Source organism: Eschscholzia californica, unplaced genomic scaffold (genome assembly GCF_041429995.1).
Source record: "Eschscholzia californica isolate CP2 unplaced genomic scaffold, dmEscCali1.0.p SCAF_1, whole genome shotgun sequence".
Lineage (NCBI taxonomy): Eukaryota > Viridiplantae > Streptophyta > Magnoliopsida > Ranunculales > Papaveraceae > Eschscholzia > Eschscholzia californica.
In genome coordinates this window covers 35,137,567-35,265,328 of record NW_028238198.1, presented here as the reverse complement: position 1 = coordinate 35,265,328, position 127,762 = coordinate 35,137,567, and the positions used below count along the sequence as shown (strand labels likewise).

Here is a 127,762-nt window from a genome sequence, read left to right as displayed (position 1 = left end):
CAACTTTAATGGTTAAATCTCAATCTGGTACATCCGACAACCATCTTACTCACAACTCTAATAGCTCTAGCATAGGAAATCGTTGTAGACGGTTCAGCAATAGAGGTGGTCGAGGAAGAGGCAGATCCGATTGGCAAACTCGAAATCAGGTGCATAGACCTCAACAAAATCAGAAAGGTTCTGTCCTTGGTTCTCTCTCTTCCTTAAGACACTAGCTTGTATGTCAAATTTGTGGTCGCGGTGGTCATATTGCTTTTTTTCTGTTACCATAAAAATGACCAAAACTACCATCCAAATGATATACCTCAGTCTTTTGTTGCCTATCATCAAAATGGAGAGACATATGATCCAAACTATTATGTTGATTCTGGTGCTTCAAATCACATGACTAACAACTCTACAATGATGGTAAATATGAATCCGTATAATGGATCAGATCAGGTATCTGTTGGAAATGAGCCTCTTTTGCCAGTAAAGAACACTGGTAACATAACACTCAAATCTCCATCTTCTGTCGTTACACTGAAAAATGTCTTTCATGTCCGTTCCATTGCAAAGAATCTGATTTCAGTCTCACAGTTAACCGAAGATGATGATTGCTCTGTTATATTTGATAAAAATATGTTCTTTGTGCAGGATCGGCTAACTGGGAAGCGGGTCCTTCAAGGTGTTAACAAAGGACGTCTTTATCAATGTTCGGCTTTGGCCCTTCAAGCATTCAATAACTGTCTTAGAAAATCTTATTTTTGCTTCTTAGGAACAAATATCATAAATAATGTATGGCATATGAGATTGGACATCCCCATTCTCGTGTGTTTTCTCAAATTAATTCTAATAATAAACTTTATATTTATTCTGTTTCAAATCTCTTTGTTCAAGTTGTATTACTGTTAAGCATCATAGACTTCCTTACAACCCGTCTACTCATCATTCGTCATTCGACAAATCCACTCCGACTTATGGGGCCCTTCTCCGCTCATGTCAAACTTAGGTTATCAATATATTCTGATATTGGTTGATGAATTTACAAGGTTTACTTGGCTCTACTTTCTGAAATCGAAATCTCAAGTGTTTGAATGTTTCGAAAGTTTTCATACCCTTGTTCAAAATCAATTTCAAACTAAATTGCAGGTTTTTCAAAGTGATGGAGGAGGGGAATTCACTTCTTAATCCCTACAAAATTATTTTCAAAACCATGGTATCCTTCAACAACTATCTTGTACTCACACCCCGCAACAAAATGAGGTCACTGAGAGAAAAATCAGACATGTTGTTGAAACGGCTTTAGCTCTTTTGCATCAAAGTCATCTACCCAAATCATTTTGTCCAAAAGCATTTGAAATAGAAACCTATCTCATCAATAGGATGCCTACTACGGTTTTGAAAAATAAATCTCCCTATCAAGCATTGTTTCTCCGTGTTCCCAATTACGAGTTTTTTCGTGTTTTTGGTTCTCGTTGTTACCCACTTGTTTCACCATATCGTAAAAATAAACTTGATTACAAGAGTTTACCATGTGTTTTTATTGGTTATAGCAGCCAACATAAATGATACAAGTGTCTTGACCCAAAAACCTTAAGAGTTTATATTTTAAGAGGTGTTATATTTGATGAAAACCTCTTTCCATATGTTGTTCCTGGTTTCCAAAATACAAATAATGAAATCAAAGTTATTGAAGGACCCAAATGGTTCCTTTTAGAAACACCTTTAAACAGTCCAATAATACCAATTTCAGAACCTAGCGTTCCTTTAAACCCTTCCTTGTCGAGTTCCCTTCCATCCCCATCGTTACCGTCTTCTTCTTCTCCATTACTGAGTTTTGCTCCTGATGCTCATATACCGAGTTCACCACCTTCCTCAAACAAATTGTTTTTCAATCGAAGCATTGAATTAGAACCTCCAATGGACACACCTACGGAAGCACCTCCTCCTCCATCAGTCCACTCAACTCACCTGATAATCACTCGAGGTAAGATGGTACATCAAAACTCAAATTTTTTAAATATTTATTAGCTTCAAAGCATCATGTTTCATATGTCCATCGAGAAGATAGTATGACTCTTATTGGTTCGAAATGGGTATACGTGTTAAAACAAAGAGTGATGGGACAATGGATCGATATAAGGCACGGTATAGATTATGATGAAACCTTTTCTTCATCAACAATTTCAGTAAACTTCCCCATTTCCTAGGGATGAAAATAAATCGTTCCAAATCAGGTTAAATACGAAAGTAGCCAAAATATAGAGACTTCGGCAAATCAGTCACCAAGAATTCAACCTTGCATGCTTCTTCACTCTTCGAAATTAGTATTGAATCAAGAGAACATGATTAATATGTATGTTTTTTTTTTCTAATTTATGTACTTTATGAAGTATAAAAGTATGAAATATGTCTAAAATGTTAAAATTTCGAATCCTTAGTATCGATTATTTCTAGTTATTAATTTTATCGACAAAATATTTATTATTTGCTCAAGTTTGGGAGGTTGTAATTTTTTGAAGAGGTTGTAACTTTTCGAATTGAAGTAGTAATATTTTAGACCCCCCTCAAATTAAATTCTGAATACGCCACTAGCGGTGAGGTGGTTGAGATATAGTGGTAGGGGTGGTTGAGGTGTGGTGGTGGAGGTACAATGGTAGTAAAGGTGTTATGGTGGTGGTGGTGGTAGAGGTTTGAGGTGTGGTGGTGGTACAACGGTATGGTGGAAGTTTAGTTGTAGTGGTGAAGCGGAAATAAAAGAAGAAAATTTTTGACAAAGTAAAATTTATGCATAAGTCGAAGGAAAGTTACTTAACTTTAAATTCAAAAATATGAACTTTAAAAGAAAGTCAAATTTTGACTTAAGTGAAGTAGAAAATTTTCACGTTTCCATACTAACTTTTATACTAATCTACTTAAATAAGCAAAAAAAAGTAACTTATGTTAGTTTTGCCAAACGACACCTTCGGGAGATATTTGTGAAAGACGGAGACACCTTTAACACTTATGAGGGGCGCCTTTAACGCTTCCCTTTTCGGAATGTAAAGTAGAGTTGCCCCTAAATTTATATTACCAAAATGATCTCAATACCAAACGTAGTTTATCTCTCTTCATCAGTAAGTATTATTTGATATGACAATTACAATTATGTAATGTTTGTGACTCTTCTCTAGAAAAATATTTGAAGCATAGTTTTGATTTCAGTATTTATTCACTCAAACATTTATAATGTGGTAGTTTTTATATTGGGTTCACTATATTTCATCACTCACACATCAACGTAATCCAAATCGAGTTGAAACAGATATTTATGTTTCTAATTTGTTTAGCCTTTAGCCAATCAAATTCTCAAAAAATAGTCGGTAACTGATATATACAAATCGGAAAATGACATTATGTCCGAACTAAAAATCCTCACTGAATACTTTTTTTTATTGAACTTACAATGAAAGGAAAAAAGAAAACAAAAAGGAAACTAAACAACATCCTTAATAAAAGCCGGGAGGGAGTTTCAAATATTCTTTCGTTGATGCTTCCTTCTCCATTTAGCTAACGCATCCGCTCTTACGTTGATTGATCTCGAAATGTAGGAGAATTTGATGTTAGTAAATTCGCTTTCCAAGTGGAGGATTTCGGCTAAGTGCTTCCTGGATTGCTTTGATCTTTCAAATAAGAAATAACGTTGAGGTTGACACTCTCTATATGGACGCGGTGAAGCTGAAGCCCATAGGAGAGTCGATTTAATTGCTAAACATTCGCATTCTTCCGCATTTTGACCTCTGATTGTATCTGCGAGCGTTGATATAAAATTTGACTCCGCATCAAATATAATGCACCTGATCCCTGCTGGTTCAGCTAAGTCTATGAAGGATGCCTCCGTGTTAATTTTGAGAAATGGTGCCGATGGAGGGCTCCGTTGTTTTGGTTCTTTGCCTTTAGTAGTAATCTTCAGTGGGACTGTTGAGGAGACTTTGATTAATTAAATGGTCTGAATAGGAGATAGTTTTTTTTTTCTGAGAAGCATGCTTCACACCTGACTTCCAAATAAACCACATAATTTTAGCATATAAGTTCGTTAGTTCCTCATCTAGATACTTCCAAAGAAGAATCCATTGTTTTACCGAAGTGAGATGTTCTGTCCTGACCTGAAAATAAAACCATATTGCTTTGACATAGTGACAATGCAGGAGCGAATGCTCGACCATTTCATTAGCATTATAGTTAATACAAGTAAAGACATTCCCAATGAACTTTCCTATTTTATCCTTCACAGGTAGACTGTTAGTACAACATTTCCATTGGAAAAGTTTAATTCTCAGCATCGTATTCATGTTCCAAATGTAGTTCCATTCTGGTAATTCATTATTTGAATCATACATGTTGGTTCTGAGATAATTGTACATTGATTTAATAGTATAATTACCCGATTTTCTTAGAAGTCATCTGGTTTTATCATCAGCATCCATCTGCAAATTAATACTGGTAATGGCATTTCTAATATCAATGGTAAAACAATTATTAATAATATTCATATTCCATTTATTATTGGTAATAAGCTGGCTAACCCAAGTTAGCCCTATGTTTCTGATGTTGGGTATTGGGGGCGGGTGGTTGGGAATCCAATTATCAAGCCAAATATTAACTTGAGTGTCTTTATTAATGACCCAGACAATAAGACTAGCCACTTGCTCGTAATGCTTACAAATAGACTTCCAAGGCCAAGAGTGATTGGACTTAGTAGGGTTAGGTTTAGGAGCTTTCGGAATATATTTAGCTTTCAGGATACAAGCCCAAAACTCCTGAGGATTATTGATCATTCTCCATGCTAGTTTACTTATAAAAGCTTGATTATCAATATGAGGGGATCGGAAACCTAATCCACCCAGTTTGTGAGGTTTGCAAATGGAGGACCAGTTAATGGTGTGAATGGTTTTGGTTTTTCCCCATCAGAAAGACCTTTGCAAGGTCTCGATGCGATTGCTTATGCCCTACAGAGCAGCCAACTTGAGAAAGAAGGTTTGTTTGCCATTTAGAAAGTTTGTTTTGGATTTGATTCAGAAGAAAGGAAACGGCTTGTTTCTCGTTTTTATCGATGAAAAGATTCGTGTCCAGATATTTGTCAAGGGAGGAAGATTGGTGAACTTTCAAGTTTCTAATGAGCATTCTCTTGAATTTGGGATGGGAATTCTCAGAAAAGAAAATGGTGGGTTTAGTGTAATTGATCATTTGGCCAGAAGCTACACTGAATTCCATCAGAATTTGTTTGTGGTTATGAATATTATCCAGAGTGTTACGACCGAAGATGATACAATCACTGAATTCCATCTGAATACTTATTATCTAAATCTTGTTCCGCCATACGTGTGACCGAGATTCAGCTAGAGTTGTAGCCGGACAGACTATTGTTTCTGACACTCCAACAAATTATCTGTCATTAACAAGGCCTCAACAGTCAAAATATCATTGAAATAGTACTTTTTTTTGCTCCCGGGCGGAGAATCCTTCTTTTTAGATCTCGGAACACCATAATTGGTGGAGAATTAGTTACTGTGTCAGTTACAGGCGATTTTTTCGGTTTTATTTTAAAATTTTAGGCGGTTACTGGCAGTTTCATCCCTTTTAGCAATCCTTTTATTCTCGAATTTAGGTTTTCTAAACCTATAATTTCAATTTATGTCGCTCTTTAGGAGTTCTGACCCTGTTTTATTGCTATTCTGTTATCGTTTTTTCCTTTTAATTCCAATCTGTCTTCATGGGTGAACCAAGTAATCAATTTCTGCAGCAATTTGCTGCTTTGACTACCGAAGATCATGTCCCGATCACGGTTGAAGGGGAAGATCTGGATTCTCAGTCAATGGATATTGTGAAACATGGAGTTGTTTGGTTTCAAAGTACCAAAAAAGTGGAGATTCTTCAGGCTTTATCTCGGCTTTCAAGGGTCATTCACGGTCCAAATAAGTTTCATTTATCTGAAGTCAAGGACAATGTTTTCTAATCAAGTTTGTTACTAGCACCGAGTTAGATCTCGCTATGGAGAGCTCTCCCTGGGTCATTCAGGAAGAATTAATAGTTCTCCAACGTTGTCAACCAGATGTGATGCCTTCAGACCATAAATTTGAGTCTGCTTGGTTCTGGGTTCAAATGCATGGAATACTTCCTAGTAGACTGACTTCTGAGACTGTCAATCGTTTGGCAGCCTCTCTCGGGAATTATGTTCCCACTACCAAAGAGGAGGCTATGAAATGGTGTTTATTTGGTTGTGTCCGTATAGAACTTAGTCTCATTAGTAAACTTCCTCCGATAGTTTATTTAAAACCTACCAACCATAAGATAATGGCCATTACCATCAGGATAGAGAAGTTACCCCGTATTTGTATCTCCTGTGGATTTACGCGACATACAATAAAATTCTGTCCTACGATATTGGCTTTCAATGATTTTCTTAAACAAAACTTATCGGATGAACAACGAGTCAAAGTTTTAAAGGCAATGACTCCTAATTATAATGAGGATTATAAAGTTCCCTATAACACTAGGAATAAACTAAAAGAAGTAGATTCTTTTGGTCAGGAGAACTTGGATCATAAAGAAACTAGATTTGACACTGATTTTTCTATTAACACTAACTTTGGAGACTTGTTGTCTACTTTGTGCAAAACAGGAAAAGAGGAATTGAAGCCTCTTATGCTGTTACAGGATTATACTCTAATGTGTTGTATCAAGGAGAAACTTCTGGTACTGGAAATTTGATTGGCACACATCAGTCCGAGGGTTATATGGATGAAGAAATGCCACAAAACGAAGAAAGTTCGTTGAAATACTATAAAAGATCTTCTCATCAGATTGTGTTGGAAAATGAAAGGGTGTCGGCAACCCAAATGCCGCAGAATCCATGAATGTATTTGCATGGAATTGTCGCGGGTTAGGGAACACCCCGACAAGAGAAACTCTTAAACAGTTCCAAGGAGCAACGAAACCGTCAGTGGTTTTTCTCTCCGAATCTAAAATTATTAATTATATTCCTCTTCTTTGTTTTAAGAATTTCAATCTTCCTAATTACATGTATGTTCCTTCTCTAGGCCGTAGTGGGGGATTAATCCTTCATTGGTTGAATGATATTCAACTTGATATTCATTACTCTTCTTTTAATTTAATTCATGCTACCATTACTACCTCTTTGGATGAGCTGTGGGACATTTTCTGTATCTATGGCCCTCCAAATGTTCGCCATAGGCTCAACTTTTGGTCTAATTTACTTAAAAGAATTCGTAATACTACTAACCCCTATTGTTGTATAGGGAATCTAAATGCTTTATGTAATAACAATGAGAAATTGGGTGGAAATTCTAATATATCGTTTATGTCTCATTTTTAGCAATTTATTCAAAATGTTAACTTACTTGATCTGGGATTCAGCGGTCCGGCGTTTACGTGGACGAATAATAAAGCTATACATCACCTCACCATAGAGAGATTGGACAAAGTCCTATGCGATCCAAACTGGCTAGCGAGATTCCCAGAATCAGGCGTTTTCATCTACCCCGATATAATAGTGATCACGCCCCCATATTACTCAAACTTACTGTTGTAGGACAACCAATTAAAACTATTGCCAAGTTTGAAATTTTTTGGACTCGTCACGAAGAGTATAATAATATTTTTGCTGAAAATTGGGCGAATTCAACGGACAATTTTTTAGAGTCTTAAAAAATCGTATAAGCATCTTGCAGAAATGACTTCATGATATTCAATCTCTCCCTTCGACTGAAGATACTCTTCTCATGGAAAGTAAAATTCAAGAAGAACTTATTTTTTTGGAAGAACTTATTCGAACAAAAGCTGAACAGAGGTCGAGATCTAAATGGGTCCAAAATAGGAACCGAAATACAAAAGCTTTTCACATGGCTATGTCTACGAGACGCCAGAAGAATAAGATTCATCAAATTACGCTTTCAGATGGAGAAACATCAAGGGATTCAAATAAAATTTCAGAGGAATTTATAAATTATTTTCAAAATTTATTTCGGGCAAAACTAGTTTGCATTTCGCCCACCGAACTTATGAACAATTATAAGGTTTTCTCGGCTGAACAACTGACCGATATCTCCAGGATTCCTTCCTCTGGGGAAATTAAGGCAGTGGTCATGGAAATGGGTTCGATCAAAAGTCCCGGGCCAGACGAACTACCTTGTTACTTCTTCCAACATCACTGGGACACTATAGGCACAGAACTTACTTTGTATATCCAACAGGCATTTGCCTCGGGTATGATTAGGGGTGTACATTTAGTATCCGAACCGACCAAACCAAACCGATCCAAACGGATTTTGGCGGTTTGGGGACATACCCAATAGTTAGTCGGATTGGCTCGGATATAAAACATTCCAAACCGAATGGTTTGGTTCGGCCTACGGTTTTATATGCCGGACAACCGTGACAACCAAACCGAACAGTTCCTACTACATATATATATATATATATATATATATATATATTATTTCTATAAAATATATGTGATGGATGGTGAGATTTGAGGGTACATCAAAAATTTAATACAACAAAAAAGGAACTCAAAAAAGGAAAAATCCCTAAATCTCCCAATCTCACTAGATGGCAGGAAGCCAGGAACGCAAAAGCCCTAACCGGCAAGTCGGCAACCGCGACTACTCTCCTCATCTTCTCACTCGATTTCTTGGTGGAGTACTCTTCAGTCTTCTCAATCTCTCTCTCTCTACTTTGGAACACCTTCATCTTCAGGTTCATCTCTCTCTCTCTCTCTACACTTTGAACCACTACTTTGGAATGCAAAATCTAAAACTTATTAAGAACACAGATTCTTCGGATGCACAGGTTTTCTCTCTTGTGTTTTTCACTCAGTTAGTAGAGTAGTAGATCACTTGATTGTATATTTTGGTTAGTGAAGATTTCTTATGTTTACTGATCTGAATTTTGAAAAGTTTTGAACTTTTTTTTAAAAAATTTTTCATACTTCCTTGCAATGATTTGATGAAGTTAATTGGTTTCGATTGATGATATCTGTTAAATATATCTTTAGCTCTTGTGTAACTTTAGAATGATGAAATCTTTAAGCTGCTTGTATGCTTACTTTTTAAGTATATGATGAACTCTAAATTACAGAATTGATCTTAGGTGTGTTAGATAGTTTATGTTGTTGTGCTGATGGAAGAACTAAGTTTCTTGATCATGCTGGTGCAATAACAATGGTATGAAAAAGGATATTTAGGGTTTCTCAAGTTGCAGATGAGTTTGTTATTAGAATTCTTGCATCAATTTGTAGGTTTTCAGCAACAAATGAGGTTCTCCAAGAGATGTTAAATGTTGGAGTTGTTTCAAAAATTTGCATGGTTCTTCAAGCAGAAAATGAAACTCATGTTAAAGATAAGGCAAGATTACTTCTTAGGTTACATTCTAATTTTTGGAATAACTCATGTTTCCCTATAGATTATGATAATTGATAAGAGGATTGAAATATCATGGTGCTGATGTTAATGCTTTAGATCGTTGGAAAACTACTAAATTTTCAGTTTAGTAGTTTGTGGATCATTGCTTTCGGTTTCATTAGGTTAAGAATCCATTATAGATTTAGAGTTTGAAGTTAAGAATTTCATAATCAATTGAATATATGCTATTTAATGAAGTCCGATTGTAATTTCTATTGATATGATCATGTGAGTTATTAAAGATTTTTCATATTTGTTTCCAACTAAACAAGGAAACAATTTTATTATCAAAGATCTCCTTAGATCAGATTTATTTTACTTCATTTATGTACGTAAATTTATAATTATCAATGCTTTCCTTTTATATATCTTTCAGGTTTAATGTGGGTTTGAATATTTGTCACTTCAAATTGGTAATATGGCTACCGCTTCCTCGTCTGCATCAGTTACGGTAATTATCTTTCTCACTTATCTATCTCATTTAGATTTTGTGTTTAAATTCAAAGATTTTCTCTTTATAACGTGGTGTTAAACTTGTTTATATTCTTGAATTGTTCTTCTCTAAGACTTGATTTCTTTATTTTCTCTAGTGCTTGGGATCACTTTAAGAAAGTAGGAGATAGAGCTGAGTGCAAATATTGTGGCAAAGACTATGCGTGTGACTCAAAAAGAATGGAACATCTAATTTGATTGGTCATATAGCATACAAGTGTAAGAAGTATCCTGGTAGAGAGACAAATCAAAAAAGTTTATCTTTCGAAAAACTTAAGGGTGAAGGAGGGAAACTAAGTACCACTACTTTTAGTGCAGAGACGTGTCGTAGAGCATTAGCCAGAATGGTTGTGAAAGATGATTTGCCATTTAGTATTGTTGAAGGTGAAAGATTTAGAGAGTATAGTCAAGTTCTTGAGTGTAGGTTTAATGTCCCATCTCGTGTGACAGTTGCACGTGATGTCTTATCTATGTACCTCGACGAGATGAATGTTTTAAAGACATTCCTAGTATCAACTGGTCAAAGGGTGTGTCTTACTACAGATACATGGACTTCTGTGCAAAATCTGAATTATATGTGTCTTACTGCTCATTACACTGATAGTGAATGGAAATATCATAAGAAAATCTTGACCTTTTGTCAATTTGTAAGCCATAAGGGAGATATGATTGGTAAAGCAATAGAATCTTGTCTACTTAGATGGAGAATTGACAAAGTGTTTACAGTTACAGTTGATAATGCTAGTTCTAATTATGTGGTTGTGGCACATTTGTCAAAAGTAGTTAACAATTGGAAAGGGTCGATAATGGGGGGTCTCTTTATGCACATGAGATGTTGTGCCCATATATTAAACCTTGTCGTTACTGCTGGACTCAAAGAGTATGGGTCATCAATTGATAGAATTCGAAATGTGGTGCGATATGTTAGGGCTTTCCCAACGAGATTACACAAGTTCAAAAAATGTGTTGAAAGAGAGAAAATAACTGTAAAGAAAAATGTGTTTTTAGATGTTGCTACTAGATGGAACTCTACTTATTTAATGTTAGAGAGTGCAGATCCATTTCAGAGGGCTTTTAAGCGGTTAGAAAGTCAAGATAAGAAGTTTTTCGTGAGTGTGGTGAAGGTGGGAAGAAAGGGATTCCTACTGAAGAGGATTGGGAAATATCTCGTGCTTTTATTAAATTTTTGAAAGTCTTTTACGATGCAACTTTGAAATTTTCTGGATCTTTGTACGTGACATTTGATTCCTTTGTTTGGCAATTATGCATGATTCATACTCAACTAGGATTTTGGTCAGAACATAAGGACCAATTTTTGAGGTCAGTGGCAAAGAATATGAGAGAAAAGTATAACAAATACTGGGTTGATTATAGTAAGATTAACCCGGTTCTTTTTCTTGCTATATTACTTGATCCACGACAAAAGGAAACAGGTTTACGATATCGTTTTGAATTGCTTTGTGGTGATGAGAAAGGTAGTGCTTTAACATCAAAGGTAAAACGAACTTTAGAAGAATTGTATGATGAATATAAGGTACTTTACCCTGGTACCGATGGAGGTATAAGTGAAAGCATACAGCAAGTTGAAAATAGCAATGATGGTAAAGAGGTTGATATTGAAACATTACTTGCAGCTGGATTTGAGAAGCGTATTAAGGAAAGTAATAATGTAGAATACAAAAATGAAATTGATAAGTATTTGATGGAAGGATGTGAGAGTCGATCGGAGTCTCGATTCGATATCTTAGCTTGTTGGAAGATCAATTCTACAAAATTTAGAGTTTTATCATGTATTGTGAGAGATGTTTTAGCTGCCCCGGTCTCAACCGTTGCTTCAGAATCAGCGTTTAGCACAGGTGGAAGAATCCTCGATCCATTTCGAAGTAGTTTGTCACCAAGAACAGTAGAAGCATTGATTTGCACACAGAATTGGATACGAGTTGGTTCAGGGATTGATCTTCGTTCTTTCATGGATGAGATTGAGGAGCTTGAGTCTGGTAATGTTATATTTGATATTATAATATTCTTTTTGTGTTCGTAATTTTCTTTCTTTTAAGTTTTAGCTATGTTATTCTCTAAATCGTTGATGTTATTTGGGTTGCAGGTGTCTTGGGTAATATAGATGATCTTGATTTTGATGATGAGCTATGAATTGATGTCAATACACTTAAATCAGGCAACTTCACAATCTTCTCATTTATTTTATGAATTTGTGTTTTTTTTGTTCTTAGTCATATTTATATTGCAACCTCGTTCTTTATTTTTGTATTTGCGCTTTAATTAACCTTGTCATATTTGAATTGGTTGTGTTTGTAGCTTAATACATGTGGAAAGTGGAATGGAGATAACGTTCTTAGTAGGAGGAGCGGAAGAAGGAAAGGATTTGGAGGGATTTAGCAATCTACGTTTTGAACCTATGTTTATCATTTTCTTTATCTCACTTAATGAGTTTTTTTTTTAAGAAATCACTTAATGAGTTAATGTTGAGAACTTATGTGACTTGATGATTGTGATTTATCGTTTTGAACTTATGTTTATGTTTTGAAAACTTTACGTTTTGAACTTGTAATTGCAGCAGGTTTATGTCGAAATTGGAAATTACAGCAGGTTTATGTCGGAAAATAAAAATTAGATGTATTAAAATTGCAGCAGGTTTAGTCAGAAAATGAAAATTAGAGATATTAAAATTACAGCAGGTGGTTCGGTTATCCAACCGAACCAAACCGCTCATATAGGGTTCGGTTGGATAACCGAACCGAACCACGGCCGGATTGGCTCGGCCACCATTTTTCAGAAACCGCTACTTTCGATTCGGCCTTTGGATGCCCTTAAAATTTCGGTTATCCAACCGATGAACAGCCCTAGGTATGATCGACCCTCTTTTAAACTGTACCACTATATCACTTATCCCTAAAGTTAGGAATCTGAGTTCAGCCTCGGAGTTCAGACCAATATCCCTCTGTAACTCGGTCTGTAAATTCATCACGAAATTGATTGCTAATAGAATGAGGGCTTATCTTTAGAAGGTATTATGTGGACCCAAAATGCCTTTGTTCCTTCTCGTCAAATTATTGACAATATCATAATCACTAAGGAACTATTGCATTCTATGCATTTATCTAAAGCTAAGAAAGGTAATTTTTCTCTTAAAATGGATATGGCAAAAGCCTACGACAGAGTAAATTAGGAATTCCTTGAATTAGTTCTTAAGGCGACTCGCCTCACTGGCCCTATCCTTCACTTGATTTTGTCGTGTATAACCACTTCTAGATTTAATATCCAGATTAATGGGACTACGGTAGGAGACTTTAAGGCCTCTATAGGCCTCCGACAGGGTTGTCCTTTATCGCCCTATCTTTTTATTCTATCCTCACAATCGCTCTCCCTCCTTTTTAATCATTATGAACTTCAAGGTACATTTACAGGTTATAAGATCAACTTAGCAACTCCTAGTATTACACATTTACTATTTGCTGATGACCTTATAATTTTTGGCAAAGCTAATCTAGAAAATTTAGATACAGTTATACATATCATGAATCATTACAACAGCTTCTCTGGACAACAGATAAACTATTCTAAATCTTCTCTGTATTTTAGTAAAGGTGTGCCCCATCTTATTATTGAGCAGTTCATCCAAAAATTGAATGTTCCTCTGATGACAGATAGAGAGAAATACCTTGGTGCCCCATACTCACTTATACAAACAATTTACCTCATCATTTTGAGTATGTTTCAGATCTTATAGTGCAGGAAATACCTTGGTGCCCCATACACATATTATAACTAGTTATTTCAACCAGGATGATGCTAATTCAATCATGAATATACCTATTCACAACAATAAACCGACATATATACTCATATGATGTCCAACAGAAAATGAAAATTCTCTACCAAATCTTACTATACAGAGATTAAACAAACCCCAGTTTTAACAGATCAGGCACATGAATTCCCATGGAAATAATTTTGGAAGATGAAACAAATGCAAAAATCCGGACCTTCATATGGAAATTAATTCACGAAGGATTACCTTTACTTACCAATATTGGTATGAGAATAACTCGTGTTAACCAAGAATGTTAGATCTGCTTTACAGGGGACATGGAAACTACTAAACACCTTTTTGGGGAATGTGGAGTTTACCAAGAGCTACTTCATCTCACAGGTTTAGAAGATTTGCAATACATCAAAGTAGATCCAGTAAGAGCCTTATCTAGTATTCTTCAAAATAGTGAAATAAGAGAAGAAATTTGGTATAAAGTTACTTATCTCTATTGGGAATGGTGGAAAGAGAGAAACGAACTCCATTTTCAAAATAAAAAACCTAATCTCGCAAGATGCTGGTGGAAGACGAAGGATTCTCTAAGGTATATTACCCTAACCTCTTCTTCTTCTTCTACTAATCAAAATCTGCAGGTGTACTAGTGTCCACCCGATGAAGGAGTAATAAAGATTAATTTTGATGGTTCCTTTAAAGAATCTGAAGCTTCGTGTGCAGCAATAGCACGAAACTCTAATGGAGAAACAGTTGGTATAATAAAGAAGTCGATTGATCCAGTTTCTCCGATCCATAGTGAGATCGTCGCTCTGGATAATGCTCTAACCCTAGCTGATGAACTACAAGTCACTTCTTATATAGTCGAAGGAGATGCAAGGGTTTTGATTCAAATTATCGTGGCCGTAGATCCAGACATTCCATGGAGATTAACCCACCTGATCGACGGCCTACGCGAGAGAATAAATAGGAGACAGCTGGTGCTTAACTTCTGCCCACGTACTAATAATAAGGAGGCTCATAACCTTGTTGTTTCTGCTTTGCCCTCTCAAAATTGATTTATTAACGTTTAGCCCTCGGATGTTCAATCGTGGTTACTAGTTAGTCTCCCTCAATTTGTAATTTTTATCTTTTTGGTCTAAACTTTGTAACTCACTTTCATTTATAGTATTCTGGCTTCAAAAAAAAAAAACAAATCATCTTTCCTTAAACACAATAGCACATTACAAAGTAGGTAAACAAAACATAAACTCACCTCCTAATGGCATAAATCGTATGTCACACGTTACAAGTATTTGACCCAACTCTAGACGGCACTCTCTATGCCATTAGATCTCGAGCAACCATCAAATCCCCCTCCCTATAAGCGAAGGTTATATAATGAGATGATAGCTCCGACCAAAACGACCAGAAAATTCCCTCACTCACTTTCTCTCTCTTCTCTCTCTCTCTCGTTAGGGTTTCTGGTTTTCTCCGCCCGATCCATCTGGGACTTGTGCGAATAGGTTTTTAGTTTATTTTCCTGGTAATGCTGTTTAGATTTTGTTGAATTTGACAAACATGGCGTTTCAGGGAAAGAAGCTGATCAACAATCCAAATGGTTTTTTTTCTGAACTATCATTTCTTTCTTGCATTTTACTGCATGTTGGTTCTAATTTGAAATTTTGATTTTGAATTTATGTTCTCTTTGATTTCTTGAGGCAAACTTTTGATCAAAGTTTTTGGGTACTGATTTTATGTTAGATTATTGAAATGTACATTCTTTGATCAAAGTAATCTTGATTATGGCGTTAGTGAAGTCATTACTTTTTACTGTATATGGCAGATGTGGTGACTGAGTTTATTGAAGGTTTAGCTGAAACTTATCCTAACTTGCAGTACTTGGATGGTTTCCCTGCCGTAAGACTCTCTCTCTCTCTCTCTGTATCTTTAAGATTCATTGTTTAGACATTTGAAACTTTCATCCATTTTTTGAGATACAGATCAAGGTTGTAGTTCGTGCTGATGTTTCACAAGCATATGATAAGGTTTCAGTTATCTCAGGTGTGAAATCTTGTGATTTTATACCATTTTCTTGTATATTATGTTGGTCTTGTAATGTCTACTCTGTCTGCTTGAACTATAAGTGCTTAACAATGAATAGTGTTTTTCTTCCAAATATAATTGTTGGTTTGAATAAGGAAAAATACTCAAGTACTCAACAAAATCTTTAGTAAAGAAGAAAGTTAAGAATTAATGGAAACGTTTTTAGCTGTTTAGTGGAGGACTTCGCTTTCGAACTCTTTCTACTAGAAGCTAGCAACTACAAGTCTAGAAAGACTAATAATCTAAAAATAGAAACTCCATTGATGTTGAAGCTACTATATGAAGAGTAGATATACTTGCTGGGATGAGTTCTAGTGACGGCTTAATGCTTTATTTGCAGGCGGCGGAAGCGGGCACGAACCTGCTCATGCGGGATTTGTCGGAGAAGGAATGCTTACTGCAGCTATCTGTGGAGATGTTTTTGCTTCTCCACCTGTTGACGCTATTCTAGCGGTACGATGTCTCTAATTAATTCTCTCATTTGGACATACTTAAGTTTCCTCACTTACCTTATTTGATTCAGCAACCTAGAGACTGACATTTTCACTCTAGGGCATACGAGCTGTCACCGGTACTAAGGGATGTCTTCTAATTGTCAAGGTATTATATCCATTAATGGATTACTCACCTTTTTTAGAAACATATTTTAGCAATCAAAATCTCTTGTTTCTTTATTGAAGTTCAGTATGGTTATAGAGCATATATATTTTCCCAATGCCAATTACTTGAACCAATAGTAATAAGCTATGAACATTATCCGTTTCAGTTACATTTAAAAATTTAAATAGATATAAAATAGTTTTCTTTCGGCTAGTGTTTCTGTAGTTAAGGTTATACTTCGTTTTTGACAGAACTATACTGGTGATCGGTTGAATTTCGGTTTGGCAGCTGAGCAAGCCAAGTCTGAGGGTTATAAAGTAGAGGTATACCCTCCTGTCGTTTTATTTCATATATTCTCTATACAACTACGGTTATAAGGTCAGAAGTTCAGCAAAGTATTCCCTTCTTGCACTATGTAGATGGTTATCGTCGGAGATGATTGTGCTCTTCCACCACCTCGAGGTATAGCTGGACGAAGAGGTTTGGCTGGGACTATCCTAGTTCATAAGGTGTGCTTTGACTGCTTTCCATAATTTCATATTTTGTAATTATAGAAAAAAGGCGTTCATTTTTACTCAAGTAATCCATCTAGAGGAAACATGATTTATCCTTTGTTTTGTCTAATTAATCAAAGATTTAAAGCATTATAGATGATTTAGATTTCATCATCTAAGACTCCTCTCTTTCTCTATATGCATATATTCTTGATTTCATGCTATACTTATTTTATATTCAAGGACGAAATCATGAGCTGCCACTTTTTCGACGTAGCTGATTATGGAAATTCTAAATATTCTTAACTTCGTTCCTTTTTTGCCAGAATCTTCTAGTAAGCACTTTTTGTTAATGTCAGGTTGCTGGAGCCGCTGCAGCAGCTGGTCTTCCTCTAGATGATGTTGCAGCAGAAGCAAAAAATGCATCTCAATTGGTTGGAACAATGGGTGTCGCGTTGTCTGTTTGCACATTGCCAGGTCAGATCACGTCGGATCGTTTGGGGCCTGGCAAATTGGAGCTTGGTCTAGGAATTGTGAGTAAAATAAGTTACTCCATTTTTGTTGCATTTTTAAGTCAAGTTGTAGCTTTCCAACTCCGTGTTATATATACTGTAGCATATCTGATTAGATTCTAACAAAATTTCAGTCTGCTCAACTGATATTTTAATAATTATATCTACTTGGTCTTGAGTATTACTTAATCTGGAAAATATTCACGACACATTCAGCATGGAGAGCCTGGTGCTGCTATTGTGGACCTTCAACCTGTCGATGTTGTGATTTCCCATATTCTCAGGCAGATATTGTCCGCGGTATGTCTCAGTCATAACTGCATTTATTGTTTAATTTTTAACATCATTGATTTACTCATCTGCTTTCTAAAGATGAAAAACCTTCTCTTAATATGTTATCTTCTAATGTAGCGGTGTGGAAGAATAAGATTGTAATAAGAATTATACTAAGCTTAACAACGAGACAGCATGATAAAAGACGTAAAAGGCATAAATAAAGATAAAAAAAAGATAATAAGCAAGATAAGTTTTAGTGATCAAAAGATGAATAAGATACATGACACATGCTTATCTATAGGCATTTATGATTAGCTCGAATGGGCAGCTTGAAAGTTCCATTAGAGTCCTAGTTCGCCTTGAGCTCTACTTAGAAATGTTACATTCTAACCTAACTTGTTTAGCAAGTCGGCCCTCTCCCAAATAGGGAAATAACAGTGAAAAGACATTCTTGGACGGCAGTTGCTGATTTACTATTAGAAGCTATTCTAAAACTTCCCCAAAATAACCCCGAAATGTATTTGGCACTGAAGTGCCTAATGGGGCTTCTTGCTGCTCATGTAGGACCAGAAATGCTCCCTGCATGATCTTCCTTAAATAGGCTAGTTTATTCTTTTAGAATTACAACATTATTACCTTCCAAGATGCTAATAGCACTGGCTGCCTTGTGCTTCTAGGTGATCCAGGTAGACAAATCAGAATTATATTATGCGTGTATCTGCATCAAAATGAGACATATTTGATTATTTGATCCTGAATGCTTCATTCCAGTCATTTAGAGTTCAATAGGATCCCTGCGATTAATACAGGTCCATTTCTTTTAGCTGGCTAAGCATGGTGGCCCTTATCTTAGGCTTATCACCCAGCACCTCTCTAGATCCTGAGTCTTGTTACACTTGGTCGTGGTATAAAAGAATGTAAAAGAAAAGGAAAAAATTTCATCATTAATAAATCTTAACACGTTTACTGAGCCTACAACAGCAACTATACCTATACGAATTTGCTCAGCAATCAGGAGCTAATTAGTTATTGACTATCAATGTGTCATTATGAAATGCATCCCTATATGCTAGACCTAGTTTTAACACCTAAAGTTGTCAAGCAAAGTGAATTTTTTCTGTACTTAAGTTGAATATGTAGTAGACAGGTGATCATATGGCAGCCACATTATCAATGATGTACAATGTAAAAGTAAACAGCCAGTTATATATGTTGGCAGTTTTTATATGTTCTAATAAAGACAGTGGATATTAACTGAGAAAACCAATGATTCTTCTGAGAAGCTAATTTGTATATTAAAACATGTTTGCTGCACAAAGTTTTAAACTTCAAAGCATCTTCCTTTTGAGTTTCAGCAACCATCTGCCTCAATTAACTTTCATGTCTCTACTAAGGGTCGGTCGTAATTTCATTTATATACCTCGTTGCAGGAAACTCAATATGTTCCAATCACAAGAGGGAGTAGCGTCGTGCTTTTGATTAATGGGTATGCCCCACTTAACTCTAATCTCATCTAGACTGTAACTTCTAGACCTATGGGCCCTAAAACTCTTCAGTTCCAACTTCCAAGAACATCTGGTCAAATTAGTGGGAAGTTGCTTTACGTCTTAGCCATGTGAATTTGTTAGGCTAGTTCAATATTGGTGGTTCTTCGTCAACAAGTATGCTCCTCTTTATTCTATCAATTCTCCCCTTTCCATCGCAGGGTGATGCGTTCTCTTTAATAAGTAACATATAAAAAAGGATTCTCTGTTGAATTACCTCTATCGTGTAATTGCTTACCATGATAAATAAGATAAGTGATATCTGCAGTTGATAACCTGTGTCCTTTTTTTGCTTTTTAAGAGACCATACTGCTGTAGATCTTCGCTCTTAAATGTGGACTACGTTTGGTGACATTGTATGTCATTGATAAGCCTCAAGTAGGGGATAGATTTTGTGTCTGAGTTGATTTACACATATATCGTTGCCATCTTTCAGCTAATTTTCTACATGCAGGTTAGGTGCCACCCCATTGATGGAACTGATGGTTGCAGCTGGAAAAGCAGTCCCACAATTGCAGTTGGATCATGGATTGGCTGTTGACAGAGTGTATACAGGATCATTCATGACTTCTCTTGATATGGCAGGTTAGTTATCATATGAATGGGTTCGTTATGATCATAAACACGCTTGTTCACAAAAATTGCTTTCTCGTCAGGATTTTCAATATCTATTATGAAATCCGAAGAAGAAATTTTACAACGTCTTGATGCTCCAACTATGGCTCCATCCTGGCCTGTCGGTGTTGCTGGTGAGTTTAATGGGAATGTCATGTTAAAAAGTTCCTTCTTTTTCCTTTTTTGTCGTCCACAAGATTGTTTTGGTTTGAGTAATTGTCTGTTTGTTTTATATACTGAGTTGTAAGAGCAATAGATCTTTCTTCACTAATTCCAATTTTTGTTTTTCTACTTGTGTATTATTTGACCATTTTTAGCGCCACAAGTTAATCGGAAACCTCTTACTTTTTTTCTTCATTGAACCTTATTTGCACTTCTTTGTACAGGAGTTCGCCCGCCTGCTAAGATTCCTATTCCAGTTCCAGTATCTAATTCAGGGGAAATCGATAAGGTAACTTTTAGAAGGTTATGTAAATTCCCTTTGTACTTATGAGAGGTTTAATGAAATTTATTCTTTGCGAAAAGACCCACTTATGAACTCAGTATTGTTCAAATAGTTGGACCGTGTCTCTTTATGGAGGAGACCGGCCAACTTAACTAGATCACATATTCACATTATAAGTGGTCCTCTTTGAGAACGCAGCTAAACAGGTTTCCTGTTTTGAGTTAAATAGGATATCTCTTTTGTTGTAGAATACAAGCTCTTTTGGTTATTATAAAAAATGAAGAAAGAAAAAAAGGACGCATTCTTGCAAACTATAAATGAGAAAAAGAGAGAGTAGGAAAGTTGGAGATCTTTTGGTGTTTTCCTTTTCAAACATGTTAAAGATTTAAAACATGTTCAATAAAATATGGTATCTCCACTTTTATTTGCACATATTAAGTATCCTTGTATTTTACTGAACATCTTTTATATGTGATCCTAAAGAGCAGCGACGTTCATAAAGTGATTGACTTTGAGATATTTGTATGCTCACTGTTCTTGCACATTTTGATCTTATGCTGATTCTCCTTGTTCAATTACCCTTTGAAACTATAAAGTTACAGATAAATAACGTTCATTCTTACAAGATGGTTGTGTCTGTAAATTGGTATTGTTTAGCAGTTAATGGTTTCTTTCCATCTTTGGAAGCCCCCTACTACATTATAAATTTGGCTTTCCCTTGTCACGGGCGATAATAGTTAGCAGTTTATTGGAATTTCTATCTATCCATCTTTGACAGCCACCTACAACATCGTATATTTTGTCTTACTCTTGTCATGAGCGATTGCTTGCTGAAACTAAATGCAACTAATCACGTAATATCAGTAGCTGCACAACACTTAATAAGATTCTAGCTATTACATCTTGTTCACCATTTTTTTCTTTTTTTCATTCTCTAGTTTAACTTCTCCTATCAAGCATGATTGTCCTTAAATGGAATCTTATTGTTATTATGTTTGCTTTTCTTTTTTTTTTTCCTCCTTGCCCAGTTTTCAGTAATTATATTTTTGCCGTGTTCATTCTTTTTAATATCATCATTCATTCCCCTTCTCAAAAAACTGAACATGACTGTCCAATACCGGCTGTCATTTAGGAACCAGTTCGTCCTCAGGAGCTGACTGTGCATGGTATGGTTCTTGAAGCTGGCATTGAAGCTGCAGCAAATGCTGTTATGGATCTGAAAGATAGTTTGAATGAGTGGGATGGGAAAGTTGGTGATGGTGATTGTGGAACAACTGTAAGCTGCCTAAATAAGCCATTTGTATATTTGTGACGTTTAATTCATCTGTTATGGGATGGTAATAAAAATAGATAAACTTATACAGATGTTTAGAGGGGCAGCGGCTATTCTCGAGGACATGAAGAAGTAGTAAGTTCCAAAAAAGTTCTTGTCTAGTTATTTGTATATCTCAACTATTATGGTCATCTACAGACATCTATGCTATTTCAGAAATATTAGATTTTCCACCGCTATATCTGTTTCATACTATGTCTGTAGGTTTTAGCAGTTGTGTTGGTTATATTATTAATTTTGAATTTCAAGTAATATTAGTTATTGCATCTCTTCACTTGTCTACAATTTGTTTGTCCGCAGCTACCCTTTGAATGATGCCGCAGAGACAATAAATCAAATTGGATTATCTATCAGAAGGGTTATGGGTGGGACGAGCGGGATCATGTATTATTTTAATCTGTTTTTATTAGTCCTGCTTTTTTTTTTTTATTCACTGCTTTTAGGTTTACATGATTAAATTAAAACTTTTTTTTTTCTCTGTTCACAGATATGATATTTTCTGCAAGGCAGCATACGCGAAGTTAAAGGAAAACCCTAAGTCGTCCGTTACAGCTAAACAATGTAAGATGCTCTTAACATAAGAGTAATACTAGATGTACCACCTTGCCCTGACAGAATGACGTGGCATCTGATGTGGATGCCACAGACAGTTGCTGTCCATTTATTATATAGTATATTAGCCAATGTGGCAGCTGATGTTATTGCATCAGGTAGTAAAGAAAGGTCTCACCTTTATATTTTATTTTCAGGGTAGCTTTATTTAATTGTCCTGCCTGTAAAACCTCTTGTTGAAACAATTTGAGGATCAGGGTTTGAATCTACCTGTTTCAGAAAAAGAAAAGAAACTTTTTCTAATTGTTCTTCTGGTCCAGGGGCGACTGCACTTGAAGCAGCCATTGATGCAGTCAGCAAATACGGAGGAGCAAAAGCAGGTTACCGAACAATGTTGGATGCTCTTATTCCAGCATTAGCAGTTCTTGAAGAGGTAATATCCAGTTATTGACATCTTTTCCTTTATTCCTGGTCTTGTTTCAAGACTGCCCAAATTTATGAATCTTTATGAATCAGAGTTTAAATGCTGGAGATGATCCTTGCTCGGTCTTTGTTCTCTCATCCGAAGCTGCAGTGGATGGTGCTGCTTCAACCAAAGACATGAAAGCACAGGTGAGCTTTCTACTGAATGCTTGTATTTCAGTTTAAAGTTCTTACCTTAAAACCTGACCAAGTTATTAAGTTTTAGGCGCGTCCAACTCAATACCAGTTGGCAATGAGATGCCCTAATATTACTTTTATTCATGTGGAACTGTTCTCGCATGTTGCTCTCTCTCTCTATCTCTCTCTCTCTCTTTCTTTCTCTGCGCCTAATATGTGTGACTGTGGGGCCTAACTCTGATAGCCAATTAAGTTTCAAGACAACCAACCACTCAAAACCTATTCTGAATGAGCGGAGAGACTCTAGATATTGCGTTCTTGGTCATGGACTTTCCTTTTGTTTGTATGGGTCTTTTTTCACACAAGTATGTTTTTTCTTTTGTAGGCTGGTCGTTCCACATATATCTCCTCAGAATTCCTTGCTACTGTTCCAGACCCAGGAGCCATGGCAGCAGCAGCATGGTACAGAGCTGCAGCCATAGTCATTAAGGAAAAATGCGAAGCAATAAATGTTGAATAATATTGCGGATTGGGCTTATTGAAATATTATGACAAATAAACCCAAATAGACAGACACCTCAAGAAATAACTTCACCTGAACTTATATCAGTTTCCTGGCATTATAAGTAGAGAATTTCTGGTGGAGCTTTTGTAGAATCCTTCTCCCTGCTTTTCTCTTAGGACATCATATTTTTTTTGCAAATTTTAAGTGAATATCTTACTCATTGTTGATACTTTTTACTATATAATCATTGTCGGACACATGATCTCGTAAATGTGGTGGATATATGAGCTTTTGGTTAGCATTTGGAAACGAAAAAGATATTACACTAAAAAAGTGGGCTGCATCCAGGCTAAAATCCGCCGTGCACTGCTTGGGTTAGGCCTTATTTCCTAGTGAGAGAAAAAGATGCCGAATCGAGATGTCTACTAGGGATTCAAGTCAGGATTGGCCACTTTTTGGGCACTATAGTAAACAATTGATCTCCCTTCAAATGGCCAACGTAAACGATTGAGCTCCCTTCAAATGGGAAATACAATAATTTTAGGTTTTTAGCCTGGATTCTGTCCACAGCTTATCAAGTTTAATTTGGTAATGTACTGAGTAGGTACAGGGTTATGTTAGTGATTGTCGTATCTTGGTGCCGATCAGGCTTTACAGGTGTAAAGCCTTATTATATATACTCTGCTGGTGCTTTTCTCGGTAGACATCTCTCTTTCTCTAACACTAATTTATCTACTCTTTCTAGTTATAATTTGAAATCTCAACGACATAACTTCGGAGTTTAAATTGACAATTGAGCAAGAATCAATGCTTTACCTCATATGGGGAAGTGTTATATGCATAGAGGAATTTGAATTTATGACATACTGGTTCACCTTCATCAAAAGATAAAAAAAATATTGAAGTTTGATTATGATATGGGGCATTAATTTGAAATTTTTTGCACACTTGGCATTTCTCATGTTGCTAATTGTTTTGGGATCTAATGATTTTTTTCTCTAACACCAACTCTCGCTCTAACTACTTGATCCATCTCGTGCACGCTCTCTGACTCTTCCTTTCTCTAACGACTCCTAGGTAGGTCTCTCTCTAATTCCACCTTGATGAATAGCCTCTCAAAGAGATTTCTCTGCGACTGCTTATCTTACAGCGTCACCAAGTCAAAGAGGGAACCCATGATAAGCGCCCCAAACACTTCTTGTTAAGCAAGTGGTCGGAAATTATTGTTGTTTTCGGTTGTCATTTTTGCACAACAAGAAAGGGACTTCTCTGAAAATTAGATTTCATCGCATCAGGTTCGTATTTTAGAGGAAAGTAACGTTCGTTTGAGTTTTTTGCAGCCACGTCCTACTTAGAATCTATTGCCCCTAGTAAATATGTGTCCATCAATCATCATTGTCTCTTTTTCTTGACATAAAATACATTGACTCTTCTTATTTTCTTATCTCATTTTATATTATTTGACATGTGAGTCTTCCTTATTCTGCTTGAACTGCTTCTCTTCTTCATATGTATCTCTCTGTCAGCCATATTATAACGAAGAATACTAGATAGTTATTTTTGTATGTTATGAGTTGAATACAAGTTTTAAATTTTGTATTTTAGATTAAAATCTCTTTTTTAGATTACCTTTGGTGATTTATTACTTAAAGATTTAACTTCTAGCAGAATAGTCGATTAACAAATTAAAGACTTATTTGCTGAACTTAGAAAAAGACAACTTACACCGTTAGTACTTAACATATAATATAAAATTACTTAAAACAATAAAATCTTAAACTCTTCTGAGGGGGACCAAACAAAAGAAACTTGAGTATTCTCTACTATATTTTGGTGTAGCGGTTGAACACTCACTTCGCAACACTAAGGTCTCATGTTCAATCCTATGAAAATGTAAATCCAAGATTTATTAAATTTAGATGTATAAAGTAGAGGTAAACTAGAAGAGATTTAGACTCCTTACGTTGCACTTTAGGGGTAAATGTAAATGACCTTTTCGGACTCAAATCAGTCAGTTATAGTACGTATTCAGTTCTGTCATGTATCAATTACTTGTAATGATAAATTTTGTAGTCCATTTCTAAACTAAAAATAAAAATAAAAATATTTAGAGTTTTAATTTTTGGCACAATATTCCTAAGAAATTTTTAAAGCTATTTTGCGGAAAGGTCGTACACAAGTATCAAGTTTTAAAGGGCACGACCTTTTATTATTTTGCAAAGGGATCGTGTACTAGTAATGACCAGTTAAGTTTTTTAACCGCTAAGTTTTATCACCGTTAATTCTAATTCAATTACTTAAAAAAAATATATATTGTTACATTTAAGTAAACATTATACGATCTTGACACCGAATTCACAAAGGTGGAAAATTATGACATTTCTTTGTAAAACTCAACCGGAAATATCTCTTTCAATTTTTGGAGAAAAATCAGAGGTGGAAGAAACAAAAAAAGAAGAAGAAGATGATGAATTGAAGAAGCTCTCTTCGTGCAAAACAAAAGTGAGGGCATAAGGTTGATCAATAGATATTAACCATCCATGAAGAAGTATATTTTGCATTTACATCTATGTGACGATGTTAGCTATTTATCTAACGTTAAGTTAAATCTAACATTTAGCTAACGGTCAATACTAGTCCACGGCATCTTTGCAAAATGATAAAAGTCATGCCCGTTTCGCAAAAACTGATATTTATACTACCCTTTCACAAAATAACTCAAATTCTTTTTTGTTTTCTCATTGTATTCCGCTTCACTTTAGAGTCTGTTTGTTATGTGGGAAAATCAGCTGAGAAAGTCGATTTTCGTAGAAAAATGAATTTTTCGCTGTTTGGTAAGGCCTAAAACATGGGAAAGTCGTTTTCCATGGTAAAATAAAATTGGAAAAAGGCTTGATTAATTTTCTCACAGAAAAGGTGAAAAAGTAGATTTCTCACCCTCAATGACACGCTCTCTCCTCTCCGTCACAAACTTCCTCTCTCTAGATTCCCTCAAATCCATCTCTTCCTCCGTCTCTTCTTGGTAAGGACACAACAATGGGCAAAAGAATAGTCAATGGCTATAACAAATTCATATAATTTGTGGTTTCATCAATGAGGTGAATGTCTTAATGAATCTCTTTGATGAAACCGTTCTTTTCGTCGAATCTGTTTTTAAATGGTTTCATCAACTATTGATTTGATAAATTATGGTTCATAATGGTTAGGATAAGATCTAGAAATAGTTGTAAAATACATTCGAATTACAAGATCGGAAATCATCAGTTAGATCTGAAGTTTATGTCTGATCTGCGGTATCTACAAGTTCTCTTCCGTTACCTATCAAAGAAAAAACGAAGCTTCGACCATTGTTGATGATTCTAGATAAATCATATCATTATGAAGTCAAGCTAAATGAGTCATCTTTGATTCCATTCGTGATTGATTTCCATTATGAAGGTTTAGCCACTTAAATCAAGCTAAAATCCTCTCGCTTTGATGATTAAAAGGAAACAAAAGGAATATTCAAAAAAAGAAAAGAAAAAAGAAGGTTTAGCCATTGTTCCCATCGCTAATTGATTTCCAGGAATGAGCCATCTATGTGTCCCATTGGTAATGGTGGAATCAAAAATGGTGAACTGAAACAAGCAAATAACCTATAAATAGATGATGAAAGCATTGTGAAAGGGATTAAGGGTCTGTTTGATACGCCTATAAAGTGGGTAAGAAAATCGATTTTCGTGAGAAAATCGATTTTCCGCTGTTTGATTGGCCATTGTGAGTAAGAAAAACGATTTCTTGAGAAAAGAAAAGTGTGAAAATGGACTAAATTTTTTTCCCACCTATTAGATGGTCAAATTGATTTCTCACACTCACTGTTCATAACGCGCTCTCTCTCCTCACTTATGCCGTAACTTTCTCTTCAGGTAAACTCCCTCTACTTTGTCTCATTATTTCCAAAACGTAAACCCAAATTGAAAATCGATCGGTTGAAGCAAATCGTACTGCTTCCATGATCCTTAAGGATGTTGAAGTTTCATCAGAAGTGTTGAACCAGGAATATGTAGAAGTTTGATGTTGAATCTTGATGAAATCGATTATTTTTTGAAGCTTGATGAAATCAATTGTTTGTGAAGCTTGATGAAATGATTGTTTATTGAAGGTTGATGTTGAACCTTCATGCATGAAATCGATTTTTTGTTGGAGTTGGATGTTAAACCTTCATGAAATCGATTGTTTGTTGAAGTTTAATTTTGAACCTCGATGAAGTCGGTTGTTTGATGAAGCTTGATGTTTGAAGCAAATGTTCTTTCTTAGTCTGACCTCATCTATTAAAATCCTCATCCAATTTGTTTGAACATGAAGAAACCCTAATTCCTGAAAATCTGATTGTTTCCCATGAACAACACAACATCAATACTCAATAGAGATAAAATTGGAAACAAGTTTATGTTGTAACTCTAATTGCTTCTTATAACCCTAAGAGCATCTCCAATGCAAGACTCAATCTTAAAATCTTAAGTGCCACCTAGGACTTTAGAGTTTTTTTAAGAAAAAACATCTCCAATGCAAAACTCAATTGAGATCTTAAGATGATGTGGAAGCATTAAGTTTTAAGATGTCTCAACTAGAAACTCTATTTTTGAGATCTCTTTTGAGAGTCTTAAGTGTCCTAGTCATCAAATTTAATTTTTGGACCAATAGGAAACTTTTCTTTCTCAACCACTTTTTCCTATTAAATGTATGTGTGACATGTGTATCTATTAGAGTTTTTTAGAGTGTTGCATTGGAGAAGGACTTGAATTAGAGATACTCAAATTAACCACATAGGAAAGAGAAACTCAATTGAGACTTAACACATAAGCCAAATAGAGTTTATTTTAAGTTTTGCATTGGAGATGCTCTAATCTCGTAACCTAAATTGATGGAAAGCTTGCTGATTATGGAAAGCTTGTTGATTTGTTTTTTAATTTGGAAAGAGATAGAATTGGGATCGAGAGAGATAGAACGGGGAAGAGGGATATAATTGAGGAAGACTATAGGCACCCCGAGTATTTTGTAGTAGGCGCCCAGCTACATGCAAAAACATGGCTGCCAATAGTAATATATTCGAGTGCCCTTAGAATTTATTTCAAATGATTTCCTACCTTATCAAACACAAAAAAATATACTTTTGGTAAGAAAATCTTGACTTTCTTACCCACGAGAAAGAAATCGATTTCCTTTCCCACACATTCTAACGTATCAAACGGACCCTAAAGACAGAAGGAGAGAAGATGCTGAACTATTCAATTGATTTTGGAAACGTCTAGAGGCGCCTAAACTTAACTTAATTGACACCCCCTTTAAGTGTGAAAGAGGGCGCTGACGATAACATTATTGGGTACCTTTAAATGTCACCCCTCTATTTTCTCATGTCATGTCAAACACGAAAAATTCAATTTCTACAAGGAAAATATGGTTTTCTTTCCCGTCAGAAAAAAATGGTTTTCACGTCAATTATTTTCACACGTACCGACTACCAAACGGACCCTTCTTTTCAATTCACACTAATACACTATTGGAATCAAACTTTTGGGGCACTCTACTTTCTCTGCGAAAGGGTCGTTATTCAATCTTCCCCTGCGCATTTTGTAGGGTTTATCATTAGAGAGATGTTTAGACGGCAAGCTAGAAATCTACTACTAATAAGTAGATTTAGGTTTCATTCTCGAACACCTTCATCTACTTATCTCAGTAAAACTACTTCATCTACCAATGCTTCTTCAATTCCGCTCTCCAGTAAGTTCTATGATTTGATTCAATTTCATTATCAATTTCCTCAAGTACTACTAGGTTCTTACTTTTCAATCGACAAACCTGATGATATCTGATTTTAAATTCACTTTGTTTTTGAAATTTAGTATTTGTGATGCGAGTGAAACTAATTAGATAAAGATTTTTAGACATTTAGAACGTATCAAAATTTCTCCTTTTCTTTCATTGCCGTAAAAAAAAAACATAACTTTTTTTCAGAAATTAGGTTTCCAAATAAGTGAAACAGTTTTTTTTTTACCTCAATCTCTTCTGGAATAGAAATCAAAATGGTGGTTGGCCTATATTCTCTATAGCATTTTGGATGTGTCCATGTGACATGGTGAAAGAGCAGTTTTAACCCTATGATTGAACTTACAGTCATGTTCCCTTTTCTTTTCGGCAATTATACTCACTACTCCAATACATAGAGAGATCATTATAGAGTCCGAAGGTTAAAATATTGTAATTTCTTTTTTGCTCGATGTTACAAAAATGTGATACATTATCCGATTACCCTAAGATAACTGAAGACAAGAGATGAAGATACTACATTGTTGTAAATAAACTCTCCCAATTCTTCCTTTTTGCCCAAAAATGTAATAGACATGAGGGATTGAGATTTTAACACATTTCTCTTAAGAAAACTGCGTTACGTGCTTTCCAGATGCTCCCTAAAGTCGTATTTGGCCACCAATTTATTCTCCTTCTGTACCTATACTGCTCCCCATGAGAAATACAAGTCGTTCAAATCTATTGGTACACTACACGACGCCTTTCTTGCATCAAGAAACAAATTTCAGATTTTCAAACTTTTGGTTCAATGTTTTAGTTGTTCTAACAATTTGGGTATATTCTCATGTTTTTGGAGATTAACTTCTTGATATCGGAACTTTTTTTTGGGTGAACTGTACAGTCAATCCTGCAGCTGATATAAAGAATATTTTCTAGTTCTGTTCAGTATTTTCGAGCTTCATTGGTATTTGTTGAAGCAAAGACTTGTTTGTTTGTTGTTATTTTTGCTCTTTCTCTGGTTACTTTCTTTTTTCTTATGCTTCATTTTTTTTTAGATTACATAAAATTTCCCAATCAATATGGTCCTGGATTTTCAACATGGTGGAAGCGTAATGAGGGCATTCCTTCATGGATACTACTATCCGGACAAGCTGGTACACACACTCTCTCTCTCTCTCTCTCTCTTGTGGTTGTAGTCTATGTAAAGTGAGTACTTTTTTGGTTCTTCTTTGTCCGTGTTGGCTACTAGAAACTCGTGTTGGATGCTTCACGTAATTGGACATACTGTCATATTTTGTATGTAAATGCTCGTAGTTGTGTTAGGTCCAGGTTGAAGTGTTCTGCGTATAATGTATTAACAGCTTATTCAATGTAAACAAGATAAAATGAAAATAGGTGACGTAATAATAAGATACAAATATATTTACGTGCACGGCCATGTCCCTAAATCCTTGTTTTGGCCTTTCTCTACTGAACTTGCCAACTCTTCGTATCAGTTTGGAGTACCAATACGTGCAATAATGTCCATGTTTGATAGCTATTAGTGGATATATGTGGGGAGAATTCTTTACTGGCCTAATTGGTTAGTCTTTCTTTGGTGCTTTTCAGAGGGAATAATGAAAGAGGAGTGTTTAGTCTCTACCCTTTCGAAATATTCATTTTGTTCACATATTTGTACAGTATCGCCTTTCCTTCTAGAGCAACTACTTTAATGTAATAGGTTTCATATTCTTCAAAAAAAAAATGTAAAAGGTTTCGTGTCTTCTTACTCAATTCTATGTGGTACCAATGTTTTTATCAGTCCTTTTGCTCGCTCGAGGAATTATCTTACATTTTCAATAATACGAGGGAATTCGTTGGTTAACATACTTTTCAACTGCAAATGATTTGTTTGTGATCTTTTCATTCTGCAGCAATTATTCTCGGGATAAATGGCACCATTGCCTTTGCAGAAGATGTTCCTGCTGAACAGAACACTGTTACTGAAGAAGCTGGTTCAACAGGTTTACGCAGAATTGAGGATGGGTCTGTGATTTCAAATATACATACATCTAAGTGGCGCGTTTTTACAGATAACGGGAGGGACCTATTTTTGCAAGTACGTGGACCCCTCTTCTGCGTTTTGTAGATACTGCACTTCTTTTACGTTAACGTCTGACCAATTCTTAATCTATTTCTAGGGCAAACTTGAGGATGCTGAACGACTCTTTTTGTCAGCATTAGTAGAAGCGAAAGAGGGTTTTGGGGAGCGAGATCCACATGTTGCCTCTGCTTGCAACAATCTGGTAATTTGACAAGTTTGGCCTGCAACCATAAGATCCGATTGTTTTTGTCATACATTATAACCACTTAAATAAAGTGATTATAATGTATGACAAAAAATGAAAGTTGTTGCAAAAATTTCATGTTACTCTAATAAATTATATGCATATGCCACTGTAATTTCCATCAAGATCTCTAAGTCTGATACATTCACTCATTCAGTCAATGAGGTTTTGAACTTACGTTCCAACTGTGTAGCAGAGACGTAATGGAAATACTCCTGTCCTTTTAAGTCTGATTTCTAGTCGTATCAAAGAATATAGTTTTCAAAGCTAAGATAGAAAGTTAGCTAGTGTGTTGGTTGGTGGGCATACCTTCTTACTTTGTAAGTTGATCGTGAACAAGTAATTGTTGCATCTTGTTGCTGCAGGCAGAGCTCTATAGAGTGAAACGAGCTTTTGATAAAGCTGAGCCATTGTATTTGGATGCCATCAATATCCTAGAGGACTCATTTGGACCTGAAGACGTACGGTATAACTTGCTATATGTGCATGATTTTCCTTGGGTAACAATATCAGTGTTCAAAAAGCATTGAAATATCGTTTTGCATTTAACACCTGGTTATTAGTTATTACATTGCAAGAGGATGATGTTGTTCATTACATTCCAAATTCCCATATGAAAGAGTTTACACCAGTTGCTTCTAGTATTTTGATGTCGTATTAGATGCTATCTAGTAAACTATATTATATGTAACTATGTTATTTGTTAAGGCTTGTTTTTTGCCATTCAAGAAACTGCACCATGCACTTAGACATAACTGTACGAATACAGTGTAGGAGCTGCTCTGCACAACCTTGGACAGTTTTATCTTGTGCAGCGGAAACTTGAAGAAGCCCGAATTTGCTATGAGGTAATAGAGATATTTACCTTTAAGTTCTATCACTCTTTCGGTTATTGCCTATTTGGTTGTTTCCACTGAAGATTCCTTTATCTGACAAGTGGGGTTTTCTCCTTCGTGATTCTTTCATCACTGGCAGCGGGCGTTGAAGGTATTAATCAATTTATATTTTACCTCTTGTTCATGTTAGATTACTTACATACATGATATTTCTAGCATAATTTATCAAATGGCTAAAGTATTTCATACGCTCCATTTCAGCCTCATTCGACTAATTGGTGGTTATATCGCTTAACTTTTGTAGATAAAGAGGCGTGTTCTTGGACATGGTCATACAGACTATGCAGATACAATGTATCATCTCGGAACGGTATCATCTTAAATCTCTTCTCTTCTTGCCTTGTAAAATTCTTTCTACTACACTGTTGCTATTAGAATCATAGTTCAAGATTTTTATTTACTTTGTATTCATTGTCGATAGAAAAGGAAACTACCTATGTTTGTGACTCTGCTGCTGAATTGATTATATTTGAATGTTTTAATACTTTTTTGTTTTGTTTTTAACCCTTCAAACATTAGTTTAGGTACTGTAATCTTTGATAATTACTGAATTTATTCGTCTTCTTCTTGTGTTTAATTCTTCTCTTAAAGATTTGAGCATTTGGAAAAATTAATCTCTGATGGAAGAGAATAAAGATCAGGATTCAGGATCTAAACAGGATTCCTTATGAACTTAAGTAGGCTGGCTATACATTTCATATGAGATATTGCTTCACCGTTTCACCCATCTGGACCGTTGAAGTTTATGAATCAAGTTCGATCTCTTAGGTGAAGAATGCAACCTCATTGAAGCATTTCTAAATGGAAACACCACATATACATTTATATTTTAACGTACATGACTCTGCTTTGAGTGCTTTCAAGTCTGCTGCATATTCTAAATCTATGATATTTCTTTTTCCATTCTTAAGTATGTAGCATGTTGCAGTCTGTTTATGTTTGAAGTATATGAAGAAATATAGCATGTATAATGTAGGATTTGTTGCACTCTGTTCGATTTGGATCATAGTTGCCAGTTGCCATGGCTTATTAATAAAAATGTTGTCTTCACTTTCTTGAATGTGGGCATCAATGTTTGAGAATTTATTATGGCTTGTAACATGCTAAAGTAATATAGCTTATTTCATACCGACTTGTAACTTCTCCTGCACTCTGTTCCCTATTTTCTTAGAACATGTTTTCTTCATAATTGTCAGACCAACCTCATAAGTTTGATAGATTGTAACATTATATTTTTTTTACTTCAAAAAAGAAAACATTATATTTTTTTGGTCGTTCCTACTTTTTCGCTTTTCTCCAGGTGATGTATCTTCAAGGAAAAGAGAAAGATTCTGTGGCCCTTATCCAGGATTCTATTAGGATACTCGAGGTTGTTCTATTCACAGTTTGATGTTTAATTCATCTGGATTTATGGTCTTGCCTTTTTTTTACTTGCCCGCGTTAGATTTTTTTCAGGAAGGTGGCCAAGGTGATTCAGTTACATGTTTGCGGAGATTGCGATATCTTGCTCAGGTATACAGATAGTTTGATACATATGGTAGTTAATGTGGACATCTCGAGTGGGTTTTCTGATTTTTTTTTATCTTCAATTCTTGGACATCTACTGATCGATCATCCTGACGTTTATTCTCAATATAAAAATGATCACAGAGATTTATTCATTTTATGTATTTTATTAGAATGATTTTTTATACTGCTGATTCTTCATTGGAAGGAGGGGGTGAGGGCTGTAATACAAGTAGAAGTAGGTGATAACGCACCGTTGTAATATCTCCCTGTTATAGACTCAAAGACAAATGAGTTTGTTAAAGCGTCTATTTGTTATAAGATTTTCACTACAAGTTGTCATGTTCAAATGAGTCGTTATGTCAAATTCCTAAAATGAATCATCGAGTTGCGTTTTCTATTGTAATTACAAAATTATGAAATACTATGTAATATGTTGTTCTCTTTTTTGGTTTAATCCAGCTCTTGGAAGTTTATTCTTTGGACTTCTTCTCCAATTTTCTCTTGTAGGTCTTTATAAATTTCAATAGACTTACAGACGCTGAGAATGTACAAAGGAAAATCCTGCACAATCTGGAGATGTCAAAGGTTTCGGTTCTCCTAATGTTTTTTATGTACCTTCTGCTTTCACATTGTGTGTAATTTTTTTCTTATCTCAGCTATATAATTTTCACACTGATAGCAAAAGTAATTTGGCATTAGATTGGTCACATGCACATCCTTTAAAGACAGATCTGGCAAGTGCATAGAGAGCAAATAAAAAGATAAATGGACATTACAACAGGGAAAACATGAAGCACATCTTGTCTACTTACTAAGAGATGTCTCTGTAGACGAACTCTTGAATCATTTTGTTTGAGATGGGTCTTTTACTGGACAGAAATGCCCTGACTCCAAACTGCTTAATTTCCGATGCTCAATGCTTGGTGCCCCTATAGGTTTGGAATTCAGATTTTTGCCATCCTAGTTGTTACCTTGATGGTGTCTTCATGTTAAACTCTTTATTCTGCATTCAGATCGATACTCGGTAAGCCAACAAAGTTAATGTTCAACGCCATATAAGAAATACCTATTATCCTTCCTTTTGATATTTTTATTATGCGAGGAGTGCAAAATGGAAGGATTTATGGTCGGAGTTTGGAAATGTAATTAGTGATCATTCGGAAGGAGTGTTTTTTTATCTGGTCCTTGATTCCAAAAGGGTTGCCTCTGCTTTTAAACGGAGCGACCGTCTCCAATTCTATGTTTAATAAAGTGTTTTCCCCACTCGATGCAATGTGAAGTGTTTTCTTTGACAATGTGAAGCGGTGCCTCGAGGGCCGAGGCACTAAAGAGACGTAGCTTCAACTTCATATATTTCAATGTAGTACTAGTATTTGATTCTGCGGATAGCGTATTTTATTGATTTTGTTTGTAGTCGTCATATCAAATTATTTTTTTGATAGTAAAGTTAAGGGATATGAATGGTTTCGGTCACTTCTACCCTTTTGACTAGCTTTACATGTTAAAGAAAAAAAAAAAGGAAAGAACAATAAAACCAAAGTGTAAGTTTTGACCTATATTTGCCTCGAGGCGTGCACATCGATGTGCATCTTGTGTGCCTTTTTAAACAATGCTCCAATTCTAGAATTTCCTCAGATATTTTATTTGGGTTTGCAAGATTAAAGGGTGGGGTGTTGTTAGAGTCCCCCTTCATAACTGCCGAGAATCGGATGGAGTGTGATGCAATCATATTGTTTTTGGGTAAAATATATAAAGATTAACTATTATTACTGACATCGAATATAAATAATATTTGGAAAGAGATGATCAGAAATTAGTCGATCAATTGTTTTAAAAACTTGATTTGCAATGAGTTATAAGTACTAAGTTAACTAAATATGAAATTCTAACTTTAGTATTAAATCGTTTCTAAGGGAACCAATTCATTAGAAACTATAGTCGCTGCTGAAGGATTGGCTTTGACTTTACAAGCCATTGGGAGCTTAAAGGAAGCACAAGAACTTCTAGAATGGTAAATTCATCATCAATCAAGTTCCAATGTGTCATGATGGTTAACCATCATGAAACAAGATAAATACTTATTATATACCAATGCAGGTGCCTAGATGCTAGAAAAGCAATACTTAAAGAAGACCACATACAGGTTTGCATTTTAAGTTTTCCTTATTAATGTGCTTCTCTGAAAGTGATTTAATCTTTTTACCGTTAAGTTTTTCTTCAACTATCTCTTCATTTTCAATATGAATACTAACTAATAAATATTTTGCAGTTTCATGTATGCATGCTGTTTTCTAGAAGTACTTTAATCCACGTTGTCATGTCTTTGTAGCTGTGCCCTCTGCTGTAGACAAGTTATTTTTCGTCCATCTAGAGGGTTCTGTATTTTTTAATAACATTGTTTGTATGCTACGATAGTTGAGAAGCATGACAATTACTGACCGAAAATTAGGTTTGTGATTTATTATCACTAGCGCCTTAGCGGTCATAAGCGAGGTTACCTACACTACGGTAAATTTTTCAAAAGCAACAGTAGATAGATCCACCGTTCCTGGGAGACCAGTAGGTCATCCTGATGCTCTCATGTTATAGTACCTAGTTGTTAAGTGCATATTTTTTTTCTTCTGGTTGCTTAAATAAGTTCCTAATGTTTCCAAATTAAGCTTCTCTTTCCTCTCATTGGTCTACTGTTTGGTCTGGATTATATTCCTCAAAATATGCATTTCTCCATAAATCCATCATTTGTCAGGGGAAATTTGTTTGATGGAATCATGTATAAATTGTATAATACATTTGGTTGTGGATGTGGAGAGGCAAGGTTGATGATCTTTTTAGGATACTTTAAACAGTAATCTTTGCATGATGCTTTTGTGTCATCATGCATTTAGTCTGTTATTGTAGATGTAGGGTTCGTAACTCAGCTATAGTATGAAATCATTAGATATGTCAAGAGATCGTTCGTTCACTGCGTGAACCAACATTACCACTATCCTGTTTTCCATGTGTTCGACTTGATGAATTTTATGACAGATATCGACATATTGTTTGTCTGGACTAAATAGTAAATACCAATAGAAGCACTTAACTGGGCCATAATGGAATGACCGCAAAAAAATGAGTGTTTACTGTTTGTTATCTGTGGGCAAAGTAATTCATTTTTTTCAATCACGTTACTTCTATTCGCAGATTGGTGCAAACATGCTTCATTTGGCGAGAGTGGCAATGCTCAGTGTGAACCGGCTAAGGAAGGTGAATATTTCTGAAGCAAAAGATGAACTTGATAATTCAAGAGCACTTCTAGAAAATTCAATAAGGTAGACAGGTTAACTTTGTCGTGTATTAGAATTCTGTCCCTACATAAATGTGGTCTGCTCAAAACTTAATCAACTTTTATTTGTTTGATCTGTCACAATTGAGAAGCTCTATTTGTTCATGCTTGCTGTTTTCTTCTTTTAACTTTTGTTGCTTTACTCGTTATATGTAGCTATATGCGCTCCAAGATGCTTCTTGAGGGGAGTAAACCAGGCTAATGTGAATTCCTGCAAATTATGATTTTAGAAAATTCTAAAAGGAATATTATAAGCCTGTGCTTCTCTATCTGATTCAATCCCTTACTATTAGTTAAAATTACATTCAACTACAATATATGCTTTAAATGTCCTCTGTTCACGGGAAGTTTCTTTAGGTTGTATTTACAATTCTAAGTACCTTCTCCCTATTATATATACATCGTTACTCCATATTCGAGTTGAATCATTAAAGCATAATTGCTTCTTACGTAATCTGTAAGTAGAGTATCCTCATTGTCTCGGAGTAAATAGCTTTGGCAGTCCCTGGAAATTTGTCACTCAGATGACAAATTTTGCTGCTAAATGCTTCCATTTCATGTAACAGTTGCATAAATTTCGTCTCATATTATTTTGATTGGGAAATCATCTTGACGAATCGGGAAGTACAATAAATTTAAGGCAAAAATTCATGACAGGATAGCGCAACAGGTCTTGGAGAATCATACGCAGAAGGGAAACAACGTCCAGAAGAATGGAGTGGTCAAGGGAAATGGGAAAGATGAACGTGTAGCACTTGTCATATTGGTAAAACTTCATTCAATGTAGAGGGAATCTAAGTGACTTGTTATTGTACTTTCAGGGTATAATAGATGGATTCTATAAAATAGGTAAAATCCGCACAAAACATTTATTTCCAAAGGGCATATGTCAAGTATTCTTATTATTTCTCATGGGGTCCTACCGCTGGTGAAAGCCAAATGGCTTGATGCACCTCTTAAAATTGTTTGGATGAAGGGGATCCGATCAAATGAGCTCGTAACGGAAACTGACCATAACAGGAGCTACAAGAAGTGCTCTCGGTCATGTTAGCGCACCTTAGGGCCGGATAACTACATTTTCTTCATTTAATTCCTATAAGTTACATGTCATATGTCACAGTCTAGGAAGTAAGAACAGTCCTTAAGAATCGACCCCTGATATGGGTAGTTTCTGACTTTCTTCATGACCTATAAATTACTAATACAATTTTCTTCCGTTAAAATAATATGAGATCTGGTTTCTACTACCAGTGCACTTCAAAAGTCAAACTAGAAAGTTGTATTGTAACATTGTGCTATGTTCTGCTATTTATTCTGATGGATCTTATAATTATATATTGAAGATGTGTTTCTATGTATCTGCTATTTCTATAGTACTTATGTATGATGCTTACTTCTAATACTCATACAATTTGTTAAAGTGAAACTGAAGTTTTAACTGTTCTGCGTACAGTTGCAATCACTTGATGCTCTTGGGACGTTAGAAATCACTAGGCAAGAGTTAGAAGAACAGGAGGTAAGTATTTATGAATTAAAAAATCAGAGTTTTCCTTGATTATCATCATTGCAAGATTATCCCAGGTATAATAATAGTAAATGGTTTGTTTAGTCGTAGTTTTCTTAGTCTTCTTAAGAGAGACTAGTGACGCTTTTTCTCCATGATCAATGTGGAAAGGGATTTCTTGCAAGATCTCTGTTCTTCTTCTGAGTAGGAAGTTGCAGGCCCTGTAAAAGTTCCAAATTTCCAATAATGAACGAATTGTTACAAATTGAGTGAAAAGTTAAATTTGGATCATCATGATAAATTAGTCATGTTTCTTAACAATTCAGCTTCAATTTTCTAATCTTCCCATCCTTCTGAATATTACTTGGAAATTATTACAGCAAGAACATCCACCTCCAAATGAGGCTGCAGGGGATGCATTTCGCCAGTGTATATCCGCTTTTAAACAGGTAAGGGCAAAATCAGTAACTTGAATGTTAACTTTCTAGGTAGGAAATTAGTGGGTATAGTTTGAACTTGGAAGAGACACACATAGCACGTACCCTGTAGGAGCTTGTACGCATGATTTCCGTGAGAGATAAGATAGGCTGATCCGGCAAGGGATTGGTAGGTTCCAAGTTCCAATTCCCTTAAAAAGGGCTAGAATCATCCCAGCTGGCAATAAATAGTATATTTACAATATACCGGCAACAGCTCAGATATTTGTGCCAATCAACAATATGTCGTGATATCAACCACGTACGATAGGAAAATGCATGACACTCTGCTGAATCCATTTCATATCATTTCTTATCTGCACAAAAATGGAATTCTAGATTTATTGTAAGATGTAAAACTTGTTTTTAACATAATTATGCTATGATTCATTTGCAGCTCCAGTTATCAGAATTAGTCACTAATTCTCCTGAAGTTAAAGCTGCATATTTGACTTGTTTAAAGCATTACTTGAGCTTTATCAGCGATACTCCAAATGAGGGTACTCAAAGTTCAAGAAGAAACAATACATTGAAAGAGCTCAAGGATGAAATCAAGCAAGTTGAAGCTGAACTTTCACCAAACAGAAAGCACAGAAAATGATAAATGCAGTTAGAAGACTAAAAACTTATTAGTATCGGCCTAAAACCGTTTCTAAATGTTCTCTCTTAGGTTTGTCACGATACGGTTATCATTGCTGTAGTTTCCCGAGGAATATATTTATCATCAGGACAGGTTATACAATAATATTATGTTTTTCTTGAACTTTTTCTCTGTAACAACCTAGAGAAAGGTTAGAATAAAGTTGTCATTTAAATAAAGCTTGAAGTTGAATTTCTTGGTACTAATAATTGTGCTCAAGGACTCTATAGTGATCCAGTTCATGTAAAGATTTAAATATCTCGGGATATTTTTTTACCAAGGTGAACTTTGATGGTGAACTACGGTGTGTTGGGTGGTCTTGGGCCTCTCTCACCCCAAAAACTAGCTCAAGAGGTAAAGCTTCTCCAGGCTTCTCCCACACTTGTTAACACACACCCTGCCCCTTCAACCAATGTGGGATTAACCTAACAACCCTATATCTTAAACACTAAGCCGGATTCCTCTCATCACACAACTTGATAACTTTTTGTAATCAATAATGCTAACTATGTACACTATTTAGTGCTTAAATATGTATATATATAAGAGATGGTATTTTAAATATTGTGTGGGAGTGGAAGTACAAGTTAGCAATAGGGGTTGCCAAAGGGTTGTGCCGGTCTGAAAACGGATCGACACGGTTATAAGGCAACACACCACAATACGGAACAACTCGTGCCTTGCCTGCTGACCCATCGTGGGTCAATTGGACCGTGGTGGGTAGCAATAGTGGCTTCCAAAGGGTCGTCCCAGCTAGTAAACATATCCAAGCAACCTGTTTAAAGGGCATCACACCATGTAGGCCTGTAAACGGTAGCTTATCAGATCGGATATAGGTATATCCGTATATCCGACGAATATTATAAATCAATATCTGAATCCGAATCCGTTAGTATTAACGGATAAAATTTTAACAAATTTCCAAATTTTTTCTTTAAATTTTAAAGATCTAAATAATAATTATACATTTTATATATTATTATAATAAATTTAAATTTTTATTATTTTTTAATATTGCTTATCGGATACAGACATTTATCGGAATGAATATTAGTATATCTGTATTCGATAATATCCGAATCCGTATCCGATATCTGAAATTTCGAATATTTTTGTAAAATTCGAATACGGATGCGGATTGGATTTCGAATATTCGGATATCCATTGACAGACTTAACACCATGATACAGAACAACTCGTGTCGTGCCTGCTGACCTTATGTTCCCAAACCCCATCAACCACCCGTTCAGAATGGCAACACGACCCACCACGATATGTGTCGTTCCTAACCTGCCATGGCTCACCACTCCAATGTCGTGTCTAGCACGGCCTTGCGAGTCGTTCCGTGGCGGAAGGGCATGTTGGCCCCTTCTCTTTAGCAATTCGAAAATTTTGGGACATGATTGGGAGTTGACAGTTTTGAGTGAAATATATACAATAAAAAAACAAATAAATGGCATGTGAGGCCCATCTTGGGTTCTATTTGACCATCTATTTTGTTGAATCTATTGGGGTTCATGGGATGGTTGGCTGAATCCATTGTTACCAGTATTCTATAGAGGGGTTGGGCAAAAGGCCCAAAATCAGCCCAACAATATGTATCAGGCCCACTGCAGATAAAGAATGAGGGGCAGGTCCAAAAAAGTCAGGCTAGGGGTGGAATTTCCGAAACACCCTTCTTCTTTTTGAAATTTACGAAACGACCATCGAAAAATTCCCGGGAAACTCGAAAATTTCTGACAAGTAATCTGACACGCCTCCCATCAGACTGTGTACTTTCCATAAATTCACAAAATTGCCATCGAAAAATTCCCGGGAAATTCGAATTTTTTTGGAAAATAGTCTGACGCACCTGACATTAAACCTTGTACTTTCCATGAATTTACAGAATTGCCATTACAAAATTTACCAACTTGCCATTTTCGTTCTTTTTTCCAGATTTATTTCTTATTTCTTTTATATTTTCTCCCACACATATTTCTCTCTCCAATCTCAACAAATTTCGTTCTTTTTTTCCAGATTTATTTCTGATCTCTTTCCAATCTCAACAAATTTCTTCATTTTTGGTAGTATTTCATTGATTTGTATAAAGAAATTTTCTTGTGTACCGGGAACTATTTAGTGTACTGGTCATTTTTTAGATATGTACTACACATTTTTGTACTGGGAATTTTCTTGTGTACCGGGAATTGTTCTGTGTACAAGCCATTTGGTTATGTACTAGAAATTTTTGTAGTGGGAATTTTCTTGTGTACCGGGAATTGTTCTGTGTACTCGTCATTTGGTTATGCACTAGACATTTTTGTACTGGGGAATTTTCTTATGCACCGGGAATTGTTCTATGTACTGGTCATTTGGTTTAGTACTGGACACTTTTGAACTGGGAATTTTCTCCTGTACCGGAAATGGTTCTGTGCACTGGACATTTGGTTATGTACTTTGATGTTTTTAGAGATGAAGAAGATAAAATGTGAAACAAATAAGAGTGATGAAGAAGAAAAATAAGAACATAAAACTTTTAGAGAGAGAGACAGAAAACTTTGATGTTTATAGAGATTGAAAGAGATGAAGAAGATAAAATGTGAAACAAAATAAGAATGATGAACACCCAAAAATGAGAACATAAAACTTTTAGAGAGAGTAAGAACAGAAAATTGATGTTTTTAGAGATTAAAAGAGATGAAGAAAATAAAATGTGAAACAAAAAAGAATGATGGACATCCAAAAATAAGAAAATAAAACTTTTAGAGAGAGAAAGAAAAGAAAATTTATGTTTTTAGAGATTGAAAGAGATGAAGAAGATAAAATGTGAAAAACAAAATAAGAATGATGAAAAGAAGATTTTTGGATGTATAAATAAGAAGAAAGAAGGAGTTGAAACAAAATATAATGGGAGGGATCCAAAAAAATTGGCTGAAATTTCGTCAAAAAATGGCGCCATTTTTGAATTTTCAGAAAATCTGAATGTTTCTCTGACATGACGTCATGTACGGGGAATTAATTGATTCGCTGTCGTCCGTCAGATTGTCAGAAAACACAGAAATTTCCCGTGGAGGGGTAAAAGAGGGATAAATAAAATAAAAACCAGGAAACTGTGAGCTGTCCTGACAATTTGGACTGGGTTCTAAATTTTTTTTTAGGCTGGGGGTAATGCTTATTTACCCTCCATTTTTTGGGCCTCTCCCTCAAAAATCCTATTCTATATATCATTCTTATCAATTTTCTCAAACTAGCTAGCAAACCAGAACTATAGGTGAGCTCAAAGATTCTAAATAAAGCCCTAGAGGTGAGAAATTATCACTCATAAATGAAGTCAATTTCATGATAGTTCTTATTTATTAGTGTAAGTTTCTTTTGTACTTGTATTGAATCTGTACTCTCTCATCTGGTTAATCTTCATCTGCTTTTCATATATGGGTTTTGGTTCAGGTACTACTAAACCTTAACTTCACAATAGAAATTTGACCTTTTTCTCTCAACTAATACCCTAGTTCTTTGTGTTAAATCATCTCTGATTTGATTTCAATAACTCTATTAGTTATCAGATATTGATTGAGTTGAATGAGGTCCAGTTGATGATCCAATTACTAATGTGAAATTTTAATGCCCTAATATCCAGTGTCTTAATACTTGTAGTAGACTGTGAATTTCCTCTAGATTGACATCAATTAGGTTACCAAAAACATGATACACAAACATGGTTGAAAGACCAAGTAAATTAACATGAAATATACACAAAAATCTAAACATTCATGCTAAAATCCCCCATCTAACGGTTACCCTCGGACTCGAATTAAAAGAACTGCCAAATGGGAAACCACAAATAAGTTCAGAACATCTTCCTCTTCTACCTTACAAATGAACATATCCACGTTTTCTGCGTCTTTTATGCTGAAAATAAACTATGAAATGATGTTAGAAGGGTCAATAAGATCAAAAATGGAATTTAGAATCTTCATCTTGTTTCTTTCCGCTCTACTTTTTTTTCTTCTTTTTGCGCAAAAGGAGGGGGAAAAGTTGACCCAAGAAAGAAAACATGAACAGATAGACAAGCACACCGAGGGTTATCATTTTCTGCATAGACAAACCACGCCTTTACGAGTACATATTATAGTCTTATGCAGATTCTATCAAATGAAATGCCTTTAATTACACTCACGCGCATCCCATGAATAGACCTAGCTAGTTTTGGCTAAGAAGTCAGCTGCTTGATTGAATCCCATAAACCCATGATGCCTTGAAGGGTCCTCCCTGTTAGATTTTTATGTTTATAGTTTTGTTTACTTGGCTAACAAGGTTGGAGTTTGATGTTATTAGCGTTCTATTAGAGGCTTTGCAAGAAAAGGTACAAATAATCTGTTGTTCTATGAGGATTTTGTGGTCTCTAACCTTTTGGGTGGAACCACAATTTGTTGGCCAACTGTGAAGAGTGTTCTTTCGTACTTTTCCATATTTCACCGAACTAGACTTAGTAACTTTCAATTGATTAGAATCTCCATTTGACTACTTATCCATACATTGGCGTATTTTATTAAACTATTCGAAATCTCCCTGGAAACAGGTTGAAGAGGAATGAGTTCAGAGACAGTAATTCACAACGGGGGATGTCACTGCAAGAATATAAGATGGCAAGTAGAAGCTCCATCAAGTGTTATAGCTTGGAAATGCAACTGTTCTGATTGCTCCATGAGAGGGAACATTCACTTCATTGTTCCATCTTCGAGTTTCAAACTAGTGGGAGATTCTGAAAATTTCATCACTACTTACACCTTTGGCACTCATAGAGCAAAACATACTTTCTGCAAAGTATGTGGGATAACATCTTTTTATACACCACGATCAAATCCGGATGGTATTTCTGTGACTGTTAACTGTGTCGATCCTGGCTCGCTGACTCATGTTGAGATAAAGACTTTTGATGGGAGAAATTGGGAGAAGTCATATAAAGAAAGTTCAATTGCTTCATGTTCTAAATTGGTTGATTGAACGACAGGCAAAATCGTCCCCTATAAGAGACTAGTTTTCAGATTTGATCACTGAGAAGTTTGTTCTTCAATTAAGCTACTAGAGGTTTTTCTTAGATGAGGAAGTTGTTGATTATCTATCTTACCATTCTGTTATGAGGTAGTTAGAAACAGTTTATATTTTATGGGAAATGCTTATTATACTTGCACTTGTCGTAATTTGATTAAAGTGTGATTTGAGACATCATGCTCGTTAGATATGTTAAGTCATTCAACTCAAAACCAATTGGCAATGAGTGGAGAGGACCCATAACCCTTCTCCCATATGGGACTATTCTCGAACCAATTTGCAATGAGTGGAGAAGACCCATAACCCTTCTCCCATATGGGACTATTCTCGACTAGTGTTATCCTCATAGCCTCATCGGTGCTCTTGTGTACGTGGGTTGTGTCCAAGTTGACCAATAAGTCCTAATATTAGGTTGTGTTGATTGCACAGCAATATTAGGTTGTTTGGGTCTGGGCATTTGCAGATGTTGAGTCTGAAAGTTGCTAGAATTTGGTGAAGTCTAGAAAGTTTGCATGTTAAGTAATTCCAATTAACTTGTGAAGAACTTTTAAAGTTATTGTTACTCCAAAAATGGACAAATTATTACCTAACCATGAAAAAGATAATACTTATAAGAGAACAAACCAGCATGGTTCTACCAATTCAATGAATGGTCATTTTCTATTGAATTTTGAAGATTAAAAGATACCAATAGCAACCCTTCAATTTTGTGAGTCCTAATAGGATCCGTGATATAAGACAGATCGAAAATAGGAGATCCGACGGTCAAGATGAGTTACAGAAATAATATATGTGTGTAACGCGTGTATGTACGTGACGGATCGAGAAGACGAGATCCGACGATCAAGAAGAATTCAGAATATATTTGAAGATATGTAATATTTAGTATAATATATTCAGAATATTTCTTGTAACTATCTAATGATAATATTAGATAGATTTTATATTATTTTCTAGTTTAGTAATCAGAAACTAGGAAACCCTAAACCCTAAGTTATCTATAAATAGGAGAGGGTTCTAGGAATCAAAATCATCGAGTTATGTCTGACCAATGTAACCGATCAATCCACATTTGTATGTGGTGATTATCAATAAAGAAGTTATTCTCCGTGGATGTAGGTCTTGAGTATTCGACTGAATCACATTAAACTATCGTGTCTTTACTTTATGTCTATATCTCCGATTATCACATAATCATGAATTTAACAAGTCATGTGGGTGTGATTTAACTATACTTTTTTTTGGCTATATATTGGAAAATTAGGGTTTGCCTTCTGGTGTAAATAGGTTCATATTATCACACAAAGTTGTTATAGTTTTAGATTACCGAGTAAAATGATCTTTTGGAGAGGCCAACATTTTAAAACTTGCCTCGATATTTATATGAAAACGGGAAATGCTTTTTGTATGGTCCACGTTCACAAACATCCGGATCTTATTATCATTTCTTCTATAACATTATTGATAAATTTCATGAATGTGTTACAGTTAGAAATGCAAAATGAAATAATTATCACGAGACTTAACGACTACAAAAAAACAAAAACACACAAGAACTTAACGTGTTTCAAATTCGCACATTTTTTCCTCTCTCTATCATTGATGTCTCCAAGAGTTGAAACGTTAACCGTGAGAAACTTCATGGGCAACATCTCTAGTGGTGACCTGTAAACTAAACTTATTGAGAACAATGAACCAAACTTATTCAGAACTATAAATGGAAAGAGAGATGCAGAATTTCACGGTTTTGTCATAATCAGGATATGTGAAATGAAATAATGAAAAGGATAATTTAGAGTGGTTCACTCGAAGATCCTCCCTTATACACCTCAATCTACATGGCTACATCTAGGAAGAAAACTCATTGAAAAGTGAAAACTAGATTGTATCGATCTCCGAAATTGTAAATTGTGGGTTTAATAAGTTACATTCACTCGCTGGCTCGCTGCAACTGAGTGAATTAAGTGCTAGACCTCACATATATATATATATATTTAGAGTTCGTGATTTTTTTTTTTTTATGTTGAACTGTGAAAAATGAGTAGTTTGTTAATAGTCAGTTGGTCACCTAAGGGGAATTAGCCCTAACTCTTCTACACTTGACTACTTCGACACGGTACACTCCTTTTTTTTTTTTTTTTTTTTGTTGACAAAAGGAAAAAAACCAAAATTACAATTTCAGATCCCACATCATATTCTCTCTCGACTTCCATTCCCGCCTGATCTTGTGTTTCCTTCCCCACTTCGCCAATGCATCCGCCATAGCATTTGTTATCCTTGGTGTGTAGAGGAATTGTATCTGTTCGAATTTGGTGCAAAGTGCTAGTATCTGTTTCATGTGGTGACGGTACACTCCTAGTTAACGCTCAACACCAAAGCCTTGACTACACACACACTTTCTCTCTCTCTCTCTAGGAGGATTATAGAGAGAGAAAATTAAAGTTTATTTCGAGCGAAACAGTAGAGAGAGAAACAGCAGAAGAAGAAGAAGTGATTAAAGTAGAAAAAAGAGACGCGCACAGACTCCATCCTGTATTCAGAAACAAAACTTGTATTGTCTTTCAAGATTACAACAAACAAACAAAGAAAAAAAAATATTGCTCTAACACATTCTCATTATCTATCCAAACCCTAAATCGTCAAAATCACACCTGCTTTCAAGTATCTAGGGCTTTTTTTTTGAATGTGAGAAGCTCAGATCCAAAAATGGCCGATCTTCCCGGCGATGGTGGTGATTTTCCTTCATTTAGGATGATGCAAGACTTTAATTGCAGCGGCGGTACCGGAAATGTCCGTTCGACAGTAAACGAAGTGTCACCTCCATTGACAGTTTCGTCATCTTTTAGAGAAGGAAAGACATTAAGAAGGCGAACATCTATACGTCCTAGTTTAGATGCAGATGAGTTTATAAATCTGTTACACGGTTCGGATCCAGTGAAAGTTGAGCTTAATCGGTTAGAAAATGAAGTCAGAGGTAAAAATGTCATTTGATTTAGTGTTTTTTTAGTATGATTTGCTAAGTTTGCCCTAATTTATTATGTTCAAAATGCTAAGCCTTTTTAGTTATCTTATTTTTGCAGATAAAGATAGGGAATTGGGGGAAGCACAAGCTGAAATCAAGGCCTTGAGGTTTTCGGAACGTCTGAGGGAGAAGGCGGTCGAAGAGGTCTTTCTCTAATTTGTGTTTTTCCTTCTTTAACTGATGAAATAATGGAAAAAACATTAACTTAAATGGAAGGAATGAATCAGTTTCTTAATTTGAGTTTTTTTTTCTAATACTACTGCAACTTCTAAGGTTCTACCTATTTTTTACTATTCTAAGATTATTGATTATTAGCTTTGTATTTTCTTAATATTAGTATATGAACTCGCCTCCATTGGGAAAACCCGGGTTCAAATCTTAGCGTTTCAATGAAAGGAATGTCATTAGTTTCCAAATTTGTGGTTTAACTGTTTTCGTTCCTTCTGAATTTGTGTATGCTCTAAAGTATGGGTATCACTTGAGTTACCTTAAACTCTGCACTTTTCATTATTTGACAATGATCCAATGTGTACTTGAGCTGGGTTTGAATCAAAGCTTTGAGTGAGTTTCTTGCTGAACATTTTACAATGCAAGAAAAACATGCTCTGATATCGTTTTCTTTTGTTTAGCTTACTGACGAATTGGGAAAGGTGGAGGAGAAGCTCAAGTTGACCGAATCCCTGCTACAGACCAAGGTTTCGTATAGAAACACTTGACTTTTATAATTAAAGTTTGCAGATTCTTCTGTTACTGAATAATACCTGATTTATTAAATGCTTACGCAGAATCTTGAAATTAAGAAAATCAATGATGACAAGAAGGCTTCTATGGCTGCTCAATTTGCAGCAGAAGCTACCCTTCGAAGGGTTCATGCTGCTCAAAAGGATGATGACATGCCCCCAATTGAAGCCATTCTTGCACCACTGGAAGCAGAGCTGAAGCTTGCTCGACAAGAGGTACTTCATCTTTATCTACTCTGATTCTCTCATCAAAACTGAAGCTCCTGAAACATTGTTTGGTGGACCATTAATTATTATAATATAAGTCACTGCGACGATTTGCAGATAGCGAAGTTGCAAGATGACAATAAGGCATTGGACCGCCTTACCAAATCAAAAGAAGCAGCCTTGCTTGAAGCAGAGAGGACCGTTCAGGTTGCCCTGGCGAAGGCCTCCATGGTGGATGATCTTCAAAATAAGAACCAAGAGTTGATGAAACAGATTGAAATTTGTCAGGTACTACCACTCATCTTTCACGGAGATCAAGTAGGGAATATAGTCTTTTTTCTTTCTTTATAAATGTTTCTTGATCCCATACACCAGGAAGAGAATAAGATCTTGGACAGAATGCATCGTCAAAAGGTTGCAGAGGTTGAGAAGCTTAGTCAGACTGTGCGGGAACTGGAAGAGGCTGTTCTTTCTGGTGGTGCAGCTGCAAATGCTGTTAGAGATTACCAACGGAAAGTCCAAGAGATGAATGTAATGTGTTATGTCATTTGAATATTTCTGTTTCTTCAAATTGTTTCTTTGTTTTGTGTTATTCCACGCGATGTGCCCTAAAATACTAGGTTGTTTTAAGTTTCACAGGAAGAAAGGAAGACCCTTGATAGAGAATTAGCACGAGCCAAGGTCACAGCAAATCGGGTTGCCACTGTTGTAGCAAATGAATGGAAAGATGCTAATGATAAAGTGATGCCTGTTAAACAATGGCTTGAAGATAGAAGATTTTTGCAGGTTTGTCTTGATTGTTTGTTTTGTTAATCTCCTAATAATTGTAAGTTTCCCACTTTGGCAGGGTTAACACCCAATGCTCTTATTGTAGGGAGAAATGCAGCAACTTCGAGACAAACTTGCTATTGCAGAACGCGCTGCAAAATCTGAAGCGCAACTAAAAGTAATATTTGTTTTTACATTCAGAGAGACTTTTGTATTATCTTTCTTTAACATTTATTCCTAATCTGTCATTTTGGAGTTGATCTTTCTAAGGATATTTGTTCTTCAGGAAAAATATCACTTACGGCTCAAAGTTCTAGAAGAAGGCTTGAGACCATCCTCTACCAGTAGCAGTCGCACTACAGAAGGAAGAAGTATAAGCAACGGGCGTTCACGTCGACAATCCTTAGGTGGAGCAGATAACATCTCCAAGTTGACATCGAATGGCTTGTTATCAAAAAGAACACCAACATCTCAGTTGAGGTCTTCAATTTCTTTGGGCACAAGTTCAATATTGAAGAATGCAAAAGGGACATCAAAGTCATTTGATGGAGGTACAAGGTCATTGGATAGGACCAAAATGCTCCCCAATGGAATAAATCTGAACCATTCGCTCAATAAATCTTCCTTTGGAACCAGAGACAGTGAGGTGATGAACAATGACTTGAAAGGGAGTTCCAATGAAAAATCCAGTGAACTCCCAAATGTCGATACGGAGGACACCGTCTCCGGTTTATTGTATGACATGTTGCAGAAAGAGGTAATAAGTTTGAGGAAGGCTAGCCATGAAAAAGATCAAAGCCTTAAAGACAAGGATGATGCTATTGAAGTAAGTTCGTACATTTCTTACCATATTTTTCATCTTTTAATTTTCAATTTCATAATTAACTCTCACCATTGGCATCATCATTGTACCCTACTCCAATATCAAGGTCCGCAAGATGAGCGTACATTCATTCATATCTTTGGTTGACACATGCGTCTGTAAAGATCTTTTCTCTATGACTTCTATAAACGTTATCTACTCCTGCTTACTTTACCTAAAGCACATGTGGACATGTAGTTAACTTCGAAGTATGAATTATACTGATTCAGATGCTAGCAAGGAAGGTAGATACATTGACTAAAGCGATGGAGGTTGAGGCAAGAAAAATGAGAAGAGAAGTAGCTGCCATGGAAAAGGAGGTTGCTGCCATGCGTGTAGAGAAAGAACATGAAAACAGAGCCAAAAGGGTTGGCAATTCGAGGGGTTCTGCAAGCAATTCTCAGTTGCTGCCAGGAAGGTACATATAATGAATACAATACGTGGTTCTCCAGTTACTATTTATACATACCTACTTATACTCACATCTATTGAATGTAATGCATGTATGACGTATCCATTTACAGTCGTAGCCGGTATGATGCAGATTAGCAAAAGATTGCTTGCATTCTAAATCTAGTCATAAATAACCTGTTTATTATTTATGTTTGTACCTGTTAGTCTTTTAGGTGTTAGGACTTAGGAAATTTGGATGACACATTAACATGTACATTGAGCAAGTTCAAATCTCGAAACTTTGAGTTTGAAGATACTTAAATCTATATTCAGTCACATTTTTCTTGAATCTATATAATATATATACATTTTATATTCGTGTAAATTTTAGAGCATAGTTCTGTATTTGGTTAGAACTGATGGAATCATCCCAAATGTGAGACATGCAGCCTTAGGTCTGGCTCGCCTATCAGGTTGGCCTGAACGATAGAATGTTTAAGAATGACATTGAGAAAACCACTTATGTTATTTGATCACTTTGCCAACATACAGTACTACCATATTAGATTTTCATATCGGCAGGAACTCACTTAGTACGAGAATAAAATGATGACTCATGCAAGTTATTGATCGATTTCTGGTTATCTAGTCTATCTCTGTGGACTCTATAAATATGGTATCGTACACCATATATATTAATAAAAGAGAGATTTGGTATCCTAATTTTCTTCGGTAAAAAGGATCCAATCAAATTTTTTTACTCTTAAGCTCCCTGTGGCGTTTTGGTAATTTACTTATATACTTAAAGAGAAAAAAATCCTCAAAATTATAAACAGTAGCTGCAAATTAACACAACAGTTGTCTCTGCATGGGATCACCTCTCTCGTGAAATCTCTCTTTTAAGTGGGAAATCCTTAATTCGGGGGTCCGGCTCGGTTTACCCTCAATTCGATCCGATTAACAAGTTACTCGGGCTCGGGGTGGATCATATGATTCCAACTGCATATGATGTCTGTTGGATAATTTATCAGTCCAACCGAAAGTTGATGCAGAACTTCATTTCACTTTCGCAATTGACTGAACTCCATGCTGTTAGAACGGTTGAGACGGAATATGAGAATGGTCTTCATTTCACTTCCGCAATTTAGATTTGTAGTTTTAAAAACCTATTATCCTTTGTTATGAATAATTCGTTGCCCAATCTTGTTTAGGCTAGATCATGTCATATATAGGGAAGTTGGGGTTAAAGAGTTAAGAGAGAAATTTGATTTGTTGCATTGACCTTTCAGAAGGACTTGAATGCTTGGTTCCTACACATTAGAACGACTTTGAAGCTTTATTTTTGAGACAAATAGTTCATCGTCTTTACTAAGGAACTGAGTGCTTCTAATTGATTGATTTGATACTACATCGACCGGATTGAGTTTTTATTTATCCTTCTTAGGGTTCAATCATAAAACTTATATTGGCCCATTCAGTATAAACCTTCTGTTCTTATAGGATCAGATGAAGTACAGCTTACTAGTGATTATGAGTCCATGACTATTTGAGATTTGCTAAGTTAGGTATTTACTGTTTCTGCAACTACGAATTCATTTCAGCATTGTTTTATAACTTATTTGATAAAAATTTCTTTGATGTTGATTGATCATTGGGTCTCGTTTGTGTGCAGAAATGTAACAAGAACTGGACTTTCACGGAATATTCAATGACGAAAAGCTCCTGATCTGTCGAGTACCAGTAAGAACATTATCAGCACGACCATATGTCTCTCCACGTTTATCTATTTTTAGTTTCATGATTAATTGTAGAGATATAACTAGCACCTACAATAACCCTGCAATATAGAAATTTGAAAAGAAAAAACGAAGAAAATCAGATGAAAGATGTTGCAGGGTTTTGTTTTTCTGACTTGACACTATTGTAGCCAAGAAAAAGAAAAAGAAAAAGAAAGGATGTCGAAAGTGGACTAACCTTTTGGAGGTAATTTTTCTTCGGTATATTAATTATTTAGTGATTGTGTGATTGTATAGGTTATTTTGGGGGTATTTTTATCTTTCTATTCTCTGTTTCTCTCTCCTCCATATCTGTAATCTGCAAGTAGTAGTTTGTTTTGGTGTTGGTGGTTGTTTCAAGATTGTGAATATACTTGTAATCAGGTCAAGAACATATCCTTTATTTTATGGTTTGGTGCTATTTGGTATTCTCTTTGTTATCTATGCATTTGATTATTAGACTGGTCCTGATACTTTTCAGGTGCAATTTGTCGAGTATTTATTTGTGGTGTCAATGGTGATTATGGTGGTCTTTTAGTGCAGTTACCATGTTTCCTCTTGTTTCCACGACATTACGTTTTCATCCTGTCGTATAATGTATTTTAAGCATTTCTTTAAATGAAATCTTACCTGAGTTTGAGATTACTGTGAAGTATTATGAGGGGTTTTATCCTTTCTAACTTCTCCCTAGTCTTTTGTATTTCATTTAGATCTTCTGTTTTCGACTTTTTTCACCTTGTTCTAACTAGTCCTTAAGTACAGATTGAATGATGGGAAATTCTACATGCACCACAAGTTTTGTTAGAGGTTATGGTCTAAATAACCATTTCGCTCCATGTATATGAACTAGACTAGTGAAGGAAATACACGAAAATTTAGTCCACAAATCAGCGGGCTGACTGTCTGTGTTTTAGTTGGTAATATTAAAAAAAAAATGAAATTCATACTTAATGTCAATGTCTAAAACAAGTATTTCGTGGCGTTTATACTTTTTTCATTGTCTCCTCTCTATTGACAACTTCCATGTTTGATTGTGAAGTTCTATCTATTTCATCCTTTCCTGCAAACAAATGTTGTCTAAGAATTTTGACATGAAAGACTCGGGGAGAGCTGAAGTCATTCTCGGAATAAAAATCTCTAAAAGTTCGTTTGGGATAAAATTATCCCAGACTCACTATGTTGAGAAAATTCTAGAAAAACTCAGCAAAATTGATAAGAGTTCAGTTCGGACGCTGATAGATCCGACCATGCATTTGATGAAAAACTGTGGTCAAGGGGTAAACTAGTTAAGGTACTCACAGATTATCGAAAGTCTAATGTATTTGATGAATTGTACACGTCCGGACATAGCCTATTTTGTCAGCAAACTGAGTAGGTTTACTAGCAATGTCAACAAATTGAGTAGGTTTACTAGCAATTCGAGTAAGGAACATTGGACTGCTATAGTAAGGGTACTCAGGTATTTGAGACAAGCTAAAGAGTATGGGTTATTATATACCAAATTTCCTGAAGTATCAGAAGGATATGCATACGCCAACTGGATCTCAGTTAATGATGATACCAAGTCAACCAGTGGATATGTATTCACACTAGATGGGGCGGTCATGGAAATCCTCAAAGCAAACATGCATAGCTCGAGCGACAAGGGATTCAAAATTCATTGCTCTGGAAAAAGTAGGAGAGGAGAACATGCAGAGTGGCTACGACACTTCCTCGAGAACATTCCTATATGGACTAAGCCAGTGCTTGCAATAAATATACACTGCGATAATAAGACAACTAACAACACATAGTAAAATGTATAACAGTAAGTCATGGCACATTCGTCGACCACATAACACCGTAAAGCAATTACTCTCAGAATGAGTCATAACAGTAGATTATGTGAAATCTAAGGATAACCTAGCGGATCCATTTACAAAAGGGTTACCTAGAGAGTTAGTAATTGCTTTATCAAGAGGAATGAGACTTTTGCCTAAAGCAAATGAGTAAAGTCATAACGGAAACTCAACCTATGTGACTGGAGATCCCAAAATGTAGGTTCAACGGGAAAACTGAAGTTATATACTGACTTGATTGGACTACTGAAAGAGATTTATCTCTTACCCATTCTTAGGATGAAATTAGTGTTGCCTGCATTGAGAGGGTAAGCGTTAAGCTTTTAATGAATCTGAAAACTTAGAACTTGATTCTAACGTGAGGTATAGCAGGATGCCTTATTACGGATAACTTATATGTGTGCGAGCTGATGTCGATTCCATAAGAAAGGTGTAATGGCGGACTTCTCTAAAGCACACATGAAAACCAGGTTGTTCAGGGCCGAAATGAACACAACCTAGAACTTTTGAAAGTAAGGAACTAGTGGTGTGATAGTTACTCGTTGCTTACAACTCATGGGACCTAGTTTAAGACATAGTTCACTAAGGTCTTTGTAAACCGGATGGCTATTCACTACAGAAGATTCAAAGCCGCAAGATATCTATCCCGATTGTTGGAATCGGAGCCGATATCGGATCGGTTCAAATCTTCAAACTCAGAAGCAGAGTAAGCTATTGCGTTCGTCTCGTCGATCTCTTCAGCTTAGAGTCAAGTATCACTCAAATCCGATTCCGGATGAATGAGATATTCAAGTCTGAAGTTTGGACGGGAAATGGTTAAGTTAGGGACCAAATGGTAATAAGGAAAAGTTGGTATAAGGGCCATTTGCGCAAAACGAACACGTCCAGATCGGACGGCTCGCGTTCTGTCCGCACAAAAGGCCAGATCCAACGGATGGTGTTAGCCCCGTGTCGGGCACAGAGTGGGATCATCCCGAAACTCCATCTAATGGCCGTCTGAACTTCTGGTGGGCCAATTTCGGGCAAGATTGAGCTAGATCTAACGGAAGGCGTTCCTCCCGAGCTTTTGAGCTAGATCCAAAGGCCCAAATCGCAGACGACAAGTTTTCGTGGCTAAATAAGTGAACCGTCACTTTTCCTTCTCAACAGAAGTGTCCCTGACCCAATAGACGCGCCCCTAATGAATGTATCTTTTCGAAACCTGTTTATAGGACCCAAATGAACTCCAAGTTCCATTCTTCTTTTTTTCTAGAGCATCAAGCATTGTTTGAAGATCATTTTAGAGTGTCTAAGAGGAAGATTTAACATAATTTTCAAGGAGTTTCGTAAGAAAGAAGTTTGGTCTATTTGCATTAAGTTAGAGGTTACTATATTTTCAAGTTCGGTTGCTTTCTGATTCGAAGTACTATTGAATCGAAATGTTCATCGCTGTATCCTGGGAGACAAACGCCGGTAACTACGTGGTACCACAGAGGGCGTCAATTTTCTTAAGGAAAGAGGAATACCTCGCCTCGATTAAAAAATGTTCTTCTTCTTATCCTCCGATTTTTCTTTTTCTTTTTAGTTTATTTGATTTCTTAATCAATGACATTCTGATTTTTCAAATCAGAAGTGTGTTGATTTTAAGGTAATGAATCAGAAAACACAGAATGAATACAATTCCTCTTTCCAATCTCAAATTGATAGTGACATTCGACTACAAATCATTTGTTCTGGATAACAGACATTATCGGTTAGAAATACAAAATATATTGAGTTGTTCTCTTCCTTAGTTTTTCTCGATTAATTTGGAATGAAAGTATTTTTGATTGATTTACATATAAAATCAAACTAGCAACCAGTTTCACCAGTGATCCAATTATAGACTCGTTGAGTCAACTCGTTGAAGAGGTACACAGAAAACAACATAAATATATATAGACAATACAACATAACATACACAAAATATGAACTAAGTCGTAATACATTTTGAAAAATAGGGACTGATTTTGAGAGAAGAAGTTGGTTTTAAATTAGTTATAGAGGATTAGAGGTAGAATGGGTATTTGATCTTATTTAGTCTTTTTCTTTTGGAAATTGACTACGATGTACGATAGTCATTACAATAACGTTGGTACATCAAATATGTGATACGCACGATAACTGCCAAATTGAACAAAAGCAGGCCTAAAGCCCAACAAGCTATGGCCTAAAGTCCAACAAACTATGGCCTAATGCCCAACTACATTATTTAGACCACAATAACCTCAAATTTAATAACTGAAGGATTCCACCTCCTCTGGAGATCGAATCCAAAAATTCCACAAACTTTTGGAGTTTTATGTTACAGGAAATTGGGCTGGAGACCCAATTTTTTGTTTTTTTTTTGTCAAAAAGACAAGTTATCTTTTTTTCCTTCTAGGCATCATGAAAAGTTTGGAAATAGGCTTGAAGGACAATTCTAAAAATCCCTTAATTTTGTATACCTGAATTGACCTTTGTATAAAGGAAAATTTTAGAAACACCCTCAGATTTTCCAAAAACCCTCACATTTTATATAATCTTACTTCTTAGTTACTTATTTTGTTAGGGTTTGATTTTGCGAAGCTTTGCAAACTAGTTTGCAAATTGGTTTGCAATCAGGTTTGCCTTGCAGAGCTTTGCAAACTGATTTGCAAACTGGTTTGCAATCTGGTTTGCCTTGCAAAGCTTTGCAAACTGATTTGCAAACTGGTTTGCACTAGTTTGCAATCTGGTTTGCCTTGCAAACTAGTTTGCAATAAGGTCAGTTTTGTCTTTTCCCTATATTAGATAATTTACAAAAATGTCACAGGGAGCTGAAGCCCATAAAAAATTGTCCAATCCTTTTTAACCAAAGACCAAAGTTTTTAGGGAGTTTTGGCCAAATTTCCCTTTATGTTAACCCTTTAAACCCCTTGATAGGGGTGGGAAAAAGATCCGGAAGACCGCTATCCGACATGTTCGACCGAGATAAAAAGTGTCCATGGACACCCGATGGTCATAACGGTCAGTGTCCGACCGGCCCGAATGAATTGGCGGACGGTCACGGTCAAAATTCTATGTCGAAGGACCGACCGCTGACCGACCGATACGAGTGACCGAATAGGTTGACCGACTAAACTGTCCTCATTTTTAGAAGTTGACCGTTGAATTTTATAGACATATGAATATATGATGATCGTTGGCTATAGTCATATAGTCCTCTGGAAGACCAAACATTAGTGCAACCCTTAATTATATCTTGTCAAATGATGATCAACTCTGTTTTTTCTTTTTTATATTTACTTTTGATTTCTTGGGCTAAACATCTTCATTTGTAAGTAATTTTGTTTGTGGTAATAAAAATAAAGTTCTGAATTAAGTAAATTTGTTGGAAAGTCCGGACCGAGACCGTCCGGTGTCCGACTGGACCGGTAAAATAGACGGTCTTGGACGGTCAATGGACAAAGAATTCTTGAGAGTGACCGTCCGAGTCCGCCCGAGTAAATAGGTGGTCGCCAACAGTTTATGTCCGAGTCGACCGGTTCGATGAAGTTAGAGTCCGATACCGACCGGTCCGGACCGATTCCCACCCCTAGGCCCTTGAGCAACCAAATATTTGACCATTTTTTTTTTTTCACTTATGTCAATACTTTAAACCACCTTTTAAATATCATGTAGGCGGTAGGCCCGACCCGCCTCACTTCAAATCCCAGTAGAGGATAGTTTTATGAATACGAAGACAAGGATAAGATCGACTTCATTATTTTAGTAAACTTTTTCAAGATAAAGCCACATACAGACATTATCCACATTTCTTATTGTTTCAGACTTCTCTTCAGTGTTTAACAATAATACCCATCTCCCATATTTAACAACTTTATAAGAAAGTTCTAAAACCCCACCTAGTCAATTTTGGTGACGTGGCGACACCTGAAGTGACTAAATAGACGGGAGTAGTATAACAAGTCTACACCTGATACTTATTCTGCTTATATGAATGAAGTTATGAACACACTCTCTCTTTAGATGTGGATAAAGTTAACAAGTTCTCTCTCAAAATCTCACTATTTTCTCTTCTCTCTAGAATTATACAGTAATTGAGAACAAGGGTTTTCTTATTTGATTCAGATGCTATTGTGGGTAATGCTTTTTTTCCTCTTTTTATCCTTCATTTTTAATTTAATTTAATAGTTGGTTTTGCTATTAGATTTTAGTCTCTCAAGTCTCAACTAGACCTTTTTGCTGTTTTTTTTTTGTAGATTCGATTCTTTTTTGATAATATATCTTTCTTTTTCAGGGTTTATTCATGGTTCTATACCTCAATCAATTGGTAGAATAGGTTTCAATCTTGGGTAGAACTTATATTTAAGATATTTTGGAAAATTTGTGTTGTTTGATTGAGTTACTTTCTAGATATTAATTTCAGAGTTTAGGTTTTATTAGTGATTCCTTGTTTAATTAAGTTTATGCTTACAAATTCAATCTAGGGTTTCTTTTGTTTTGAGTCAATTCTGTTAACCTTCATGAATTAGTTCAGATCTTTCTTAGAAAGTGAACCTAGAGGTTTTTCTTGTTGGAAGGGATTCAATGATGGATTTGCTCAGTGGCTATCAAAGAAAGGAGAGAGAGAAAATTAGCTTATGATAACATCTAGGGTTTACATATCAATATTTAGATTATGGTATCAAAATCTTATTCCAATCTCTTAGATCTTGCTTCCGGTGAGTCCCCGTCGTTATTCGATCAACTAAATCGACAAATTCCTCGTGCAGTAAGAGTTGCAAACATAATGTCTAATCTTGATAATGATACATCTGATAGTACTATTTTTTCTGACCAATCTTCTTCTGGACACAAAGATAGGGTTATTATTGTAGCTAATCAGCTCCCAATTAGGGTTAGTAGAAAACCGGATAACAAAGGATGGACTTTTGACTGGATTGAAAATTCACTTCTTCTCCAGCTGAAAGATGGGTTTGGTGAAGATGATGTTGAAGTTATTTATGTAGGTTGCCTTAAGGAAGAAATTAATTTGAATGAACAAGAAGAAGTCTCTCAAATCCTCCTTGAAACCTTTAAATGTGTTCCTACTTTCCTTCCACCTGATCTGTTTAGTCGATTCTACCACGGTTTCTGTAAGCAACAACTATGGCCATTGTTTCATTATATGTTACCCTTGTCTCCCGATCTCGGTGGTCGGTTTGATAGATCTTTATGGCAAGCTTATGTCTCAGTTAACAAGATCTTTGCCGATAGGATCTTGGAAGTTATTAACCCGGAAGATGATTTTGTTTGGGTTCATGATTATCATCTCATGGTGTTACCTACCTTCTTGAGAAAGAGATTCAATCGTGTGAAACTCGGGTTTTTCCTCCATAGTCCATTCCCCTCTTCAGAGATCTATAGGACATTGCCTGTTAGAGAAGAAATTCTGCGGGCTATTCTGAATTCTGATCTAATCGGTTTTCACACTTTTGATTATGCTCGGCATTTTCTCTCTTGTTGTAGTAGAATGCTCGGACTAAGTTATGAATCAAAGCGTGGTTATATCGGACTCGAATATTATGGCAGAACTGTTAGCATTAAAATTCTTGCTGTTGGTATTCATATGGGTCAGTTAAAGTCAGTCTTGAGTCTTTCAGAGACTGAAATGAAAGTTGCTGAGCTCAAGAAACAGTTCAGTGATAGGGGAAGAACTATGTTGCTTGGGGTGGATGATATGGATATTTTCAAAGGCATAAGTTTGAAGCTTTTGGCCATGGAGCAATTTCTTTTACAGCATCCAGAATGGAGGGGAAAGGTTGTTTTGGTTCAAATTGCAAATCCAGCTCGAGGTCGAGGAAGAGATGTACAGGAAGTACAGACTGAGACATATTCGACAGTGAAACGGATTAACGAAGCATTTGGTCAACCGGGGTATGAACCAATCATCTTAATCGACGAACCACTTCAATTTTTTGAAAGAATTGCTTATTATGTAGTGGCGGAGTGTTGTTTAGTGACGGCAGTTAGGGATGGAATGAATCTAATACCTTATGAATACATCATTAGTCGACAAGGAACTGAAAAAATAGATAAGGTTTTAGGCCTGGAACCTTCATCCTGTAAGAAAAGTATGTTGGTTGTTTCTGAATTTATTGGGTGCTCCCCATCTCTTAGTGGAGCTATACGAGTGAATCCATGGAATATTGAAGCAGTTGCAGAAGCAATGGACTGTGCGTTAGAGACTAGTGAGCCCGAGAAACAGCTTCGTCACGAGAAGCATTATAGATATGTAAGTACCCACGATGTGGGCTACTGGGCCAATAGTTTTTTACTAGATTTGAAGCGGGCCTCTAAGGATCACGGCAGGCAACGATGTTGGGGAATTGGATTTGGTTTCGGTTTTAGGGTTGTAGCTCTTGATCAAAGCTTCAGGAAGCTGTCGATGGAGCATATTGTGTCGGCTTATAGAAGAACTAAAACGAGAGCAATCCTTCTAGATTATGATGGAACTTTGATGCCTCAGGCTTCAATTCATAAAGGCCCTAGTGCTAACTCGATTCAAATCTTAAACAATTTGTGCAGAGACAAGAACAACGTAGTTTTTCTTGTCAGTGCTAGAAGCCGAAAAACTTTAGATTTTTGGTTTTCTCCTTGTGAAAAGCTCGGAATTGCTGCTGAGCATGGCTATTTTATGAGGTATGGAAACCTACATCTCATAAACATAAAAAACGTTGTACATTATTATAAGAATTCGAAACTTGTGGTTCTATTTTCAGGTTAAAGAGAGATGCAGAATGGGAAACCCATGGGCCTGTTGCAGATTGTAGTTGGAAACAGATAGCAGAACCTGTGATGAAATTGTACACAGAAACAACAGATGGTTCTACTATTGAAGATCGAGAAACGTCGTTGATTTGGTCTTACGAGGATGCTGACTCTGATTTTGGGTCCTGTCAAGCCAAAGAACTTCTTGATCATCTTGAGAGTGTGCTTTCAAACGAGCCAGTTTCTGTGAAGAGCGGCCAAAATATCGTAGAGGTTAAACCTCAGGTACGTAATTTTCGTCAAATTCCAAATAGTACTTCACTGTTCTACTAACATACTATCACCAGAGAGAATTAACACAAACTACATGTACAAAATGGAGATCTAAGTACCCAAGTCCTAACCTCCAACTCGATATAAGGTTACAACTTTTACATCCTGAGAGAACGAACATGAAATCTGTGGTGACGGGGTGTAAATAGTTTTGTCACTCTTTCACCAGATAAATTGAAAGATGATCAATAAGTTAGAACAGTGAACTAATCTAATCTGCTTGTAAAATGAACAGGGGGTGAATAAGGGACTCGTGGCAGAACGATTACTTGCAACAATGCAAGAGCGAGGAACCTTACCAGATTTTGTACTATGCATAGGAGATGACAGATCCGATGAAGACATGTTCGAGGTCATAATGGGGTCCATGACAGGGCCATCACTCTCTCCTTCGGCAGAAGTTTTCGCGTGTACTGTTGGTAGGAAACCGAGTAAAGCCAAGTATTATCTGGATGATACGGTAGAGATTGTTAGATTGTTGCAAGGTTTGGCTTCCGTTTCCGAACAAGAGATACATATTACCTAAAGGTAAAAAAATCTAATTTCAACTTTATCTTAATCTTGTTTGTTGTATTTGTTGTTTCTTTTTACCAAGACAATCAAGTAGAGCTGGTTGCTTTTCTTAATGTCTTCAGTAGTCTTGATCTCAAAATGAACCTGTAAATAAAAAGACAACACACCCATATATCTAAAGTCTTTTCTTATTATATCTTTCTTGCTTGCTCATTGATTGATGAGAAATGATTTTACTTTGTTTTGTATTTGGAGTAGAAGACCACATGAGGATTCTCTCGTAGCAACCAGAGTGATTTGACCCACTAAAATTGCTGTAGTATAGTTAATATCACGTCTTTGAGATGGTAGTTATTGTGCTTATTCAATTGTATGTGCGTGCTTTATTATATTCGGTTATGAATTTCTAACAAAAATGATAATGACTAATATGAGGAAACCTAATCGCTCCATGACTACAATTAGCTTCTAGAGTTGAAGAAAATTATGTTCAAGACTTAAGATACCTAGTTTCCTTTATCATTTTTTTGCACGGGTTAGAGTCCTCTAGAAGACTACACTAGGCTTAGGCCTTTGGGGCACGTAAACTGGAATCCATGGTTTATTAAACTTAACTTAGGATATAAGCAATGACATGTTGGGTAGTTTGTACGGTTTTCTAGGATACTACTTATTAAAATAGTTAATAAAAGTAAGTATATTCTATTATCTGATTTTCGGAAGGTAAAAAAGTTTAGCAATGGCTTTTGTGGCATCACCCACCAAATGGGTCTAACTTTCTTTTTTATCAACGGTTATGATGTTTGGCGGTCGAGATAGAACAAAAAAAGGGGAAAGAAGGTCGCTCCCAATGGCCAGCACCTCTATTGGTGATCAGTTTTCGAAGATGAAGAGGGGAGAGAGAACAGCGTAGGAGATAAGTCGCCCCCAATGGCCAGCACCTCTATTGGTGATCAGTTTTCGAAGATGAAGAGGGGAGAGAGAACAGCGTAGGAGATAAATGAGTCAGAAAATAGAAATGATGTAGGCAAAAAAAAAATGCCACAAAGAGCAAAAGAGCCAAAGAGAATACCGAGGAACAAAGAAAATTGCACAACATAATTGCCGCTAAAAATAGCACGTTGATCACAAAGTTTAGGGTTATATCCCTGTAAATTTGTGATTGTATCACTTATGAATGATATATGGTTTCTTTCGGGTGGTTTCAAAAAAAAAAAAAACATACTCAACCATTTTTACAAAAGCATGGGTTAAAGTACTCAACTGATCTTTGGTCTACTAAACTATTGCTCCAATTTTGGAGGGGTTTAGGTGCAAACCCCTCTTTTTCATTAATATAATTAAATAGAAGAGTTTCAACTTCAAAAAATCAGTTCTAACCCTGAAGGGGTTTAGGTCTAAAAATTGTTCATGTTTTAAATTCGTGTGTGGTACTTTCTGGGTGGGTGACGATTTTATGCACGTGGGAAACACGTGTGTAAAGTATCTTTGAAATACATTTTTGTTTCCAAATGTTCAATATTTCACTTTTTCTATCCGTTCAATTTTTAGATGTTACACTACCATCTACTCCATCAAACTTTTAATTACATCTACTTAATTAAAATGTAAATACATCCACTATCGAGCTTTTAATTAAGAGACATCAATTTCTTAGACCTTTTGTCGGATATTTGTCGCACATCTTGAAGATCCATTGTATGAAGAAATAGATGAAATGGGAGAGAATGAGATAATTATATAAGAGATAGAAAGAAAATGAGAGAAATTATAGAGAGAATATGAGTGTGAAAGTGAAGTATCGGATGGTTCCTTATTTATATAGAACAACCCCAATTTGGATAGTTGGATGAGCCCCAACGGTCCCGATCTAGAAAATCTGGTAGGTGGGGCTCACCCAACGGCCAGGAGCCATCCCCAGATGACTGTTAGATTCCTAACGGTCATGTGGGGAAGGCGTTTAGTCAGCTCTAGTGGAGTTGACTGAGCATCTTCTTGGGGTTGAGCTCCAACACAACCTCAAGAGGCCCAGAATGGATTGAGTACCAAATCTAGATTTTGGGCATTAACCCCTTCGGGTTGGAGTTGCTCTAACAACTTTAGATTCATGTTGCATGTTCTTTCGAGTGAAGTACGTTATAGTAATTAGTTCTTACACAAATTTTTTATCGTTTTATTTTTTAGAAATTGAAGATAGAATTTTCTCATTATTTGAGTGATAAAGGGAGATAATAATACTAAGATGACGTTAGATATAGTTAGGATTGTCAATGGAGGTAATAATACTAAGAAGCAATTAAAAATAGAGGATCTCATGAAGGTCGTCGGCGGTTGGCCGACCGTCAGCGACCACTCTTCAGACATCGGAGGGGAGAGAATGAACATATGTAAAATAATTTTTAGCGAAAGGATAATTGAGTTAACAAAATAATCCGCTGTCAAAATTAATTGACGGTTTTGCAAAAAGTGCGTAATATTTGAATTTATGAAAATTAGGGGATCAAAAAGGAAGCTAGTAAAAAATTAGGGGGCAAAAACATATAACAACAATTTATTTTTATATGAATTCCAATAATAATATTTCATGAATTTTAATGGGGTGAGGAAACTAGGAAGAATAAGGAATAATATAGACGCAAATAACATCTTCAGCGGCATCGGGACACTCTGACACTCAAGAAATAACCCAAAAATCCTATTTGTTAAGTGTCAATTAATATTCTCTTTAGTAACACTGGCAAGATAGAGACCCAACTTTTTGGATCTCCAATGGAGATTTCTAACATAATTTTATCTGATACATATGTAATTCTCAAATTTAACAGAAAAATAGTTAAATAAAAACATTTTCTATTGATTTAAATTTAAAAATTTGATGAGTTGTCACTTAAAATAACTCAAGATGCACTTAAACTATAGAGTGGATCTTAAGTGTCTCCATAGTAAATGTCCCCACATCATCATGGAGTGTCTAACTGAGTGTCTCATTGGAGAAGGTCTTTTTTTAACAAAAAATAGAATGGCTATAAGTTTTAGAGTTTGTGTCCCGTCGGAGATCCTCTATTGCTTTGATAAATCTCAACGTGTTCTCATAAATAAAGTAAAGGTCAATTAGATGCCGAAATGAACTCCGAAATCCCAAGTTTGATCTAATAGATGTAGAAATCCAAGATTTATTGAAGTTAGGTTAGACCCCGTAAGATGACCTTTAAGAGTTAGGATGTCTTCGAAAAAATCAAATAACCTTTTTTTATATGGGCTCAAGCGTCATTACATCAAATACATGATGGATGTATATCACATCATGAATTGTATTAGCTCAATCATTAACATTTCAAGAGCATCTTGAACGACTAAGGCCATGTAAAGACTCTTAAGGTCATCTTATAGAGCATGAGGGTGTATTTATCTAAATCTATCTTATTTATATCTAAGTTTAATAAATCTTAGATTTTCACTTCCATGAGAATTGAACTTGAGACCTCAGGTATGTAAAGCCAGGACAATCAAACAATTACAATGCTTAATCATTTCATCGTGAATAGACTGAAAGTTCATCTATTCCTACCCTGACTCAATCTCACTGCATCAAAGGATGGTGGATCCCTTGTAAAGTTGTAATGACTCTTGTAGTACAAGTTAGAAAAAAAAAAAAAAAACTTCTCATAAAACCCATGTATAGTCAAATCAATGGGGTGAATTTGAGATGTACAAGGTAACCAGTAAAAATGCCTACAAGTCCTCCCAACTATTCGGGTATCAAACGACTACAAAGTCCATATTTTTATTTATAACTATGATTTTCTTTTTACCTTTTCATATAAAAATACATCAATATTATAACTGAGAGAGAGAGAGAGAGAGAGAGAGAGAGAGAGAGATTTGGAAAAGGTATTTGTTGTTTTTCTTCCATACATAGAAAAGAGAAAATGTCTCTGCTGTCAGATCTCATCAATTTGAATCTTTCAGATTCTACAGAGAAAATCATTGCAGAGTATATATGGTAAGTTGTTGTTCTTCTCCTCCAATCTTTTAAGGGTTTTGTTTATTTAACTTTTCTTTAATCCCATTCCAATGATGTTGTTTTTATTTTGTTAAAGAAACTTTTCTTTGATGGCATTCCTTTTCTTTTTTCTTCTCTTTTTCTTTTTTGAGAAATGGCCTACTATCGTTTGCAAGGCATTGATACATCATGAAGATGTGATAAAACAGATCAGCCCCTAAGTTAAACTAATAATGGAAGAGACCTAAAGCCCAACAACACGAGGGAGGGAGGCCTAAAACCCGACAAATTATTACATTATTTATACTCTCATCTTAATTTTCATTTTTGCCAATTGTCTCTTTTTCTAGGTGTATCTTTCAAACTCAATTACTTAGTTGTTTTAATAACATTGATCTCTTTGATGAATTATTTATATGTTATACCCTTCTGAATTCTGCATACTTACTGCCTTTCTCTAACAGGGTTGGTGGAACTGGTACGGATCTTCGAAGTAAAGCAAGGGTACTCCCCCTCTCTTATATATATATATATCCCATCTCGTCGTTTTCGTCGTTGAACTTTGATAAAGCTGCGTACTTTTGAGCTAAAATCATGTAATTTTATGATAGAACCGTAAAATTTTAAAGGTTATGACTAAAAACAGATGATATTTCGATATAACAATGACTCTAGACCTAACAACATCAATATCATATGTTACCACATCTTCTAACATATTATACTCACTTATCATCAATGTTGATACGATAAATGAGTGTATCAGCTACCACATTAGCCTTATCCGCCTGCCACCGGACAGTATTGCATATAAGGGCATCGTACAACTAAATAATATTTGAGTGTAAACTTTTAATAAGATTCCACCCGATGGCATTGTTTGTGCCCAAGAGGCACAGGTTATGTCTTGATTATATGTACTTAATTTGTCCTTGTTTTTTGTCATTTGATGTTTTATTTGTCTCTTTTGTGGTTCTCCCTTTTTCATTTTATCAGACACTACCAGGGGCTGTTACCGATCCTGCAAAGCTTCCGAAGTGGAGCTATGATGGTTCCAGCACTGGTCAAGCTCCAGGGGAAGATAGCGAAGTGATCTTATAGTACGAAATTCCCATTCTCCTTCGATTTAATTCATACTATTTCAGAGTGATTGTTACTTTCTAACATTTACTCTTTGCAGTCCCCAAGCTATTTTCAAGGACCCATTCAGAAGAGGAAGCAACATTCTTGTAAGCACTCTAGATTATTGTATTTATTCTATTTTGTGTCTAAAGTTTAAACACAATTAATTATTGTTTTCTGTTTGACAATTTGTAAAGGTTATTTGTGATGCATACACTCCGGCAGGAGAACCGGTTGCAACGAACAACAGATGCGCTGCTTCAAAGATCTTCAGCAATCCTGAAGTTGCTAAAGAAGAACCATGGTATGAAGTTCTTTTCGATTTTCATTTCTAAATTTGAACTTTATGTTTACATTCTGAATAATTGAATTTGGTAACTAAAAACAGGTATGGGATAGAGCAGGAATACACTCTTTTGCAAAGGGATGTTAAATGGCCCATCGGGTGGCCTGTGGGAGGCTATCCTGCTCCACAGGTAAAAAACGAAACTTCGTGTTCCTCTTTTGTCCTTTTATGAAGGTCTAAATATTTATGCAATCGTAGACATCATAGTTAATTTGGGTTCTTGCTGAGTTGATTTCCTCGATACTCGATAGGCAACTGATAGAAATAATCATTCTGAGTATTGTGTAGCATAATACGATTTATTGTTTACCGATCAACCAGGGACCTTACTACTGTGGAGCTGGTGCAGACAAGGCATTCGGGCGTGACATCGTTGATGCACACTATAAAGCATGTCTATATGCAGGAATTACCATCAGTGGTATCAATGGAGAAGTTATGCCAGGACAAGTGAGAAGAAGTTCCATCATTTATTTTGTTTTGAGTTTCTCGGTGTTTCAGGATAATTTGGAAAATCGAATCTTGATTTCTTGTTATGCAGTGGGAATTTCAAGTGGGACCGGCTGTTGGAATCTCTTCTGGTGATGAAATATGGGTAGCTCGTTACATTCTTGAGGTACCTAACTCTATATTGGAATCCCAACTCTCCGAATGACTCCGATTATATCAGATACTTGTTTTTTTGGTTCTTGTTCTTCCATTTTCTTTAGTATATCTATGTTACATTAAGTTTGCATTATAAACGATTGACTTTCTTTTTAACCCCGGGACTTCATTCGAGCAGAGGATTACTGAGGTGGCTGGCGTTGTTCTTTCTTTTGATCCGAAGCCTATCGAGGTTAATACCTGTTACCTTTTCTTGTTTGCTTTTAGTATTTCCTCATCTCTTGTTCTTATACCAAACCTATATTCTCTTTATGTTTTCACTCTAAGCATTCGGGTGCTGGATTGGTTTGGGATGGGACTAGGTCTGGTCCCCTGAACCCCACCAATCCTAGCTGAGTAACTTGGCGGAATCTTGGCCCAGTTATCACTAACCCTCTATTTATATATATATGATTCAAATTAAGCTCCAAAAATTTATATATATTTGTACATAACAACTCAATCGGATGTTAGAAACGCGATGGCCTCGGTCTATCAACGATTTCAATATGATCATGAGTTACTCAGATGGATCGGCCTATTCCAACTATTAGCTTTCATTTTAAGTTCCAATGTCGATGTCTTTTATATTGACCCTGAAGGGGTGCTATGTGTCAACAGGGAGACTGGAATGGAGCAGGTGCTCACTGTAACTACAGGTAATTTGTACTTTCATTTGTTATTTAATCAACAAGAACTCTAAACTCAAACTGAAAATTAAAGAAAGAAGCATTCTTAGTGTCTGCAACTCTATGATATGTTCTATACTTTAAACTCTTTTCCAACCTTTTTCCTGTGGTACTAGTACCAAGTCCATGAGAAATGAAGGAGGTTATGAGATTATCAAGGCGGCAATCGAAAAGCTTGGTCTAAGGCACAAAGAACACATTGCTGCTTATGGAGAAGGAAATGAACGCCGTCTCACCGGACGCCATGAAACAGCTGATATCAACTCCTTCCAATGGGTAAAAAAGAACCCAAATCCTTCTACTCTTCTTTCACATGAATATGCATACAACATCAAATAATGTTGGATTAAAACAATTTTTTGACACACTAACTGAGTGAGGCAGGCTATGTGACCCGTCACGAAAATACAAATATGAACATCTTAATAAACTATATGGTCTGATGACCTTGTGTCAAATAATGTGTTTGGGAACTTGTATCGACCTAGCATTATCCTAAAACACTTCTACAAACTTTCTAGGTGAGGATGATCTGTTTATGTGGGTCTTTACCTTATAATTCTTGTTTCTTTGATGTGGAATTTTCAACAGGGAGTTGCAAACCGGGGTGCCTCCATTAGAGTTGGTCGTGATACTGAGAGAGCTGGAAAAGGTTACTTTGAAGACCGAAGGCCTGCTTCAAACATGGATCCTTATGTTGTTACTTCTATGATCGCGGAGACCACCATTCTGTGGAAACCAACATAAATTATTAAGTTTATGACACGGTCGTGATAAAGATTTTGTTACATTATTTTTGAATAATTTCCAATTTTTGCTTGGGTTATTATTAGGGTTCGAAATATCATGTAACTAGGAATAATGTGTATTTATTCGGTGCGAGTAATTTTGCCTCTTATTCCAAAAAGTTAATTTATTCATCTTATTAATATAAATCACCCCTTTATTTCTTTTTAGAACGCATGTTGGGTGCCCAACAGAAGAAAAATTTATGGTTAAATGTGTCGATTAATTGTTATGATGTCCACATGGTTGAGAAATCTAGTTTGATTACTCTTGGGTCTTCCTCTCTTTTAGCTCCCCACGGATTGGGCCGGTCCAACATATGAACCGACCCTAATTCATGTTGTGCTTGAACAACACATATTAGGCCAATGAATAGAGAGGATTAGACATTATATTCGTGGGAGAGGTGGAACACGTGTAAGTATAACTCTGATACGATGTTAAGTTTGTGGTCATCCAACGCAAAATCAATTGACAATGATCTGAGAGGATCTATACATTATAATCTTTGTTGCTAGTTCCCCTTGTCCCGTATGGAAATATTTTCACACTAGTCTAGGTCTAGTGTGAGTGCCTTCACACTGCTCAAAATGACCATGTCAGGCACACCAGGAGTGCCAAGAGAGGGATGAGGCAAAAGCAAAAGGACTCTCATTATTTGCCATGCCCAATTTTGGTAAAAGTCCTAAGCCATGTAGTTAGATTGACCTTCCAAACACACCCTAATTAGCAGCAATCTACTAAACCGTGAACTGAAACAGATAAATGATGAATGTTTGAGCTTACGAAGTTGGGAGATTGGAAACTAGAAAAGAAAAATGATGAATGTTTCAGCTTCTTCAAAGATGTTGTTAATGGCAACTAGGGATCGTTTTTTACCTTCAACCATTTCATTTACCCACTTTCGCCCTCTAACATCATCATCCCCATATTCTTCTTCTTCTTCTTCCTCCACAACAGTCTCTTGTTATCCAGAGAGATTAGTTTCACACCCACCTGATTTGATTCGATGGGTAAGAAGAGAAGGGGGTTTTGTTCATCAAGGTTTGAAGATATCTGAAGAGGAATCCACTGGTCTTGGTTTAGTTGCTTCTCAAGAAATTCCAAAAGGTTCTGACCTAATTGGACTTCCCCCTCATTTACCTCTACCATTTCTTGATTCAGATAATGGTGATGGTCTTGATTCTGTTTTGATTCAACTAGCTCGTCAAGTTCCTGGTATATACATTCTCTCTCTCTCTCTCTCTCTCTCTCTCTCTCTCTCTATGTACACAATCTCTCATATACCCATTTTGATTTTTAGATTCAATTTGATATTAGATTTGTAGGGTTTTCTTATAATTGTCTTTATTGAACTTTATATGAAGAATGGGTTAGGGTTTTAATTGTTTTCTTTTAACATTCCTTGAACTTCATTGATCATTTTAGTTGTTTGCAAGCACTCCAACTGAACTTTTTCTACAACTGCAAGAATTAGTAACTGTAAACCCTAATAATAACTTTCGTAGTGCCTATCAGTAGCATTACCACTAAGATGTAAACCTGGATATGACTTATTGAAGCTCAAATGGTAATCTTGTTATGAAAAATATGTATAAGACATCACGAAAAACCTCGATTACTAGGTCTTTAATAGTATCATGTTCTCTTTGTTTCCTTGGAAAGTTGTGTGACTTCACTTTTTGCAAATTTGGCTAGACAGAGGAACTATGGGCTATGAAACTTGGATTGAAACTTCTAAGAGAAAGAGCTAAGGTTGGCTCGTTCTGGTTTCCATACATTGGCAATCTTCCTCAAACATACAATGTACCCATATTTTTTCCCGGGGAGGACATAAAAAACCTTCAATATGCTCCTCTTCTTCATCAGGTACGAGAAATAATCACATAAAAAACCAGTTTTGCTAGTTGACATGAAAATGCAGTTCTAGTGATGCCTGAATATTTTATTGTCATTTTTTTTTCAGGTCAATAAGAGATGCAGATTTCTGCTTGAATTTGAAAAACAAATCAAAAGTGTACTTGATAATGTCAAACCAGATGATCATCCTTTTGGTGGACAAGATATAGATGCATCTTCCCTTGGATGGGCCATGTCAGCAGTCTCCTCTCGAGCCTTCCGTTTGCATGGTGAGAAACTCCTGGACGGGACTCATTCGCACGCCCCTATGATGCTCCCTCTCATTGATATGTGCAACCATAGCTTCCATCCAAATGCTAAAATAGTTCAGGAAGATGATTCAAAGAACTCTAACATGTTAGTCAAGGTAAGTCTTTGTCTCTTTTTTTTTCTTAACAAATTCCACAGATGAAGAGAAAAGCATGTTGTCTTTAAGTTTATAATCTGGTTCTGGTTCATTGTTTCTCAAAGAAAATGGGATATCAAATGGAAAAATGTACTATTTGATGTTTCCCAATCGAATTATCTTCAAAACCTTGTCTTCGATTCACGAACCAAACACGGGGAGTAACTTCCAGTAAATTATTCTTAGTTTCTTGATTTGCATATTTTCTATCTTCTTCCTATTAACTTGAATTTATTTGTTTTACTTACACCAGGTGATAGCAGCAAACGATATCAAAAGTAACGAGTCAGTGGTCCTTAACTATGGTTGTTTGAGCAATGATTTCTTTCTCATGGATTATGGTTTCGTAGTACCCTCAAACCCCTATGACACTATCGAACTCAAGTATGATGGAGCCTTTCTGGATGCTGCAAGCATGGCTGCTGGCATTCAGTCTCCGAACTTCTCATCACCTACTCCAGGCCAGCAGCGTATACTGTCACAGCTAAATTTGCATGGAGAAGCTTCTGATCTTAAGGTCTGATTTTTGCCTTTACTGTCTTCATTAAACATCTAAATAACAAGAACTTTTATGTTACTATAAATAATGGTTCGTCAACTGTTTCATATCAACTTTGTTTCTTCGTCTAATATGAAAAGATTTCCCGTGTTATTTGAAAATGCTTTTTCAAATTCTTAGCAATCAATCCTATTGGAGCAAACAACTAGGAAACTGTATCAATAATCTCTCCTGTATGCATCTGTTATATTTGTGGACATGTAATTCGAAACCAATTGGAAATGAGTGTTGAGGCCCTAGAATTTATATTCTTGGCATGAAAAGTACCCTTTTGTTCATGTTGAACATTTCCCACACACCCCACGTGTAGCTTTTATTAGCCTAACACATGTGTGAAGCACGTGTGTTGATTGCCCTTATCAGTTGTGGACCTAGCTACCATGTGAGATTTTTGGAAATAGAACTCAATACCATTTAGCAATGAGTAGGTATGCCTTAACTATTATATTCTTGGTCATGAAAGTACCCATTGTTCACATGGGACTGTTTTCACAGCGTCATTATAGAATATAAACAGATGGTGCCAAGTGTTACTACAATGACGGTATCTTTTTTTTTTTTTTTTTCCTGATTTTCAGTCTGAATTATATACAATTCATTTTCTTCTCCTTTTCTACATTTAGGTAAGTTTAGGAGGACCCGAATTGGTAGAAGGTCGACTATTAGCTGCATTAAGGGTGCTTCTTGCTAGCGACATGGAAGCAGTGGAAAAGCAAGATTTAAGTAGTCTAAAATCATTAGCGATCGAAGCTCCTCTTGGGGTACCAAATGAAGTCGCCACTCTGCGGACTATTATTGCCTTGTGTATGATTGCATTGGGCCACTTTCCGACCAAAATAATGGAGGACGAAGCATTACTGAAAGCATCTACTTCTCACTCAACAGAATTGGCTCTCCAGTACAGAATTCAAAAGAAATCTGTGATCATAGATGTCATGAGAAATCTTACCAGGAGAGTGAAGAGTCTATCTTCAAAAGAAACAACCTCAACTGAAGCTTGAAGTTGGGCATGATAAAAAGAAGTCGAGTTTCTGAGCCTATTCACATTCTGCTGCTTTTGATTACTTCTTCTACTCTAAAATTCTCTTCTAATGGAATCTGTGAGGTTCGAATTTCATTTTTAAGTTATGGATTTGGTAAATTTGATATATTACAAGTTGTGCCACAGGCAAGTGAATATTTGAGAAGGTGACCAATATATGGACAACCCAAATTTCTATGTGGACAACTGATGTTGGGTGTACAACCAAAATTCTTACGTGGACAACCATCCTACTTTCATTCTTATGTGGACAACCATCATACTTTCTCTCTCTAGAAATTCTTTGATATTGGAGAGACGAACAGAAGATGATGTTGGTTCGGTGGTGTTGACGGCCATTTTTCCTATGATAAGATTTAGGTCGCCGATGAAAGGCAACAATTCTTTGATGATAAGATCTTAATAGTTTTGTGATTGATCAACTAGATAGTGATGAAGATGATGATGATCCATATTGATAACTATCAAAAATGGTGGACTCTAAAGTAAGATTTATATAGAGAAAAAGATGCATGGTTGACTTTAAATTCAAATCCAAGTAATCTCTCCCACTCTAACTTTCTTCTGGTAATGTATTGTTGCCAAACTTTGAGCAAGTTGAATTGTGAAATCAAAGATTTTGCTTTGAAAAGAAATTATCAAATAGAAGTTTGGTTTGCTTATTGGGGAGAAAATACTTTATCAATTTTTTTTTTTTAGCCTTTATAGTCAAAAGGGTTTCACTAGGAAGGTGACATTGCAGAATTGCAGGGAAAGAAGATAACCCATTTTTTTACTGCTTCTGAATTTTAATGGGTACGTGGTAAATTTGGATATCGAATTGAGTTCATTAACATTTCAATTCAAGATTCAATCTCTGGTTTCTTGGGTTCTTTTTCATTTCAATTCTTCTTCCCTCAAAGCTCTCTGATTCATATTCAAGATCTTGTTTTCAACAAAGTCTGGGTTTAAGAAAGAAACCCTTTTCTTGTTCAAATTCATTGAGGTTAATATCTTTGCAACTATCTCCTGTTTAGTGATTCATATTACTTATGTTTGATTCTCAATTTAGATTTGAGTTGTTAGTTTGAAGGTTTAATCTATTTCTGAATTGCAGAAATGGGTTTAAATCGGAATTCAAATGCTCGAAGTGGTGATTACTTAGAAGGAATGTTTAGTGATTTTGTGATTCATCAACTAGATAGTGATGAAGATGATGATGATCCATATTGATAACTATTAAGATCTTATAATCAAAGAATTGCTGCCTTTCATCGGCGACCTAAATCTTATCATAGGAAAAATGGCCGTCAACACCGCCCGAACCAACATCATCTTCTGTTCGTCTTTCCAATATCAAAGAATTTCTAGAGAGAGAAAGTATGATGGTTGTCCACATAAGAATGAAAGTAGGATGGTTCGCAGGGACGTATCTATGTTGAGGCCAGGAGGGGCCATGGCCCCCCTGACCTCAACATGGGTAAGCCCAAATGTGGGATATTTAATGGTGCCTTTATAGTCTGGGTGAACAAAATCATCACTTGAGCATGTGACTACTGAAGTCTAGATGAGATTCTTATTGACCTCTCTTTCCATGTGTTACTACTTTTCATGTTTGGACATGGTTTGGTTGACATTTATCTACTTTTAATTCTTATTAAATATAGATGTAGCTTAAACTTGGGGGGAAAAAATGCCTTTCGTTTCCTCGAATACACTTGAGTTTTATTTTGATTTATGTTTTGTTATTGTTTCAAAGCACGGGGCTAAATTAGGTACGACAAAAAGATCGTCACAAGAATTAATTCTCATTTTTTCGTTGTATTATTTCCATGATTTCGTGTATGTAGTGTGCATGTGTACTGATAACTTAGGTAAAACACGTAAAAAATATAGGTGTAAGTAAAAAATATTTAATTGTACATGTACATTTGGCCCCCCTTGCTTTTGACTCTTGATTCCGTCCCTGATGGTTCGTAAGAATTTTGATTGTACACCCAACATCAGTTGTCCACATAAAAATTTGGGTTGTCCATATATTAGAATGCTTGTCGCAAGAATTTGGTAAACTGAATTCTTATTTGGCCCTAGTTGAATCAATGGCCCATACTTTCTTTGTATAATAAGCTAAAAGCCAACTTTCACTTCATTTTAGATGCTTATTGAAAACTTTATGGGATTGGTTCAAAAAAGCTAGAGCTCATTTTAAGCAAGAAAAAATCATTCTCTCCAAAAAGCAGAAACTACAATTTAATTGTTTTTCTATAATACTCTGATTACCAATAAACATTCAAAACCATCACAATCACTCCACCATCTCCATCACAACCACTCCACAATCTTCGGCGCAACTCCACCACTAATGGCAATATGGCGCAATTCCACCACCACCACCACTCCTTCCACAACTCCAACTTTGCCGCAACTACCACCACAACCGCTTCACCACACTATACCAGATATACAACTTCCACTAACAAGTAACATCATTCCACCCCCATTACTGTAACTTCGCCAACACACCACCACGACTATCATCATTGTCACAAACTTGGCGCATCTACAAACAAAATAAGTGAAAAGATAGAACGTTTGTAGCACGACGGGTCTAATGCGCCTATAGAAGCAACCCTCGGGCCAATCGTCCAAGAATGAACATGCCCCACGGGGCACGACACATGTTGGAAATACCCTTTAACGGGGCGTGGAGTTCCGTTTTGGAGTGTGAATAAACGAAGGATGAGCTATTTTGGAATTGTTGCTACGTGGCGTCACATAGGAGGGTAATATTTCAACTTTGATGCCATTGGTTCACTTCCAACATTTGACACAGCTTTTATCACTCTTTCTCCTCCATCCTCTCTCTCTCTCTCTCTTTTCCTTCTTGTCTTCTTCACTCACAGAAGAAACCCTAATTTCTCGTTCTAGACTGTGTAAAATGGGCTCAGAACCTACTACCAAAGTTGTCGGTAGGTCTTAAAATTCTCACATGCTTTAGTTGATCATCATTCATCACCACCATCTTCATTGTCGTCATGGTTATCTCGTTATTTGCTTTCATTTCTTTGATCTTTTCAAAATTGTATACTTCTAATAATAGTAATTTTACCCCTAATAGTATCTTTGTTTGATCTCGTTCTCATGTTTAAGATTTTTTGTAGTTTAGGGTTTTCTTTTCAGTAGAATTTGGTGATTTTTTAGAATTTTTTGTTAGTTTGAACCTCAATAACTGTAGATAATTAAGTGCTTAGGTTTTAATTCTGGTCTGAGTAAACCTAATTTAATAATGTGTTTGAACCAAATTGGTTAGGGTGTTTATTCAATTTCTATTTTATAGGGTTTCACATTTATAGCAGTTGCATGAAATTGATGACTTGAGAGTTGCTAATGTACTATTTTGCTAGTTTGAGTGGTCTTTTGTTGTAGTAGATCTGAAGATCAGTATATGGGGTTGTTGGGGATTTTAGTTTATTTTCTTAGATAATTGAACTTTTGGGTCAGTTTATTTCTAATTAGGCTATAAGACACATTAATGCAGTCTTCTATCTCTTCTCCCACATTATGTATAGAACTAAGGTCTTCGAGTATTATTCTTTTCTTTTGTCATAACCCACTTTAATGTGGGATAGCAGTTACATGAACCTGTCATTCGATTAACCCTCTTCTTAATTCATTTCTAAGGTCGGTTTCCATCAGGTGGAACAACTCATATGATACTTCGTCTTTTGGTATTTGGCGCTCACATGAACCATTAGTACCTATGTTAGGGTTTCCCTTGTTAGTCATGGAAAACCCACTTCCTTGTCGAAAGAAAAGTTTGTTTAGGCGATTAGGCCTTAGGTTCTGGTACTCTGTCATTGTGCTGCCAATGGGTGGTTTTACTGCCCATACTAAGAACACGTCCTTTATTTATTTTATGTTGTCATGGAGTATTGACTGATGAAACTACAGATGGGTCTGACTTCTAAGTCCAAAAACTAGAAATATTATGCCTTGAGAGGAAGCATCAGTATCTAATCGGACACTATACTGGAAGGTTTCAGTTCCACTCTAACTACAATGAAACATCTTTTTCTTTCCAGCTTCGGTTGTCTTACAACATCCAGAAGTTTTTCAATAAATTCATATGAAGCAATTAACTAGTTGAGGTGAAATAGAATATTCATGTAACCTTTTTCTATTTAGGATTGCTCTCATGGAAGAGATTAATTAAATAATGCCACAAAAGTCATCCTTAAGAGGTGTTACGTGGGGTGTCGGAATAGGAAGGTCATATTGGTCCATAAGATATTCTCATTTATAACCATCCGATCTCAGTAGGATTCTCTCTTTTATTTCTAAATATGAGAAGGTCGATCATTTGTCGTGGGTATGTCCGTAAGTGTCAACTATCAAGAACCAATGCAGTTTGACCAGAGTCTTTGGGGGAAGTTTTGGTTTGTGAATCTTGCAACCTCAATAATAACTTGTCTTAGTTAGCACAAATGTCAATACCATAAGCTTGCTCAGTAGCGCATTTGTTCCATTTTGACATCACATGCTTTGACTTAGTTGGCGATGCCCTCTTGTTCATAGCTCACCTTAGCACTTTTTTAACTTATGACCTTTTTCCGTAATTCATGAAAAATGCCATAGTTCTTATGTTACTGTCCTAGCACGAAGATGACAGGATCACCACTACTATGGGCCATTCAGTGAGAGCTAATAACATGCCCGTAAGGCTTACAGATACTGGAAAACAACTCTGATGATTTTGTGCTCATTCTGCAGTCCCAAGAAACTTTAGATTGCTAGAGGAGCTCGAGAGAGGGGAGAAGGGAATTGGAGACGGGTCCGTCAGTTATGGAATGGATGATGTTGATGACACACTCATGCGGTCATGGACGGGGACCATTATCGGACCTCCCAATGTAAGTATCTTCTGTTTTTGCTGTTAACGTGCTGCGATTTAAGGCTTCATTGTTTTATTCATCATCCAAATGAACAGTTACTCTGATTACGAGATACCATTTGGGGTTGGATCTACTGTCTATCATCCCAACGAAAGTTTCGAAGTAGTAAAAGATTCCAATTCGTCAGCCCCTCTAGGATCCATAATACACGAGCAAGCAAATTGAACGGATACTTCTACATTTCTAATTGCTCAATCTGCTCACTCTATACAGCTCTCATGTTTTGCTTTTGAGGTTTAAGATCTCCCTGGTCCCAGATGTTCTGGTTGAGCAATCTATTAACCCAGAAAAATGAATATATTACCATGAACTGTTTCAAAATAAATAAATATATTACCATTAATCATTCCCCTCGGTGGACCCCTAGACCCGCTTGCACAATATAGTCAGTATAACTTGATGTACACTTCAAAAAAAAGAAAAAGACATTACATAAAGTTAGATTTGCATAACCATGCTCTATAGTGTTATTCGCTTGTAGATAAGATATATTGCAGAACTTTTCAAGTTTTGTCTTGTTTTCATCTTCTTGCTAGACTGTGCATGATGGGCGTATCTACCAATTGAAGCTGATATGTGACAAAGATTACCCGGATAATCCACCAACAGTTAGATTTCAGACGCGAATAAACATGAGCTGTGTGAACCAGGAAACTGGGATGGTACTCTCTCTCTCTCTCTCCCTAATATATAAATACACATATAATATACACGCCAAATATATATATTTTTGAATACCGCAAAATATATATATCAGATATATTTTCTTCCCTGTGACTCTGCAAACATGAAAGGATTCACTTCTGATTTACAATTTCCAGGTCGAACCCGGCCTATTCCCACTGCTCGCTGATTGGCAGAGAGACTGCACAATGGAAGACATATTGACCCAGTTGAAGAAAGAAATGATGTCACCACAGAACCGGAAGTTAGCTCAGCCTCCTGAAGGTTAATCTCTTTACTTTTCGTGTAGTATATGTGCTTGATGAATTTCCGTAACTTTTTAGCACTGAAAGAATTAGGAAATCATTGTAAAGAAGCTCCCTGCGCCCTGCCCATTTATTCGAAACTGTTTAATTGACAAGTGTGAGAAGAGTCCCACATGGGAGAAGGGCTATCTAGCAACCAAGAATATAATGTATATGTTGTCTCCACTCATTGCCAATTGGCTTTGAGTTGGATGACCACAAACTTAACATGGTATCAGAGCTAGGGTCACACGTGATAGACTCAACAGCCACACGTGCTCCACGTCACCCGAAAAAAAAAAACGTGTTAGGCTAACCACGCCACACGTGAGGGGGCGTGTGAGAATAGTCCCACATGGGAGAAGGGCTATCTAGCAACTAAGAATATAATGTATAGGTCCTCTCCACTCATTGCCAATTGGTTTTGAGTTGGATGGCCACAAACTTAACAACAAGGTGGACTGTTTTTCAAACATATATTTTGACGGTACAATATTATGTTTTTGATTATCTAAAATCCAGCATTTGTTAGTCTTAAGAAAAGCAATCACTGAGTGTGTGACTAGAATCATCCCGTAAATGTGGATCTCCCAGTCTATGGCTTATCCGTGTATTCGGTTTTCAAACCCCAGTTTTGGAACTTCAGCAATTAGGGATGACTTAAAATGAAAAAAAGTAGGAAAAGGAAACCAGAGTACCAAACCCACATGTATCAACTAGCACAACGAAAAATCAAAATCCACTATCAGTGTGAAGAAAGTCATTAGTAACCGGACATTGTTGTTGTATTTCTCTTTCAGCTTTACTTTAAAATTATCAGGTATGTCGACCTATATTTACACGGTCCAATCCTAGAAGAAAGCTAGAATGAAGTTGTCTTGCTAAAGAAGTCGAATTCCTTTACGGGCGTACCTAATCACTAGGCTATATACTCCAACATATTGATATTGTCAAGCATGTGAGCTTATTCTGCATAAATATGGTCCTTAGACTAGTTATGTTCTTAAGACATTATTAACTTGTTCCGCCTCAGAACCTTGTTTCCGTATATTGAAATATTGAGTTCTTTATTTTGCAGGTAACGAAGGAAGAGCTGAACCGAAGGGTCTAGTACTGAAGTGTTCTATCCTTTAAGTAGGTAGAGAGATGTATGAACCAGGTAATGTACTGTGTACATAGATGATGGATAACTAAATGGCTCTTGTTGCTGCCCTAAATATCTGTCATTTTATGAATGTTTAACTTTCAAAAGAGGAAAAAAAAAGTGCCAAATTAGGAGTTTTCTGGGTGTCCAAAGATTCCAAAGTACTCTTATATTCTTATATATTGTGCTCTGACTGTATCTAAAATGCAAGTACATGATGCCCTTTGATTTGGTTAATAAATCTTTATCTAATATATTAAAGCACTCTTTGTAACACCCTAAATATGAAAAAACCAGTCGGATTACTCTCCGTTTTCTCATTTTGGCAGGCATTGAATGGTCCAGCGGAATTCCACCACCATCATTATTGAACCTTCGATGGGGCCTCTCCGTCTCTCTCATCTCTTGTAGAAAAGACAATGATGAGAGAGAATAGTAGCGGAAACCTCCAACATTATTATGAACCTGCATTGAATATCCCTACCCGAAAATTATTGGGTTTTCTACTATTGGCCTGCATATGGAGATCGAGAAATGGGAAATGAGAAGAGAATTAAAAAAGAAATTGTTCTTACTACTATATGGGGAAATTTTCCCCATTTAAAAGCGACCAAAGGTAGGATATCAACATGCAACTTAGGTTACAAGTTCAAGATGAATCTTGAATGGGATGGAACTCCTTTAGAAAAGGACTTCTTTCTGTATGAAAATTATTCTCAATAGAGAATCGTGAAAGTATGAAATTGTGTGACATGTTGTGTCACGGGGTCTCGTATGCTTGGCTTCTAAAAATTGAATAACTTGTCTTAATGGTAGTCTTTGAGACATGCAAGTTGGGCTTTCTTTTCTTTTTTTGTTGTTGAAAGAGTTGGGATTTCTTAATATCCATAAATTTTGGGAGGGATAACTCCATGCTGACACTCCAGTAAAAAATTGGTAGAAGCTGCAGCATTTTGCGTAGGAGCTTCAAATTCCTAAAAATTTGGTGTTTCATTATGATATATATTTTTTTCTTTGCTAAAATCATCTCTAAGATTCAGATCTTAACCTTCGAGCTTCACTAATCATCATCACCAATCATCATTCTATAGATTTTTAAATAAATCTCTCATCATCACCAATCATCATCACCATCATCATTTCTCTCATAGCTTCAGATCTTAACCTTCGAGCTTCACTAAAAGCTTTCAATCAAAACTTCAGCTCGTTTGACTTAAAAGCTTTTCAGAGAAGAGAGAGAGATGATGATGGTGGTGATGGGTGAGGGAAGGAGGTGAAGATGAAGAGCAAGCTAACATTTCTCCTAATTTGAGAGGTCATACTGAAAACTGGTTATATTTTGCGAGCTGATCAAAAATAACTTAAAAGACAAACAATCCTAGCTCACAAGCCACACGGAAGTTGGCCATATCTAGGAAGTCAATCGAGAAATAACCTAAAAGACAAACACTCCTAACTTTGGAGGCCACACAGAAACCGGTCATATTTAGAAAGTCTATCGAGAAATGACCTACAAGAGGATCAACCCCTAAAGACGTCACACATGAAGCTGATCATAATTATAATTAGGAGGGCAATCGAAAAATAACCTAAAAGATGAACACTTTAAAATTAATTACACTTTACCTAATAAATGCATAAACTACACTCTTCTTACCACTCCAACAAAGAATTGATGGCTAAAAACACCCTCTTTGTTGCAGTGGAATAACTTAGTGATAAATACCATGCATTTAAATAGGTCCATCACCTATTAATACAACGGTTAGAAACTTATCGAAAGTTTGAGATTTACAATATTCAAATTCTTTTGTAGTAACTTTGTGTGTAACATGATTTGGGGGGCGAGGTTTTTTGAGGAGAGAGAAAGAGCCGTGACGTCAGCAGGCGATTCTCTTCTCCTTTCTACCTTCGAATCCCAATCTACAAACCCTAAAAACTACATCTCCAATCTCTCTTAATCGATCAATACAACAACAATTAATTGTCTTACCTACCTCCTCCAATTTCATTCACTAAGGACAAATGAAATCATCACGTTGAGCCACGCGAAGCTTAATTTCCCAAGATCAAAAACCCTAGCAATTGGGTGAAACCTGGATACGTTATTCAAGGGCAGAATAATCACATCTAACTCAGATAACCAAAGACAATAATCAACACGTTTCAGCCAATCCCGAGAATAAGTGCCGCGCAGATCAACACGTAAAGGTAAACCCTAACTCTTCCTCTTCCATTCGCGTGGTTTTCTTTACTTCCGCCGGTTTCTGGTTCTTCTCTCTGGTTTTGGGTCTTTTTTTCTCTCTCTATATATTATGTCGTCAGCCACTACAACCCCATCCGAGTAGACGGATTTGAGATGTAGCAACTTCCCAAGACTCCTCTTGCATGCAAAGCAATGATTCTAATTTGGTTGGATGTGTTCGTCCTCACCCTCCATCTCTCTCTCTTCTTAACTTCTCTTCTTCCCTTTATGGCTTCTCAGTACTCACTGGCTACCCATGGCAAACTTACTCTGAAATTCTCTAAGCCTTCTTCCAAGCAAGAACTTCAACCAATCAATCAAGGATTTATAGGTAGGTGGGTGTGTCCGTATGATGTGGGTCTAACTTTTATCAAGAAGATGCTTTTTCCTCAGTCCGGATTCTTCAGGGACTGTGATTATTATCCTTCTGATGGTCCTGTCAACACATTCATCATCAAGCCTAAAAGCCAATTTATAATGGATGCATTAAACTTTGGTCGTCCCTGGATTCTTAGAGGGATGCTACTGGTGCTCAAAGTAGTAGAATTTCCTCTCACTGAGCCCACTGATGACTTCTTCTTCGAACCCATGCGCTGTACTATCTACAAAGTTCCTCAAGCCCTTCAGAATTGAGAGGACTTCGACTTTATTTTCAGTTGCATGGGTAAGATTATTAACATTAAGCCTCGTAACTTTGGTCATGTTAATAACAATACTGTTCGTGTTCACTTTCTCTATGATATTAGAACTCCTCTTCTAGCAGTTATTAATCCTATCTTCTCTGATGGAGAGAAGGAAATCAAAATTAGTTATCAAAAATTCTCAGGGGCTATTTGCCAGCTTTGTCGTATCATTGAGCATCCCATTAGCAAGTGTCCTTTATTTGCTAACTCCTCTGATGATTAGAATAGTTCCAACAATGATCATATGGAAGATATTTTAGTGGATCTTAATGTGGAAGCTCCTGAACCTCCTTTGTTGTTAGCTCCTCCTCCATCTCCAGTGCAGGGTGTGATTCCACCTCACCTTCTCTTTCCTTCTTCTGGTAAGAGAATTCGTGATCACCCCAGACCCTCTTCAGATGGTAATTCTATAATGTCAGATGATAACTCCTTTGAAGACACTCCAATGATAGAGAATTTGGAAGTGAGGAGGTTGCTACAAGAATCATTGCTTCTGGATCAAAGCTTGAATATCATTACTAATGCAGGGGATAGGGATGATGCTGCACTCTCAATCTCGTCTTCTCACTGAATCATTCTCTCAGGTGCTTGGGGTGGAGTGGTGGTTGCTAGTTTGGTTGTTTGTTTTTTTAGTAGTTCTTGATGTAAGGTGCCTTGGTGGCTTCTCTTAGTTCTGTCTTTGTGTTTTGTAGTTGGTGGTTAGAGTTTTAGTCTGTTTTCATTCTACATAGACTAGTGGTCCTTACTGGATCTTTTTTGGGTGTCTCAACTGTAGTAGTCTGAGCTGGAGTGGTACTAAACACTCCAGTCTCAGTCACTTCCTTTTGGTAGTCTGGTTTAAGAATGATAGCAGACTTTGTGGTCTTACTATGTTAATCTTAATCTACTTCTATTTTCTTTAATCTTCTTAGTTCATCTTCACTTAATTGTAGTTTCTTCCTTTAGTTTTCTAGTCTTTTCCTTTTTGTTCTATGCTTCTTGTTTTGCTTGGAGTGACTTTCGTGGGTCCTTATTAGTTGTAGTGATAATTTCATTCGTGTACTTTTGGTTGACAGTTAGATCCCTTTGTTCGAACCCTAGCTTCTGTTGCTGACTATTAGGAGCGCGCCTTTAGATCTTGGACTTATTTTTGTCTTGTCTTTAGCTGTTTTAGAGCTTTATTTTATCTGCGTGTTATTGCCTTTATTTTCTTAGGGTCGGACTAGACTTTGGGGGTGCTTTACTGGGTTAGACTTTGGGGGAGTGCTTAGATTGGTAATAGGTTTGACTCACTTTCTCTGTGGGGGTGAGTATTCTTATTCCCATCTATAGCGTTTGCCTTTTTTATCTTAGTTTTGGAGGTTGCATTTATATTTCGGTTGTTGCAGTGAGTGGGTTAGGCTTAGGCTAAGTGCAAGACTGGTATAGGGACCATCCGAGGGTGTCTTTAGAGTGGTGTTGAGTTATCCTCTTAGGGATCTTTTATATTTCGGTTTGGGCTGTAGGTGGATTAGGCTTAGGCTGATGGCAGGACTGGTTTAGGGACCATCCGAGGGTGCCTTTAGAGTGGTGTTTAATTTCCTTTTAGGGAGCCTTCATATTTCTTGGTGGGACTATCCCTTGAGTTTCTAGGATTGTGTTTGTTTTGGGCTTCCTCTAGGGTGGGGACTTTAATTTCCTCGTGTGGCCCCTCTATCTTTACTCTAGGGTGGTGCTTTTTATTTTACTTCTTGCCTCTGCCTTATGGATTTCACGGTTCTGGCCTGGAATGTTCGTGGTTGTAACAATTTTGCTAATCGCAAACATCTCCTCAGCCTCATTAAAGATAACAACCCGGACATTATTTTTCTGTCCGAAACCAAATGCATGAATGTAAACATAGATAAAATGTTGAATCTCACTAATATATTTACAACAAACACGTCATTGAACCAGTTAATAAAGCTGGAGGCCTTGCCCTTTTCTGGGCTCCCAACTATGACATTGATATCATACATGCTGATAACAATATGATTCATGTCAAGAGTACCCTGATTGTCTCCGGTAGTCAGATTTACCTCACAGGATTCTATGGTTGCCCATATAAAAACAACAAAATGAAACCATGGGAAACTCTAAACCATGGGAAACTCTAGCTCACCTTGTCCCTAACAACAATACCCCTTGGCTAGTTATAGGTGATCTCAACTGCATTCTAGATCAATCGGAGAAGTCGGGAGGTCAACCGGCTCACCTTCCTACTATTCAGCATCACACGAATATTATTAACAACTTGGACTTACATGATTTAGGTTTTATTGGGTATCCACATACTTGGACTAATAGGTAATTTGCAGGAAATCTTATTGAAGAGAGACTGGATAGAGCAGTGGCTAATTATAATTGGCTTATCAGTTACCCGCATTCCAAGATTAATCATCTAGCCACTCTTGGTTCTGATCATAATCTTATTCTTCTCTATACCAAGAAGCAGTCGTCTCTTGGCCGCAAACCCTTCAAATTCATTCGTACTTGGATGTCTCACCCCAATTGCGCCAGGTTCATTAAATCCAATTGGCTCACTATCCCCAACCCGATTCAAGCCAAACTTAATTCCCTTGCCATTAAACTCTCTAAATGGAACAAAGAGGTTTTCGGTAATCTGGAAACTAATATTAAGCAGCTCACCCAAAATCTTCAGCTGATTAAAAACGCAGAAGTGTTCAAAAATACATATTCCCAGATCGAAAATCTCCTTCTTCAGCAAGAGAGTCTATGGAAGAAAAAATCTAGAATAGCTAATATTAACTTGGGAGATAGAAACACCCAATATTTTCATGCCAAGGCCACAACTAGACTTCGCAAGAATAAGATTCTGGCCATTAAGAGGGATGATAATACTTGGGCTAATGATGAAGTGGAAATATCGATGATTTTTTCTAATCATATTCAGAAGATTTCCACCACAGCTGGCACTACGATGTCCTCGAATATTAAGGATTGCTTCTACCCTCAGATCTCTGCTGTTCAGAATGAGTCTCTCACAGCGCTTCCTCAATATGATGAGATTCGGATGGCCACTTTCTCTCTCAAGCCTGGGGCTGCTCCTGGCCCGGATGGCTTTCCTCCATATTTCTACCAATCTAATTGGGAGACAAGGAAGATATTAAGTTTATGACTTCCTCCTTCTTTCAGAACTCTACCTTGCCAGCTTTGTCTAACGACACACACATTTGCCTTCTTCCAAAAACTAAGACACCCCAATCGCCGGCAGACTACCGTCCTATTAGCTTGCTAAACACCACCTATAAAATCATTACGAAAATTTTAGCTAATAGACTGAAAATCATTCTGGCTGATATTATCTCTCCTTTTCAAGGAGCCTATGTTCCTGGTAGACAAATCACTGATAATATTATCATCAACCAAGAAATCATTCATTCTTTCAAAAAAGTTAAGGGTGCCAAAAGCTACTTTGGTCTAAAGTTAGACATGTCTAAAGCTTTTGACAGAATTGAATGGAATTATCTGGAGAATGTTATAAATTTGATGGGATTTTCGAGCACTTGGATCAATCTCATCAAAACATGCATCTCTACCAGTTCTATGGCGGTTCTAATCAATGGGCGTCCGGGCAGTACTTTTAATGTGAGCAGGGGCATTAGGCAGGGTGATCCTCTCTCTCCTTTTTTATTTGCCATTGCCATGGAAGGTCTTAGTCGGCTTTTAGAGAAAAATTGCAATGAGTCCTCTTTTATAGGTTTTCCCATTCCTCACTCGAACTTCTCTATCAAGCATCTCCTCTTCGCTGATGATTGTATCATTTTCGGGCAAAACTCTCTTGAGAATATATTCAACCTTAAGCAAATTCTTAAGGAGTTTAGCTAGGCGTCTGGCCAGATGATTAATTATGCAAAATCGAACATATTTTTCTCTAAAAACTCGCACCCTAAATTCAAACGTATGATTATTAGAGAACTTAAGGTTCATCAATCGTCTTCTGGTGATAAATACCTAGGCACTAAACTTTTTATCGATCTTAACAAGAAACAAGCCTTTAATTCCCTCCTTACTCAAATCAAGAACAAACTTGCCAAATGGCAAACTCATCTCCTCTCGCAAGCTAGCCGCTCGGTAGTTCTCTCCACTATCGCAGCGGCTGTTCCCCGATACCAAATGCAGTGCTTTGCCCTTCCCAAAGGCATTAGTGACAGCATTGAGTCTATTCAAAGGACTTATTGGTGGGGAAAATTCAAAACCTTCCATACTATCAACTGGAATTCTATATGCAAATCTCGCAAACATGGTGGACTTGGTTTTCGTCTGCCTCAACTCGATAATCAAGCTTTTCTGCACAAACTTAACTGGCGCATAATCAACAACTCGGATGCTATATGGGTTCAAGTGCTTAAAGGGAAGTACTTTCATAACTCTCATAAGCCCAAGCCACCCAAGAATCATCATTCTTGGCCTTGGATATCTATATCCAAACACTACCATCAGATTGAGAGTCTTATCTTTTGAAATATTAACAAAGGTGAACATATCAATATTTGGACTGACTATTGGATACCTAATCATCCACCACCTATCACGAATGATAGAGGTTGTACGTTGGAAAAGGTATCTCAACTTATTACGAATGGAATGTGGAATTTAAACGTCATTAATATGTGTTTTAATAGTGATATTTACAGTGCCATTCTCAGCATCAACCTTAATCCTAACTATGAGGATAAAGCCATCTGGACCTTGACGAAATCTGGTAATTTCTCTCTCAAATCCATGTATAACTACTTACGGAATAATACAGTTTACACTACACAAGACCAGATGGACTGGTTCTTTATATGGAATATGAACACAATCCCTCGGATTAAACTATTTCTATGGAAATGTTGCACTAACAGCTTACCGGTCAAAGCAAAAATTGGTAAATTTATTGGCAATAATTACTCCTGTGTTAACTGTAATGAGGATGAGACTCTAGATCATGTTATGCTGCATTGCTCTTTCGCGAAAGCAATTTGATTTCACTTCCAAGTTAGAACGGATCATGTCACTACTACAATTCAGTGGATTCAACAATGGAAACCTCTTGAGGAAGAAACTATAAATCTATATGCTAAAATACTATGGTTTCTTTGGAAAGCAAGATGTGAGAACTGCTTTACGACGAATAAACAAAATCCATTACATATGATAGAGAGGATTAACAATACCACGACCACTCCACTCAGAACAGAGTCTAGTATGACCACTAAATGTAAAGAAAAAACGAATATTCAAACATGAAGACCTCCATCGACACCATATATAAAGATTAACGTCGACACCTCCTTCGTTAGTTTAAATGAACCGACATGAATTGGTTACATTATCCGAGATGCAGAGGCAAACTATATCATAGCGGTAGCGGATACTGTTCGAGGGCAACATGCGGAAGAATGTGAAAGCTTAGCTATATTATCAAATCTCTTATGGGCAATGCAACTTCAACTCTCTTATGTGCATTTAGAAAGTGACAATCAAGCCATAATTCTAGCTCTCAATGGCAATGGAGGAAGCCTTCACTGGCAATCACAAAGAATCATCCAACAGATTAAAGACATCAAGGACAAATTCACAGGAATTATATTCTCCCATGTGTCTAGAAATTGTAATACTAATACAGATGCTTTAGCTAAATGGGGTCGTACCCACGGTCATAAGAAAATTTGGAACGATGTCCCCTCCTTTATTTCTGGCGTTTAGTTGGTTTGTAATAGACTCTTTGTTTAATGGTATTTCTCTTCATCAAAAAAACTTTGTCTGTAACATATTTCATCATTATGATGTATCAAAGCTATATATTGTTACGCATTTTTTTATGAATTATACTCATCGGCTTTTGTTACATTAAGTATGAATAACACGGTTATATCACTAATAGCGGTACACACTATTTTGTCTACTATTATTTGTACCTTAAATAACTTAACTCCTTTTAGGTTATTGTTTATTTGGGTTCAAACTATTTTATGTACTATTATTTGTACCTTAAAAATTTAACTCCCATAATCATTGATTTTTACATCTATAGAGAGTCCAAACTTTGAAATTTTAAAAGTTGCATAATAGATGAACTACCCATTAAGTTAGTTGGTTTTGGCACCATTGTCTATTATACTGGGGATAGACTAAAACGAGGTGTGACTTGTGAGTGAAAATCACAATTGACCTATTATCCTAAGTCGGTGCCACTTCTCCTTTTTTTTTTTTTTTGATGAAATAGGTGCCACTTCTCCTTGTTCCATGTTTCCTTTTCCAGCAAAAGAATGAAAGAAAAGATAGAAAATTAAACAACCCTCCTGAAACTACACAACATTATAATAGCACACTGGGTTTTAGTTGAGTTACAAGAAACCACTTTTGTTGCTTCAAAATTGGATCAACTCAACAACAAGAGATAACCCCTTTTCTTAGAGTTTCTTTTCTCTCTATATATAACCCTAAGCAGTACCAAAAGAACCGACTAACATTTCTTATCATTATCATGGATGCTTCTTCTTCTTCTACTATTTCTACCAACAATAACCAAAATGATTGTATGTATTTTCTTTTTCTTCTTAGAATCAAAACTCAACTTGGGTTTTCTTATTTTATCAATTCAGTTCATGGGTAGTTGTTTGTTTTTTATTTTGCTGATTTTTTCTGTTTTTTTTGTGAATTGATTAATGAAGGTGGCAGAGAATCCATAGTGAATAGTGATGATCAAACCGTTCTACAGAAACATGCAATTTTCTTCGATAAAAACAAGGATGGTATTGTATATCCATGGGAAACTTACCGAGGTCTGTAATCTTTTTTCTATATACTATTATTTCTATTTCTTTATTGTTGGTATTGCTTTAGTTAAAAACAAGGATGGTATCGTATAACTTCGTCTTTTTGAAGGTATAATTTGTTCTATACAGATCTATAAAGTAGACATTACTAGTAATTGAATAAGTTTTTTTTTTTTGAGAAATCGACTACAATGTAGTAGTTAGTTATTACAAGGCATTGATATATCATGAAGATGTGATAAGCACGATAAGCGCCTAAGTTAAACCAATAATGAAAGAGGTTTAAAGCCAGAGAAACTTATTACATTATTTATACCTTTAATAACCCAAATTCAATAACCATATATTCCACCTCCTCCTCTAAGAATCGAACCTGGGACCTCCAGGATTTGTGGAGTTTATGTCAATACTATCAACCACTTCGGCAACCAAGTGTTGACAATTGAATAAGTTATAGGGTATGAGATTAATAAGGAAGTGGGAATTGTTATTTAGGTTTACGTGAAGTTGGGTGCGGGGTGCCATTAGCAGTTGGATTAACTTTGTTCATCAATATTGGTCTCAGTGGTAAAACTCGTCCAGTAAGTGCTTAATCCTCTAATTTACTCTATCTACTGTTTGATCTGTTTATTGTATTTTCATGATTACTTTCTTCAACTCAATATACTATAAACTAGTAAAAGTATGATTTATAACATATGACATAGGTCGATTCAGATTGAGACCTTCCAAAATGCTTTAGCAGAAGTCAAACCAAACCGACCCACCGACCCACTCACCCATTCCTTGGGTTCGAGATTCCTCTCTCAAGGAGAATCCTGTCCTGCTGGTGATGCAATTTCTAATGCATTCTGAGTACCATTACCATTGTGGAATGATTCCTGTTAAACTTACCCATACTCGTGCGTCAACATGGCCTTTGATGTTTGAATTTTAAGATATTTTGATAGTGTTTTTTTTTCTTTTCAATTTGTGATCTAAAATCTGCTAAATATTAAATACAAACTTCAGTCTGTTCGTTCTCCTTTTAAGTTAAAGATCTAAAATGGTTCTTTATTTGAAAACAGGATTTGCAAAAATTTCATTTCAGGTAAAACGTCGTCGGTTTTGCAAACCCATATTTGATTTGTCAACTTTAAGTTTGACAAGCAACTTTTAATTTTGTACTTTTTCAAAATGTAAATTTGAGAGATCAGATATGAATTCACGAATCTTGCGAAGAAAATTCTAAAAAAAAAGATATGTTGAACCACAATCACATTTTTTTTCCATTAAGCAAACTAAAAATAGTGGCTTATGTTTTTGCCTACTCTCTTACAGACTCTACCTCTGAACAAGGGAGACTCGGACCAATTTTTTGCCAAGTTTAAGTTGCAATTTAATAAGATAAGTTAGGAGTATGGCCAAATTTAAGTCATGTTCAAATTAGTGAACACTACACTCTATTAAAATGGTAGCTAGATTTTATATTGAAAGCAACTTTGACGTGTGGAACCCGTTCTTTATGATTTTGTCCGTACGCTACGTATATAAGAAAAAAGTGGGTATTTTTGTGAGTTGGTCATTAGGCGCTTCTCGCCTCGTCCTCTAACTCAATAGGGCTAAATCTATTAGATGATACTTTACAATAATAAAGATATATTATTATCATATTAAGGTTATAAATTTGATTTATATGATTATTAAGTTAGTGATTTGGTTGCGACTGTGGTTGTTTATCATGTCACAGGGGAAATGCCCGTCTCTTCTATTCCCAATTGAGATAGAACACATTAATAGAGCTAAACACGGGAGTGATACCGGCACCTATGATACCGAAGGAAGGTAAGTGTCACATTCTTACCTATAAGATTGTGAAGAAAAAACATCTCGACGCCCGTTTACTTCACTTTTTGACTAGCTTCTTAGCTGAGAGTCTCACTTCCCAAGATATCCGACTTACTAAAAAGTGTCAATTGTTGCCGATTTACCCCTTCATTTCTTTGTCTTCATGTTTTTATATGGCATCCAACCATGATTTGGCCCCTTGAGCCTTGTTAATCGGTACTTAACAGGCAAATTATTTATACATTTATTTGTTTTTTCTTAGTTAAGCTTGTAGGTGAGTTAGGCTATCTTCTAATTGCAACTTGTTATGGATAGGCTAAACAATTGTGAAGTAGATATCCATTTTTTCTCGACATGTTAACCTAACCATTCACTCGCTTTCTAGCACCTAATATGCTTAATTTGTTTAGACAAATTTTTTTTTCTTACCCAATATTTCCTTCTCTTTTTGTAGGTTTGTCCCTGAAAAGTTTGAAGAGATATTTACCAAGTACGCCCATACCAATCCCAACGCATTAACATCAGACGAAGTGTCAAATCTTTTGAAGGGAAACGCTGTTCCTCTTGATTTTTTCGGACGGTTTGTTAATACGATGACTAGATAGTACTATAAGTATCAATTTATAGTGGGTTTTCATATTATACAAATGGATTAGAATGTCCGATGTGGTTGCAGGATTGGAGCCTGGGTAGAATGGAGACTTCTATACTCCCTCGGAAAGGACAAAAATGGGTTACTGCAAAAAGAAACTATTCGGGCTGTCTATGATGGAAGCCTTTTCGAGCAGTTGAAGCAGGAACACAACAAAAGAGAGTAATGAATGAACTTGAAGTCCAATGCTAGATAATAAGCTTAACATTTTAGATTTTAATTATCGTATAAATTAGCAGTAAAATGAAGTACTTACTAGTGATATTGGGTTCATGGATTATTGTTATTTTGTGATGCAGTGTGGCCTCTAAGTGAAAAAGAAGCAGAGGGATGCAAGGGATGGGTATGTGGATTATCATAATTAAGGAGTGTGGTTGGATTTGGTTTGGCAATTATTTCTTGTTTAATTATTTGTGTATTCGATCATCTTAGTAACTACTATACATATATAAGTGTGTAAAAGTATTGATTGTAATTTGTTTCTTACTAGTGTTGTGTTTTTAGATATATAAGTTGGGGACTGTTGGCGCCTTTTATAGACCCAACTCTCAACTGCTGAATCAATCTATGTTTCTTACTAACATTGTAGTTGTCAACCTTTGGCAGCCTAACTGGTGGATAATGTTAGGCTTATAAACGGTAGCTAATCGGATCAGATATAGGAATATCCGTAGCAGAATCCGGTAAGCTATCCGATATCCGATAATTATCCGATGGATATTATAAATCAATATCTAAATCCGATAATATTAATGAATATCAGATATACAAAATTTTAACAGAATTTTAAATTTTTTCTTTAAATTTTTAACCAGTAGATCTAAATAATAAATCTCAACCATACATTTTATATATTATTATGAATAAATTTAAACTTTTATTATTTTTTTGTATTACTTATCAGATACGGATATCTATCAGATCGAATATTAGTGTATCCGTATCCGATATCCGATAAGCATATATCTGATAAGGGATATTCGAATCCGTATCCGATATCTGAAATTTCGGATATTTTCTTAAAATTCGAATACGGATGCAGATCGGATGTCGAATATTCGGATATCTATTGAGAGGCTTAGATAATGTCACATAAACTCAAAAACTCTGAAAATTTGTAGTTGTGAACACTTGGAGTTTAAGGTCCACCAGATTTTGGTGCAGTGGTTGGACACCCCTCTTAAGCCTATCAGGTGGGATCGAGTCTCGGTGAAAGCAATTCGCCATCAAGATTTATCTCATGTAATTTAAGCTATAAATAAAATAATTATTATAATAATCTGTCGGGCTTTAGGCCTGTTTCACGTTGTTGGGCTTTAGACCTCTTTCGTTCATGGTTTAACTTAGGCGGTTATCGTGCTTATCACATCTTCATGATGTATTAATGCATTGTAACAACTAATGTAGATCGTAGTCGAATTAAAAAAAAAACATTTGGAGTTTAGGTTCCTTTAATTATTGGTGTAATTGGAGTGGTTATCAGGCTTATTAGATCTTGATAAATGTCTTCTAATAACTAAAGCACGGTTGTGGATTTCTCAAAAAAAAAAAAAAAAAAAAAGTGAGGGAATGGGTATCTTTAGCGAAAATTGAGACGCCTCTAAAATTTTCCAGATCCTTTAATCGGGCATTAACTGGGTAAAGTCGTAACACGTGTGATTAGCACGAGACACTCTCTCCTCTTTTTCTCTCTCTATTTCCCCTGAAATCTGATTCTTCATTTACTCCTCTCTCTCTCTCTCTCTCTTTCTGATATCGTCAAAATCGAACCAAAACCCCATTTCTCCTACTTGAAATTAGGGTTTTCTAGAAATGGCATTGGAATGGGTAGTTTTAGGTTACGCAGCAGGTGCAGAAGTAATCATGCTTCTATTACTAACCCTACCTGGTCTAGATCGACTTCGTAAAGGTTTGATCGCTGTTACTCGTAACCTTCTGAAACCTTTTCTATCTGTTGTTCCTTTCTGTTTATTCCTTTTAATGGATATCTACTGGAAATACGAAACAAGACCTACTTGTGAAGAACAATCTTGTACTCCAACTGAACATCTTCGTCATCAGAAATCAATCATGAAGAGTCAAAGAAACGCAATCTTAATCGCTTCTGCTCTCGTCTTCTACTGGCTTCTTTACTCCGTTACTCATCTTGTTGTTCGTATTGAGCAACTCAATCAACGTCTTGAAAAATTGAAAAATCAAGATTGATTGATTCATTTCTCTCAGATTGGCAGATCGGAGGAACCTTTCTAGATCTTAAAACCTAATCGGTATTCTTCTTCTTCTGCTTCTTCTTTTGTTGATCTTTCTTGTTTGGATTTTGATTAAGCACTTCATGAAATTGTTGTTTTATTAGTATGAGTTTTGAAATCTGAATTGTTGAATTTAATGAATTAGATAACAGATTTTGATTTACTTGTTTGTTTGAGCTGCTGACTAATTTGATTGTGAGTTTGATATCTCTATACTTTCATTATATAATCAATGTTAAATTTGAGTTACTATGTCTAGGGTTAATATCTAGGGTCCATTTAGTATTCTTAAGTTTGGGGTTCATCCAAATGAGTGGAGAGGACGACCTAACGTTATGTTCTAGGTTATTATATCACTCTTTTTTCGGATGTGGGACTATTCTCGTAGGAATTAATGAACTTGAAAGAAGGAGATAACATATCAATGGATCTGTTTGACAATGTGTATAGAGCTTCTTGTTTGGTTATGAAATCTATGTATAGGGAAAGAACAAGTGGTATCATGATAGCTTACATTTCTTCGAAACCCGATTCCTGTCACTACTGAACTTCCTTATCCGAAAGGGTATCAATTGAGCAGGGAACGATTAAATCGAATTAGGATAAAGATGTCTAGTTAAGTAGTTGTAGAAGTCGAATTGCTAGGATAGGAAGAACTTCATGTATTTTCAGTCATTGAAGAACTTCATAATCTTATATTCAGATATCCGAATAACCAAGAAACAATCATAAGCTTAGTATAAGTGTTTTCTTCTGTTGGGATTGTAACCTAGATAAGTTTGATGTGGTTATTGCTAGACTGTCACAGATGATGATGATTTTTGAGGAAGGTTTAAATTTTGACACGGAGTTTTTCAAGTCACAATTTACTTTTCTCCTACAATTTCTTCAACACTTTCACCCCTCTATCCCAATTTCAACAATTTTCTTCGTTAAAAACTAGGGTATAGCTGGAAATTCACCGAGTGTGGCAGAGGAATTGAATATGTAACTGTAATTAAATCTACCACCTTATCTTGCAGTGGTAAGGGACTCTTCTTAAACACATGCGGTTCTTAGAGTGAATTATTCGTGCAGTGGTAAGGGACTCTTCTTAAACACACACCGTTCTTAGAGTGAATTATTCGTGCAGTGGCACTCTTCTTAAACACATGGGGTTCTTGGATTGAATTTTGGTTTTCTTAAACTAGAAAATATAGGGTTTCAGCTCCTCTTTCTGGATCAAGAAGCATTTTATAGTTGACCGACCACAAAACCCTTGATCGACTCTGAAATCCTCGACAAATGTTTCAACGGAAACCCTCCTCGAGATCTCTCGCCAGAACAGTGAGATGGAATCAAGAAATAGAGGAGATGAAAGGAGAAAGAGATCAATGACGATGGTGGCAGGAGGTGGTGGTCGTCAGAGATGGTGGTGGGAGGAGAGTTAATAAGATCTGAATCTTTTGTGCAGGGGTAGTTTGCGATGACAATTGACCGACAACCATTCCCGACATGAAAGAAGACGCAGTCTGAGGGGTATCCAAATGTTTTGAATGCATTAGAGCCAAGGCCAAAAAACTACAACTTTTACATAAAAAAGTGGAGGGACGAAGATCAAATCTTTCAATCTTTAGAGATATCCAACCAAGTACCTATTATTGACAAGGCTATCTGGCCTCTAGCCCATTATGCCTACTTTTACTTTATTTAATGTCTTAACCAATCGGCCAATGGGCAAAATACAATGGAAAAGATTAAGGTCGGATGATCAAATCCTTGACCTTTCAATCTTTAGAGATATCCTACCAGCTAATCTATGAATGTCTGGGTACATATGCACTAATATGTCCCTTCTTTCTTCCGAAAAGATGCCAAAAATGGTGTTTCTTTTTATTCTTATTTTGATCAAGAAAATCCTTTAAAAACAAAATTTTTAATTCACCGGGTATGTCACTCAGCCCTAATCAGAAATAAGCCAATGGCAGGATCCTCTATAAGTAAGAGATCTTGGATTGTTGATTCCTAGAAAAAAAAGTTATTGAAAAACATTAGCGAGGTGAATTATCCATGGAAGGAAGATGAAAGCAAGTCAGCAATTGTTAAAAAAACAGTAGAGAGGAAAGAGAAACATAAATAAGCAATTGTACGTGGGAGAGCTATGGGAAATCACAATTGATAATATATCTAGGCGGTGCAAACTCATATTACAAAGTTTAGGGCCAAATGTGAAACTCCTCATGAGCTAGGGTGCAGATATCAATTTTCCTGATTTGCTTTGATTTTCATTTTATCAGATAAAATCGTTGGGATATACTTGTTGCCAAAGAAATCTTTCAAATTTTGAACTTGGTCGAGCAGTTTCAAGATATGGAAATTATAGCCGTTTTTTTGGTAATTATAGCCGTTAGTCTTGATTTCCACTACTCCAATTCTGCGCGTCTTGATTTTGGACCGTTGGAGGGAATTTCTTCTTCTATAAGAACTACTTCTCCCACTCTTTGCATTTCGCCCCAAATTTCTCTCTCTCTCCCACCAAATCTCTCTCTAATTCTGATCATTATCGCTCTCCTGCTCTTACCCTCTCTCTCCCGCTCTTGCCTTCTTTCTCTCTCCCTCTTTCTACAAAGAGAACAATCAATCAATCTATCTTGGAAAGGAAAAGAATGGCTTCAAATTGGAGTACTGATGGGATGTTTCAAATGGATGATGGGGTTGCTGTGTTAGACTTTCCTGATCAACTTCATGAGATGATACCTAGACACAGAAACAACCCTAGAATTTCTGCCTACAATGAAGAAGTTATTATTATTGATCATGGTTTTACTAATTTTCTAGATCCTCAACTTCATCAGATGATACCTAGACAGAGAAACAACCCTAGAATTTCTGCCTACAGTGAAGAGGTTCTTGTTATTGATGATGTCTCTACTAATTTTCAAGATCATCAACCTCAAACCCATCATATACCTAGACAGAGAAACTTCAACTCATACCCAAGGTCTGTGTATACCGAAGAGGTTGCCATTATTGGGGGCTTCAGTAATTTTTTAGAAATCTATCACCACCACCATCATCATCAAAATTCTCAGAGAATCAATGAAAGAAGATGGGTTAGTGGTGGAATCATGCATCTTCCAGTACTAGATATAGAGAGGATGAGTTATGAGGAATTACTAGCATTTCAAGAAACAATTGGCACCATTAAAACTGGGTTATCAGAGGAAACTATATTGAGTCTATTAAAAACAAGAATTTGCCAATTGAATGAATCTCAAGATCTGGGTAATGATCAGGAGGATGATAAGGAAATCTGCACTATTTGTCAATCTGAGTATGAAAACAAGGAGAAGATTGGAATCATCAACTGTGGGCATGAATACCATGAAGATTGTATAAAGAAATGGTTGATGGAGAAAAATGTTTGCCCCATCTGCAAGAGACCTGCTCTATAAGATCAAACAAACAGTGATGTGTTATGAATCAGAATAATCAAGCGAAGTTTTTTTTTTTAATCACTGCTACTAATTTTACATGTATAGTTACTGTTAACCTAAATTCTTAATATGAACTCGGTTTTCTTGGTATAAGTTTGATTTCATGAATTGTTTTGGTGTAAGTTTTGAAATCTTAATTGTAATTGTAATTAGGTTCTGAGTTAGAATTCTTTGTTACTTTATCTAGAATTCATATAAATCATTAAATTTGAGACAAGGGAAATGTGTGGAGCTTCTATGTATAATGAATGATCAAGTAGCATGATTTCTCTAGTTTTCCCAAACCCAATTGCTGTCACTGTTAAACTCGGTTTTCGAAAAGGGTATAATTGAACAAGGAATGATTAAGGAAGAAATCAAACAAGGATAAGGATGTCTAGTTCTAGAAGTTGAATTACTAAGATAGATGAGATGGGTTTTTATTTTCTGTTACAGAAGAACAATTCATAATCTCATATTCTGATTGGGTAGGTAATCTCTATTGCTGCTTAAGTCAATCCCTACTGAAACCCAAAAGTTTCGAATTTCCGACTCAGTCGTAGTGGCGAGTAAGGCTAGAATTAAGACTTTTGACTCGTCGTTATATATTTCCTTGTACTACAAATTTTTGAATTACCAAAGGATGTTTTCCCTATCTTTAGCCTTTCAGATGAATTAGTCGCAGAGGCAGAAGAAACTCGCCCGAGTTCAATTGAATAGTATTAGAGTATAAGATGATACTGATTTAGCATGAAAGTGTAGTAAAAATGCTAGTACAAGACTGTGTAGGATGATTTCTTCAGCTAAAAAAAGCATCAACACGAAACTGTGATTTTTTGGGCTGCCAATGTATCGACAGTATTAGACAAAATTCAATTAATAAATGAAGTATCGATTATATTTTTTATGCATTGGATTTTTGTGATTAATATTAAATTTGCATAAAAATATATGAAGAAACATGTTTTTTGAAAGATACCCTTCTCAAATGAGGGTGGGATCTCGATGATGGGGGACTTCTCGTTCGCTGAATCCTCTAGTGGTGTTAATTTCGCTTCGGCTTGGGGAATACGCTCGAATCGAGTCATCATGCTATAAGACGAGCTGCAGTTGAACATTTTAGAGGTCCTTTCTGTGTAAGAGATAAAAAAGATTTAGATAACAACTTCACGAGGCCATAAGTTTGCGAGGATCCAGACAATCTTACTTTCTAGTTTTTCTATATCTATAACACTCATAACATCCAAAGGACGTTTGGTAGCTAGGTTCGAAAAAGAATACTTCTCAATGTGAAATCAACCAGGTTTGCAAATTTATGAGTTGATTATCGTTTCAAATACTCAGGGCCGGTCCTGACTATTTGGTGGCCCGAAGCGAAGTCCAAAAATGAGGCCCCTCGTATTATCCGCAAATTTTAGTTTCACCTTAGACCTTCATAAATCTAGGTCGAACCCGGTCCTATAGAATCTATGTAGAAACTAAATATATTTCCCATCATTCAAAAACGCATACATAGTGTAAATTTTATCAATTTAATCTTGGCTGGATTCATTGCAATAGTTAGGCAACCGGGAACACTTTTTTGTGATGCTAAAATGGGACCAACGGGTATTTGGGCGATTTTGTCTTTGGTTTTCCAGACCACTTGCTTTACGCGTCAAAGTTTTAAGACTTCATTCAATGACTTAAAGCATGAGGAGTTATAGTTCTCAGACTACATTTAGTACCTAGAAGAAGAACCTATCGTTATATAACATACTAGGGTATATCCCGTGCCCTAGGGCACGGACACTTGTATAAATTACATGTTACGAAATTTATTGTTAAATTTCAAGTGTAATTTATTGTTAAATTACACTTGAAATTTATTTTGTTTCTTTTTTTCTTAAATTAGAATTTTTATTTCTAAGAATGAAAGGATTATTGTTTTTTAAATAGGTTTTAACCCTTGAAATTTATTTTGTTTCTTTTTTTTTTCTTAAATTAGAGATTTTATTCTAAGAAGGAAAAGATTATTGTTTTTTTTAATAGGTAACTTTATTTCTACGAAGGACTATATTTTAAACTTTGAGAAGGGCTTCTAGGCAATATCCTTTATTCAAAAAGGGTGTTTGTCTCGGTCATCATTTTCCCTTCTGTTTTATTATATAGATATTTTATTGAGAGAGAGAGAGAGATTTTTATTAGTTATTATTTTTTTGTATTATTCTTTTGTTTATTCTCTCTTAAATTAGTTATTATTTTATTGAGTGAGAGAGATTTTAATTTCTTTTTTTAATCCTTGAAATTTATTTTGTTTCTTTTTTTCTTAAATTAGTTATTTTATTTCTAAGAAGGAAACGATTATTATTTTTTTAAATAGGTAACTTTATTTCTACGAAGGACTATATTATAAATTTTGAGAAGGGCTTCTAAACAATATCCTTTATTAGAAAAGGATGTTTGTCCCAATCATCGTTTTCCCTTCTGTTTCTCTCTTAAATTAGTTATTATTTTATTGAGTGAGAGAGATTTTAATTTCTTTTTTTAATCCTTGAAATTTATTTTGTTTCTTTTTTTCTTAAATTAGTTATTTTATTTCTAAGAAGGAAACGATTATTATTTTTTTAAATAGGTAATTTTATTTCTACGAAGGACTATATTATAAAATTTGAGAAGGGCTTCTAAACAATATCCTTTATTAAAAAAGGATGTTTGTCCCAGTCATCGTTTTCCCTTCTGTTTTATATAATAGATTTGAAAGTCAAGTAGCAACAAGATTTTAGTAATGTATTTTTTTTATGTGTTTGTTATCCCCCAGGAGTAACTTAAAACATTGAGTTTGAGATCTTATAACATATTGGGAGGAAATTATTCTAGTCTGACCGATTATTCTAGAATTCTTAATACTCCTATTTTAAATAAGATATGAAAACGTCATTCAGACAAATGATTCGATCCGAAAAGTGGGTGTTGGCCACATCAGCTTTTGGAGTTTGGCCCCATTTTTCGGACCATATAGCATTTCCAATGTGACGATGTCATTGTGATTGTATGCAGTAAATGTCATAAAGTGATCTGGACCTATGTGGTGGTTGTGTGAGAGTTATTGGTCCTTGTGATTTGGTGATGCTGATATGGAGTAGAGGTGCTAGTTGGTAACGTGTTGTTGACTGATGCTCGTGGAGTCGTGGTAAGTAAATTAAAACGTTATAGAAGCAAATTAATGAATCACTGGCAAGTAACTTATAATAGTTTAACAATCATATTATATGATAGTGATTACTAAGATTAGTACAATAGTATTAGAAAAAGAGAACAAAAATTACTTCTTAGTGATGATTAGTGTTGTTTTAGTGGAATGGAAAAAACAATGGTAGCCTTCAATGGAGAACTTGGAAAAGTCGGTTCAGCTGCGAAGGGATTTGGGCATTTGGCTTTCACGTTTGGGAATAGGGAATGGAGGGTTTCTAAAGTAGAGTGAAGGATATTGGGAGGGAAAAAAGTAAGTGGGGAATCATTTTTAGGTTAGTTTATTGAGTTGGTGGGCCACATAAATACAAAATAATTGAGTGGGAAATAAGAATGTGGCCCAATCTATAACTTATTAAGTTGGTGGCCTTTAAAATTTATAACAAAAACAGATTACTATTGAAAAAATTTGGAATTTGGGGGCCCTTAAAATGTGGGGGCCCAAAGCAAGGCTTTGCCTGCTTTGGGCCCAGGGTCGGCCCTGCAAATACTCCATACTAAATACTTTAAAAAAGTAGAATACATTATGTATTATGAAAATGTATTTTAATGTACCTAAGGACAAAGAAGTAGTGTGACCTTCCCAGGTTCCGTTAGTCTAGACCAGAACAGGCAACGGGCTTATAGTCCCATCGGTCCTCAAATATTGAGAGGAAAGCAGAAAGTAAACAAGAGTAGGTCGAAGAATATGAGATAGAAAAGCGTACAGAAGAAAGATGGAAACAAAATCAACAATAGGGAGGAGAGAGAAACAAAATGAGAAGAGAAACTTTGGAGGAAGTAGGAGCCAGAGTTTGGACGAAGGCTTTCTCTAGGGGGTCAAAACTAACAGTTGTAGAAAATAAGGTCCAAAAGTGAAACTCCTCATAAATTAGGGGGAAACGGAAATTTGCCGTTGGTGTGTTAAAGGCGAACTTTCTATTTTTTGATCAGTTTAAGGATTCAAAATTATAGCCGTTAGTCGTAATTTCCTGTTTGAACCCAATTTTTGGAAAGAGTTTCTATTTTCTTGATTTTGGACCGTTGGAGGGAATATCTTCATCTATAAGAACTACTTCTCCCTCCCCTTTCTGTTTCGCCCCAAATTTCTCTCTCTAAATCTTTAGCACTGCCCTGCCTTCATTCCCACGCTCTCTCTCTCTCTCTCTCTCTCTCTCTCTCTCTCTCTCTCTCTCTCTCTCTCGCTTTGATCTTTCTGAAGTAAAAAAAAAAGAATGGAGTCAAATTGGAGAAATCAGATGTTTCAACTGGATGAGGTTCTTGTATTAGACATTCCAGGAGGAGTTGGGAATTTTCAAAATCAACATCAACTTCATGAGATGATATCTAGACAGAGAAACAACCCTAGAATTTCTGCTTACAGTGAAGAGGTTCTTATTATTGATGATGTCTCTACTAATTTTCAAGATCATCAACCCCAAATCCATCATCATAGACCTAGACAGAGAAACTTCAACTCATACCCAAGGTCTTTGTATACTGAAGAGGTTGCCATTTTTGAGGATGGCTTTACTTATTTTCAAGATCATCAACATAGAGTTCATCAATCATACCCAAGGTTTGTGTATACTGAAGAGGTTGCCATTTTTGAGGATGGCTTTAGTAATTCTTCAGGAATCTACCACCACCATTATCATCTAAATCATCAAAATTCTCAGAGAATTAATGGAAGAAGATGGGTTGGTGGTGGAATCATGCATCTTCCAGTTCTAGTAGATATAGATAGGATGAGTTATGAGGAATTAATAGCATTTCAAGAAACAATTGGCACCATTAAAACTGGGTTATTAGAAGAAATTATATTGAGTCTATTAAAAACAAGAAGATGGGTTGGTGGTGGAATCGATTTTTTTTTTTTTTTGCTTTCCAATTTTTGTTCTAAATAACCGTAATTCATATAGTCTCTGTTTTTTTTTTGATGAAAGGCATATAGTCTCTGTTAGTAGGAACAATCCTTGGTCACTATTTCTGAAATTCATACAAATTATGAGATGGGTTTTGATTATTATTTCCATTTAGGTTTTCCTTGTGGTAATACGTAGGTGTATCATGCATTTCCACAACCCAACTCTAATCTTTTCCATTTTCCAAGTCATTCATGTCCTCGATAAGGCGTCGACTTGCCTGGGTAAATGGGTACTATATACTTTCCTTGGTGTTGCTTTATTTGTCGACGAATTGGCAAGAAAGTGGATACAGAGGAGACACCATTAACTTGGAATCGAAATTCAGAACCAAAATGAATAGTGTGAGTTGAGGATAATACCAAATGAAGTGACATGAAGAGTAAAAGAAATGTTAAAGATATGAATATTAACAACAATGTCCACTTCTACCTTTTCGGCTTTTGTCCGAGCCAGTTATCGTGCGTCCACGGACCCTCGTGGATGCGGGCGTCCGGCCTTCTGGTGGCGGATCCGGGTAGCGGTAAAAAATCCAGCCCTAACTCAAAATAGAGCAATTCAAGCATGTGATTTTCTTGTTAATTAAATAATCATTTTAGACTTATTAATTGTTATCCTTATTTAGACATCTCTTAAATGGCAACGTTCAAGGTAACAAGGAATTCTCATTTGTTTCTAGGTCAAGAACAACAAGAAAGGCTATTCAAACTTTCTATTTTACACATCAAGGTGGTCCCTTTTCTTCACTTTTTTTTCAACAAGAACAACAAAGGTGATTTTGATTTGTCTAGTTTCACTCAACAACAAGGGCAATCTTGGCTCATTTATATTATTTTTCAACGTCAAGGCGCCTTAAGGAACGTAAATAAAAGCTTAGTAGGATAGTCTCACATGAAAATATTATATCGGAAACCTTTTTCACTAAGCGTTAAGCTCATATAATAGTTAAACATTCAATTATATCGCCATCTCTTTAAATTATCACAATTCTATAACAGTTACAAATACATATATATTCGAAGAAGAACATACACATTCCAAGTAAAATGAAGTTGGGAAAAGCTTCCATTTTTATTTAGTTCGATAAACCCCCAAACCACAAATTTTATTTAATATCTTTTATATTTGTGTTGTCGAGGGAAGAACTAAATCATACTTTAATCACGTTAGATGGAATATTTCTTGATGGGATGGGATTACGGCTACCCGGAGATGGTGGTGGTTTTTGTTAGAGAGTCAATTCCACTCGGTCACAACTGAGTGGGTTGGTCTTCATTAATCCTAATTCTATTAGGATTACATTAGATAATCCTAATTCTATTAGGATTACATTAGATAAAGATAGAGTTTTAGTTTTTAGTTTTTATAAGACTCCTAAGTTATAAACCTATAAATATGTATCTCCATAGACAATGTAATCAATCAAGTTGTAGTATTAATAAACAAGGTATTTACCTAGCTCTCTCTCTCCCTCTCTCACGATCAACTGTTCACTAATCATCATCAATCATCCTCGGTTACAACCGAGAGCTCCATTCTTCTCTCTCTCGGTTATACCCGGGTATCCATACTATCACACTCGGCTTCACCCGAGAGTCGTCACATATCATCTCGGTTATACCCGAGACCATCATCCCTTCTCCATCTCTCTCGGTTATCAACGAGACGATCATCTTCTTCACCTCCACTCGGTTATATTCGAGTGTGTTTATCGTTCAAAGGTTTAACCTTTTCACATGGTATAAGAGCCATTATTTTTTTTTTTTTTTTTGATCATGACTACTCCCGAAGCTTCTGAAACTTCTCAAGTTCACGATACCACTAAAGACCCCCACGTCAATCTTACAAGTAAGTACTATTCTTCTTTTCACCCTCCTTGGGTTATTGATTCCGGTGCCGCTAAACACATATGTTCCGTTTTATCACGGTTTTCTTCCTATTCTCTTGCTCCTCCGGATTTATTTGTTAGATTACCCGATGGATCAAGAGTTAAGGTTCTCCATATTGGTTCGGTCTATTTTTCCAATAGATTTTATTTACAAGATGTGCTTCATATTCCATCTTTTCAATTTAATCTCATATCTATATCTCAAATTTCTAAATCTCTTCGTTGTACCGTCTTATTTGACAATGACTTATGTCTTTTTCGGGACCGAACAACGAAGATGGAGATTGGGCATGGTAGTCTTCATGACGACCTTTACTTCCTTCGCACGGAGCGTCAAATTCTTTCCGTTTCCAATTTAGTTCGAGATACATCTAGTCATGAGTCTTTTTCTTTATGGCATTGCCGTTTAGGCCATCCATCTTTTTCTCGTTTTCAGTTTTTTAATTCTAGACTTCCATGTATGAATTTTAAATTCTTATCGAAAAAAGTGTCGTGCGATATATGCCCGCTTTCTAAGCAATGTCGATTGCCTTTTCCTACTAGCACTACTTCTTCCACTCATATATTTGAGTTAGTTCATGCCGATATATGGGGTCCTTTTCCGGTTCCCTCCACCTCCGGGTGTCGTTATTTTTTGACCCTTGTTGACGATTTTTCTCGTTGTACTTGGATATTCCTTCTAAGTTCTAAATCGGATTCTACTATGCTAATTAGGAATTTTTCTAATTACGTTCATACACAATTTAATTGTGTGATAAAAACAATTAGATCGGACAATGGTTCTGAGTTCATGAATCATTCTCTCCAAAGTTGGTTTCTTGAAAAAGGGATTACCCACCAACGTAGTTGCACTTATACGCCTCAACAAAACGGTGTTGTTGAGCGAAAACATCGCCACATTCTTGAAGTCGCTAGATCTTTACGACTTCAAGCTCACCTCCCTCTTTCCTTTTGGGGAGAATGCGTTTTAACCGCCGTCTATCTCATAAATAAATTACCCACACCAATTCTTGATGGGAAATCCCCTCATGAAATTCTCATGGGTGCTCCTCCGAATCTTTCACACTTACGTGTATTCGGATGCCTTTGCTATGCCCGTATCCCTTTGGTAAAAACCAAGATGGACGCCCGGTCCTCCGCCGGCATCTTTCTTGGCTATCCAAGTGGACAGAAGGGTTACCGTATCTACGATATCTCTACTCAACGTATCTTTATCTCACGAGATGTGTCATTCTTCGAGAACCGCTTTCCGATGGCCTCTCCGCCTCCGGCACAACCTCCTCTCACCGATCCATCCCCGTCCCTCTCTATCGATGACGACGGTAGTTTTAATTTTCCGATGATTAACGAGTCTGCTCCCAACTCACTGTCCGACAGCAGCAGGTTCACCGATGAACCTACTGTTCCTGTCGTCCCTGCTACCGACTCTGTTTCAGGGGTGCCTCCAGACACCCCTGCTGACCCGTCTTCGGAAGCCCGGCCTCTTAATTCCCCTTCGGGGGTGCCGACAGAAAATTCTGACGGACTCCCCACTTCAGGGGTGCCGTCAGAACCTCCTGTCATCAATCCCAGCTCGGTCCCTTCGCTGCCCCTGCCCGCGACCGATGTTCCCGCTTCCGACTCTTCCGTCGTTGATTCCGGCAGACCGGTTCGGTCACGCCATCCACCTAGTCACCTCAAAGACTATGTTTGCTCCAATACCACCACCGTCAAGTACCCACTTGAAAACTACTTTTCCATCAACTCTTTTTCTACTTCTCATCAACAATTTCTTTCCTCGGTCTTGTCCTCAACCGAACCCACTTCTTTCACCCAGGCAATGAAATCTTCTCATTGGAAGGATGCAATGGCCAAGGAAATTTCTGCCTTGGAAGAAAACAAAACATGGACTCTTACTAACTTACCACCCGGCAAGAAGCCTATCGGTTGTAAATGGGTGTATAAAATAAAATTCAAGCCCGATGGCTCCATAGAGCGCTATAAAGCTCGCTTAGTGGCTAAAGGCTACACCCAAATAGAGGGGTTAGATTACAATGACACTTTTGCTCCAGTTGCTAAACTAGTAACTGTTCGAGTTCTTCTTTCTCTCGCCGCCATTAAAGGCTGGTCTCTCCATCAGTTGGATGTTAATAATGCCTTCCTCCAAGGCGACCTACATGAGGAGGTTTACATGAAACTTCCCCCCGGATTTTCGTCTAAGGGGGAGTCTAAAGTATGCCGCCTTCATAAATCCCTTTATGGTCTCAAACAGGCTTCCCGTCAGTGGTTTTCCAAATTTTCCTCCGTTCTAATCGAACGTGGTTTCTCTCAATCTAAGAGCGATTATTCGCTTTTTACTTTTCGTTCCCACTCCACTCAGATTTATGTTTTAGTCTATGTGGATGATATCATTATCACAGGAAATAATAATCATGCTATTTCCCAGTTAAAATCATTCCTAAACAATGCTTTCTCACTAAAAGATTTAGGACGTCTCCAGTACTTTCTTGGTATTGAAGTATCTCGTTCTTCACAAGGCATTTTTCTATGTCAACGAAAATATGCACTTGACATTCTAAAAGATTCTGGACTGACCGCTGCACGTCCTTCGGAGTTTCCTATGGAACAAAAACTCCGCCTTCGTCCCACTGACGGTACACCATTGTCAGATCCGTCAGTTTACCGTCGCCTTATTGGCCGGCTTCTCTACTTAACAGTTACACGGCCAGATATCGCTTTTGCTGTGAATAACCTTAGTCAATTCATGCAAACACCTAGTCAGGTACACCTAGACGCCGCTCATCGCGTTCTACGATACTTGAAAGGTACCCTTGATAAAGGAGTATTTTTATCCGCAAACAGCTCTCTCCATATTACAGGTTACTGTGATTCAGACTGGGCTGGTTGTCCTTCGACCCGTAGATCAACTACAGGATATTTTACAATGTTGGGATCTAGCCCACTTTCATGGAAATCAAAGAAGCAACCCACCGTTGCCAAATCTTCGGCAGAAGCAGAATATCGAGCTTTATCCATCCTCACATGCGAATTACAATGGCTCAAGTATTTATTACTTGATTTTGGAATCGATCACTCAGACCCGATGACAGTTTACTGCGACAACAAAGCCGCTCTCCACATTGCTGATAATCCCGTTTTTCACGAGCGTACCAAACACATTGAGATCGATTGCCACATCGTTCGTGAGAAGATCAAAGATAACGTCATTGCCACGCGCTTTACAAGTTCAGATACTCAGCTAGCAGATATCTTCACAAAACCACTCGGGGCAGAACCGTTCAAGAACATTATTGGCAAGTTAGGCGTTACTTCCATTCCCGCTCTAACTTGAGGGGGAGTGTTAGAGAGTCAATTCCACTCGGTCACAACTGAGTGGGTTGGTCTTCATTAATCCTAATTCTATTAGGATTACATTAGATAATCCTAATTCTATTAGGATTACATTAGATAAAGATAGAGTTTTAGTTTTTAGTTTTTATAAGACTCCTAAGTTATAAACCTATAAATATGTATCTCCATAGACAATGTAATCAATCAAGTTGTAGTATTAATAAACAAGGTATTTACCTAGCTCTCTCTCTCCCTCTCTCACGATCAACTGTTCACTAATCATCATCAATCATCCTCGGTTACAACCGAGAGCTCCATTCTTCTCTCTCTCGGTTATACCCGGGTATCCATACTATCACACTCGGCTTCACCCGAGAGTCGTCACATATCATCTCGGTTATACCCGAGACCATCATCCCTTCTCCATCTCTCTCGGTTATCAACGAGACGATCATCTTCTTCACCTCCACTCGGTTATATTCGAGTGTGTTTATCGTTCAAAGGTTTAACCTTTTCACAGTTTTCTTGGTTCATACCAGAAGCGACCCTTGGGCTTCTCCGGTGGTGGTGGAGGAAATCCTACACTGAAAATCACGCAGGGAAAGAAATTGTGAGTTAGATAATGGTTTATCAAAAAAGAAAATTAATATTAATAAATTATATACTTATATTTATAGTATACTAATTTGAGCTCAGAGATTTTAGTAACTTTAAGGTACCTGGCAAAGACTAGAGGGATTAGGAGAAGGATGAAGCAGCAAAAAATCAATACTGAGAACAACCCCATTTCTAGTTTTGCTTTTCTTAGTGAGGATGCATATATATATATATAATGTCAAACATCAACTTGGTAATTGCATCAGTCCAAATCTCCATTGACTTCTAACATCACGATGGCCCCGAGCGCGTAAGTAATTTTTCAAAGTATAGTAATGACTTGAAGATGTTTTAGTTGAAATACCTAACAATTTGGGAAACTTCATTTGTGAAATTGGGTCTTCATTCTTCAAGTGTCCCATTCATGTGGAATTTCTTTGGAGGGATACTGAGAAAAAGTCAAGTTAGGGAGAAAAAAATATCTGATTTGTGCTTGACATGTCACATTGCAAAAATCAAACTAATGTAAAATAACATCATGCCATTGATATGGGAATGTCGTGCGTACATGGATATATGCGGGGCCGCATCTTATCAAATGACACGGCACATTTTGAAAGATGAATTACGAAACAGTATTTTCGTCCGATGCAATGACATATTTGATATTTACATCTACTTTTATACACAAGCATTGGAGTTTTACCTGCAGAAAATTAGAAATATCAATTACATCTCTGTTAGTGAACAATGAAGACCGACAAAAAAAAGTTCATAACTCAAATGATCATGTTATATCAGCAGCTCGAGATTGAGACTGAGACTGAAGTGTGTTCAAACTTAATAGAATTGTCGGTAGAACAAGAAATATGTACAATCTTATCTTAGTATAATAAATTAGGCCTTTTATTATCGATAATATCATCCAAACATGGTATATATAACTTGTATTGCTTACAAATCATATTGAACAAGTTTTTACAAGTCCTAAAAGCAACAAGTAAAAGGGAGGAGAAGAAAGGGTTACTACTGGGATAGATTTTGGACCAGCTTTGGATGAGTAGCTGCATAAACGGATGAGTTAGGGTCAGTCCTTAAATGGGACAGAAATAGTTGCACATCTGGTCTTAAATGTTCCATTAGTTTCCCACATATAGTTAGTATCTCTGGTCTTGGAGAGCAATTAGAACTAACGATATAAGCGAGGATTGAGAAGGATCATCTCACAGGAAATCAATAATATCTGCTATTTCTGAAGCTTCAGTTGGAGTCTTGGAGAAGACGCCTGTGAGTTCCTCCCGAAGACGTCAGCCATTACATTGAATGGCAACGCTATGAACTAAAATATGAAAAACATAAAATGAAAATAAGAGCACACACATTTAGAACCGGCTGATTGAAGGATTGAACAAGCAAAATTGGTCGTAATGGTGATAGATTTACTAGAGAACAATATTAAATATAAGAGTACGAGGGTGTAACCCGTGCCCATGGGGCAAGAACATTCTTTCTAATGCATTAAAGAGCTAAACATACGATCTCGAACATTTATAGAGATATACATGAGCTAAACACTCAAAATCAATGGAAATCAACAATCCGTAAACCATAGTCAAAATCAATTCATTAACCCCCTTGTTACTGCGGGGCTCAATGGACCCTTTTGGCACAACTATGCATATATTCATTCTCTTCATATGCTCATTGAGCTTGGGTTACTGCCCTGGCAAGAACACAATCTCCAATGTCTTGCACTGCCGGAGTCAAAGAGTCAGAAAATTCCACAGTGAAGCTTATGTAGCTTTCCCTTCATGAATGGCCTTTAGTACACCGACGTTCCTCATCATTTATCGTCTTGGACTCCTTTTAACTTCAAAAACCTTAAACAAAAAATAATAAAAATAAACCGAATAAGATAGAGAACTTACATCAATAACTTTTCTAAATGAAGAAGAAATAATCACAAAATTTAAAAGTCTTAACTGAATCTATCTCTTCATTATCTTTATCCGAAAAAAACAATTCAAAATAATATAAATGAAAACAAAAGTAAAATATTAAGATTGAATGAAGAAGAACGATCGAACAACAAGAAATAACTAACCTCTAGGAAAACAACCATTGTTAGAAGATGTTGTAAGTTAACGGAAAAAATAATGTTGAAGTAATAGAAAATAAGCAAAAAAACTTACAATAAAACAGAAGTTATCATAAAATAGTTGTTGGATGAAGATAAAGTGAAGTCAGAATCGAAAACTAAATCAAATGTTTAACCTAAAGCCACCTGCAAACAAAATAAACAAAAAGTTGGGATTAAAAGAGCTATAAACTTAAGAAGCTCTAAAAATGCAGAAAGCGTAACATGAAGAAAAGCTTCACAGTTAGAAGAAGGGAGAAAGAGATTGAAGAAGAGAGAGATCAAATTGATTTTGAGAGAAATAGAGATATTCGGTCTACCAAAAACAAAAATATCAAAAATAAAATTGAATCAAAGAAACTGTTCGTGAAACTAACCCCTACACCAAATTTTTAATACAAACATGGTACCACAAAAAATTTACGTAATGTAGGAAAAGAAGGAAAAAATGATTATCAAATTAGTCGATTTCTAGGAAAAGAGTGATTGGAAAGAAAAGGGAGGAGAACCTACCAAGAACGAAGATGGAAGCAAGTCAGCAATAAAGGGACTTCTTTTTGTTAAAAACAGCATCGGGAAGATGGAGAAACATAGAATATAAGAGCAACTCTGGGAACTGGCATTAACTTTAACGGAGTTTGAATAGAGGCAAATGAGTGAGGAGGTCAAAACTCATATTTACAGAATATAGGGTCAAACGTGAAACTCCTCAAAAACTAGGGAGCGAATGTTAATTTTTCCAATTTGTTTTGATTTAACTTAGAAGTCCTTCTATTTTCCCGTTATTTTTTTCGAATTAGAACTCTCGCAGTTTGAAGAGATGGAAATTATAGCCGTTGGTCATAATTTTGGAAAGAGTTTCTATTTTCTTGATTTTGGACCGTTGGAGGGATTTTCTTCATCAATAAGAACTACTTCTCCCTCCCCTTTCTGTTTTACACCAAATCTCTCTTTCTAATTCTGATCATTATCTCTCTACTGCTCTTGCCCTCTTTCTCTCTATCTTGGAAGAATGGCTTCAAATTGGAGTACTAATGGAATGTTTCAAATGGATGATGGGGTTGCTGTATTAGACTTCCCTGATGAGATGATACCTAGACACAGATACAACCCTAGAATTTCTTCCTACAGTATTGAAGAGGTTGCCATTTTTGATGATGTCTCTACTAATTTTCAATATCATCAACATCGAGTTCATCATAGACCTAGACAGGGAGATATCAACTCTTACCCAAGAAGGTATTTTTATTCTGAAGAAGATGGATTTAGGAATTTTCAATATCATCAACCCCAAATTCATCATCATCATCATCATCATCATCATCATCATCATCATCATCATCATCAAAATCTTGAGAGAATCAATGGAAGAAGATGGGTTAATAGTGGAATCATGCATCTTCCAGTACTAGACATAGATAGGATGAGTTATGAGGAATTACTAGCATTTCAAGAAACAATTGGGGTCATTAAAACTGGGTTATCAGAGCAAACTATATTGAGTCTATTAAAAACAAGAATTTTCCATTTGAATGAATCTCAAGATCTGGGTAATGATCAGGATGATGGTAATGAAATTTGCACTATTTGTCAGTCAGAGTATGAAAACAAGGAGAAGATTGGAATTATCAACTGTGGGCATGATTATTGCATGAATACCATGAAGATTGTATAAAGAAATGGTTGATGGAGAAAAATGTTTGCCCAATCTGCAAGAGACCTGCTCTATAAGATCAAACAAACAGTGATGAGTTATGAATCAATATAATGGGATAGCCAAATCTCTGTGTTTGTAATTAACACTAATCTGGATAGATATATCATCTTCTTTTTTGTTAATATTTTTTCATGTACTTATGTTTAAAAAAATGTGTAACTTAATATCTTAATGACAAATTGATTCTTTTTTTTTTCGATTTCCAACTTTTGCTATAATAAACGTAATTCATATAGTCATGCATCTGTTCTATGTTTTTAGGTCATATGACTTAAACTATGCAAAAACCCAATTGGTTTGAAGTAGATCGATTTATACTTAAAACTACATTTTGACTACTTTTTAGTTTTTGTTGATTGTTATTGATCATGCACAAAACTTGAAACATATGAGCTCAAAACTTGGGTTAACAATTATGTATTAGCTGAATTTTGATGGTAATAACCTAAATTGTTCATCTAATGTTCAATGAAATGCACCAAAGAATATTATTTTATTTAAGTGAATTCTGTTTCAACTTATTTCCCTTTGTAGCCACTTTGAACCACCATTTTGTTTGTTCATTGAGATCTAGCATTTTACTTCAATTAATACTGTGCTTAAGTTCGATAATTTTCATTTATGATCATTTGTTTGTATGTTAATTGATTAATATTTCAGATATTAGCTGCTCCTTGACATTCAAAAGTTAAAGTTAGAAAAGATAGAGAGGTATCTTCAAGTTTCGTACGCCTTATATCTCAAAAAAGGGCAGTTTTTTGCTTTCCCGTGCTTCCCGCAAGTTGAGATCATGTTATGCCCTCTCCTCTTCAGTCAACCCATGCACCTCCGATCATATCTCTTCATTAAAACCCTCAAACCTCTTCCATCAGTATCGAACCAATTCCAAAATCATAGATACCCTATTTGATATACCCAGATGCCGTCAAATTGGCAACTTTGAAGTTCATCTGGTGAAGTATTTTAATTGCAGTTCGAGTTTTGTACCCTTTGCAAGGATTTGCACATCTACTGGTTCAGCTAAGGGTACACAAAATGGTTGTAACCAACGTCACGATGATGACAAGGGAGTGAAAATGGATCATTTATCATGGATTGATCTGTATCTTCCTAACTCCATTCGTCCATATGCTCATCTAGCTCAATTGGATAAGCCAATCGGCACATGGTTACTTGCTTGGCCATGTATGTGGTAAGCTTCTCACATTTGAAATTGGTGATTTTACTAGTTCCATTGTTATGTTTCTTACTTGTGTTTCAAACAGATTGATTTAGTTTTCAAAGAACATGGTTTCCTTTGGGATCTCAAATGCTTATTGATATTCTCATACATTTATACAATGCTTCCCCCTTCTTTGTTATTGACGAATTTTGTATATACTCATGGGAGAAAAACTTCTAACTCATGGAGACGACCCATGTTTTTTTTGTTTATTTGCGTTGCTGATGTGTTCTTCTCGTGACATAGATAGGACATGGTTTCTGAACTTCTAACCTTATTAAGAATCGGTAAATAAACATCCAATTTGGTTTCCTCGAAATATTTAGAGTTCCTAAGACTATAATTTCTTTAACGGCCGTTGTGCTTGAAGTTGCTTATGAGCAAGGAACATAATGACTGAAAAGTGGTCAATCACGTTGGCAGCATTACCTGCGAACCTTCCTGATTTTAAGATGCTGGTGTTGTTTGGCTGCGGGTCATTGCTTTTACGAGGTGCTGGATGTACTGTAAATGACCTTCTTGATCGTGATATCGACATAAAGGTATTGCTCAAATCCATTTGTTTTCTTGGCTTATACAATCTTACTTATCTTTTTGTTTGATTAAATTGAAAATCTGATATTAGCTTTTTTCCTATTTGGTTTCATTACTGTTTGTTCAACACAACTGCGCTTAAGAGTGTACCTGTGAACACCTCATATATTGATATCTCTCTTGTTTATGTTTTCATTTCAATAAAACAATGTTGTTATAATTTCCTTTTATTCTATAATGAAAGAGGCTATCTCCGAGGGCTGATTTTGTTGTTCTTGGCACGATTGTGTGATAAATTCTTTTAGTTCTTCAGGTGGATCGCACAAAGTCTAGACCAGTAGCAAGTGGCACACTGACACCATTCAAGGTCTAACCTTTCTCAGTCTTCAACTTCTTTTGAGCCTTGGGATTCTTCTTCAACTAAATAATTATAGATGCGTAATGCCTTCTGTTAAAACATGGTACTTTCTGCGGGCATGGTGTTCCTTTTCTTTTTTTCGTCAAAAGTTATATGTCCACTTCTTTGTTCCTTGTTTATCAGAAAAGTGTAACTAGTTAACCACTACCTAATCCTTTGACTCTCCCACTTAAATCAGATTCGGATTGCCTGACTTAACCAATTTGAATATAACATGGTCTAACTGATCCAACCACCGGTAAATATTAGTAGGTATTTAAAGACATTCATTAAGCATGTATGCATGATGAGTTTCCTCTTGGATCATTCTATATTATCTTAGATTGGCTTGTTAATTTCTTCAAATCAACATTTTTTAACCGAAGAATCTCATCAAGCAAACGATAGTTGCATTAATATTTTGATTCTATATCATTCATAAAGTGAAGTCTTAATTTGTTGACAGCCGTGTTCTTGGGGCATCGTCTTTGCTACTAGTCTTCTCCTATCCCCTTATGAAGAGATTTACATTCTGGGTAATAACTTCTCTTGTGGTAATCTTTCTTGTATGATAAGTTTCCTTCGGCAAGTTTTACCAATATCTGTTTTCATGCTGCACTTACTGCAGCCTCAAGCATTTTTAGGTTTAACTTTTAATTGGGGAGCTTTATTAGGACGGACGGCAGTCAAAGGAAGTTTAGATCCGACTATTGTTCTCCCACTGTATATATCTGGCGTTTGTTGGACTCTTGTGTATGATACTATTTATGCTCACCAGGACCAGGTACTTACCATTCACATAAGAAAGTTCAACCATGTCAATTTTAATCTTATTTACTCTTTTGAAGTCACTAGCTTAAGTTTCATTAAAGAACCTCTGAGAAGTGAAGTTCTTTTATTTCATCGAAGTGTCTTGGAGTAGAAAAGATCCCATTTGGAGTTTTTAGACATTAAATTTCCACCGAAACCATGACATATTGATTATGACAATGCAGGATAAAGAAGATGACTTGAAAGTAGGGGTTAAGTCTACTGCTTTGAGGTTCGGTGATCTGACGAAGAACTGGGTTTCTTGTTTCGGAGTTACATGTATTAGCAGTATAAGTCTCTGTGGATATAATGCAGACAATGGTATTACTCTTTTGTGTTTCCATATGTTTTCTATCTGAGTTTATCCATTCGCCTTATATTTACCCTTCCATTGGACAGCATGGCCATTTTATGCATCGCTGGTAGCTGCTTCTGGTCAATTAGCATGGCAAATCTGGACAGTTGATTTATGAAGTCGAGCAGATTGTAATAGGAAGTAAGTAATCGTCCAAATAAAATTTTAAGATGGTATGCATTACCACAGTTGAACGTTCGTGCAGTTTATTCATGTTCTATATCTGGTATTAATTTCAATATTTTCGATTCTAAATTTGAGAAAACCAATTAACCAATATCGGATCCCTCTTTGGTTGCAGATTTGTGTCGAACAAGTGGTTTGGAGCAATCGTCTTCAGTGGGATATTGTTTGGAAGACTTGCATCATAAACATGGAATAATCAGTTGGACCACAATGTTCTCTCACTTAATAGGCGGTGGCTTGGAGGTGCTACTCCGATCAATGATATATGGTGCAACCTCCTTTAGCCACTCGATATTATCTCAACCGATGCAGTTCGTGAACCACGGAAAACTCCACATTGCATTTTTCAATTCTTTTATTTTCTCTAATATATTCTTCTTTTCATTTTTCAGCCCAATGTGTTGTTCGAATCTTATAATCGCATATTCTTACTCCTCTATATTATACACATACACGCGCTGTTTACATGCGACGGGTGTTTATGAGTCGATAAGATGAATGGTTCTGATAATGCTTTCATATGCTTACATCTTTTATCATATAAACAGACTTGCTCTTGGTTCCAAGTTAAATTGTCTAAAAGTTGACAACTTTTTTCAATCATAAATTTATTTACAACTATGAAGCTTACCACAAAAAAATAAAAAAAAAAATTACTGAGTTTTCGAATAAACAATTGCACTAATATACTTCTTATCAATAAAAATTACATGTACCAAAGATCTTTCGCAACAACGAATTTTTTGAATTCTAAGCCATTTTAGTCATCAATTTAATGTCTGATTAGCCTAAAGAACTTCTATTCAGATGTGCATTTTGATCTCTTACCAAGTAGATCAGTAACATAAACACAAACAAGATAATGTAGGGAAGTAAGAATACGCGATTATAAACAAAATAAGTTAATGAAATCCGCTAGAGGAAGGGGTTGAACCTTCGACCTTGTGGTTAACAGCCACACGCTCTAACCAACTGACCTACTCCAGCTCCCTTCTAGATACTAGGGACCTAAGACCAATGAGACCCTCAAAGTATAGTAATAACTTGAAGAAGTTTTAGTTGAAATACTTAACCATTTGGGAAACTTCATTTGTGAAATTGGGTCAAGAATCACATTCATGTGGAATTTCTTTTGGGAGATACTGACTTACCTCAGTTAGAGGTCTAATTGATAGTTGAGTTTACTTCAGACGAAAAAATCAAGTAAAGGAGAAAAAGAAATCTGATTTGTGCGTGATATGTCACATTGCAAAAAATCAAACTAATGTCAAACACATCATGCCATTGATATGTGAATACCACGTGCATATTATCAAATGACACGACACATTTTGAAAGATGAATTACAAAACAGTATTTTTGTCCGATGCAATGACATATTTGATATTGACATCTACTTTTATACACGAGTATTGGAGTTTCACTAGCCGAAAATTGGAAATTTCAATTACATATCCGGTGGTGAACAACTAAGAGCCTGAGAATAGACCGACAAAAGAAAAGGTCCAAACTCAGATGATCATGTCATATCTCGAGATTGAGACTGAACTGAAATGCGTTCCAATTAATAAAATTGACGGTAGAACAAGAAATATGTACAATCTTATCTTAGTATAGTAAGTTAGTATAATATCATCCAACACATAGTATATATAACTTGTATTGCTTACAAATCACATTGAACAAGTTTTTGCTAGTCCCAAAATCAACAAGTAAAAGGGAGGAGAAGAAAGGGTTACTACTGGGATGGATTTTGGACCAGCTTTGGATGAGTAGCTGCATAAACGGAAGAGTTAGGGTCAGTCCTTAAATGGGACAGTTGCACATCTGGTCTTAATATAGGGTCAAACGTGAAACTCCTGATAAATTAGGGAGCAAATGTTAATTTTCCTGATTTGTTTTGATTTTCATTTATTTACAAGTCGTTGGGATATAATCCTTATTGCAAATCTTTCTATTTTCCCGTTATTTTTTCGAATTTGAACTTTTCTTACTACCAGTTTCAATTGATGGAAATTATAGCCGTTAGTCATAATTTCCCGTTTGAACCCAATTTTTAGAAAGGGTTTCTATTTTCTTGATTTTGGACCGTTGGAGGGAATTTCTTCTCTATAAGAACTACTTCTCCCTCCCCTTTCTGTTTCACACCAAATCTCTCTCTTTCTCTTTCTAATTCTGATCATTGTCACTCTACTGCTCTTGCCCTCTTTCTCTCTCTTTCTCTACAAAGAGAACAATCTATCTATCTTGGAAAGGAAAAGAATGGCTTCAAATTGGAATATTGAGATTCAAATGGATGATGGGGTTCTTGTATTAGACTTTCCAGATCAACTTCATGAGATGATACCTAGACAGAGAAACAACCCTAGAATTTACACTGAAGAGGTTCTTATTTTTGATGATGTCTCTACTAATTTTCAATATCACCAACCTCAACTTCATCATCAGACAACTAGACAGAGAAACTTCAACTCTTACCCAAGAAGGTATTTTTATACTGAAGAGGTTGCTATTATTGATGGATTTAGGAATTTTCAAGATCATCAACCCCTAATCCATCATAGAACTATAGACAGAAACTTTTACCCAAGAAGGCCTGCATATAATGAAGAGGTTCCGATTATTGGGGACTTGAGTAATTCTTCAGGAATCTACCACCACCACTATCATCATCATCAAAATCTTCAGAGAATCAATGGAAGTAGATGGGTTGGTAGTGGAATCATGCATCTTCCAGTACTAGACATAGATAGGATGAGTTATGAGGAATTACTAGCATTTCAAGAAACAATTGGCACCATTAAAACTGGGTTATCGGAGGAAGTTATATTGAGTCAATTAAAAACAAGAATTTGCCAATTGAATGAATCTCAAGATCTGGATCATAATGAAATTTGTACTATTTGTCAATCTAATTATGAAAATGGAGAGAAGATTGGCATACTTCATTGTGGACATGAATACCATGAAAATTGTATAAAGAAATGGTTGATGGAGAAAAATGTTTGCCCCATCTGCAAGAGACCTGCTCTTCAAGATCAAACAAGCAGACATGAATTATGAATCAGAATAATGGGATAGCCAAACCTCTGTTTTGTAATTAACACTAATCTGGATAGATATATGATCTTCTTTTCTTTTAATCTTTTTCATGTACTTGTGTTTAAAAAATGTGCAACTCAATATCTTAATGTCAAATCGATTTTTTTTTTCGGTTTCCAATTTTTTCTTTAATAACAGTAATTCATATAGTCTCTGTTAGTAAGAACAATCCTTGGTCACTATTTCTGAAATTCATACAAATTATGAGATGGGTTTTGATTTTTCTTCCATTTAGGGTTTTCTTGTGGTAATACGACCATGGTATATCATGCATTTCCACAACCCAACTCTAACCTTTTCCAAGTCATTTGTGTCCTCGATAAGGCGCACCAGTAATGTTACCTTCGACTTGTTTGGTACTATATACTTTCTTTTGTTTAGAAATGAGGTACCAATTCCTTGGGGTTGCTATATTTGTCGGACGAATTGGCAACAAAGTAAGAGACAGAGGAGACACCATTAACTTGGAATCGAGTTCAGAGCCAAAAATGAATAGTGTGAAAGTAGAGGATAATACGGAATGAAGAGACATGAAGATATGAATAGATAATTAATAACAATGCCCACTTCTACCTTCTCGGCTTTTGTCCGATCCGGTTATTGAGCGTCCACAGACCCTTGTGGACTCGGGCGTCCGTGGGCGGATCCGGATAGCGGTCAAAGATCCAATCCTTAACCAAAATAGACCAATTCAAGCATGTGATTTTCTTGTTCATTGTATAATCATTTTAGACTTATTACTTGTTGTTAGAGAAGAGAAGTGTAAAAGAAGTGTTAGAGAAGAGAAGTGTAAAAGAGGTGTAAACCGAGTTATTTCTAGTTAGTGTAATAGGAGTGTCATTTTAATATTTTCTGTTTAGGTAGTTATGAAAGTCTGTTACTTGATTCACAAGTAACGACTTCCTCTAACTAACCTCTCTCATTTCATGTATAAGTATGAGATTTCATCTCATTTACTAAATAACAGAAACTACACTTTCTCTTTCTTATTTCTTCTAAATTCACTAAAGCTAACATGGTATCAGAGCTCTAGGGTTTCAATTTGGTCTTCCGCCATTAGAATGCAATTTTAGAGAGAGAAAGAAGTTGTCTGCTCATGGATTCATCTTTGCAATTAGGTAATTCGCAATCTTCATCTTCTACAACTCAATCTCTCACTTTGAACATCACGAATTATATATCAGAGAAGCTTGATGAAAGCAATTTTTTGCTTTGGCGAGATCAATTCGAATCAATCCTGATTAGCAATGAATTAATCGGTTATGTTGATGGATCAATTTCACAACCTGAAATCACTGATCCAGCTTATCATGATTGGAGAAAACATGATCACTTTGTAAAATCGTGTCTCAAAGCAACATTTTCTCGATCAATTTCGTCGGATGTATTAGGTCTTCAAACTTCACATCAGATTTGGAATTATTTGAACAAAATTTATGCTGAAGAGTTCGAAGCTAAACAAGATCTACTTCGAAAGCAACTTCATTATATTCAAAGAGGTAATGCTTCAATTTCTGATTATCTTCGTAAAATCAAATCACTTGCTGATTCATTAGCTTCTGTTAATGATAAAGTTACTGATCGAGAGATGATTAGAATTACACTATCTGGTTTAGGAAAGAGATTTAGTCAATTTGTGATTGCTATTGATAATCGAACAGATCGAAAAACTTTTCCTGAGTTAAGATCAAAATTGCTTCATCATGAGCAGTGGTTAATGTCTCAAGAAGTTGATGAACAAAAGGCATATTATGTTAATCATAATCAAAATTACAGTAAGAATTCAAGGTCTTACAACAGAAATCAATCTAGGTCAAATCAAAATTACAAATCAAGTGGTTCAAAATCTGTGCAGACTTCAAGTCTTAATAATCAGATGGAACCTAAACAATCACATACAAATCAAAACCAACAGAAGACTCCTCAGACAAACCAGAAGGCAGTGAAATTTGATTTCACTACCATACCCTGTGGAATTTGTCATAAATGGGGACATAAGGCTTCTAAGTGTCGATTCAGGTATACACCATCAAATGAATCTGACTTACAAAATTTTGCTGGTCTTCATATTGCTGAATCTTCTGATTCAATACCCAATATTGAAGAAAACAATGATCCAGCTCAAGAGGAATGCAATTTTGCTGTTCATGAAGAATGCAATCTTGTTATACAAGAAGAATGTCATATAGCTGCTATTGACATTCCACAAGCTTCTCACACTTGGTTAGCTGATTCAGGTGCATCTAGCCATATGACCAATAATCCTCAGGTATTAACTCATCAAAATCCTTATATAGGTACAGAATCTGTTATGGTAGTAGAAACTAATAAGTAGAAACTAATACAAATTAATAATAGATTGAGATAAACTCTTTTCTTTTTTAATTAATTCTTTTTGTATACAATAGGAGATGTTCTTCCCCTTATATAATTACAAAAGTTACATATATAGAATATATTATATAACGTATTTAGTATATCCCATATATCCCATATATCATATATATCATATATTCAATACATATCCCATATTAAGAGAATATATTCTATATTATGTATATATGCTATATTGAGAGAATATATCCTATATTCAACACTCCCCCTCAAGATGGAGCATAGATGTCAATCATGCCCAACTTGTCAATCGCTTTGTTAAATATTCGTCCGCAAACTCCTTTTGTAAGAATATCTGCAAGTTGATCTTCTGATTTTACGAATGGAAGACATATGAACCCTTTGTCAATATTTTCTCTGATAAAGAACCGATCCACTTCAACATGTTTCATACGGTCATGTTGAATTGGATTATGTGCAATCATAATTGCCGCTTTATTGTCACAGTGCAGATCCATTGCTTTCACAAGCTTAAATCCAAGATCCTTCAATATATTTCGTATCCATAGTAATTCACACACCCCTTGAGCCACACCCCGTAACTCAGATTCTGCACTTGATTTAGCAACAACTTTTTGCTTCTTAGCTCTAAATGTTACCATATTCCCACATACAAACGTAAAATATCCAGAGGTTGACCTCCTGTCTGTTATATCTCCTGCCCAATCTGCATCGGTGTATCCCATTACTTCCATATCACCACCTTTCCGGAATAAGAGACCTTTTCCCGGAGATTTCTTCAAGTACCTTAGTATTTGAAAGACTGCCTTCATATGTTCTTCACTTGGATTATGCATGAATTGACTCACGACGCTAATGGAATATGCAATATCCGGTCTAGTATGAGAAAGATAAATTAGTCTCCCCACTAAGCGTTGGTACCTTCCTTTGTCACATGGAACTTGATCTGAAAATATTCCCAAGTGATGATTTGCTTTAATCGGTGTATCTACCGGTTTGCAATCAAGCATCCCAGTTTCAACAAGAAGATCTAATATATACTTTCGTTGGGACATGAAAATACCTTGACTTGATCTTGCAACTTCAATGCCTAAGAAGTATTTTAACTGCCCCAAATCCTTCATCTCAAATTCCTGCGACAAATAGTTTTTCAGAGCCTCCATTTCCACTGAGTCATTTCCAGTAACAACCATATCATCAACATAAACAATAAGAGCAGTAAGTTTGCCTAACTTTTGTTTTATAAACAAAGTATGATCAGAATTACTTTGTTTATATCCAAATGCCTTCATGCTCTTTGTAAATCGTCCAAACCAAGCTCGTGGTGACTGTTTTAACCCGTACAATGCCTTCTTTAATTTGCATACTTTTCCTACTTCAGAATTCGTGACTCCAGGTGGTAACTCCATGTATACTTCTTCTTCTAAGTCTCCATTGAGAAATGCATTCTTCACGTCAAACTGTTGTAATGGCCAACCTTGATTGGCTGCAAGAGAAATGAGTACACGAATAGTGTTTACCTTTGCCACCGGGGCGAAGGTCTCCTCATAATCCACACCATACGTCTGGGTATACCCTTTGGCAACAAGTCTGGCTTTGTACCTGTCAACACTTCCATCTGGATTCGTCTTTACTGTAAAGATCCAACGACACCCAACAATACGATATCCGTGGGGTTTATCAACAAGTTCCCAAGTGGAATTCTTCTGTAATGCATTCATCTCTTCATTCATAGCTTTCTTCCATCGTGGATATGATAATGCTTCCTGCAAATTACTAGGAATAGATACAGAGGATAATTGATTCATGGTGCATGTAAATGACTTAGACAACCTATTGGTGGACACATAATCAGAAATTGGGTATTTGGCTTTAGAATTAATATCTGGTTCATAAGTAAATTTTGGAATACCTTTAGTAGATCTTTCTGAACGTCTAGGTTGAACATCATTAACAGTGATAGGATCAAGTAATATCTGAGGTTCGACATTCGGAGGCATGTCTTCGGTAGATGGTGTTAGAAAGTTGGAGTCACAGGCAACTTCTACTATTTCAGCTTGATCTCCCCCTGTTGTCTGATCCTCTCCATTCTCATTAAATTCATCTTCACTACCCTGATCCCCCCTGTAATCTGATCTGGTTCACTCCCCTTTCCATCATCACCTAGATTACTAGGCCTATTGAAATTACTTGTCAAATCCTCTAGTTCCTGAAATATATCCCCAATAATGGGGAACTTTCCTTCACTATCATTTTGTTTCTCCCCCTGAAGGGAAGATCCCATAAAATATGCATCTAATTCTCGAAACGAAACATCTAATGAGATATATACTTTCCCCTCCTCAGGGTCATAACAACGATAACCCTTTTGAAAATCAGCATATCCAAGAAACACACACTTTCGAGCACAATGATCTAATTTTCCTCGTTGATGTTTAGGTATATGAACAACACCCAAAAACACGTGGTTCTAGGTTTGGCATTGTAGGGATGGTGATAAGGTCATGGAGTTTTTTGAAAGGGGTCTGAAATTCAATGACCCTAGATGGTGTGCGGTTTATCACATAGGCAGCAGATTTTAACGCCTCTCCCCAATAATTTAATGGTATATTCATTCCGAAAAGAGACGCACGAACAACTTCTAACAGTTGTCTATTCATTCGTTCAGCTAACCCATTTTGTTGTGGGGTATAAGCGTTAGAAGTTTGATGTTGAATGCCATTATTTATCAGGAACTTCGCCATGTCATTACTAGTAAATTCTCCTCCGTTATCAGATTGATACACTTGTATCCTCCTTTGGAATTGGGTCAAAACCATCTGAAAAAATACTTTAAATACTTCAAAGACTTCACTTTTATGAGTGAGTAGCGATACCCACGTCATACGAGTACACTCATCGATAAAAGTCACAAAGTAACGAGCTCCAGACAAAGAAGGAATACGTGCAGGACCCCATACATCAGAGTGAATAATACTAAAAGGTTCTGAACTTTTATTGAAACTTGGAGAATATGTAATACGGTGACTTTTAGCAAGTTCACAAATATCACACTTAAATTCTGAAACACTACACTTCGAAAATAACGATGAATTTAATTTCTGAAGATATCCGAAGGAGAGATGACCCAATCGCCGATGCCATAACCAAACATTAGCTTTTGCTTCTTCAATTCCTCCAACTTTATTCACCTGATGAATCCTCTGCTCTTCACTACTAGACAGGTCCAAATAGTAGAGATTGCCCTTTCTAACACCACAACCAAGAACCTGCCGCGTCACTATGTCTTGAAAAATACAGAATTGAGGCCAAAACGTCACAGTACATGCAAGTGCAGCAGTGATCCTACTGACTGATAGGATATTATACTCTAGCGCGGGAACAATGAGGACAGAGTTTAATGTCAGATTTTCAGATATGTCAGTGGAACCTTCCCCAATTACAGGAGAGGAACCACCATTAGCTGTGTATATAGAGATTTGGGTTGAAGGTATAATGGATGATAATATGCTAGTGTCATTTACCATGTGATCTGATGCACCAGTATCAATTAACCAAGTATTATTCAAAGAATTTACAGATAAAACACTACCTTTAATTTTCATACCTGACTGGGCAACATTCACTGATGGAGGAATTATAGCAGAATCCTTCTTCGCAGATATGATTTTCCTAGGTCGCTTTGTAAAATCCCACCATTCCGGATACCCAATGACTTCATAACACTTCTGTTTTGTGTGTCCCTTCTCTCCACAGTGGGTACACTCAAGATCAAGGCGTAAGGGTCTAGCCTCTTTGTGAGAATTCCAGGAACCTTGAGGTTGTCCCATTTTATAGTTGACTGCCATAACTGAAGACTCAGTTACAAGTGTTTGGGTTCCCATCACCTGTTTGTGAACTGACACCCTTCGTACTGTCTGATAAGACTGTTCCAAAGTAAGTGGAGGGTCTTTTCGAAGAATCTCACCACGCACCTGATCATACATACTATCTAATCCAGAAAGGAACATGTGAACTCTAAGACGTCCTACATATTGTTGTAAGATGGCGATAGACTCAACACTTTTTCCTTTCACATTGTTGCGTTGGTCAATTTCTTGAAAAATTGCTGCTAATTCATCATAATAGGTCGCAATAGATCGACCAGATTGTTTTGTTGAGAAACACTTCCTATGTAACTCAAAGATTTGAGTTTCATCAGATGTGTCTGTATACATAGCTTCAAGAGAGTCCCAAACTTCTTTCGCAGTTTCCAAACAAACATACCTGTTCATTAGTGTTGTGGACATTGAGTCACACAACCATCCCTTCACCTTATCATTCTCCGAGAACCAATTTTCATATTCTTCACTTCCTTCTGCAGGTTTCGCTTTAGTGCCACTAATATACCCCCACATCTTCCGACCATTAATACGCATCTTCATGACCTTTGACCAAAGGGTGTAATTATTCTCATTCAGGGTATTACCTAATTGAAAGGGTGCATCGATGTGGTTATGAACAACGTGAGGGTTTGATAGTACCATTGTTGCATCATCATTGGAACCCATTGAGCTTTCAATTTCAAGATTCGCAGCGGAATTCAATTCAATTCAATTCGAAATAACCAGGTTCAATTACCGAACCTGCTCTCGATACCAAGTAGAAACTAATACAAATTAATAATAGATTGAGATAAACTCTTTTCTTTTTTAATTAATTCTTTTTGTATACAATAGGAGATGTTCTTCCCCTTATATAATTACAAAAGTTACATACATAGAATATATTATATAACGTATTTAGTATATCCCATATATCCCATATATCATATATATCATATATTCAATACATATCCCATATTAAGAGAATATATTCTATATTATGTATATATGCTATATTGAGAGAATATATCCTATATTCAACAATGGTTGGTAGTGGTAGTTCCATTCCTATAACCAGTACTGGTCATACTCAATTGATAACCTCAACTCAAACTTTTGATTTGAACAATATTCTAGTGGTTCCTCACTTGAAGAAAAATCTGTTGTCAATTGCCAAGTTTACTAAGGACAATGATTGTTCAGTTGAATTTTACCCATGGGGTTATAGCATAAAAGATTTAGTTTCAAGTGATATTCTTACTGAAGGTCCTATGATAAACAACTTATATCCTATTGAGTTTTTACCTGACACAGACCAAGAGATTCATCATACTATTATTCAGGCTTCTCCTACTCTTTGGCATAGTAGATTAGGTCATACTGCCAAAGGAGTCTTAGAAAAATTGAATATGAGAAAGCTTATTCAGCTAGACTCTAAGGAGTTTGTCAAGCTTTGTCATTCATGTCAAATAGCTAAAAGTAAATGTCAGCCTTTTAATGTGTTTGCCAGTAGTACCACCACCCCTCTTCACATGATTCATTGTGATGTTTGGGGCCCTGCACCAGTTGAAACAGCAAATGGTACAAGATATTACATTCTCTTTATGGATGATTTTAGTAAATTCTTTTGGCTATATCCTATGAGACTAAGGTCAGAGGCATTGAACTGTTTCAAAAAGTTCAAAGCTGCCTATGAGAAGCTTCTCTCCACCTCCATCAAAGTATTTCAAACTGATGGAG

At 36.1% G+C, this 127,762-nt stretch overlaps 12 protein-coding genes across 18 annotated transcripts; all 12 read left to right on the top strand.

Moving 5' to 3' along the window:
* The first annotated feature begins 14,880 nt into the window (after nucleotides 1-14,880).
* LOC147566385 (putative 3,4-dihydroxy-2-butanone kinase) lies at nucleotides 14,881-23,548 on the top strand. Its single transcript, XM_086652870.1, has 20 exons — nucleotides 14,881-15,316; nucleotides 15,542-15,615; nucleotides 15,699-15,759; nucleotides 16,142-16,254; nucleotides 16,354-16,401; nucleotides 16,653-16,724; nucleotides 16,821-16,910; nucleotides 17,255-17,428; nucleotides 17,624-17,707; nucleotides 19,114-19,169; nucleotides 19,682-19,812; nucleotides 19,884-19,976; nucleotides 20,229-20,293; nucleotides 21,420-21,563; nucleotides 21,652-21,695; nucleotides 21,921-22,004; nucleotides 22,108-22,181; nucleotides 22,493-22,605; nucleotides 22,689-22,784; nucleotides 23,158-23,548. Exons 1-20 carry the CDS (start codon nucleotides 15,277-15,279, stop codon nucleotides 23,290-23,292), a joined length of 1,791 nt encoding a protein of 596 aa, XP_086508996.1. The 5' UTR covers nucleotides 14,881-15,276; the 3' UTR covers nucleotides 23,293-23,548.
* A 5,278-nt stretch (nucleotides 23,549-28,826) lies between these two features.
* On the top strand, nucleotides 28,827-39,944 carry LOC147566384 (Tetratricopeptide repeat (TPR)-like superfamily protein). 2 transcript variants are annotated; one of them, XM_086652873.1, is made up of 18 exons: nucleotides 28,827-29,037; nucleotides 30,120-30,218; nucleotides 30,978-31,162; nucleotides 31,245-31,349; nucleotides 31,757-31,857; nucleotides 32,161-32,239; nucleotides 32,367-32,378; nucleotides 32,532-32,597; nucleotides 33,588-33,656; nucleotides 33,743-33,799; nucleotides 34,304-34,381; nucleotides 35,710-35,807; nucleotides 35,894-35,939; nucleotides 36,980-37,107; nucleotides 37,779-37,887; nucleotides 38,575-38,637; nucleotides 39,006-39,074; nucleotides 39,499-39,944. In XM_086652873.1, exons 1-18 carry the CDS (start codon nucleotides 28,911-28,913, stop codon nucleotides 39,700-39,702), a joined length of 1,695 nt encoding a protein of 564 aa, XP_086508999.1. In that variant the 5' UTR covers nucleotides 28,827-28,910; the 3' UTR covers nucleotides 39,703-39,944. The 2 variants fall into 2 exon arrangements, with proteins under 2 accessions (XP_086508999.1, XP_086509000.1); XM_086652874.1 differs by lacking the exon at nucleotides 32,367-32,378.
* LOC147566382 (microtubule-associated protein 70-2-like) lies at nucleotides 30,223-52,970 on the top strand. 2 transcript variants are annotated; one of them, XM_086652872.1, is made up of 12 exons: nucleotides 30,223-30,250; nucleotides 47,191-47,749; nucleotides 47,856-47,941; nucleotides 48,427-48,492; nucleotides 48,583-48,753; nucleotides 48,862-49,032; nucleotides 49,120-49,275; nucleotides 49,384-49,530; nucleotides 49,619-49,690; nucleotides 49,799-50,338; nucleotides 50,605-50,792; nucleotides 52,440-52,970. In XM_086652872.1, the coding sequence occupies exons 2-12, from the start codon at nucleotides 47,482-47,484 to the stop codon at nucleotides 52,477-52,479; spliced, it is 1,905 nt and encodes a 634-aa protein (XP_086508998.1). In that variant the 5' UTR covers nucleotides 30,223-30,250; nucleotides 47,191-47,481; the 3' UTR covers nucleotides 52,480-52,970. The 2 variants fall into 2 exon arrangements, with proteins under 2 accessions (XP_086508998.1, XP_086508997.1); XM_086652871.1 differs by lacking the exon at nucleotides 30,223-30,250 and having other exon boundaries at nucleotides 47,115-47,749.
* Nucleotides 41,251-44,910, top strand: LOC147566383 (carbon-sulfur lyase). Of its 3 annotated transcripts, XM_086652875.1 has the most exons (3): nucleotides 41,251-41,299; nucleotides 42,946-43,027; nucleotides 44,303-44,910. In XM_086652875.1, exon 3 carries the CDS (start codon nucleotides 44,314-44,316, stop codon nucleotides 44,725-44,727), a length of 414 nt encoding a protein of 137 aa, XP_086509001.1. In that variant the 5' UTR covers nucleotides 41,251-41,299; nucleotides 42,946-43,027; nucleotides 44,303-44,313; the 3' UTR covers nucleotides 44,728-44,910. The 3 variants fall into 3 exon arrangements, with proteins under 3 accessions (XP_086509001.1, XP_086509002.1, XP_086509003.1); XM_086652876.1 differs by lacking the exon at nucleotides 41,251-41,299 and having other exon boundaries at nucleotides 42,969-43,084; XM_086652877.1 differs by lacking the exons at nucleotides 41,251-41,299; nucleotides 42,946-43,027 and adding an exon at nucleotides 43,085-43,170.
* A 5,416-nt stretch (nucleotides 52,971-58,386) lies between the features above and the next one.
* Nucleotides 58,387-62,152, top strand: LOC147566381 (alpha,alpha-trehalose-phosphate synthase [UDP-forming] 6-like). The gene is made up of 4 exons (XM_086652883.1): nucleotides 58,387-58,502; nucleotides 58,660-61,043; nucleotides 61,124-61,397; nucleotides 61,681-62,152. The coding sequence occupies exons 2-4, from the start codon at nucleotides 59,041-59,043 to the stop codon at nucleotides 61,969-61,971; spliced, it is 2,568 nt and encodes an 855-aa protein (XP_086509009.1). The 5' UTR covers nucleotides 58,387-58,502; nucleotides 58,660-59,040; the 3' UTR covers nucleotides 61,972-62,152.
* Nucleotides 62,153-65,368: 3,216 nt separating this feature from the next.
* LOC147566380 (glutamine synthetase nodule isozyme-like) lies at nucleotides 65,369-69,719 on the top strand. Its single transcript, XM_086652884.1, has 12 exons — nucleotides 65,369-65,961; nucleotides 66,426-66,465; nucleotides 66,958-67,061; nucleotides 67,142-67,190; nucleotides 67,281-67,387; nucleotides 67,472-67,559; nucleotides 67,751-67,879; nucleotides 67,971-68,045; nucleotides 68,214-68,267; nucleotides 68,696-68,733; nucleotides 68,880-69,039; nucleotides 69,355-69,719. The coding sequence occupies exons 1-12, from the start codon at nucleotides 65,888-65,890 to the stop codon at nucleotides 69,508-69,510; spliced, it is 1,074 nt and encodes a 357-aa protein (XP_086509010.1). The 5' UTR covers nucleotides 65,369-65,887; the 3' UTR covers nucleotides 69,511-69,719.
* A 356-nt stretch (nucleotides 69,720-70,075) lies between these two features.
* LOC147566379 (Rubisco methyltransferase family protein) lies at nucleotides 70,076-75,554 on the top strand. Of its 2 annotated transcripts, none has more exons than XM_086652881.1 (6): nucleotides 70,076-70,767; nucleotides 71,252-71,418; nucleotides 71,516-71,815; nucleotides 72,108-72,371; nucleotides 73,037-73,601; nucleotides 75,526-75,554. In XM_086652881.1, exons 1-5 carry the CDS (start codon nucleotides 70,368-70,370, stop codon nucleotides 73,412-73,414), a joined length of 1,509 nt encoding a protein of 502 aa, XP_086509007.1. In that variant the 5' UTR covers nucleotides 70,076-70,367; the 3' UTR covers nucleotides 73,415-73,601; nucleotides 75,526-75,554. The 2 variants fall into 2 exon arrangements, with proteins under 2 accessions (XP_086509007.1, XP_086509006.1); XM_086652880.1 differs by having other exon boundaries at nucleotides 75,478-75,554.
* A 93-nt stretch (nucleotides 75,555-75,647) lies between these two features.
* Nucleotides 75,648-80,759, top strand: LOC147566378 (ubiquitin-conjugating enzyme E2 variant 1B-like). The gene is made up of 5 exons (XM_086652882.1): nucleotides 75,648-76,403; nucleotides 78,205-78,344; nucleotides 78,923-79,048; nucleotides 79,208-79,334; nucleotides 80,433-80,759. The coding sequence occupies exons 1-5, from the start codon at nucleotides 76,235-76,237 to the stop codon at nucleotides 80,486-80,488; spliced, it is 618 nt and encodes a 205-aa protein (XP_086509008.1). The 5' UTR covers nucleotides 75,648-76,234; the 3' UTR covers nucleotides 80,489-80,759.
* Nucleotides 80,760-89,651: 8,892 nt separating this feature from the next.
* LOC147566377 (putative peroxygenase 4) lies at nucleotides 89,652-93,197 on the top strand. Of its 2 annotated transcripts, XM_086652878.1 has the most exons (7): nucleotides 89,652-89,971; nucleotides 90,107-90,217; nucleotides 90,707-90,792; nucleotides 91,941-92,035; nucleotides 92,493-92,618; nucleotides 92,715-92,852; nucleotides 92,990-93,197. In XM_086652878.1, exons 1-7 carry the CDS (start codon nucleotides 89,920-89,922, stop codon nucleotides 93,003-93,005), a joined length of 624 nt encoding a protein of 207 aa, XP_086509004.1. In that variant the 5' UTR covers nucleotides 89,652-89,919; the 3' UTR covers nucleotides 93,006-93,197. The 2 variants fall into 2 exon arrangements, with proteins under 2 accessions (XP_086509004.1, XP_086509005.1); XM_086652879.1 differs by lacking the exon at nucleotides 92,990-93,197 and having other exon boundaries at nucleotides 92,715-92,856.
* Nucleotides 93,198-94,425: 1,228 nt separating this feature from the next.
* LOC147566376 (uncharacterized) lies at nucleotides 94,426-94,932 on the top strand. The gene has a single exon (XM_086652869.1). The coding sequence runs from the start codon at nucleotides 94,503-94,505 to the stop codon at nucleotides 94,893-94,895; it is 393 nt and encodes a 130-aa protein (XP_086508995.1). The 5' UTR covers nucleotides 94,426-94,502; the 3' UTR covers nucleotides 94,896-94,932.
* Nucleotides 94,933-95,961: 1,029 nt separating this feature from the next.
* LOC147566375 (uncharacterized) lies at nucleotides 95,962-98,498 on the top strand. Its single transcript, XM_086652868.1, has 2 exons — nucleotides 95,962-96,018; nucleotides 96,130-98,498. The coding sequence occupies exon 2, from the start codon at nucleotides 97,585-97,587 to the stop codon at nucleotides 98,371-98,373; it is 789 nt and encodes a 262-aa protein (XP_086508994.1). The 5' UTR covers nucleotides 95,962-96,018; nucleotides 96,130-97,584; the 3' UTR covers nucleotides 98,374-98,498.
* A 15,368-nt stretch (nucleotides 98,499-113,866) lies between these two features.
* Nucleotides 113,867-117,266, top strand: LOC147566374 (4-hydroxybenzoate polyprenyltransferase, mitochondrial-like). The gene is made up of 8 exons (XM_086652863.1): nucleotides 113,867-114,390; nucleotides 114,825-114,962; nucleotides 115,268-115,321; nucleotides 115,818-115,887; nucleotides 116,026-116,135; nucleotides 116,347-116,482; nucleotides 116,561-116,657; nucleotides 116,818-117,266. The coding sequence occupies exons 1-7, from the start codon at nucleotides 114,364-114,366 to the stop codon at nucleotides 116,632-116,634; spliced, it is 609 nt and encodes a 202-aa protein (XP_086508989.1). The 5' UTR covers nucleotides 113,867-114,363; the 3' UTR covers nucleotides 116,635-116,657; nucleotides 116,818-117,266.
* Nucleotides 117,267-127,762: the final 10,496 nt, after the last annotated feature.

Coding starts and splice junctions, on each gene's coding strand:
- LOC147566377 (XM_086652878.1), top strand. CDS start 89,920: ATGGATGCTTCTTCTTCTTCTACTATTTCTACCAACAATAACCAAAAT. Junction 89,972..90,106: donor CAACAATAACCAAAATGATT/GTATGTATTTTC, acceptor TGATTAATGAAG/GTGGCAGAGAATCCATAGTG. Junction 90,793..91,940: donor TCAGTGGTAAAACTCGTCCA/GTAAGTGCTTAA, acceptor ATCATGTCACAG/GGGAAATGCCCGTCTCTTCT.
- LOC147566380 (XM_086652884.1), top strand. CDS start 65,888: ATGTCTCTGCTGTCAGATCTCATCAATTTGAATCTTTCAGATTCTACA. Junction 67,560..67,750: donor GAGGCTATCCTGCTCCACAG/GTAAAAAACGAA, acceptor CCGATCAACCAG/GGACCTTACTACTGTGGAGC. Junction 69,040..69,354: donor ATATCAACTCCTTCCAATGG/GTAAAAAAGAAC, acceptor AATTTTCAACAG/GGAGTTGCAAACCGGGGTGC.
- LOC147566381 (XM_086652883.1), top strand. CDS start 59,041: ATGGTATCAAAATCTTATTCCAATCTCTTAGATCTTGCTTCCGGTGAG. Junction 61,044..61,123: donor GAGCATGGCTATTTTATGAG/GTATGGAAACCT, acceptor TTCTATTTTCAG/GTTAAAGAGAGATGCAGAAT. Junction 61,398..61,680: donor TCGTAGAGGTTAAACCTCAG/GTACGTAATTTT, acceptor TAAAATGAACAG/GGGGTGAATAAGGGACTCGT.
- LOC147566382 (XM_086652872.1), top strand. CDS start 47,482: ATGGCCGATCTTCCCGGCGATGGTGGTGATTTTCCTTCATTTAGGATG. Junction 49,276..49,383: donor GGAAAGTCCAAGAGATGAAT/GTAATGTGTTAT, acceptor TAAGTTTCACAG/GAAGAAAGGAAGACCCTTGA. Junction 49,531..49,618: donor AAGATAGAAGATTTTTGCAG/GTTTGTCTTGAT, acceptor CTCTTATTGTAG/GGAGAAATGCAGCAACTTCG.
- LOC147566383 (XM_086652875.1), top strand. CDS start 44,314: ATGAGTTCAGAGACAGTAATTCACAACGGGGGATGTCACTGCAAGAAT.
- LOC147566378 (XM_086652882.1), top strand. CDS start 76,235: ATGCCATTGGTTCACTTCCAACATTTGACACAGCTTTTATCACTCTTT. Junction 76,404..78,204: donor ACCTACTACCAAAGTTGTCG/GTAGGTCTTAAA, acceptor CTCATTCTGCAG/TCCCAAGAAACTTTAGATTG. Junction 78,345..78,922: donor CCATTATCGGACCTCCCAAT/GTAAGTATCTTC, acceptor TCTTCTTGCTAG/ACTGTGCATGATGGGCGTAT.
- LOC147566376 (XM_086652869.1), top strand. CDS start 94,503: ATGGCATTGGAATGGGTAGTTTTAGGTTACGCAGCAGGTGCAGAAGTA.
- LOC147566375 (XM_086652868.1), top strand. CDS start 97,585: ATGGCTTCAAATTGGAGTACTGATGGGATGTTTCAAATGGATGATGGG.
- LOC147566379 (XM_086652881.1), top strand. CDS start 70,368: ATGATGAATGTTTCAGCTTCTTCAAAGATGTTGTTAATGGCAACTAGG. Junction 71,419..71,515: donor ATGCTCCTCTTCTTCATCAG/GTACGAGAAATA, acceptor TTTTTTTTTCAG/GTCAATAAGAGATGCAGATT. Junction 71,816..72,107: donor ACTCTAACATGTTAGTCAAG/GTAAGTCTTTGT, acceptor TACTTACACCAG/GTGATAGCAGCAAACGATAT.
- LOC147566385 (XM_086652870.1), top strand. CDS start 15,277: ATGGCGTTTCAGGGAAAGAAGCTGATCAACAATCCAAATG. Junction 16,402..16,652: donor GATGTCTTCTAATTGTCAAG/GTATTATATCCA, acceptor CGTTTTTGACAG/AACTATACTGGTGATCGGTT. Junction 22,005..22,107: donor GGTGGGACGAGCGGGATCAT/GTATTATTTTAA, acceptor CTCTGTTCACAG/ATATGATATTTTCTGCAAGG.
- LOC147566384 (XM_086652873.1), top strand. CDS start 28,911: ATGTTTAGACGGCAAGCTAGAAATCTACTACTAATAAGTAGATTTAGG. Junction 31,163..31,244: donor GGAGGGACCTATTTTTGCAA/GTACGTGGACCC, acceptor ATCTATTTCTAG/GGCAAACTTGAGGATGCTGA. Junction 35,808..35,893: donor GCACAAGAACTTCTAGAATG/GTAAATTCATCA, acceptor ATACCAATGCAG/GTGCCTAGATGCTAGAAAAG.
- LOC147566374 (XM_086652863.1), top strand. CDS start 114,364: ATGGTTACTTGCTTGGCCATGTATGTG. Junction 115,322..115,817: donor GCACACTGACACCATTCAAG/GTCTAACCTTTC, acceptor ATTTGTTGACAG/CCGTGTTCTTGGGGCATCGT. Junction 116,483..116,560: donor TGGATATAATGCAGACAATG/GTATTACTCTTT, acceptor TCCATTGGACAG/CATGGCCATTTTATGCATCG.